We start from the raw sequence: 144,179 nt of genomic DNA on the forward strand, positions 1-144,179 counted from the left end.
TTCTTCAGAGAAGCTGTGGGCTTTGGAGAGGCAGCAGAGTACAGAAGATGAGCCAGGGTGCCTACTTGGTTAACTTACTATTACCTTTACTAGTTGTGTGATCTTGGGCAAGTCTTAAACCTTAATTTAAACCTCTCTGCTGCCACTTCCTTCCCTGAAGATGAATATACATCAGCGCCCATCTCCAGGGATTGTCAAGGGGAATGAATGATTTGATTAAGACCTGTACAACTGCTTGTCCAGTGCCTAGCCCACAGCAATCATTCAGGAAATGCCGGCTTTTGTTATTATGGGCCTGGTGCACAAACTATCCTTACCAGCTATGTAATCTTGAGCACGTTATTTTTCTTCTCAGCATCTGTTTTCTCATCTGTAAAATGGAGTGGTAATCATTTTCATGCCTTGTTGTTTTAAAAGGAGATACAACACTTTTAATAGCACCTTGCTCACTTATCTCGTGATCGATATTCTGACAGTATTATTTCTTCTGATAGATAGGAAGCTTAATAGGAAGCGAAAGACACCCTACCTCCGAGAGGAGGAAGTGCAGTGGAGTCTAATGTGGGTGAAGATTTAACGTACACTCAAGAATATCTGGAGGAACGAGGATCAGTTTCTTCATAGTTGGAAAGAAATGTGCTGGTTCATCTCTTTAAAGACTGTAAGCACATGTAAGAAAAGCTGAGATGGATTTTTGCAGACAGAGATCTGCTCACACTTTGCATCCCCTTAAAACAGTGCAAGGTGCTCTAAGCATTTAGAATCCACTTAAACCTAGGGTCTGTGATGGACATTATAATTCAAAGTACATGTATAAACACACAAATTCGTATGAATATACTTTGCATACAACAAGAGATATGAAAATTGTGCTTTATATGTGTAATATGAATTGTAATGCATTCTGCTGTCATATATAATTTTTTTAAATTAATTTAAAAAAAAAAAAAAAAACCTAGGGTCTCCCATACTGACTGTCCAGCAGAGGCCGCCCTGGGCCGTAGCTCCTGGGGCCTGAGAGCTGCGAGGGGGGAAACCAGCGGGGGGAGGCCCTGTCAACGCCTTGGGGCCCTGGTGGGAGGGGTTTGGCGGCGGAGGCGGCCCGGCCTCTGGCTGCTAGGATGGAGCAGAAGTGCGCTGGGAGCCCGAGGGCACGCAGCTGACTGAGCCGCGCAGCTTTGCTCGCCCCGCCGCCTGCCACCTCAGCTGCCCCAGCCAAACGCGCTCAGCCATCTGCACTTCCCAGCTCCTACCGCAGCCCGCTGGTCAGAAAAGGAGTCGCCCGCGCTCGGAGCGCTCGGTCGGCCCCAGCAAACTCCTCGCCGCCGGCACCAGGCTCGGCACTAAGCACCGGGATATCATGGTTTGCAAGACTCTCCTCGCTCTGTGCATCTTCACAGCAGGTACTTAGCGCGGACCTCAAGGAGGGGCCAGGCTCGGTGTGGCCCCCGCGGACATAGCTGGGGCTCCACCTGAAGCCGGGAGACTGGGAAGTAAGTCGCGGCTTGCGGGATCCTGAGTGGTGCGTACCTCCGGGGCTGCGCGCAGGTGTGTGCGCACTTAGATTTGACAGTCTTGAGCGGTGCGGAAGGAAGGGATGATGAAGCCTTCCTACTGCAGCCCGAGCCCGCACAAACTCGGCTTTGTGGAACAGGTGGCTGGCTGGCACAGCACATTTGAAACACCAAGGGCTATACTGTCTGCTCTCCTTTGCTTTCTTCGCCGTGGTCCCTGAGCGCACCCGCCAGAGTCCCGATCAGACTTCTGGTCGCCGTTCGGTCTGGGGAGGGATTCAAAAGCAGGGGAACGAGTAGGGTTCCGGGGTAGTCGCCTCTCGAAAGGTTTAGGAGGTGACTGCCTGCCCAGGTGGGACTGGTCTTCATTCCGGGTTGGCGATCTCTGGGTCTCCAAGGTCCCTTTTTAGTTATGCTTAGGGATGATATGGCTCAAGGGGTCCTAGGGACAGTGGACCTGGCTGGGGTCAAGCTCGCGAATTCACATCAGGATTTTTTTGCAGGTCTTTCTTGTGTCCGGGAGCTTTTAAAAAATGTACCTTTTGGAAGAAACTAGAATCTTGAATAAAGTTAGCATTCCCCTCGCCCCAATTCCACCCATTTCCCCATTCCCACCCCTCACACAGGCTCCGGGCCGCGTCCCCACGCGCGCGCCCCTCGGGTCTTAGGACTACCAGCAGCCACGACCTCAGGCGGGGGTTCTAGGGAGAGTGGAGCAGGCAGACAGAGTTCGTCTTGGTAGGGGCTGGAGAGAGAGCTAGACAATACTGAGTCTAGAGTTGGGTATCCAGTTTCTTCAGAAAATGCATCCTGACAAGAGTCAATTGTGGATACAGCACAGCACGGGTGCATAAAAGTAACCCGAGTGCGTGACTACGATGGTCTGTTCAGAACGATCCAAAGACACATAGTGCAAGCCCATTGGACTCAAGCTTTAGTTCGTGCTCCCCTCTGAGTTCCTTAAGGTTCCTGTAATTGTGGCCCTGAGTCATTACTGTCCCTCGAAAAGAAACTACTGGTTCCCTGGCAGCTTACAAAAGACAGGTTTAAGAAAAAGTTTCCAAAGTCGAGGTACAGTGTGGTGTATTCTCTATTTGCTGAACGTCTGTTTTGGCGTTTGCACGGTTTGGAGACTCCTCTGCAGACGTTCGAGAACACTCCGGGCTCTTTGGCTTCTGCAGCCTCAGGCTGGGATGAAAGAGTGGATCTGGAAGGTGTAATCTGTCATTGATCCGCAGCTCTTGGATGGCCTCGCATGGTGATTCCACAGTCTTCAAACCAAGAGATGTTTAGGAAATGAAATGGAATGCATCTTTACTTTTACCTTAAAATCTTTTCAGGAGGCTCAGAAAACCTTAAGCGAGCCAGTAGATGGGCTTGTTTGCTAATTTGATTTGTAGCTGCTTCTTTATTTATTTTATATTTTTTATATTTTGAACAGCCCAGACAATTGACAAAACCGGAATTAATCCTAACAAGCAGTTGATTGTAGCATTATTTTCCTAAGCTCAAGATTTTCTTTTTTAAATCCAGTCTTACAGTTTACCTTGTTATTATGAGAAAAGGAATATTGTCTTCATCCACTGCCCCCAGAGAGGGGGCTGGTGGGCCAGGGACTGGAGGAACAGCCCCATCCATGCCCCCACCTACATCTGTAGGGATCAAAGCCAATAAGATCAGGATAGTTCCTGGGCTCCTGGGAGTCAGGAAGGCACACTGCCTCTTTCCCCTATTTGGTCTCTATGGACCTATCCCAGAGAGCCATGGAATTAATGGAAGCTTTATTCTTACCTCTGAAGCTTGTGCCTCTGAAAGAATCTCTTTAGTTTCAGGTCATTGTTAAAAAGAGTTACTTGCAATATATTGTCAGGAAAATAATACAAAGATCGTTGTAAATACCTCCTGAAATTCTTTGCATTCAAAAGTAAGCTGTTTTCAGAATCTAAAATATTATTTTTCTAGGAGAAAAAAAAACAACCTGATGTGTTGCAAAGAGGCAAGGGGGAAAGGGTTCTCCAGAGTAGCAGGCCTGTTTCCACACCTATCCTAGAGCTCCCCCGGCACACTTCTATTGAGAACTTCCCCCAGGCTGTTGTTTCTTTTGTTTTCTACTTTTTTCCCTCCAGCTTTAGAGGATTGTAAAATTTTTTGTACAATCCTCAAAATGATACCTTCTTGAGCCAGGAAAAGGGTTGGGCAAGAAGAGCCTATTTTTATCCTAATAAATCCTATCAATATATACATAGCATTTCCTCCAGGATTTATAATGGACATTTGAAGATAACCTATGCATTGTCAACAATCCAGCCCAGGTAGATCTCTACATTTACCCACCTGTATTTTAAATAGTAGAAACAAAAATACCTTGGATGAACTTCAGTTCTCTCTTCAGTCGTTAGTATGGTAGGACACAAGCACTGCTGTGTTAAAAACTTTTTAAAAAAAAAAAAAAACACCTCTTATATTATGCCAGTACAAAGTACATAGGAGAACTGATTTTAAATTAAAATACAATCTGGAACCTCCAAGGTTCCGCCCCAGAACCAAGCAGGAAGGGAAGATGGCCTGTCATTGGGTAACTTTCATCTTCAGACTTTTCCTGCTCACTTGCAGGTTATCTTCCTTCATTCCCACCACCATTGCTCCCCTTTAATATTCTATGTCCCAAGTTTAAAAAAAAAAAAAAACTCCTTCACTGAGATATACTGGAACTTTCAATTATTTTTAAATACTCAAGGACAATGAAAGAGAAACACCTAATAGGTAAGAGAGGTACAAATCCTATGATCCTACTTTTTCTGCCCTCAGAGAAGTCTGGCCCTGGTCTCCCTCTGGGAAGATTACATTCCACACCATTGCCAAACACTCTAGGCATACTTATTGATCACTTGTAAAGAACAGCACAGTAGATTCCCAGTCTGCCACTCAGCAAGGGATCTTTTGTGAATTCTAAATATGTCAGATAGCTCTGCTCCAGGTAACTAATACTTAGAATGTCCATATCCTTGAAGGAACCTCTCTCCCTAAGGGTTATGGCTCTATGCATACTACCAGTCCCGATATGTACCAGTTCAGTAACCTTTTCAAAAATACATTAAACAAAAATTGCTTACACATTTAAAGGAACAGAAAGTTGCCTTTGGTTTGTTATGGGTGGTAGAAAAGAGTTGTTTTCATTCTTTTGGCCCAGTTAACCACTATTCCCCTGAAATTTGTGGTTACAGTCAAAGACAAGTCACCTCCTTCATAGGAACCCTGCTCTGAGATGGTGGAAGTTTTTCATTGTTCACATTTACAGAAGCATCAGATTCTGCAGCTAGGTTGCTTGGGTACAAAACTAAGTTTTAATACTTATTAATTGTGTAATTTAGGGCAAATATCTTAACTAATCTTCAATTTTTACATTTACAAAATTGGGGGAAATAAGACCTCATAAGATATGGAAGGTTAAATATAAGAACACACCTGCAAATAGAAAGTGCTAGGGACATAGTAATGTGCAGTTTTAGCTCTTATTGTTGCAATTCGTATTAATAAAATTTGCTATAGTCTAGGCAGGCTATCCTCTTCAAAAGCAAAGTTTATGTTTGCACTTGGACTATGTAAATGAAAGATCTCAACTAATATTTCAATGCCAGCTGTTCCAGCAAACCCAATGTCAAATTAAGAAAATATTCAGCTGAGTCTACTAAATGCCTAATTTGAAAAGGTTAATAATGTGCCAGCTCAGATTTAGCATAATAATCCAAAAAGTATGCAGTAACAAATAGAAGTAAAGTCTCACCATTTCTTCTAGAAGGACTTTTGCAAACTACTGTGTTTCAAACTCCCAAGTCAGCTAAACCTTAAAGGTCGGGCACTCAGTGCCACAAAATTCTGGGCAATGCAGATAAAACAACTTAGAAAAAGAAAGGTCATTTTTTTCTGATATTTTTCAGAATGGTTCTCTCCAGAACCCAGAATCATCAGTAATTGCCAGATCCCTAATTTAACTTCAGCATTTGGACCTGGCCTAATTGTGCTTGTGTTTTCTTAAAGAAAATATTGGTTAAATATTTAGACTGTTTGAGCATATTTTCTCAAACAATAATTTCTCCTTTGGGTCAATTGCACCCACTGGAAATGGTGGAAAGTAACATGTTTTAAATGTTTCAGAAGGGATTGGCTATCTTATCTCCTAAAAGCAATCTGTATCAAATGAAAGGAATTTTGCAATAGTAGTTACAACAGTGTGCTTCTTTTTGAAAATATCTGTCACTGAAATTTTAAAAAAATGTTAGTTAGGAATCAGATATTTGACTTGCTTATGAGATATCAAATGAAGCTGACACTTGGAAAAGTTAGTTTCATGTAGAAGTCAATGGTAGTTCTTAGAAGTGTTTAGGGAGTTAAGTGTCTACCCAACATTTGCTTTTTTCTTGGAAATGCAAAGCTAGTAGGTTAATGGGCAAGCCAGGTGACTATCAGTTAAGGCTGGTTTGTGTATGTAGTTTATAACATTTCTTTTTTTAGTTGCATCTTAAATTATTCAAGGGGCAGGAATTGCTGTCACATCAGGTTTTCTGATATGTGAACTTTTAAATGCTCATCACAGCCCTTCCTACCAGCAAGCCCATTTTCTTCACCTGCCTTACCATTGTTTAGGGATCTCTGCCATTTTATAAGTAATAAAAATCTTTAAAATAAAATGGAGAATTATGAATTCTTTTCATCTGCTTTCCATTGGTGCAGGGAGGTATAATGGCAATTAAAAATATATTATCTTAATTTTCTTTTGGATCATGTTGCTGAATTTAGCTAATAAAGATACAGGTTGCCCAGTCAAATGTGAATTTCAAATAAACTATGATTCTAAGTATGTTCTATAGAATGTTGAATTCAAATTCTAATGAGTGTCCCATATTTTGTCTGGCAACCTGAATTTGACCTTTCATCCGCAGTTCATCTATGCAATGGGTTTGATGTAAGATCAGCTTTAGTTTGAATCTTGCCTGATAGAGCTTTGGTTGACCTGTACTATTTCATTAAATATAATCTGCTTGTGGGAAACATGGAGATTTAAGAGCAGCTGTCTTGGTTAGCAACCACGTGGATTAGGATTCAGGGGAAGCTTTCATTCCAGTGAATTATTTTGATTCTGATAGCATATTTGTTAACTGAACATTGTTGTGTGTTTCTGAACAATTGGTGGAATTTCCATGGCCTCCTTGACCTACATTAATGATCCCCTCTGACCCTTCCTTTAAAAAATGTATTTCTCATAATTGCAATGATTTTGCCTAAGAACTGGAACTAGAAACCTTCTAGAATATATATGTCTGGCAACTGATTAAAAAAGAAAATTATAAAATAGCTTTGCATTTTAGTGCTCTCTTTTGTGCCAAGATCTTAAGACATCTTACAAATATTAATTATATAAGTTTTATAAGCCCTGCTGGGTAGGTTTATTGGTATCACTTAAAAGCTGCGGCTGTTCAGAGCCTGAAGCAATATTTTAGACAGAATTTTAAGGCAGATTTTTTTTTTTTAAATCTCTTAAGCAATTGAACTGTGTTGGAAATGTGTACCCTTTATACCTAAGCTGAAATCTGTGAATTGCCAACTGTTCATTGTTTAAAAACTTGCAGAAAATTACCATGTGTGATATTTAGAAAATATGTCTATTCAGTTCAAAAGGTGAGTAGAGTATATCTTTGATGATAATATCTTTCACTTACATTTCAAATTTGACACCTGATTTTCTCTTCCATGGGCAAGGAAATCTGGATACGGGAACTTTAGTCCAGGTGTTAAACATGAAAGGATTTAGATGAGAGACAGTTTAAATTTTTATTTGGCTGTGGTTGTAAACTTGGAGCTACCATGCAGACTTCCACTTAGATCACATTATATTTCTTTATATAGTGTTAATAAAATATATGTCATGTTTTACATTGTGATATTCTTACCAACTTCATGTAGTCCAGAGCATAACCTTATTAGAGATAGGTTATTGGTGCTGTTTATCTCTCCTGAAATGTTTTCAGTTTCATTGGAAAAGCTTTTTATGATCTCTTAGTCCATTGAGGCAGCTATAAAAGCCTGGTTCTATAAACTGAGTAGCTTATAAGCAGCATACATTTATGTATTATAATTCTAGAAGCTGAGAAGTTCAAGAGCAAAGTGCTGGCTGATCCTGTGTCTAGTGAGGCCTCCCTTTCTGTTTCATAGATGGTGCTTTTTCATTGTGTTGTCATGGTAGAAAAGGCAAGGCCGCTCTCTGGGGTCTCTCCTATGAAGACATTAATCCCATTCATGAGGACTCCACCCTCATGACCTAATCATCTCCTGAGGGCTCCAGCTCCTCATATCACCTTGGGGGTAGGTTTTCGACATATGAATTTTGGGGTCATAAAAGCATTTAGACCATAGCATGACCCCACAGGTAGACAAGAGACAGATACCATGAAACAAGTGTTGAATATTTATTTGATTGTTAAACACTCTATACTATATGACCCTTGTTTTGTATTGCAATTTGGATTCGTTAGGAAGAACAGTAGCAATTATTGCAAGAATAAAAGGGCATTCTTTTTATGTGTTATTTAATAGTTACAGTGCACTGTCTATATGTGTCTAGGGAAATGTTCAAGACCCCAATTGTTCTGTTGAGTTAAAATATGTTTTATTATGAGAGAATTTCAGTATATCTCAAAATTACAACATGAGAGGGAACTTTCTGCCACTTGTTTATCAGAGAACCTTAAAAAAATCTGGGGACATCTATTTCTTGGCGTGGGAAAGAGACAACTTCCTAGTGGATCCTAGTGGATCGCACACTCTGCCAATCATGGGAATTCCTGCTGTTGATGGGCTCTGCTGTGTGAGGGGCAGCACCAAAACATGTGCCATCATCACATTCAACTAAAAGGAAACCCTGGATATTTTGTATTCAAAATTAAACTGTTGCCCCTTGAGGTGGCACACGCCTATAATCCTATGTCTCAGGAGGATCAGGAGTTCAAAGTCAGCCTCACCAACAGCGAGGGGCTAAGCAACTCAAGTGAAACCCTGTCTCTAAATAAAATATAAAATAGGTCTGGAGATGTGACTCAGTGGTTGAGTGCCCCTGAGTTCAATCCCTGATTTAAAAAAAAATTAAACTGTTGATGAAGATAATGTTCAATGACATTCTCTCTCTCTCTGATCCCTGATTCTCTCTCTCTCTCTCCCTTGCTCTCTTTTTGAAAAGCTAATCAAACAAGTCAGAGCAGGAAAAAAGACTATCAATTTTGGGGGGAAAGGATCATTCATCATTCACAATGTAGGAAAATGTTGTGGGAAGGGGCTATTTCAGCATTTCTGCATAGGCTGTATAAATTGTTATCAATCTAATCCAGATTGCATGAGATTCAGAAAATATAAGAATCCTAGATAAGAGGGGGATGATAATTAAAATTATTTGGTAGTACAAAGGCCCAAACTGCCTCTTGCTGCGGCTGCTACTGCTGCTAGTGTTGGGAATGAAAAATACATCATTTCATTTTTAGGGGCGATAAGTAGTACTTCCTCAAATGTATATGAATCATATAAAGTTTATATTACTGGATCATTTTAGTTCTGTGAAAGGTTGCAAATTGAGTCAGATTAAACAACATGGCAGCCCTTGTGGCAGGTAATTATCTTCAGCATTATGAAGCAGAGTATAGAATAAGAAAATGTCTTCTACCAGCCACAGTGGAGAATGTCTATAATTCCAGCACTTTGAAGACTTGAGCCCAGGAGTTCAAGACCAGCCTGGAGAATGTGGGGAGACCTGGTCTAAATAAATCAATAAATCCTAAATGACTGATGGTGTAGCTCACTTGTAAAATGTGTGCTAAAAAAGCAAGCAAGAAATGCCCTGAGATGTCAAAATGAATTCAACTGCGTGGTTTGGGTCAATTAAGGAGGGCTGAGTGGCCTGGGTGGCTCGTTGTCAGGCATCTTTCCTAGGCTGTACTTTAAATATAGTCCTATTGTGAATATTCTCCTTTAAATGCTTACATGAAGAGAAACACAGACCTGATATTTATTAGGTAAAGATGGAATTTGTGTTATTATTATATATGAGAGGCAACATGGCATATAGAAGGGGGCTTTGGAGTGACACAGGCTAGCATGAAATGCCACCTCTAGAATCTCAGTTTTCTCCCTCATAGTATTATGATACTATGCATAGAGTGCCATGTGGATAAACATTTAACCAGTGTCTACTAAGCACCCACAACAAAGGATAGAAGATATTTTTTATTTTGCTTTCTTTCCATGGCTGCCTCCCACTACAAGATTGTAGTGTAAATGAAAACAGAAACTTTAACTGTTTGATCTGAGGCTGTATCCCCAGGAGGGTGAGACACCAAGTGGGTGCTTAATACATATTCATTTCATCCATTTTAATTGAGACTCTACTTGTGCTAAACAGTATCCAAGTATCTGTAGACACACTAACACATGAAATAGAATTTTACCCCTAGGGAATTTACATTCTTTATGGATGAGAAGTTTTAGTGTAGTCAAAAGAAAATCAACAGTTGGACATCTAATAGCCATCTCAAACCCAACATGTCACAACTGAGTTCCTAGAGACTTCTTTTCTTCACCCAGAGGCTTCACCTGAAACCTTGATCATCTCAGGGAATGGCAACTCCGACTTTCCAGATGCTCATACTGATATTCACATGTCATCTTTAGGTCCTCTTTCTCTTTCAACACCCCTCACCCAATGCTTCCAGACAATCTGTTTGCTCTACCTTTAAAATATATGCAGAGGCCCTTGCCCTTGCCCTGCTCTGAGCCACCATCGTCTTTCTCCTGGACTTACTGCAGTGCCCCACTGCAGATCTGCCAGCTCTCACCTTTTCCCTCCCAAGGTCTCTTTTCTACATAGCAACATTTGGTCCATTGGAAATAGATGGGATGTCACTATAAAAGTCAAAGTCTTTAAAGTGACCATCAAGATGTGCATGAGCTGGTGTTCCATTTGTTTTCCAACCCAGTCTTCTACTCTCTCCTTTGCTCACTGTGTAGAAACACTGGCTTCCTTATAGTATGCAGAGGCTGGTTCCTCTGTCTGGAATATACTTCCTCTAGATATCCTTGTGGCTAATTCCCTCACCTTCTTAAAAAACCTTTTCTGTTAGAGCTTGCCATTACTACAACAAGTACCTGAGATAATCCACTTAAAAAGAGGAAAGGGTTAATTTGGAGGTTTCAGTCCAAAACTGACTGGCTCCATTGCTTTAGGCCTGTGGCAGCACAGGGCATCATGTGGGAGCACATGACCTAGAAGGACTGGCTTATGACAGGGTTCAGGGGAACAAAGAGAGAAAGAGACCAGCATCCCAGAATCCCCTTCAAGGGCATGGCCCCCAGTGACATCAAACCTCCCTGTAGGCCCTACCTCTTAAAGGTTTCGACCACCTTTCATAGTGCCAAGTTGAGAGCCAAGCCTTAAACATTTGAGCCTTTGGGGGACATTCCAGATCCTAACTATAGCAACCTTGCTCAAACACCAACTTCTAAATAAGACCTACCCTGATCAACATCTTAAAATTGCAGACTGTGCCACCTGCCAACACCATGTGCCCAGTGCCCATTGTCTGACTCTTGCCTCTTCTCTATCATTAATGTCTGTCTCCCTCCACCCCTCCCCCTTAGTTCTGAATAAAACACGGCTTCAGAAGGCCTAGGCTTTCTTCTCTTTTGTTTGCTGTTGTATTCCTCAGTGCAAGAACACTGTGTAGCATACAGTGGGTGCTCAAAATCTATTTGTTGAATTGAATGATTAAAATATATTTGAGGGGTCTGGCAAAATGAAAACTTAATTCAGATTTTTCCTTAGATCACCCCAAAACAAGACACTGGCAGACTTGCTTATGTCTAGTGATTCTAAGTAGCTTTTTAAAAAGCAATGGTCAGGCCTTTAGTCTTCACTGAGGATTACAAAAACTAAAATTTAAAAATTCAGCTATATTTTTAGCTATACACATACAAAACTCTTCTTTTTAAAATGTAAGCTTTAAGCTTTTTTTTTTTTTTTTTTGCCATGGACATATTCTTCAACTCTGTGGCCAATTAAAATGTCACCTTTGAGCTCAGCTAGGGAGGGTACTGTTATCTCCACCATTTGAACATTTCCAAGAGTTTTCTGAATAACTAAAAATAGCCTGGTGATGAAAAGTGATTTGATTCTAAAGGAAGCTCAGTTGGCAATTTTCTAGTAAAGTTTGAGAAAGTTAAGTAAATTTAGCTGCTACGTGTTGAAAGTCTAAGTTAGTAACTAATAAACTCAAGAACCTAAAGGGAGTTTTCTTGGGCTTCGATATTCCACCTTCCTTTAGTGATTCTGAAATATGAATTGTGTCTCAGACTAAGCAACAGAAGTAATGCTGAAGTTCTCATTCAAATCAAACCTGTTTCCCGGGGGTGGAGGGAGGAGACAACATCTACCCTGGCGAGATGACACCTCTTGACATGGCTGTTATTAAAGTCACCCAGGTTGGCATATACCCCAGCTTCATCATGCTGTAAATGCTCCTGATACTTTTGGGCTTACTGAAAATAGGAATGATTAGTTATTTAGTAGCTGCCAAAAGGAATGTGAGCTTTAAAAACATAACAACATACTTGTCTTGATTTTATCAACTTGAGGAGCAAAGCAAAGAAGGGGAAAGATGAAACTATTAAAAAACATTGGCCTTGCTGGTTCCTTGAGGTCCATTGCCCATTCTTGAGGAGGGCAGGCTCTCCATCCTCTTGAAGCTCAGCAGACCTGGCAGTAAGCAGAGTTGTGCAAAGGAGAGGAACCCTGACCTTTTACTGGAGGCCCCAGAATCTGTGTCTGATATTGTGAGCATGGCACCGGAGTGGCCATTCCACCACCTCTCCTCCCCTGGGTGATACCATGTTCCCTAAGTGATATAAAAAGCAGGGCCTAATATTTGACTATCAGGAAAAGGAGCACACATCAACAAGAGAAAATTCATGATGCCCAAGAGCTCAAAGGCAAACGTGGTGTAGAAAGAACAAAAATAACTACCTCACTCAAAAAGCTAGTCAGATCAACCAGCATACATTTAGCATTCACACTGAGCAACAATAAGCAACTGCTTAAGTAAATGGGGTTGTTCATTGTGTACCAGCATGTAAAAAATGGTTACAATATATTAAATCAATATATAGTAACTTTATATTTCCCAATATTGAAAAATCAAGCTACAGAATAAAATGACCTTCCGATGAAACATTTAACGCACTATGCATATATGTGTGTGCCTGCAGAGAAGAGTTTGGAATGATGTAGTGGTTATCTCTGGCAAGTGAGTTTTGGGTTAGTTTTGCTTTTCCCTTTTTCAATTTCTGTTGCTGTTTCTGCTTCTCTCTCTCTCTCTCTCTCTCTCTCTCTCTCTCTCTCTCTCCCCCCCCCATGAATTTTTTAAAGAACATATTATGAATATTTTGACAACTTTTAATGTGGCCATAGTAACTACTAGGTGACTGTTTTAATCCTCAAACTCTTGACTCAAAAGGCAGTCTGACGAGCTATCAAAAATAAGGTCTTAGAGAAGCAAATAACCTCAAAGAGGTTTCAGGGCATTGCTGATGTAATGAGCAGGGAAGATTCTGGGAAGGAATTGACCTAAGGTAATATTACATTTCTTAAAACTAGAGTACTTTATAAATCATTGATTGGGATGACCGGCTTGGATAGTATTTTAAGGGGCTCTGAGCTAACTTATCAGTATTTAAGGTACATTGTTAGGTTTATATCTTTCATTTAATCTCTTCAGATTTTGTCACTTAGAGAAGCAGTTTCTGAATACATTATTCTAAGTTTCTCAAAATGAAAGTTGGCAACTTAGATATTAAATAAGAAAAATAGCACTCAGAAGAATATGTAATTTGTTTTTCTCTTGGCAACGTTAAATTTCTTATATCATCTTTTCCATAAAGTAATCAATAAAATGTGGTTTGGGCAGATGCTAGAAGATCCATTATTAATCCTCCATGGCATTATCAGAGAACACATGTAGGTGTGACCAGGGAAGACAGCTGGGCAGATAGGATGGGGGAAAAGCTTTGGCATAAGCTAGGCCAACCCTCTGTAATTGATAAAACTAGATTCATGGCTTGGGTAGGGGAGTCATGTTTTTAAGATTCTAGTCTTACTAGGTGTCACACATTATGCTACATTGGTTTCATCTGCAACCTCACCTAATCCTCCCAACAATCCTCTGGGGTAGGCAATACTGTTCCCATTTTGCAGATCAGGTCACTGCAAAATGGGAAAAGAACTGTGGAGAATACAGCTAATAGGTAGCAGAACAGAGTTTATAACCTACATCTCTCATCTTTGCCCACCTCTTCCCCATAGCCTTGAACTGCCAAATTAGTTTCTAACTCCTTTTGTGTCACCCACTCTGATTTTTTCTCCATCCCCACAGATACAGTGTTTTTTGGCGACCTTAGTATCTCTTCCTAAGTAAAGGCAGTAACTCCTAACTGGTCACCCTCTGTCTTCACATAGACCCTTACACAAATCCTTTGGATCCATTCAGTTCATGTTGAGTTGCCAGCTCCTCTCTCAAGGAGGAGATACAGACCCCAATCTGCTTAATACTCTTCTGGGTGCTCAGATTTTGGTTCCTAAATTCCGTTTCTACTAGCAGGAATGAAGGCTCCTTGGAGAAGTGACTAATTCCAGGCAGATCTCTTTTAGGAAATGTATGAGTAGAATATCTTATTAAACCAGGAACAAAGATATTTTTGAAGACTGCTAAGATCCTGTCAGAAGACCTCGGAACCAATTCCTGAGGCTCCCAGACTGAAGAGGGGAGTTGATGGAGGATAGCAATCATAGCAGCACATGAAATACATTTACTCCTAAGTTCAAAATGATGTCAGAAACAAGATAATAATGTGATGCAATCTTTATTGATCTTCATTGGTGTATGCTAATAAATCAATACATTACTTAGGAAAATGGCAGATAACTAGAAAGAATCAAGTCTTATTTATTTATCTTATTCTGCCATTATTTTGTGAAGGGTACCACTAGGTGATCAAATACTAAATGATAGGCTGATTGGACTTGTTTCTGTAAACAATCGGGAGATGTTAGATGCTTTAAAAAACTTTTTATAATGGAGAAATGTATTCATCTACAAAGCAGGAGAGAAGAGTATAATGAAAAGTATAATGAGTATAATAATACTAATTGATTGTCTTTGGCAGTATTTTAGTTTATAAGTGAAAAAAAGTGCACTAGAAACAGAGTATCACCATTATCACATAGACTAATGGGCTAGTGAATCTTGTCAATGATCATCAGTGACTGCCAACGTCATGAAGTGTGTCATAACCAGAACTATATCTCCCAATGGAAGGGTATGCCATTCCCTTTGAAACAGTTTTGTCAAATGAAAAGGAACCTACATCTGAACAAGCCTCTACATCCAACAATTACGTTTCGAGAGACACAGAGGACTGAGGAAGATGTTCAACAACACCTAGAGAATGAAATCAGAAAATCCAAGGCAATGAAAAACTTTATGGGATGAGCAAACTAGTTTGTCCAGTAAGTACACTGCAAAGGGGAAAAAAGAGATTGATAGGATGATGGGTGGAGGAGGGGAAAATTTATAAAATAAGAAGAGACTTAAGGGACATAGCAATCAATCACAGTTGTGGACCTTATTTGGACTCTCAGTCAAATCAAGACTGTAAAAATAAATGATGACATTTATGAAACAATTATGAGTCTGAACATTGACTAGATATTCTATGATTTATAGGTTTTAATATTTTAACTATGATAATGATGTGGTCCTTAGGTTTTCAACAACCTATATCTTTTATGGACACATATCATTATATTTATAGAAGAAATGCTGAAATCCTTTGAAATAATAAAGAGTGTGAAAATAGGACGGAATGTTATAGGAAAAAACAAAACTGTGGATTAGTAGTTGTTGAAATAAATTGAAGAGAATATAGGGTGTTCATTATACTCTTCTCTCCTGCTTTGAGATGAATACATTTCTCCATTATAAAAAGTTTTTTTAAAGGAGTGACAAACAGATCACCCAATTATTTACAGAAACAAGTCCAAATACTTAGTCAAATGGCTTAGTCAGAACCAAAAAAGGTAGTAGAGGTAAGCTGGCATGAGAGGCTACAGAATCAGATAGGCCAATCTTGTTTGGAAAGGTTCCCCAACCAGAGAACACCTGCTGCATACCTTTAGCAATCAATCAGGCTCTTAGGCTATTCTGGAATGCCATTCTAGAATGCCATATCTGTTCTACTTAGGTTATTTGCACATGTTGGCACTCCTAGTGTTTTCATGTTCTTATGAGAGCAGGAATCATGTCATAACTTCCTGTTCCTTCCTTCCTTGTATGAACTTATATGTGGTGGGTACTCAGAGTTTGTCAAATTGAACTAAAGAGATGAAGGATCAGAGATGTGGAGCCCAGGGTCGTGAGACAGTACCTAGAGAGTAGCTGACTTTAGACTACAAAGCTCATGAAAATCTGGGTCCCCTGACTGCAGAGACTCCAGAGTCCCTTTAACCTTGTTCTTCTCTCCTTAAGAATTAAGATTTAAGGCACTGATGGTCTCTGGGAGAAGTAATATATCAACTTAGAGTAGCTGAAAGTTATTATCTGTGCCTTGTACAGGCATGCAGAGAGCCCAGCCTCAAGGGAGCTGTCCATAGGAAAAAGTATATCTTGGTAGAGAAAGTGACCCGGGAACTGTGACACCTCACAGAGGGGCATTATGAATGCAAGGAAAACCAGAAGGCCTCAGAGGAAGCACAGAAGGGAGAAGCAAGAGGTTGTGGAGATCCAGGTCACCTGCTTCCTATGATTGCAAATCAAATGAAATTTGGAAAGGAATCACAACCACTTGCTGGACAAACTTGTTATATTTGGGCAACCACCCTCACATGCACATCCTTATAAAATAAAACTTCACTCTAAGACAAGTGAAGACAATAAAGATTATCTTTTAAAAGATCCACAGACAGAACTAGCCAGTGCTAAATCTCAGGGGAGATTTTCAGAGGAAAGAGACAGTGTGCATATGTCCTCTGAAAAATGCATCTATTTGTTGGGTTCTATACTCAGTGGGAAAAGAATATGAGTTGGGTTTCTGTATAGGAAGGTCTTTTCATTTTAACATTGCAATCCAGTTTAACCTTTGGAATGTGTTGTCAAAACAGAGCCTAGATGAGGCCTATAAACCTGAGTTCATGATGGCCAACATGTCCTATGGAAACGAAGAAGAAGTACTTGCCCGTGGCCCTTTCTCCTTTTTAACAGGATCTGCGTTTTCAACAGAAAAGGAGTGACAAAGAGGGAGTTTCATTTATTCTCTGGGTTTTTATGTCACTTCTCTTCCTTTGAACTTGGGACTCTAGAAATCCATCCTGTGTCATCAACCAAGACTAGAGGAATTTGGAATGTAAGTGGGCCCTCCTGGCAGAAGAGGATATACTTTCACTATCTTTTCAGTTACCCAGCTGCACAGGTTGCCAGAAGTAAGTGTCTTGTCCCTGAACATCACTCCCTACAAACCACTATGAGCTACTTATCCCCTTGAACTATGCCGACAGGTCATACTTGGGATTAATATAGATTATCTATTGTCTGAGTTTCCAAGAGCTGCCGTAATAAATTAGCACAGACTTTCGTGGCTTAAAACCACAGGCCTCTATTCCATCACAGTTCTAGAAGTTCAAAGTCTGAAATCAAGTCTTGGTCCAAGTCACACTCTCTCTGAAGCTTTAGGAAACGATCTCTCGATCTCTCCTTACTTCTCCAGTTCCTGATAGCTGTAGGCATTCCTGGGCACAATGATGGCAGTAAAATTTCAATCTCTGCCTGACTTCACATGGCCTTTCTCCTGTTTTTTCCTGTCTGTGCTCACATTTCCTTCTGAGAAGGACGTAAACCAGTCACACTGGATTAGGACCCACCCTAATTCACTGTGACCTTATCTTAACTTGATGACATCTGCAAAAACCATATTTCAAAACAAAGTCACTTTCACAACTATTAGGGCTTAGGGCTTCACATATCTCTGTGAGGAACACAGTTCAACCGTAACAGCTGCATTGTTGTTACAACTAACCATGTTCATGAAAGACCCTCCCCACAGATACAAAGTAGCTAATAACTTAACCAAGTGTTAATCAGTTCTATTCAAGAGAGCAGTTGCTATCCCTTGAAGTACTTTTGTTTTTTCCGTTGACTTCTTTGTTGTTCTTGATGGTAGGAGGCTGATTTAACACTATTTAAATGAGATATTTCTCAACTTGAGTTCTGCAGGCATTTGAAGGGCAATATTTCTCCAACCATCATGGATTTCTGATCATTAAATAACTGTAGCGCCCTGCAGGCACAAGTTAAAAAAAAAAAAAGCAGGGGGAAAAAAAGGAAAGAAAGAAGAAAAGGAGGGAAGAAATACTTTCAAACACTTTGAAAATATCAGACTCATTGAAAACCAATAACCTAAACTAATGAGGGGTTTAATGTCCCTCCTTAGAGCTCCAGCAGAGTGGATTATACTAAGCAATGACAGCTCGGGTTACCCTGCCAGCCTGCCAAATGTGAGAGGCCTCTAGAGGATTCAAGAACATTCTGATTTGAGCAAGGTTAGTGGCAGCCTGAATACTATTTTGGATGCATATGGCAAATTTTGAGCACCATTTCAATTCTTCTCTGCCACATTTAATACTATGTTGTTGCTTACAAAACTGCCTGGCTGGGCAAGGTGGCACATGGCTGTGATCTCAGCAGCTCCAGAGACTGAGGCAGGAGGATCACAAATTAAAAGCCAGCCTCAGCAACTTACCAAGGCCCTAAGTAACTTAATGTGACCTTGCCTCAAAATAAAAACTAAAAAGGGCCAGGAATGCGACCCAATGTTTAAGGGCCCCTGGGTTCAATCACCAGTACCGAAAAAACAAACAAACAAAAACAAAACTGTGCCTGCATTGAATTAGGAAGTGTATAGAATATGGTAAAGTTTAAAGATATAGGCAATGAAACTAGCCTTCTTCTCTGTTTTAGTTCAGGTAATAGCAATATAGAAACGGAACATTTCCTCTGTTGGTATGGGGAAGGATCCACTTTCAAAAAAGGATCTTTTTGTTACTATTGTCCTATGTAATGTATTATTAGATAAGGGAACATAATCCATAATCTTTCATTGTGACAAAATGCATATATTGTGACATTCTACAACAGTGGCTTTCTGTTTGCTGGTGTGAAGTAAGTGTGTGTGTGTGTGTGTGTGTGTGTGTGTGTGTGTGTGTGTGTTGAGTAGAATGCATTTTTTCCCACCTTACTAAAATAATTAGAAGAATTTTAAAATGGAGACATTCAAGTTTACAGTAGAATTTTTTAGGGAATATTAATATATAATGGATTCAGACATTTCTATACTATAAAAAATTTATTTTCCTCCCCCAAAACATGTGGAATATTTTATATATTTAAGAGCCATAATGATATCCATCAATTTCTTCTGATTGAATAAGTTGTTTATTAGGTGAGCATGAGCATTTTTTTGTTTTTTGTTTTTTTGTTTTTTTTGGTTCTGTAGCTATCTATTTGATGTTCTCTTAGATTTTCTTTTAAGTCAGAGTGAAAATCAGCATTTGAAACTCTTAAAAAATATAATGTCACTCATAGGAGGCTTCATTACTTAGAGAGTTTGCTTATATAGGTAAGAGAAATATTCTAAAAACAAAGTGAGAGGTCTACTGTCTAAACTTTTACTTATTTGAGTTATTCTTTAAAAGATAAAACAATTTAAAGCTCTGATACTATAAACAAAGCTCCTTGAAGAGAACTGAGTTCATGCTGAGATAAAAAGTCAGCTTCATTATATTTTAAACTCCCAGGGAGAGTCATTGTGTTGCCAAAGCAATGTGGTAAAGCAGCCTGGGACCCAAAGTTGGTGCCCAGGAGACCAGGAATAAAGAGTTTTAGAGGCTTTGAGGGTTGTTTCTTTCTTTCTTTCTTTCTTTTTTTTTTTTTTCCTCCTAAAACAATTACGATTAAAGAAGTTAATCGGGAAATCTGAGGTTATGTAAGGGGTGAGCAAGTCAACCAGCTCGTATATCTGGTTCAGGGCACATGCTTAGGATGAGCAAACATTTCCATGGAAGATTGTACTTTATGATAATTCTTCCAGAATGAAAGAAGTGGGAAGAAACATTAAAGTTTGAAAAGCGATCCCCGCTGCCACTGACATCTGAGAACCCCTTGGCCTCTCCAGAGATACCTGACTGAGGGAAGCAGAGGACCAGCTGGGCCCACCCCAAAGGCCTGGACAGGACAGGGAGGGAAGTGGGTCATGTCTGTCGGAGCAGCTGTCTCTCTTGGCAGCCCGGTTTGCTCCTGTGGCTGGCCTGGCCACCTCCTTCAGGGTGGCATGGGTTGTAGCTTGAGACTTGACATGAACGTGAATCCCAAACTGAGAGTGAATCTGAAATGTAATCCTCTGAAGCTCTAAGGCTCAGCATCATGAGAAATTCTCGAGATTGGTGGGAAAAGAACATTTCCTATTGAAGCAGGAACTTCCTAGAAGAACCAAAAGCCTTCTGAGATGGTGTGTGAAGGGTCAGGAGTTCTGGGGCAAGATTTGGTGTGTTAGGACTTGGGTGTTAGGACAGTGGGAAGGCACAGAACTCTAGAACAGAAGAGGAATGGTTGTTTGGCATGTGCCATTTGACACTTCACTTGCTAGTGAAAGTGTCATTGTTAGGAGAGCGCGCTACCACTTGAGCCACATTTATGTTCTTTCTTAAGCTGAGTCTATTCTGGTCAATCTTTTCCAGCAGTGGCAGCTTGTATTTGGAAGTGTGCCTGTTTTTCTTTGCTGAGCATTAACTACAAGGTTTTTAACAACATAAATTTGACCTGTGTTCCACTCATAATGCCAAACAAAAACATGCTGCTAGTATTTTGAAATTACACAGAGCACAATGTGTAGCTCCAACCTTGCGGTACACTCAGTGCCTCTACCTGCTCGCTTTCTTTTCACTTTGTGGTGCTGATGGTCCCTTCTAATGTCATGGTCAGAAGACAGCCACCAATGCTGCCCTGCAGGAGAGCAGTTTCCCCTAGTGGTGATGACAGAGGAAAGGTAGTAAGTCCTAAAACGCGTCTGTAATGGCAATGATGTCCCTCATCATCTAGGTTCCTAAATGTGTGATTATACAGGTATGCATTTCCTTCATTTCATTTTTATAAAAATGCATCTTTTTTCCCTTAGCATCAGACCTAAGTAACACTCAGTTTTTTTCTTGTGACAATGAATTTGTCAGAACATAGGCAATAGTGAGGAGCCATGTAACTTCAGAAGACTTGATTAACTGTTAAACAAAAAATTTATCTGAGAATTGAGACATATCTACATGGATAAATTTTCCTTAAGAGCCTTGGACAGTGTGGTTTTCAGAGGAGCACTGGATTAATTCAGTATTTTCTTGCTAAACAGCATCATTTTGAGTACAAATTCAGTTTATATTATGGAAAATGGGAATATTCTGGTACCTGAAGTATTCCAAATAACAACTTACTGTATATAATATAAGTTGCAGATTTTGAAAAATGGAAAAGAAAACCTAGTTTAAAACTATATTTTAATCATTGTGGTAAGATCACTGATAAGTTCCTTCTGTGACCTAGTAAGGAGTATCAGGAAGTCTGTGAATTTCCTGAAATTGTATCAAACATCAGGTTTATGTACTTACGTGCATTGTTTTTCCCCCTTGGGAGAAGATCCATGGATTTTCTTTAATACCTGAGTTCTGTGCTCCCAGTAGGTTAAGACCATCTAACATCCATTTGTGATTAAATTTGACTATTAAATGATTTAGGCCTTCTTTGAAAATTCATAAGCCTCCTCTGGATGTTCTGGTACTTGAATAATCTTGAATCAGTGTGGTAGCTCCCTGTACAGGTTGCTCTTACATGCATTCATCTTGCCCTCAGGTCACCTTTGAAGGCAGAGAATGACCTCTCAAGTTAAAAATGAGGAAATGGAGCACAGAAAGTCTCTGAGGTGTGTCCCTGGGCATGGCAGGCAATCAGGGTGTTTGGGCTTCTGGGTCTGGTGTGCTCTCCATTACAGTCCATTATGTAGATTATAATAAAGGCAATTTAATGCACAAAACTCAGTATTTTGGAAGCCATTTATATTAGCAGAGGTCTCTAAGGGTTAGGCCCCCTAAGAACTGATCCAAAGAAATCAGACTACTGGCAAGTTTGAATTTTAATGGAAAAATTGAAAATAATACTCAGAGAATAGAGTTCTTCAGGTTCCTGTTCTTTAGATTCTAATTACATCTTTGTTGTAGTTGTGTTCATGGAATACCTGTGGCTTCCTCAGAAGCTTTAGATGCAGCATGGCATTCAGTCCTCAAAAGCTTTTGGCAGTCAGCTAATGCTCCCATTACAGAGATGAGAAAAACTGAGACATCAAATTATGGTGACATATACACAGTCAGAGATTAAAGGGCAGAACTAGAACTCAATGATGACTCCATAACTACAAGTTTGCACTTGTTCATTGCATCTCAGCTATCTCTACAGTGTTTCTGGGACATTAGGCATAAGGGAGGGGTGCACAGGCTGGGATGTATGTTGCCTGGTGAGACCATTTTTAGGTTCAAGTATTGCAGGGGGAGCTATCTGCAAAAGAAATTCCATAGTAAGACAAACAGTGCATTCTCTAGAGTCTAAGGTGAAAACTTTTTTTTAAAGTACGGAATCTTTCTCCATATCAAGCAAACAAAAGACAATATACCTATGACCAGCAAGAAAACTACTGAGAATGAAATCTCTCCCAGCTGGAAATGCAGCCTACAACTTTTTGTAAGAACATGTATTGTGGACTTGCACTTTTCTCTTTCCAGAAGAAAATGCAGCCTGACTCAAAACAAGAGGATGGCAAAAAAGATTTAGGATGAGTAAAGCTATTGCTACTCCCTCTATCTTACTGGCTTTTTGCAAATGCCATAGAAGCTGGAGCACAGTAATTATCATCATCATCATCATCATCATCATCATCATCACCATCATCACTATTATTTTGCCAACTTCAAGCCTTTTTCCCAAATAGGTCTATGACATTGTCTGGCAAGATGTTTTTATGATCAGTCTGGCCTCGAGGTACATTAAAGTACACTGGGAAATGCATGATTTATGCATTTTGATTTTGACTTCTAAGAGATTTATATCTGGGCATAGATACATGAAATAACAGATAGTGGTTTGCCAGTATAAAGGAATCATTCAATTTCAGCCAGTATGATTGTATCACCACGGTGATGGAGGAGCAGCTTAGACAAGTCCTTATTACAAATCTGCAAAGAACTTAGGTTTGGGAGCGCATGACACTGCTTTTGAATTATAACTCTGATATGTAACAGACAGGTAAGAGGAAACCAATATTTATTAAATCTAATAAGATGCCAATCTTTACATTAGATACTTTGCAGACATTTTCATATTTGACTCTACAATAGCCCTGGAAAGTTGGTATTATTTGTTTTTATTTCTAAGTTTCAAAACAGACTTAATGAGGCTCAAAATTTGTCCAAAGCTATAACCAAACACAACAGGTCCACCCTTTGGTAAGAGTAAACCAATAAACACAACCAGAAAATAAAGAATGAAGAGAAATTTATTACTAGAAAAAGTAACAAAAGCACTCCCAAAGCAAAGTCTCCCTGAACAAAGAAACAAAGAGGGGTAACTTATACATATTCATACTAGAAAGATTCATCCTCACATGCAGATATGGACACACTCCTGAGCTTGCTCAGTTCTTCTTCATACATTGCTTGTTCAGAAATAATGGATGGGAATGGTTCCTGGGCAGGGAACTTAGCATTAAAATGAGATTATAATGAGCAAATCTTACTCTAGTTCACTTCAAAGTGTGATTTTAGCTACTTCTTTCTGGAGAGCTGTATCTGAAATTAAAAAACAAAACAAACAAATAAACAAAAAAACTGAAGGAATGTTAACAGCCATTTCAAGGAGCACCAGCCCCGTCCACCAACCACACACACAGCCCACTACAAGCAAGTACAACTGCTTGCTCCTAAGAGCTCCTGCCTAGCAGTTTACAAGTAGAGCTAGTGGCTCCCAAATCTGAACTCAGATCTCTCTTCCATGAATTCCATGCTTGTTCTGTTTTTCAGTGGTATTTTCTGGGCTTCAGTATCTCCATCTGTAAAATGAGATGATTAAGCATACCTTTTAGAATTATTGGATTACAGGAGATTAATTTACCCAGAATAATTCTGATATGCAGGGCATCTTTGATAAATGGTATTTTTCTTTCTACATTTTGTTCTGGTAATAGCTCTGATTTTGCTGTTTGATTTGTCTGCTAGGTTGATGAGAGTTTTTATTTTGTTTTAAAATTTGAGCCTACCTCAGCTTTCTCTAAAATGCAGAAGCACAAAGATAGCTCAAAATAGTAGTGCCTCCATGACTCTTGAGGACAGGGAAAGCCAGAGTAACATTTTGTTCTTTCATTATCTGTTTGGGGTGAAGAGCTGCAAAGAGCAGGGTGGAGAATAGGGTGGTGCTGTTCCCTGGGAGAATGTGTGGGACTGCCAGGTGTCTTTTAACTGTGCACCCAAGTCTCTGCAAATAGCATTTATATTAAGCAGCTGCAGTCCAGTTGCTCTAGGGAGGAGTGGAAGCAAGACAGCAGAACTGTGTATTTCCAAGTAGCCCCTGTCTTTGTAGGCAGGTAGCCCAGAGTGTTGTCAAAGCCTGGTGCATGATAGAAAATGTGGACAGAAGGTCACCAGCATTGGTAGAAGTAGGCAGCAGTAGGAGGTGATAGACTGCTTGGAGAGATGCTTAGGAAGAACTATTTCATCTGAGAAATATTTTGTTTGTTGTTGTTGTTTGTTTTACTTTGCTCTTGAAGGTACTGGAGCCCTCTGCTTGCAGGTAATGAATGGAATCTAAAGTGGGCATTCCAAGAACAATAGAAAGCATATTGATGAGCTCTAGTGGTTGCAAAGAGTGATGACTCTTCATCTTAGAAAAATATTTTTTAATTGATTTTTGTTTTTAATTACATGACAGCGGAATGCATTATAATTCTTATTACACATATTTCTTTTTGTATATAAAGTATGTTCACACCAATTCATGTCTTCATATATGTATTTTGGATAATGATGTCTATCACATTCCACCATCATTGCTAACCCCCTGCCCTTTCCCTTCCCCTCCCACCCCTCTGCCCTATCTAGAGTTCCTTTAATCCTCCCATGCTCCCACTCCAAACCCACTATGAATCAGACTCCTTATATCAGAGAAAATATTCGGCGTTTGTTTTTTTAGGATTGGATAACTTCACTTAGCATTATCTTCTCCAACTCCATCCATTTACCTGCAAATGGCATTATTTTATTCTCTTTTATTGCTGAGTAATATTTCATTGTGCTTTCATTGACTCAGAACCTTCTAAGAACTGGGGATAGATACACACACACACACACACACACACACACACACACACACACACAAATTAGGGCACTGGCTTCATCTTGAAGAAAACAGTCTGATAGAAGACTAGACCTGTAAACAGATACCATAATGCATTCTAGTGGGCTTTGTATTTGAGGTGTGAGTGGAGTGTGGTAGAAACCCCCAAACAGACTAGGTAACTATTTCGCCTGATAGAGAAGATAGTCAGTTTTTACAGGATAAATAAGAAGTTGACAAGCAAAGAAAAAGAGAACAGGGTGGGCATTCTAAAGAAAACACATATACAGGATCAGTATCCACAAGGGGTATTGTGAGGAACTTGTAAGGCATGACCATAAGACAGTGGGATCAGAGACCAAGCCGGGGGCCAGAGTAAAACGTGTGGGATCTGGATTAGGACAGTCACGTGGGCTCAATCCCTAGTTCTGCCACTTCTATGGTGTGACTCTGAACAACTCAGACACTATGAATCTTGCTTCCCTCCTTTATAAGATGGGCATAGTGCCATTCCTATCTCACAGACTGGTTGTGAGGATTAAGTCAAAATGGCCTTTAAAAAATTCTCACAGGCGATCATGCTCAATAGACATCACCTCTCAGTAGTATCCATAAGAGCAATTGTTACTTTTAGAATAAAATCAACAATATTGCATAAGAACTTAAATGATATTCACATTAGACTTCTCAAGGGTCTTTTTGAAGAAAGATCTAAACAGGGGATGGCCAATTAAACTTTCTATTATGTTGGAAGTTTTTTCTCTGTGTGTTGTCCAGCTCAGTCTGGCTACTGAGCTTTTGAAATGTGACTAGTGTACCCAAGGAACTTAAATTTTCATTTTGTTGAAGTTAAATAGCCACATGTGCTCTAATTACTACTCTATTAAGACAGTGGAGGTCTAGAGTCATGAACTCATTAAATATTTTACTTGTAAACGACATTAGAGATTGAAACAAAGCTCTCATCCTCTCCTCCTAAAACAAGTCTACAAATATGAAAATGGAGGGTCAGGGAGGGAAATTGACTTGCCCAGTTCACATAATTAGTTAACGACAGACCTAGTCCTAGACTCCAGCAGCTCTACTGGCTCTTATTATAATGAGATCTGATTAAATTGTGATTTTTCCACTTTAGAAGGTGCCTATTGCCCAAGCATAATGTCCTCTGACGTCCCTCTCAGCCACCTCTCCTTCCTCCACTGAGCACATTTCTGTTCCTTTTTTTTCTAATATAATACACAAGCTGCACCCTGTAGATATGGAATAATTCATAACTCACTGACAGATATTTAGTTCCTTGTTTTGACAAGTGCTAATAGGAACACTATGTATTGGTAGCAGCTCATTTAGTATGAAATACCCAATACTATTGTTTTCATAACTAGTTCATGTTTTTGCTACTGTTGGGCTATTATTAATTTTTATTACTGTACCTGAGTGATAAATGCATGTCAGCAAAAATATAGATCTTAAATAATTTATAAAACATGAGTACAAATTGTTCATTATTAGAAAACTGAGGTTATCAAGTCATTTAGCAAAGTCAGTGGTCAAGAAAGGATGATCAGGAGTTGGGGGGAAGATGGTGGAATAGGAAACACCAGGAATGTGTCTCCCCATCTAGAAAATAATTACACTGGAAGAATCTCTCTGACTTAACTACTTTTGAACGCTGGAATCTTCTAGAATTATTACAACTTCCAGGGAAAGGATTGAATGAAAAATTGTGATAAATTTTAATTTCAGCTCACAGCTTCTAATCTGGGTAGTAGCTACTCAGAAGTAGCTTGCAGGCAGGTCATGGGAGCTAGGATGAACAAAAAATGAATCTGTCCTCCAAAAACTTGGGGATATACCTCCTTATTACAGGTTGCTGCTTCTTGGAAGTGAGGACATATGGTGGAGGAACCATTAATGCACCTCTTCTCACTGTTTCAGGCCCCTTCCCCATTGACCAAGGTAACTTCCAGAGTAGCCAACAGGCCAGCAAAATTTTTGTCTTATTTTTTTCTGCCTCCCTCCCACTCCCATTCATCTTCTCCTTCCCCCTTATAGGAGGCAAACATCTAGAGAGTATGAGACATTTAAAAGCAATCACATAGGGTTGAGGCAACAGCTTAGCGGTAGAATGTGTGCCTCATGTGCAAAATCTTGGATTCCAAGAAAAAAAATAAAAGCTACCACATATACGCAGGTATTTTAGAAAGTCACAACACATGCTCAGGAAAAGGCACAGGCTTATAAAAGACCTGAGGAGACCCTGTGCTTGTGACCACCACCATGGATATGGTCTACAGTATCTAAAATCAAAATTAAAAATTAGTAAACCTGAAGAAGGGAAAGCTTTAATTGCCAAAGTTATTACATTCCTAGATTTGAATATTCAGTTTTCAACAACAGTAAAATAAAGGTCACAAGACATACAAAGAAACAGGAAAATATGTCATAGTCAAAGGAAAAATAAAACAACAGAAACTGTCTCTGAAAAAAGACCTGATAAAGGCTTTATTAGACAAAGATTTTAAAATGACAATCTTAGTGATGCTCAAAGAACTAAGGAAGATGTGGAGAAAGTCAAAGAAATAAAGTATGAGCAAAATGATAATAGCAATAAAGAGAAAGAAAGCCTAAAAATAAACAAAAAGTTTGGAGCTGAAAAGAAGATAACTGAAGTGAAAACTTCAGGGATTCAAAGGCAGTTTAAGGCATACTGAAGAAAGAATCAGTGACCTTGAAGGTCAAACAATAGAAATTATTCAAGCTGAGAAAGATAGAAAAATACTGAAGAAAAGTAGAGAGTATAATGGATCTGTGAGACCTCCATCTGGTAGACCAACATACATATTATGGGAGTCTCCGGAGGAGATGGGAGACAAAGATGAAAAAATATTATTCAAGAAAGTAATGGCCCCATACTACCCAAATTTGTTGAAAAATATGAACATAAACATTCAAGAACCTCACTGAACTCCAAGTAGGATGTACTCAAGAGAAGCCCACACCAAAAAAAAAAAAAAAAAAAAAAAAAAAAAGATTGTGATTAAACTGTAAGCAACAAAGATAAGAGAATCTTAAAAGCAATGAGAGAAGCATCTCATTACATGCAAGGAATGTCAAAAGATTTTCATCAGAAAATTTGGAGATCAGAAGGCAGTGGTCTGATATATACAGAGTGCTGAAAGAAAAACAAAAACAAAAGATTATATGCAGAAAAACTAAACCTCCAAAATGAAGCAGAAATTAAGACATTCCCAAATAAACGAAAATCTGAGGAAGTTCATTAAATCTACTCTGAGTACTGAGAGTTCTCTGAGCTGAAATGAAAGAATACTAGATAGTAACTTGAAACCATGTGAAGAGATAAAGATTCCAGTATAGATAAATACATGGACAATTTAAAGGTTAGTATCATATTAACTTTGGTTTTAACTTTACTTTTTGCATTCTACATTATTTAAGAGACTTAAAAATACTAATTTTTAAATATTAATATTATATGTATTAGTCAGCTTTTCATAACTATAATGAAATTCTTGAGACAATTAACTTTCAGCAAGGAAAGGTTGATTTGATCTCACAGTTCTGGAGATTTCAGTTCAAAATAAGTGCCCCTTTGCTTTGGGTCTCTGGTAAAGGCAGCACATCATGGTAGGATCATGTGCCAAAGCAAACTGCTTGCATCATAACCCAGGAAGCAGAAAGATAGGGAGGAAGAGGGGAAATTCTATAGCCCCCTTTAAGGACACACTCCTAGTAACCTAAGTATCTCGTATAAAGCCTTACCTTCTAAAATTACACAAACCTCCCAAAATCACAATCCTAGGGACCAACCCTTTAACATCTTGCACTTTGGGCAACATTTAACATCCAGAGAATAGCAGCTAATATTCTTGTAACTTTGGCTTGTAACTCCACATTTTTTCCTCTACATATTTAAGAGATTTGTGTATAAAGTTGTTAGTTTTGCTTTGGGACACTGTTGTAGTTTGGATCTGGCATATCCTGAAAGTCAATTTTGGGAAGTGATTAGATCATGAAGCCTCTGATCTCATCTGTGGATTAATCCTTTGATGGCTGAGTGGGCTACTGGGAGGTGGTACCTCCTTAGAGGAACTAAATCACTGGGGACAAAAATGAAAAATCAAATAACACAAAAGAAAACTATAATGCAGGAAATAACAGACAAAAAGCTCTAAAGCATATAGAAAAGAAAAAGCAAAATGAGGGGCTGGGATTGTGGCTCAGCCGGTAGAGCGCTCGCCTAGCACAGGGGGGACCTGTGTTCAATCCTCAGCACCACATAAAAATAAAGGCATTGTGTTGTGTCCATCTACTCCTAAAAAATAAATATTTTAAAAAAAGAAAAAGAAAAATGACAGAAGTAAAGGACCCTTTACTAGTAATTACTTTAAATGTAAATGGATTAAACTTTCCAAACAAAAGACAGAGGTTGAAAGAATGGATTTGAAAAATGATTCAACTCTATGCTAACTACAAAGACACTTACTTTAGATTTATTAAAGACACAAATAGATTGAACATGAAAGAATGGGAAAAGATATTCCAAGCAAGTGGTCCCGAGAAGACAACAGAGGTGTCTATAATTAAGTCAGCCACAAAAAGACAAATACTGAATGATTCCTCCTATAAAAGGTATCTGGGATAGTCAAATCCATAAAGGCAGAAAGTGGATTTGTTATTGCCAGGGAATGTGAGTGATTGCTTACTGGGTTCAGAATTTCTATTTGGAGAGGTGAAAAATTATGGAAATAGTGGTGATGGTTGAACAGCATTGAGAATATAAATATTATTACCAAATTTTACACTTATAAATGGCTAAATTGGCAAATCTTATAGTATGTATGTACATATACATACATACTATATGTGTGTGTATACATATATATTTAAATGTTTTTTATTTTCCCAAAGTATATTTTATATATATAGTATATCTTTCCACCAAGAATAGAGACAAAGAGGTAACCAAATACAAACATAAGTCTTTGAAGCATCCCATGTAGTTAATTATTCTTGAACTAAGAGGCAGAGGTGCTGATGGCACTATTGTTGTATCTAATCTACATAAATGTATTTGTTTCCTCCTGCAGAGAGAAATCTCAACCGTTAGTTGCAAAAGACCCTAGTTAAGAAGTGGCAGGTGGTGTCAGGGACTTTGAGTAGGTACTTCAGATTTGCTGCCTCATTCCCCTCCTTTCCTCAACAGAGGTATTGGTGTGGAAGGAGCAAGGATTGGTAGCTAGGGGAAGTAGGGACAAGTCAGTTAGCATTTTGTTCATAGTACAAACAACACTATTCTATGACATCAAGGAAGTACTTAACTTTTGCTTTCCTGAACACTTCCCACTGTGCCCTGCATGAAGGACAACATTCACCATCTTGAACTTGATCTTAACCTGGTCCTGCATAATTGCTGAGGTCACTTCAGTCTCTCCACACCAAACCTGCTGTGATCTATTGTTCCCAGAATATTCAAGGAGGCCTTGCTTTCACTTTCTTTGTTGGCTAGTTAAGCTGTTATTTATTCTTCAGGTCTCTTGCAAATATTGTTCCTTGGATAAGTATTCCCTAACCTCACTCAAGAAAATCAGTTTCCTCCTACCTCACAAAACACACACACACACACACACACACACACACACACACACACAAATATACTCACTGAATTCTTCCTTCATGTTTTCTTTATGACTTTCATCACCGTGGGTGATGGTACTTTATAATTAAGTGTTTAGTATCCATCTATCTCCTACTTAGATTACAGATTCTATGAGAGTAGAGATTGGGTCTGTTTCATTTACTACCCTATCCCTAGGGTCTTGTTCAGTCCCAGATGCTTAGTAGAAGCACTGGCACATACTGCAATCCCAGAGACTTGGAAGGCTGAGGCAGGAGGGGTGCAAGTTCAAGGCTAGCCTCGGAAATTTAGTGAGGTCCTAAGATGTTTAGCAAGACCCTATTTCAAAATTAAAAAATAATAAAGTGCTAGAGATGTAGCTCAATGGCTAAGCACTCCTGAGTTCAATTCCCAATACCAATAAAATAAAAGAAAACCTTAAAACTTAAAATAGTTTTAAATAGTCAGTGTGGCCCCTGGTTAAACTAGTAGCAGAAATAAGTAAAATAAATAATCAAAGTTTAAAAATAGCTTACTTAAAATAATTTTTAAAGGAAAAATTAAGGTCCCTACTAGTGGATAATGACATTTATTGTCACCAAAGTGCCTTGAACCTTTGCTATTGTAGCACGGTCATAATTGTTAAAGATAGAACTGTTCTGACATTTGTTAAAATGATCAGGAAGACTTTATTCAGGATTATTGCAATTGTGTCAAGGTAACCATAATAGGGAAAAGAGCAAGCTTAACTCCAGATACAGCAATAAGGAAAAGTGGGGATTTATAGTCAATATGTGTGTTGGTGGATGGAAAAATCACTGAGAGCTGACAACAAGATTAGGAGGATTCTTGCCAAATCAACTTAACAGGATTCTTCTTCAAGACAGTCCAATGACTTACACAGCAAAGGGAGCTAGGGGGTGGTGGGGAGGGGGAGGGCGGGGCTTGCTATGAGAAACTTGATCAACTGTGCAGGGTAGAGGGATTCTCACTAAACTGACTTAGGAGAATTCATGATAAGACTTGAGCCAAGCAGGACAGGGCCCCAGGCAGAGGCCTAGTTGAGAAGATGGCTGAGAGAAGCCTGACTAAATTTGGGTGGAAGAGACAGTCTATTTCATGGTCAGTCACATTAATACCCTCTGACTCCAATTTGAGTGGCGCCTGCTCTACCAGCATTTGCCTGATAGCTTGACTCCTCTCCATATGATTTAGTTGCAATCATAGTCTTGGCATGATACAGCCTGGAAGCAGATTCCACCTGTGACTTCACATCCAGAGTCTACATCTTGGCTATTGGGATTATAGGGTTGGCCAATTTCCTCCCAAAATGATTGGGTTGGGGGCCTGGAGGCAGCAAACTTTTGGGATTAGGCATATGATTTTGCAGATGACTTGGTACCTAGCATCCCCCAAGTAGTCCTCTCCTGGGGCCAAAAGCCTTGAAAGATGCTGATATTTCTAGTCCAAAGATGCTTTCTTAGATGTAAGAATTTTATATTTAGTACAAACAAATTCTTCATAAATCTGCCACTTTAGGTAAAGAAGATAAACAACAGGAGGACTTTGATTTTCTTCTATGCCAGTCTAATACATCCATTCAAATTAACATATCCAGGTGTGGAGAGCTTAAAAAAAATTGATCAATTCAGTCTCTGCTTTGCATTTCTCTTGGGGCAGAATGTCATGGGTTGTTTGTCATTTGGGTAATTCCTGGAGCAGTGCCTGCCATGCAAAGCCAAAAAGATTAAATGAGAACAGTCAGGCAATTCCAAACAGAACCAGTTTTGATTTCGCCCTGTATTCTGACCTAAAAGCATGTGCACAATAGCCCCATTTCTGAGCCTAGCTTCGGCTGTGGAGATACCCTAGGATCCTGTCTGCAAGGAGATGGATTGTATCACCAGGAGCATTAAGGCTTGTTAGGGAGGGCCAGCAGGCCAGCATAGGTTGACATTGGCTGTTGAAAAATCAAATTTGAAGGTGGTTCTCCCCCCCACACACACACACACATATCTCTCTCTCTCTCTCTCTCTCTCTCTCTCTCCCCCCCCCCTCTCTCTCTCTCGGTTTCAGTTCAAAAAAAAATTCATACTCTAACACAGTCTGACTCTTCCAACTTCATAAATATTCTGAAGGGATATGAAAGAAGGTCTTAAAATCCAACCAAATACATGTCTACCTGTGAGGTCTTCTTGTTCTACTGTTATTTAACTTGTGATTTTTTCCCTAGGGGCTACTTTAATATATGGAGAAGGAGAAGGTGAAACTGTGGCCAGAATATCGGGCAAAATGTAACCATTATTAACAAGCAACATATGGACAGATTATCAGCCAGAACCCCAGTGCTTTGGTGAATTACTTAAGAGGATAAAGCCCCAAACACAGAATTCTGTTGTCTTGGAAGAGACTGGCAAGAAAATATAGGTGTTTCATTATTTCTGAAGTGCTATAGGTTTTCTCTCCTCCTTTCATTTTTCTCCTTACAAAGCTCTTTAATTTTAACACCATCTCTTAGCCAGCTTTCAAAATAAAATTAATGTATGTCTATGACTTCATTTCACTTCAGCAGTTTATAATATTTAAGGACAAGCCAACCATAATTTATTTATAGAATTTGATCCCATTTCTATCTCTCTATTTGTCTCCTGGAAAGCAGTGGAAAAGAGATCTAAATATATCAGAGAAATTAGACATTGAACTTTGCTTTCCCCCAACCACAGCAAATAAAATTATAACATTTGTCTCAAGACAAAATTAAGAGAAAAGAACATTGTATCATTTGAAAATTAGATTACTAAAATATCAGGTCTAGATAATTGAGTTTATACAGGTCAGGAAATAAGAAAGTTGATTTATTCTGGTTTTAAGTCTTACCCTTTGTGTGGGTGATGAATTTAATAATAAGTCCTTAGCCTTTCCTGAATTCTATGCCATCTTAACTTCAAATAAAATTTGAAATGTTTATAGACCACACCCAGATTATTTGTTGATGTTCATAGAAGGTTGAAGAGGAAGAAAATATAATGCTAGCTTGTGAATTATTTGAAACAGAAATTAACTGTGAAATTAGCCATGATCCCCTGACATGATCCTATTGACTGCAGAAAAAAAGAAGTTTGGCTCAGTTGTCTATTGTGTTTTCTTTGGTCAGTAATCATCCTTTTTATTTATTCATTGGTTCATTCTAGAAGGAGGAACATTTCCTTCTTAATCATTTACTTCTGTTTCCTCATTACCCAAAAGAGAAAAAATACATGGTATAATTTCTTTGGGAAAAAAAATTAAATGAAGCTTGATTTGGCGAAGCTATCAATACAGAATTCTAAAAATACAGGCAAATCTATAAGATTTTTTATTTCTAGTCATTCTGAGAATTGTGGTATGTTCCCACACTGAAGAAATGCTTTGAAAGACAATAATAGATTATGGGCTGCTGGTTTGCCAAAGTGGTTCATGTTCAAAAATAGAAATAACCTTTCAGATAGAAAACCATTCTGGGCTGAATATAGGCAGGCAGGTAAGCATGCTTGGTGGCCAGTCACTCCTTGTGGTTGACTATGGTGAGTACAGATCATGGTGAGAATGAAGGGCTTCTCCTAATGATGAGTGAGGAAGAGCCACTAGGGTCCTCCTGCTGCTTTCTGTCCCTTTTAAAAGTTTCCCAGGAGCCAAGCTCACAGGACCCTGACAGTGGTGTTGGGGGATCTGAGAACCCCTCCTGGTTGTTGGTGTGTAAGGAGGGTTTGCAGGCACACAGAGGGAAAGAACAAACCTGAACTCCTACTTAACATGTAAGAACGGACTTAAATATCAGGCATACAGCGCCACACAGAGAATGTTGTAACCTGCAAGTTGCAGGCAAGCAAACCCCCAATGTGGGTGCAGTCACCCTCCCTCTTTCTCAATGCTAGCATGTGTGTCGTGCTACGCAGACTCACATGGTGGCCCTCTACAGCCAGAGGAAATAGAGAGGAGGCATGTCCTCATGTTTCATCATGAGGGCTAAAGTGCCATCCTGCTGCAGAAACACTCAGTGTCTCCAGAGGAATGAGGTGTTTTCTCTAGCACTGGTCTGGACACAGTTCTGAGACTGTCCTTTCTTCACCAGGAAGGCAAAGAAAAGAAAGGTCAAAACACTAAGTGGCAGCATGACTGAACCGAATCCCTCATGAAAAGGTGGATGCCTTTGTTCCTGTCCCAGCATGGGCAACGTAGCGACTCCTTCTCCTTTGGGTGCCCTTCAATAGCTTGTTATCAGCCAGCAGGCCACAATAAAGTAGCCCAGGAGCAGCAAGAGTGTTGTTTGCTTCTGTTTTTGAGATAGTAGAAATGGATGTGCAGAGCACTCTCATTTTAAGATCAGCTGAACTGCCAGGCCTCCTCACAGGGGCCCAGTGAGTCTGGGGGCCACCTTGGTTGTTGTCAAAGTCATGGGCTCATTCAGAAAATAAAGGCAATTTATAGCGGATGAGTAGCATAGCAGAGTAGACAGTGACAATGTGTCTACGCATGTAAGCTACTGCTCTGAGTTTAAGGAAGCATATTCCATATGAAGAGTTAGAGGTCATACCTCCCAAGCTAGACTTTGAAGTGATAACGTGTGAACAGGAAAGATACTTTATCTGGAATTTTCTGGGGCCTCAGCCAGATGAGACATTCCAGATCATTCTCTTCCAAGCTTAACTTGTGACTCGATGCCACCCTGGCCAGAGGAAGGACTATAGAGGGAACTGTCCTTTGTGTGGCTCTGTCCCTCTTCCCAAGTCTGAGGGGCTTCTGGGCCAACCGGGACTTGTGTCAGCCATTAAGGCACATAGTTCTGAGCATGGCAGACTTCCACCATTTCAGCAGTGGCATAGGAGTTGGGAAGAATCTTAAAGCTCCTGCTATGTTGTAGAAAGAAGGGCCAGGCTTATGGGAAAAATAAGATCATCCTCATCCATCCCACATTCCAGTAGGTCTAGAGCTAGTAAAACATTAAATCCAACCATGACAAAGCTATCCCACTGCCTGGCACGTGGATTGCCTACTTTATATGTTTTACTGAGCACATTTCCAATCTAAGGATGCTAGATGCTAGATCTCAGATTGGCAGACAGCTACCCAAGCCGCTTCCAACCTGCCTGCGTGTGTGCAGAGCAGCAATTTAATTTTTATGTTATCCTAAGCAAAACCTAATCAGGAGGCAAATGTTCCACAGACTAATTTCGTTCTGTTTTTCAAAGCCAGAGATAAATCCCTTGGAGTGAGAGGCCATATAGAGTTGTGGGAGCCAGCTCACAGAAGGCAGGGGCCTCATCCAATCCCTGGCTCTGATCCTAATTATTAGCTGTGTGAATTGGAGTAAGTCATCCAACCTCTGGACTTCAGGTTTCTCACCTGTGAAATAAAACTGCATAGTAGTGGGAGTCAAAAAGAGACCTAACAACTGAGTAATGAGCATTTGAGGGCAAGTTGCTTATGATAGTGTATAGCTCATCAATTCTAAGCCTGTTCGTTTTTTTCTTCTTTTCTTTTTTTCTTCATCATCTTCTTCTCCTTTTTTTTTTTTTTTAATCTTAGCTTTTACATCCACCACCCCTGGAACTAAGATGCAACTCACAACATCATAGATCATAGTTTATGAGAAGCCTTTTGTCTCTATTCTTAATGATACACAAAATAACAGTGTGTCTGATAATAGGCACTTTTTAGATTTGTTTTCTGAACCAGGATTGCTAAACACAAAGGAAAGCAGGTGAGCTAAGCAAGTTCTCAGGCCTCTTTTCTCTTTGATGTTCTGAATTCTGATTTGCTGAACTTACTATTCCATCACCTCCTTCTGTGGTGGGGCAAATGAAGAGCTGACATAACCTTCAAATGACCTTGCCTCTGATCCTAATCTCCCAACCTAGTCTAGACTCTTGTTTCCAGGAGATAATTCTCAAAGTTTTTGAGAAGTCTGAAGTATTGAAACACATTCTTTCTCCAGCGCCAATTTGCTGAGTGGCATCTGCCCATACCAGGGGACACAGGACATATTTTATAGCCACAAACTTAATGATTTTCTGTCACAGATACTTTTTCATTCTCATGTAGTACCTTAAGGTCACTGGTAGTGATTCTCAAGGTCACTGGCAGGATGTGACTGGGGTTGTACAAGGGTGAGCAAGAATGTAGACATGTATGCCCTGTCTCTGAGCAGAGCAGGGATGAAAACACTTAATTCCCATATTGTGCCTGGTGGGGCAATTCTGCCTGCATCACCTTCCCATGGATCAGAGAGACAGAGCAAACATGAGCTGGAGACAGTGCCATGTGGCTCTGGAATCACCTGAGTATCTGCAAGCTCTTGATTTGGGGGTCACTGCTTGTTGCCCTAAACATTGGATTTATTTAATTTTGTTTTTAACAATATTTTAAAAATGCCTGTGACATCCCTCTCCTTTCAACCATATTCTTCATTTGGCTTTGGAACCTCTCTTTGTTCCTTTCAGAACCTCCACTTACCACTGAGTTGTATATTTTTATGTTTCTTAGCAATAAGGAGACTTCATAAAGAAGCACAAGTCTCAATTAAAACCTTTCTGAAACCTTTGCCTTTTTTAACCATTCACCAATGACTTTGAATGTTCTCAAAATTCTGTCTTTTAGTGCAGTTCTTCAGTAGCATTATGCAAGCTCTGGCATTCTGCCATAAATAGCTTCTTAGAATCAAGAGTTATATTTGAGAGGCTTGTCATTTACTTTAACACTCTTGTGAAAATTCTCCTGGCAAATACACAAAATAGTACTCCACCACTTCTTAGGATCAGCAAAGACCCGAAGAACGTGGTCTAGGCACAATCTAACAGGTAACTCTAAATTCTCAAGGTTCTTTTATTTGAAGTATTAAGTCCTTGGTGGTGTCTGCCATGATGGTGCTTTCATGTACCCAGAAGTAAGGTGAGATGAAAATTTACAATTTGGGAACTAGAAGTTTGAGGACAGTGGAAGCTCATACAGTATGGTAAAAAAGGTATGGGTTTTGTTTTCAGTCAAATGACAAATCAAGTCATAAGTTTGCCCTGAAGTGCCATATGATCTCTAGTTCTTGGAACCTCTTTTTTCCTCATTTGTAAATAAGGAGACAATCATATCTTGAAGTGTTATTCTTATTCTGAAAATTATACAAAATTAATATAAAATGTACATTCTACAATCCCATCACATAATAGGTATTTAAATTTACTCCTTCCCATTTCTATACTACTTTTGGAAGCCTTAAATTCTTTCTTGGTTTGAATTTTGGTTTTAGTTTTTTGTTTTTCAACCAAAAAGGGTAAAATCTGGATGTTTTCACATATACACATTGTACAGAACACAAACCTTAAATAGAAAAATTAATGAAACCTCTCATCTAGGAAGTGCTGGAGAATATATGTGGAAGAGAGTCATATTTCTTCCCCCAAAATATGAACAGACTTTCAAAATATTCAAAAGAATAAACAATCTCAGCATATAAAGCACTTTTATATGATTTATAAAGATTTCAGCATCTTATAAACAGCCAAGGATTCTCACTGTCCCCTAGGATTAAAGCACATTCCAGGGGCAGACTGGGGCCATCTGCCTTGTGGAGGTTACTGGTGAGTCAGGTTCCTTGTCTGCATGTAGTTTCTGGAAAAGCCCAAACTGAATACAGCATTGTGTCCTGAGGATATGGATAACCTCTGATCGTCCCTAGGAACATTCTTGCACAGGCCTCAGGATGGGCATGAAGTTGAATGTACATTCTTCAGAGATAGTGACCATACTGTCCACACTATGCAGATTCCCAGCTCTGTCCTCTCTCCTGACACAAGTTCTGATGGTGTTGGCAGGGAAATCCAGGTCATCACACTCAGGTTTCAGGACACTGGGCTTCTGTATTAGGAAAACAATAGATTGTATATATATATGTGTGTGTGTGTGTGTGTGTGTGTGTGTGTGTGTGTGTGTGTGTAGAGAGGGGGGATTTGTAATGAAGAATTGGTTCATGAGATTATGGAAGCTAAGTAGTCCTACCATCTGCCATTGAGAACCAGTGGTGTAATTCAGTCCAAATCTGAAGCCTCACAATCAGGAAAGTCAATCATATAATTTAGTCTAAGGCCTGGAGAAAATGAGATGTCTCAGATTAAGCAGTGAGGCAGAAAATGAAGGGATGAATTCTAGTTTTTGTTCTCTTTGGATGTCAGTGGATTGTATGATGCCTCCCCACTTTGAGGAAGGTAATCTATTTTACTGAGTCCACTGATCCAAATACTAATTTCACCTGGAAGAACCCTTACAGACCCATCCACAAACAATGGGCGCTTGACACATAAAATTAGTCATCACAGATCACCAGCTCCCTTCTGATACAGCAAAGATACTGGGAAGGATGGGTCACTGAGAATTGTTGTCCCTGTTTGATACCTTAAATTCTTATGTATCATTTTTAGAACAAACATAGGAAACACCTGATTAGTTAGCTGAATATTGGAGTTAAAAGTTCTGATGACACACAACCAGAGAATTTAGTTAATGAGAATTTTGCATTTCCTAGTCATGCTACATTGTGACTTTTTTTTTTTTAAAACAAAACAAAAGCATGCAAAGTGAAGTTCCACCCAGAAGCAGTTTAATGGTCTCAGTTTCCTTCACTGACTTTATGAGTTTTGGAGGAGTCAAAAGATATATATAACAGTGGCTATAAACACAAGGGAAAGCATATTCCTTGCTAGGTTTTAACATTTCCCGAAACTTTACGGGAATCTAAGTTCCAGAGAAGTTTGTAAAAGACTCACAATGACTCGCCTTTAATTCCTTTAATTGTGTCAGTTAATTAGTTCCTTGTCTTGGTTAGATTAGTTAGACAAGTAAATTAGTAATTCAGCAAACTCTGTATTATCATATAATTAGTCCTCCCAATGGCTGAGTATTATTTTTTAAATAAATTTTCCATTTTTATTTTTCTTAATTAATTTTTAAAATTCTAATTTGTTATATATGACAGTAGAATGCATTACAGTTTATATTACACATACAGAACACAATTTTTCATGTCTCTGGTTGTACACAAAGTATAGTCACACCATTTCTGTCTTTAAACATGTATTTAGGGTAATTATGTCCATCTCATTCCACTGTCTTTCCTACCCCTAGGCCCCTCCCTACCCCTCCCACCCCTTGCCCTATCTTGAGTTTCATCTAATCCTCCTGTGCCCCCCCAACCCCATTATGAATCATCTTCCTTATATCAGAAAAGACATTCGCATTTGGTTTTTTGAAATTGGCTACTTCACTTAGCATTATCTTCTCCAACGCCATCCATTTACCTGCAAGTGCCACAATTTTATTCTCTATTAATTTTGAATAATAGTCCATTGTGTATATATACCACATTTTCTTTATTCATTCATCTACTGACGGGCATCTAGGTTGGTTCCACTGTTTAGCTATCGTGAATTATGCTGCTATAAACATTGAATTGGCTGTGTCCCTATAGTATGCTGTTTTTAAGTCCTTTGGGTATAGACCAAAGAGTAGGATAGCTGGATCAAATGGTGGCTCTATTTATTTGCAATATATAGGAATTGTAGAAAATTGGAAGACTCAGACAAGCACGAATCTAATGAAAACTTCCTCTTCCCACTACCCAAAGATCATCACTGTTCAACACTAATTCTTGAGTATATTTTTCAAATGAAGTCAATGACTCCTGAAATTAAGGTTTGAAGCCTGCTACCACTGGCAAATGTGAATTTGCTCTAGAGGCAACGGCCCTGCATTTACAGGATAACTTTCAGAAACAGTTCCCTCTGGGAACATTTTTAGAGAACTTCAGTCTAACTTTAAAGGAAAAAAAAAATCCAAAGCAATTTCTCCAAAGATATGCCTGAATTAAGTTGCCATTATTCTAAGACACATACAGTTTAGTTCTAATTCCCTTCATACAGAAAATCACTATCACCCCTTGAGTCAATCAGCTCACTATTCAGAGGATTCTGTTCTGACCCTATAAAGTACAGTTGTTAGTCTCATGCATTCCTTGTCTGACTTTTCCATTAACCCTGTAAGGGGTCTCTGTAAAGGTTTCCTTTCCCTGTAAAGGAAAAAATAAGCCTCAGGTCCTCAATGCCATACCTCACCACTGACACCATTTAAAAAAAAAAAAAAATCCAGGGACTAGACAATGCCATGAATCTACAATAACAACTCAGAATCTTACACTAAGTTAGAGGGGAAACCAGAGGAATCTCCTACAACCCAGGACCAGGAGAGGTGTCACCAGGTCCATCCAGAGCATTAGTCTTCTCTGCCCCCTCACACCTTTATATCCATTGTAGATCTCAGTACATGGTAGACTCTTGTGGCTTTGGTCACTGACTACAGTCTGAGAATAAGGTTTTATGGAAAACTAAAATCTTTATTCCTTTTCCTGAGGGATTTTTTTTAAATCATAGCTCAAAACTATATTTGAGGGATACCTTTGAAACATGTACTTTCCTGACTCAGAAAACAAAACAGACTACATCTTGATTTTCAGGATGACTTGAGGTCACAACCACAGAACTTCCATAATGCAATGATGTCACACTCCCCTTCCCTGACTCCCACCATTTACTTCTCTATCCCACTATTTTTCTTCTCAGGTTGGTCCTGGAGAGTTTGCTTTTCAACTCTAACCCATGCCTGGGCACTTGTGGACATTCAATTATCAGTTCCCTTTCTCCCTCACCCCTTCATCTCCCAGTAAAGCAGTACTTGGAGACCTCTTGTAGTCTTTATTTGCTATGTCATTGATGTATTTTTTTCCTTTTTTTTAACTTGTTCTTTTTAGTTATACATGACAGTAGAATGTATTGACATGTTATACAGGGAGTACAACTTCCCATTCTTCTGGTTGTACGTGATGTAGTATTATATTGGTTCTGTATTCATATATGAACATAGGAAAGTTATGTCCGATTCATTCTGTCTTTCCTATTCCCTTCCTCCTTCCTTCCCTTCATTCCCTTTTGTCCCTAATGTCTTCTTGGCTATTTTTGTTCATCTCCTCATAAATGTCTTGGACCAAAAATTATCATATTTGTGCAGTTAACCACTCAGTATGAATTATTAGTGTCTCTTGTCCTTTGAGGAAAAACCATTCTGCAGTCATCTGGGATCAGTAAAGGATCTGTGTGCCCCTCTGGCTTCCATACCAACCACAGTGAAAATGATGATGTGAAAACTGAAAACCACCTTGTATTATAGACCAAAGCTTTACTTTACTGAACAGTAGCTTAATGACCTGAAGCCAGGTTTAACAACCTTCTTCATACCTTGGCACACATAGAAAATTATCATATTTGTGCAGCACACTGGAGTAAAGAGATGAGGAAGACCAGCTACCCTGGAGGCTGGGGGTTCAATATCTACATTTACACCTGAAACCTACTCCGGGCACTGTGTTGAGAAGCCTGACATAAAAGACTGTTCTGGGGTTGAGGTTGTAGGCTCAGTGGTAGAGCGCTTGCCTAGCATATGTGAGGTACTGGGTTTAATCCTCAGCACCACATAAAAATAAATGAATAAAATAAAGGTATATACATATTTTTTTTAAAAAAAAAGACTGTCCTGTTTCCAAAGAAACAGAACTCACTTAGAGGAATAGGAAGAACACACCATTTTATGTATACCAGAAAATTCCCTTGTTATTTGAAAGCATTCCTTGGAGTTTTAGTGGAGTTTCCTTGGGCTTAGAGATTAACAAAATAAAAATTGATAATTTAAAAAATCTTTCATTAATATAGTACATACTGTTTTAAGTTCTTTACATGCATACCAGGAAAGAACCCCAGCCTCATGAGACTTAGGGTCAAATTCAGTCTAGTTGTGATCAACCCATTAGTTGAAAGTAGTTCTTACCTTTTTAAAGGTTGTTAAAGAAAAAAAATGCACAAGGAAGAATATGCAGTAGAGACCTTATGTGACCCCAAAGCTTAAGATACTTACTGTCTGGCTCTTCAAAGAAAAAGGTTGCCAACCCATGACCAGAGGATGGCAAGAGGACTACAGAAAAGATCCCAAAGACATGAGTAGGCTGGCCTGCCCAAGTCCAGACAGTGCAGAAGGAGACAGGAAGAGTCCACAGATCAGAACAAGGCAGTTCTGCACAGAAAGTGCAGGAGCATCAGATGATAGTGCTGGTTCCTCAGCCACTAATTCCCCGTGATGGGGAGGCCCAGCTGGCAGCTGTGCAAGCAGTTGTGCTTAAGAATCTAGGACCAGGGGCTCAGCACCTTTTACAGTGAGTAGGGAGCAACCCAGACTCCATCCCCTGGGGAGTTCATAGTCATACCATTGTGACCTGTGTCACCTCAACCTGCTTTGCTGACTATGTGAGTGGCTACAGAAGTGGCTTGGCATCGAGAACCACCTGGCACACTCAGCAAGGACAGGCACAGATGCCTGGGCCCCTGGCAGACTTTCCTGACCAACAAAGTTATCCCTTTCATCCACATTACAGTCCTGAGAAGGAGGTGCTACTATTACCCTATCTTGTGATTGGAAACAGATTCAGAGAAAGGAAAGTAACAGAATAGCTTGCTTAAGGTCAAAAGTAACTTGCCTAAGGTTGCAAAATCAGTTTGAGGGGAGCAGTGACTTAATCCTGATCTGTCTGCAGAGCACAAACAACATACGATTGTTTCAGTTCATTTAGCAGGAAGCCAAGAACCACAGGACTAGACTTAAAATACCTGAGAAAGCAATTCATTGTTTTGCCCTCTTTTTAATAACAATAATGCCAAGAGATGGCATTTTTTTTACAGTGCATAGGGCCTATGATGCATAATAACCCATTTTAAGATTTATGTTAGGTTTCAATGCCAGCAAAGCCTGCCAAGACTTTCCCTGATTAAAAAATGGATTTGGCTTAAGTTTTACCTTTCCCAGTTATCTTGAAAAAAGTTTCCTTTGCAGTATGAAACATGAAACACAGATTCAATTATCTTCCTCTAGCTAATGTTTGAACTGCCTAATTACACTAAAAGCATTAATTGTAGATATTATGAAAAGCAGCTCATAATAAAATATTACCTCATGATTTAACCAGGCTCATCCATGAAAGAAAGTCCCAAACATTTTCCTCCAAACCCTTTGCATTATTCTCTGTATGTTACAAAGGACTGATTTCTATGGATAGCATAGAAGCAGGTGCAAGATGTCTTGTATACAGTGTGTGTATGTGTGGAAAATGAACACAAGCAACAGAAGAGACTGCTGGAAATAGGAGTATGAGCTTGCACGCGAAACTCAACAGCAGAGGCCATTGATAGCCCTAACATGAAAGGGACAAGGCAGTTATAGGGATGTTAACGATGTAGGTAACTAAATCCCTGAAATGGTTTATGCAAATGTGGAAGAATTAAAAGCAAGAAAGTGATTTTTCTCATAATATCCAAGAACAGAGAATTCAGATAAGTCCCAGGCACAATCAGAACATCTCACTAAGGAAGCCTCGCCATCTCTCTGGAATAATGTGTTCTCTCACCCCTGGCTCAGCTGCTCCAGGGGAAGACCATGCCACGATTAATAAGCTGGGCTCTGGAGTTGGACTGCTGGATTCACATCCTTCCTGTGCCTCTTCCATTAATCTCTCTTTGCCTCAGTTTCCTTAACTACAAACACTTGAGTGATTTGAAATTTGTGAGAATTAAATGAGGTAGTACCTAACACTAAATGCTTGAAATTCTTTGGGCTTCTCTTTCATATTTGCTTCCTTTATTCCCATCTGCAAATTTGCATCCTTCATTCTCTATGCACATGGAAAGATGCCCTTACAACTTAAAGACGTCCTTTACAAATCAGTAAGAATTTTAATTCCTACTGATGCCCTAGTGTTTCAGTCCCAAATATGATTTCTTCTAAAAAGAAACCTGATTGGCCAATCTTGAGTAAGATATTCACCTCTGGTCCAATCAAGTGTTGTTGGAGGACGGGATCAGTGTCTGGGTGTGACCACAGAGACCCATTCTTTTACTAGTCTAGAGTGTGAGTTCTCAAAGATGACTTAGCACAATCATAATATTTTACTAATTATAAATAAAATAGTTGTAAATGAGAAACTGAATATTTTAACAGTCATATCTGTAAACAGTTTTATTAAGGAAGGATGAATGTAAACCAAACCCTATTTTGTTGTTAAATGGAATCATGAAGTAAAATCTCTTGTAAAGACTTCTTTTAGATTTGAAATAAAAGGTACACTAAATATTCATATTGTTTATTGAAAATTAAAGTATTTGAGGTGTTAAGACAGGGTCAATAGATGAAAGTGTGAAGTCTTATTAAAGTTTGCCACTCAGCTTAATTACGTTTCGAAGAAACCGAACTTGTTGGATTCTGTACTTTTGTCTTGATCAATAAGAAGTAGTTTTTGCTTTGAGAAGTATTAAGGTCAAATACAAAGAAGCAAGACAACACCTACTTCTGGGGATATTAAATGATCTATGCCCTCCTTTCAATTATTCAAGACATAAACAGATCATAAGTATCCTTCTGATTCTTGTTTGATTGTATTATTTCATTAAATCAGAGAAGAATTCATCTCTGCTCAATTCAGCATTTACTGTGTGTCATGTGAGATCCTGGGCTAGACTCAGGGAGTAAAGTCAGGAGGAGTGAGATGTGGTCTGTTTCCTTGAAGACCTTGTTGTTGGAGAAGGCAGTGCAGACCTGTACTGCTATGGGAGACTTACTCACTGTGACTGTGAGAGAATGGCCTTGCACCAGCTGGGTGGAATCAGTTCAGTTCAGCTCTGATATCATCTTCCTGGAAGAAGTGCCAGGTTCCACAGGCTATGAGCGAGGTCTAACAGGACTCCATTCTGCTTCAGACACCAGTTTCAAGAAGAGGGTTGTCACCTACATGTCTGACCAACTGGCTATCGGTTGGGAGTTCTCATGATTACCTCTTCAGGTTTGATTAATTTGCTAGAGTGGCTCACAGAACTCAGGGAAACACTTGAAGTCATCGGGTTATAACAAAATTTATTACAAAAGATGTAGATGGCTTAAATGATGGTGCATCCCTGTAATCCCAGCAGCTTGGGAGGCTGAGGCAGGAGGAAGGGGAGTTCAAACCAGCCTCAGCAATTTAGCAAGGCCTAAGCAATTTAGAGACACCTGTCTCAAAATAAAAAGTGAAAAGGGCTGGAGGTGTGGCCCACCAGTTATGTAGCCCTGGATTCAATCTCTTGTATTGAAGAAGAAGAAGAAGAAGGAGGAGGAGGAGGAGGAGGAGGAGGAGGAGGAGGAGGAGGAGGAGGAGGAGAGAGGAGGAGGAGGAGGAGGAGGAAGAGGAGGAGGAGGTGGAGGAGGAGGTGGAGGAGGAGGAGGAGGGCAAAATGGAAAAGATACATTGAACAAGCCAAGTGGGAAGGGGCACAGAGAGTCACCTTCAGGCCCTCTCTGGGCACACCACCCTCCAGAGACCTCCACATGTTCACTTATCTGAGAACTTACCTGTCCTTTCTGAGTTTTTATGGAGGCTTTGTTATGTAGACATGATTAATTAAATCATTGATATTGGTGATCAACTCAACCTTCAGCCCTGGAAGTTGGGGGTTGAGGGATAGAGCTGAAACTCTCAACCTTTTAATAGTACCTTTGTCTTTCTGGTGACCAGGCCCCATCAACCACCAAGCATACATTTAACATGATAAAGATATTCTTATCACTCTAGAGATTCCAAAGGCTTTAGGAACTGAATGTCAAGAAATGGAAAATCAATATTATAAGATATTATATGTCTTATAATATCACAGAAAGATTCACCTAGCAATGCTGTGTAGGATGGATTAGTGATGCTAGAAGCAGGTGCACGGGGGATAAATACTAGTAGCAAGGGAGTAATAATGGGAATGCAGAGGAAAAGACAAATATGAGAAATATCAGAATATTAAAATCTGTAACATTCTTGTGACTTAGTACATGTAAGATTGCATAAGAAGGGGAACATTTGGGACTCATAAGCACACAAGATGAAAAGAGTAAAAAATCAAGATGTCAAAGATAACTCTAGTTGGAGTTTACCTAATTAGGAGATAGAAGACATCACTAATGAAAACAGGGACCACAGAGAAGGATCAGATTGGCAGGGAAGATGAATTTTGGATACGCTCTCCTTGAAGTGAGAGCAAAGTGTGTGTGTGTGTGTGAGAGAGAGAGAGAGAGAGAGATTGATTTTTCATATGTGAAATAATTTCATTGACATCTTCATTTGTAAAACCAGTTTTTCCAGCTGGAAGGAGAAAGAGTTTTGTAGCTACAGTATAAATAGGGATTAGTGAGTTCCTCCAAAATACTGTTGGCCTCAACACAGTATCAGAAACAGCAAATATAGTTCAGGTTCTGTTTGTGATCCAAAACACAAGGACTTAGGACCATCCAGGGAAAGTCTTAGAAAGTTACAAATTGCTACTGGATCAAGAACCTAAGTGGGGTATAGAAGCCTAGGATCAGGAGGTAAGGAGTGGGTCAAAACAGCGATTGTCAACCAAGCTTAGTACTATAATTAAGATAATCAGATTAATTTTGCCAGATGGCAGAATTTTTCACCTGAGTTCACCTTTAAAATATTTGGCACATAAGTGCAGGTTTGAAGCCATCTGGTATTGCAAAGTTGCCACTCAGATTTTAACAAAGATAATAACTGAAGCCATCAGATTGGATGGCATCATGAAGGGAACCTCCTGTGTTTACAGAGTGGTCTGAGGAGTCAGATATAGAAAATATTGAGATAGGAGAAGGATCAAAAGAATATACTATTTTGCAGGCAAAGGGAAGACTTCACGTGTAACTTTTCCAAGAGATCATGTAAACAGTGATGCATATTTTTCAACATGCACATCATAGCACTGTGCAAGGTGTAAAAGAAGTCAGATAATATGAGTCTGACCTCCAAGGGCACTTTCCATTAACATAAGGGATATATGAAAAGTTATAGCAGTCAACTCTTAAATATTATTGAAGCAGGTAGAACAGATTTCCACTTCTGAACATAATGGAGTAATAACAGATTTAACTTTCCATAGTAAACAATTAGAAAAAAACAAACAAACTAACTAAATCAATCAGTAGCTTTTTGACATTGGAAAATGAGCAGTAATCTGTAGGAGAAGGGAAATAATCAAAATAAGTCTTGTACTTCTTCAGCTTGCTACCTAAACTGAGTTTACTGGAACTTAAGTACAGCCAGGCAGTATCCCTGAACTGAGAGAGCAGAATTGAGAATTTCAGAGGAAGACAAAACTTCTAGGAGTCCCCAGGCAGGGTATCAGAGCTTCATAGCAAGGGAGCTGGAGAGCCTGGAGATGATTCCCCTCAAGTCTAAGCTGAGTAGCGATGAGTGCCTGCTGTTTGCAGACTTCCTGAAGTTTGAAGAAAGAACCAAAAAAAAAAAAAAAAAAAAAGAGTTGTCCAAGCAACCCCTGACTGAAAGGAATTCACATTCCCAGCAGCCAGAGGAGAAACCCTACATACTTGGGATAGTGGGCTGAGGACATAGAGGAGCGTTGCCCAAGTAGTAGGGCCAAAGTAACCACAGCACCGCTCAAATGCAAGCTGAAAGGATCAAAATGTTTCCAAATAATTTAACTATTTCCCAGGACAAAGTTTAAAAAATAATGCAAAAATAATAATAATACCTGAATGGCGTCAATCATCACAATGTCTACCACCTAATTAAAAATTACCAGGCATGTACAGAAGCAATAAAAATTGACTCATAATGAGAAGAAAACTCAGTGGAGCCTGATCCAGAAATGATAAACATGATAGAATCAGTAGAAAAGAACATTAAAGTAATTATGATAAATATACTCCGTATGTTCAAGGAGATAAAGTAGGAACATGTTAAGTACAAGGTGTGAAAGATTTTTTTAAAGAGCCAAATCAAAGCTCTAGAGAAGAAAATTACATTGTCTAGTAAAAACGAAAAAAATGCACTGAGTGTAACTAACAGAGTGTGTGTGTATATATGTGTATATATATCATATTATATCACAAAAAATAGTGAATTTGAAGACAAAGCAATAGAAAATTTCAAAATAAAATGGGCAGGGCAAAAGAAATAAATCAATAAACTGACAGAGGAACAATGAGTTGTGGTAGAGCTAAGTACCACAAAGTAAAGGAGGAGTACAGATAAAATATTTGAAGACCTAATGTCTAAAAATTTTCCAAATGTGTGGAAAACTATAAACTTGGAAATCCAAAAAGCTCAATAAATCCAAACAAAATAACATGAAGAACATCAAAGCACATGTTAATCAAATTGTTTAACATCAATAAAAAAAATTTTTAAAAAGACTTTAAAACAGCCAGAAGGAAAAAGAAACCCAATTAGTGGCCATCAACAAAGATCAAAATAGTAACAAAATTCTCATTGGAAAAAAACGAGTGAGAAGACAATAAAATAGCATCTTTATAGCACTGAAAGAAAAGAAATGTTCAATTTAGAATTCTGTACCCAGCAAAAAAAAATTTAACTTTTAGAAAACAAAGGCACAGTAAAGACTTCTTCAGACAGAAAAATCAGAATGTTCCACCAGTAAACAAGAGATTCCTTCAGGCAGAAGAAAATGGTACCAGATAGAAATCTGAATCTGAATCTAAACAAAGGAATGAAGGGCTCTAGGAATTAGGTTTTCTTTTTAAAACAGAAATAATAACATGGTGTTATGAGCTTTGTAACAATAAGATATGGTCCCATCTTATTTGTATCTGAATAGCTGACTGATCTACCACTTCCTGGTGCAATCCCTTGGCCTTGTAAGAGGAGAGCCCCAGAGACTTGATACTAATGGATACAATACAACAAGACAGATAGGATGGCATCCAGGGATGTTTGTACACGCTGACTTCCATCTTGCTCGCTCTTTCTCCTCCCTTGCTTACTCAGAAAAAACCATCTGTCACGTCTTGTGTTGCCCTATGGGGAAGCCCCATAGGACAAAGAACTGAGAGTAGAGTAGCCAAGAGCCATAGAGAAAGAGAAGTCTCCAGTTCAAAAGCCCTCCAGGACCTGAATCCTACCAACCTCCATGTGAGTATGCTGTGAACTAGTTCCTTCCCTGGTTGAGTCTTGAGATGCCTGGCCCCCTGGCCAGCACCTTACTTGCAGCATTATGAGAGATGCGGAGAAAGGACCCAGCTAAGCTGCATCCGAACTCTTTACCCACAGAAACTGAGGAATAATGTTATTTTTAAACTGTTTGGTTTGGGGGGTTGTTATGTAGCAACGTATTATTGCTACAACAGGAAGAGGAAATGGAAGTATGTGTGGTAATAAATATAAAATACCCTTTTTCCTTATTTTTTGTGTTTCTTCAAAATATATGTAAAAAGTGTTGAAAAATAACAACAATCAATTGTGATTTTATAACAAATGAAGAAGTGAAATGTATGACAGTTTTTTATTTTTAATGACAGGAAGACCAGTGGTTGTTTGGAGACTGGGCTGGGTGTGAAGGGTGGGATTACAAAGGGGCAGAAGGAAACATCTGGGGTGAAGGGTCTGTTGGTTCTCTCAGTTGGTAATTGGTCATGGTTTCATGGGAGCACGCAAATGTCAACTTTTAGCAGTTTTGTGCACTTTGAGTACATGTTGCTTATTATGTCAATTATACTTCAAAAAGGGAAAAGTATAAAGAACAGATAGCAGAGTTTTAGAGAAGAGAAAGTTCAGAGAGGGTTGTAATTATTACAAAGACTGCACAGGGGACCTAGCAATTAGGTTAGGCTTTGATGAAATGGCAGAGAAATGTGGAGAGGTAATTAATGCAGAGGGCAGAGCATTGGAGAGCCAAGAAGCAGGAATTGTTCTGGTGTGTGGAAGGGATGAGGGAGTCAGTGCCCAACGCTGAGCAGAGAAATGTTCTTCCTCTGCCTTTCAAGGGTAATTTCTTATTGAAAACTGATGAAGCAAAATCCTATAAATCTAAAACATAATTGCTATTAGTTTCAAGAGATGTTGATGCATCCTGAGCTCTGAAATTAAGCCACTTCTACTAAAACAACACCAAATCTTCTTAAAATGGACACTATCACTTTAGTAGGTGACACTAATTGTCAGGGTTTAGCTTTCCAAGGCAGTTTCCCTACATTAATTTTTCTAAGACAAGACCAAATGTTTTAGTTCTGTTCATCGTTGGCTACTGCATATTATATACTTAAACCTTTGCTGTTCCTTTTTAGTCCACAAAAGATAAAATAAATCAATAAAAGCAATGCAAATGATGCATAAGATTTCCACTATTATAAACATGCTAACCAAAAATACTGGGAATTCTTCACCCCTCAGAAGCTGACCTCCTAGGACCTATCATTTCCTGGTGCTCAGATATTTGAGAAGTACACACAATACAGCACAATCCAAAATAGCTCTCATAAACCAATGCAGATATTACCTGAAACCTTTTTAAAATTTAAGTTCTTGGAAACTAAAAGGGAATACCTTAAGACATAGCTATGATGAGAAATAAATTTGGAGAAGAGTAAATAAGATGGAGGGAAAGAAGGGTTTTTTGAATGTTAGTTAAGAATTTTGAACTTAACGAGGAGGCTTTTAAGATCTACAAAAGTATTAACCTAGAAATCATATGCAGGGTAAAATTGGGCTGGAAAAGAGTGAGATGGGAAGGATATTTAAGTTGCCATCATGGGGTAGATTGGGTAAGATGTGATTAGATTGTGAAGAAAAGAAATGGCAGTATAATCCCAAACATATTTAATATAACATAATAACATGTGCAGAATGCTTCTCACATGGCTAGCACTGATCTGAGTGCTTACATGTAGTGACTATCTAATTGCTATATATCTATGGTGGAATGTAGACCATATTGCCCATATATTGTATCTGAGAAAACAAAGGCACAAAGAGCTTGTCCATGGTCTCAGAGCCAGTGAAGAGCAGGGTCGGGGTTCCAATGGGGCAGTCTTGCTCCAGAATTCTGCGTGACCTCTGCAGTCCCTCTAGCATTCACTGCAGATGGGCCTTATGATAAGCCACTGGGAGCGCTGTTAAAGAAACAGCCAACCCAAGAGAGATCCTGAGTGCATTACTCAGCTCCATGGCTTCTCCCCTAGTCCTAGACAGTGTCTTCCCTCTGCATGAGCTTCTAGCCACTTTCTCTGCCTCCAGCCATACCAACCTCCAGTTGGTTCTCCTCTCTCACCAGAGTGATCTTCCAAGAGCACAGAGTTGATCATACCTCCCAGCCATTCAAAATCACTGGGATAAAGTCCAAAGCTATTATATGTACCTTACAAGATCCTCTACGATCCAGTCCCTGAGGATTTCTCTAGCCTCTTCTTTCTTGCTCTTCTCATTTTACATTCTAGTTTCCAGACATAAGACTTAATCCTCTCTCAATTCTGGGGTTTGGGACACAGCCCTCTTCAAGTTGGAAATGTTGTTCTCCCTCTGTCCACACCCCACTCTTCATTCTTCATGAACTGACTTTGACCCATCTCCCACATCTAATCTGAAAGGTGACTTCTTTCAGAAAATCTTCTCTGATACCTATCCTGCACCTGCCTTAGGCCCCCTCCAATGTGCCTGGACAGTGCCATCATGAAATACACTGCATTCTATCCCTGAACTTAATAATTGGTTTGTTCCACTGAATATTAAACTCTCTGAGGGTGGTGATTTTTTAAAAAATTAATTATATAATTTTTAAACTTGTTTTAATTAGTTATACATGACAGTAGAATGCATTTATGCACTTTGGTATACATAGATGAGATGTAATTTCTCATTTTTCTGAGTGTACATGTTGCAGAGTCACATTGCTCATGCATTTACATATATACATAAAGTAATAATGTCTGTTTTGTTCTACTATCTTCCTATCCCCACATCCCTCCTCTCTCCTCCCTTCACTTCCCTCTACCTCATCTAAGATAATGCTATTCTTCTCTAGTGCCTCCCACTTTATTGTGAATTAGTATCCACTTATTAGAGAAAACATTCGGTTTTGGTTTTATGGGATTGGCTTATTTTGCTTATCATGATATTCTCCAGCTCCATCCATTTACTGGAAAATGCCATAATTTCATTCTTTAAAACTGAAGTAATATTCCATTGACTATATATACCATATTTTCTTTATTCATTAATCTATTGAAGGACATCAAGGATGGTTCCATAGTTTAACTATTGTAAATTGAGCTTCTATAAACATCATTGTGGCTGTATTACTGTAGTATGCTGATTTTGAGTCCTTTGGATATAAACCAAGGAGTGGGATAGCTGGGTCAAATGGTGGTTCTATTTCCAATTTTTCTGAAGAATATCCATACTGCTTTCCATAGTGGTTGCATGACGGTGGTGATTTTGTGATTTTTGTTCCAAACATTAGCATAGTATACAGTACTTGGTGGGCTCTAGTTAATTTTTAAATTAAAGAATAAATAAGGATTGGTTTTGATAAGTTATAGAAAACAAAAGTGAGAAAGAAATCAAACTTTCTTAGAATATTTAAATCTGACTAGTACTAGTGGCAGAATCAACCAGCACTTAGGAAACGTGCTTTGGAGGCACAAAGGTGGCAAGAAATCACTCAGTTTAGATTGACCTGTTGAATATGGTGCTAAGATGTCATCCAAAAAGAAATGCCCTGTATGCAGCTGGAGTGATAGGATCTGGGCTTATTTAGGATGAGGTTGGAGATCCAGACATGTTAATTCCTGGAGATTTTACCACTTTTCCCTTAGAGAATTCTTTTTTTCCTCCCCTTTCATTTACCTAGATTGTTACAGAGAAACAAATAAAAATTATTACCAGACATACTCCTTTCCATGTTATATGTGCAATCATAACATGGAAGGATAATTAATTTTCTCTGCATCTTTCAGAAAGTTTGCTTGTATGTCTTATAGTGTGCTATTTCTTACTTAGATAGTGAATGAAGATTGGTTTGTGATAGGAGCCAAAGCTAAAATATTCTTGATTCAATTATACAGCGAGTAGAAATGCTATTTCTTATCTTGCAAAGAATAATTTTGGCTTTTCCATACATCATTATTTGATAAGGACTTAGTAAAAGGTACATTTTCTGCATGAAGACTTGTGAATGCAATTACAGTCCCATAGCCATACCACGCTGGAGCGCTTGAGCTTCAGCCTGGAGAGACCTGACTAATAGTTATTAAGTACTTTTAGAGCAAAATGTGAATCTGTGGTGCTAAAAGCAGCTCTGAGCTAGAGCAGAGGCATGTCAATAGCATGGCTGGCAAGTATTCCTGCCAAAGGACAGGTGAGCATCTATTCTATGGCCTAAAGAATGACCCACTGCTTTATTTCTGGGTAATTATGTGAGGAATTTGTATGTCTGGCTGGGCAAAAAAAAAAAAAGTTGTGTGTATTAGGTGTTCAAGTATATAATATTTCACTCTACTACAAACAAATGATTTCCCCTTAGTAGCTTCCGTATCTATATTCCTCATTACAAAAAGACCTACAGGATTTATTATCCACAAAAGTCTGATATATCTGGGCCCAAACCCAGCTTTGCCTCTTACAAGCTATTTGACTTTGGATTAGAACTTCAGTAAGTAGGGAGGGCAATTATGTAAAGAAGGGAAGCCCAGAGGAGCTGGTTTGATGAGTAAAGATAAACCACATATTAGACCTACTGACTCAGGGTATAAAACCCAAAGGCATTTGGAGTTAGAGGACTAGAATGCAAGAGATAATACAAAGCTGGATATTTACATCTGGGGGTCACCTTTAAAAGACAGCCTTGAAGTAGAGTGGACTCTGCTTTAAATTACACTTGTGTGTTTGGGGGTGTCACTGTGTAATACAAGCCCTGCCAGAGAGAACGTAGGAATATATCAAAGAAGTGGTTTATGAGATTTTAAATGGGTAGTTATTTTTGGAATAATTTTTTCTAAGCAACAATTTACATTTTTTCTAAATAAGTCTACCAAAAGCAAAATTATTCTTTGCGCTGCGCTATCAACAGAGCCAATTTTTCTACAGTTTCCATAATTCTCCTGAGTTAGCTCACAGTGCCAGATCCTGTCCTTCCAAACTGGTATATTTAATAGTATCTGTCAGCAATGGCTGCAGAGTAGCATTTTAATGGATCCCAAAGATTTTCATCAGAATATGATGTACTCCAATCACAGTGCCAGAGACATCTCCCCAGATGGCGTTGCTGACACTCCCCTTAGCATAGGTGGCTCTGCTGCAGGCATTCAGGAGATGCTGGGGGTAGCAGCAGTTGGGAGCTGTTTAACAAATGGAGCGCTGAAGATATTTGTGTGGCTATGTGTACCCCAGTAGGGATTTAAGTTATTTTAAGCAGAGATGCAAAGTCTGGTGAGTAAGAAGAACAAGCTCCATCTTTCTGGAGTAGTGAATATGTTAGGTAGCAAAAGCACAGGTCTGGAATTTTAGGCAAATTAAAACTCTGAAAGTGTCTTCCAGGGTGACAAATTGGGAGATAATTAATCACATCAAATGAGGATTCGTCATGGAATTTCTTCACACAGCCATTTCCCCTTGCCACTTAAAGTATGTGATTAAAATTTATTACCCACAACATCTCTTGCATAAAGCATGATTCGTTGTGTTGATTTCATCTGATTTAGTTCATTTTTGTAGAGGGGGTTCTCTCCTACAAAATTAATATGTGACCTTAATACTACCTTATCTTACTCTGTTTTGTACTACTATAACTGAATACCACAGACTAGGCATTGTATGAAGAGTAGAGGTTTATTTCTGACAGTTCTGGAGGCTAGGAAGTCCACAATGAAGGGGTTGGCATCTGGCAAGGGCCTTCCTGCTATATTATCCCATGGCAGAAGGTGGTATGGCAAGATAGCGTGCCTCCATACGAGGGGGAGAAAGCACATGAGAAGGGAACCAGACTCATCCTTTCCTCAGGGCTCGCACCCCCCCAGTAACTAATTCACTCCTGAAATGACAGCATTAACAGCCCATTCATGGAGGCAGAGCCCCCATGACCTCATCAGCCTTTAATGACCCCACCTCACAACTCTTGCACTAGGGATTAGGTTACAACACATGGACTTCAAGAGCCACATTCACACCACAGCACACCTAAACTGGAAGTCACATTTGCCCTACTTTATGTCCTTGGTACTTTTGGTGTGAGCCACAAACATGTGGATGCTCCTGTAACCTCTCAATGACTGAGTTTCTGATCCCCAGCCCCTCTCTTCATTCAGGGAAAGCAGGGGTACAATATCCCTGCTTCCCTAGGATGGTCTGCCTGTCTTTAACAGCATGTCAGGACTTAGAAACATTCCATGAGGGGAAAAAAAAAACACAAAGCCTTCTTCTGAAGTCTCTGGTCATGGGCTGGGTCTACTGTATAGTGTGGTTCTCTCCATAGCATTCATCCTCCAGCCAAGTCTACTTTCCAAAATGACCCCTCACAACAGAGAAACCAAGTACAATAGTGAGGGGCCCTGATGGGAAAGAGGGTTAATAATGAGGGGAACCAGATGTCCTAGAGGAATCTACTCATCCTAGAGGTTTGTCCTTGAAACCCAAGCCCTACCAGCCCGGAACACACCAGTGAGTGACAAACCTCATTCTCATCTAAACATCTGTAAGGGACAGTAATCTCCAGGTTCCAAGAATTATATCCTGACCAGTAAGTTCTAGAACTTGCAGTTTAGGATGCAGTTTAGGAAGCAGAAAAAAAAAAAAACAACTGAAGGAGAGAAATCCTAATTTCTCTGAGTATCTTTCATGGGTGTTTTACTTAATCACTTACTAATGCCTTTTACCTGCTTGTTTATCCCTGTCCTCTCAGCATATTTGACCAAATAGATAATCTATGTAAAGAAAAGGTGGTAGAGGAGGAAGCATCGCTCTTCCAATATCAGGCCAAGTCCAGGAGATAATAAGAGAAGGAGACAGAGCTGACTTGCAGGGGTCAAAGGGCAGACTGTGAAATATGAGTAAATGCAAGCCTCTTCCGGAATGCCTTCCTCCATCCCATTCAGATGCCTAGGTGCCCTGCTCAAAGCAGGAACCTGGTACCTAGTTGTCAGATTGGACCTAAACAAAGATTGATCAGAATTTTAAAAACATAAACTGCAAAGCGATGCTTAAAATTTAGAAATGATAGTAGGATGGCATTCTGGTGAGTGTGTTCTAGCTTGTACCTCATAGAACTGATAAAGGCAGGCCAGCTTGCCTAAAAATAACAAGGCCTGGTCCCTGGTGGCTGTTGAGTGCTCTTTCTCTGCTTCTTCTATGCCTGGAGGCACTCAACATGATGCATGTCATATCAAGACTCATTTTGAAAACTGCCCCAGAAGTTTCTGAATTTTTCTTTTAATGAGGTAGAAAAATACAAATTACATTTAGCTAGTGTTTTTTGTTTTTTGCCTTTTTGGTATGTTCTGTGGTGTGTGAGGCAGCTTGGCTTTCATTGGGCAACAGCCCAGAGAGTACCTTGGGGACTGACGGGTCCAGCTGCCCATTACTTTGTTGAAGGATGTGTGAAACTACTGCATCCCTGAGGCTCACAGCTAATGCCATCAGGAGCATCCCTCCAATAATGCCTAAAAATGCCTTTTGAAAATCATTAACTAATTAAAGAGGTGAGGGCATTTGGGCTCAGGTTCCAATAGAAGTCAACATAATAGCCTAATATTTGATGAGCTCTTATTTTGTGGCAAACACTGTGATAAGATTTTTACTTTATACTGTTGATATTCCATGCAATGGGAAACCTGATCAGCAGTACCTTAATTCCCAAGTATATACTGTCTATTTAATAGGAAGTCTAGACATAGACTTTTCAGGTTAAGGGGAAAGGCTCTCTTTCTCTTTCATTTTCTTTATCCTTAGTGGATTGACTTTCATCCTTGTCTTCACAAGATGAGTGCCACTGTGCCAGACATCACATCTGCTTTAAAGACGAGCAGGACAGACAAGCATTAAAGATAAGCTCGAGAGAGTTCCCCTTCCTACATATTCCTTTTATAAGGAGACAGAATTTTTCCAGGAGTCTCTTAGCCTAATATTCTAACAATTTTATTGCATAGAACTGAAGTACATTGATACCCTTTAGCTGCAAAGGAGTGTAGGAAGGTAGCATTTAGCTTTCATATTCTCTATTTAAAGATAGCAAGAAGGGATTGGAAATGGCTGCTGGACTAGCCAAACAATAGCATTATCCTTACATGAATTATTTATTTAATCTTCACAATAACTCTTTGAATAAAGATAGTATTATTATCCCAAGTTTGTAGATGAGGAAGCAGAGTGATTAAGAAACTTATGCAAGGTCACACAGAAAATAAATGGTTTGGCTTCTAGTTTTAACCATTGCAGGTGACTGTATAGCATGGTGGTTAAGAGGGCAAGTCTAAAGATAGGCTACTGTCTAGAGTTTGAATCTAAGGTGTATTCTTTTCTAATTGTATATCCTGCAAAGCTATTTAAATCCTCCATGTCTCTGTTTGCTCACTTATGAAAATAAAATATCAATAACACTCACCCTAACTATATTGTGAAGATTAATGATTTAATACTTGCAAATTGCACAGAATATGGCACATTTAAAAAGTGTTCAGTGAGAAGCTATGAAGCGAGAAGCTTTATTTGTAATAGCCCTAATCTGAAAATAGCCCAAGTGTCCATCACTAGTGGAATGGACAAAGAAATTGTGGTATATTTGAACACATTTACAGTACAATTGAACACAGTCCTTTGGTGAAAAAAGGCTGAGCTGGAAATACACACAACACAAGTGAGTCTCAAAATGAGTGAAAGAACAGAGATATAAAGAGCCCACACTGAAAGCTTCCACTTATGTAGAGTTCAAGTGCAGGCAAAACAAAGCTGAGTGACAAGAGTCATAGAGGCACATTGTAAGAGGACACCAGGAACTTCCTGGGGTGCTGGAAGGATTCTGAGTCCCTATCTGGGTGGTGGTGACACAGGTGTGGACACATGTAAAACTTTATTGAGCTGGACACTTAAGATGTCGGCATTTTATCACATGTAAGTTCTATTTTTCATTTTAAAAATAAAGAAAGAAACCATGAAACATTCATGACCAGCCTCTTTAATAGAAAACCTTAGAAGAATTGGTTGCAGAGAGAGAAAGGGGCATACCAGTGTCACTAGCTAGTGATCTTCTTTCAGAAGGTCCCTGCTGCCCTCTCCAGGATCAGAGAAAACATCCTCAGTCATTTTCTTAGTTTTTGCCCTGAAGCCATCCCCAGTCTCTTGCCTGCCCATTGATGGCCAGTGTGGACTTTGGAGGTGAAGCCAACAGCAATACAAGGCCTGGCTGTACTTCATAGGTGTCATCCTGTGAGCAGACAGATTGCCTGCTAACTCACCAACAAAAATGTCGGAGTGCATCTGCCTGGGTGTCCCAGAGACCTGCCCCTCTAAAGGCAGATTGCCAGGGAGCTGACCACTCAGGGGGTTCCTGTTCTCTGTGGAACAAGGAGTCATGGGAGGTGTCAGCAGTTGAGCTGGAAGCCATATGGGAAAAGAAGTGGACAAGTGCCTGTGGGCCACCTCCACCATCTGGGCCATCGGAAGCCTGAAAAAGACCCTCGAAGAAAGAAACTCAGTGCAGAGTGATTGTATGGGCTTTGTTAAGTTCTGATTATTTGCAGGGTCTCAGGGATAAGAAATGACTAGATTGGGACTTGGGATTGAAAGAGGTGGTGGAACAGATTGCCACTCCTCAGCTTCGCAAGAGACCCCTGGATTTTACAAACATCCACACACAAAAGCATGTTTCTTTTTAATCCCATGAGGCATTTTAAGTTTAGGTAAGTCATTGAGCAAACAGGAAAGGGACCTGGGAGATGACTTGGGCTGACAGGGCAGAGGGCGTGGCCTGCAGCACACAGGGAGGGGAGGAAGGAGAGAATCACTCTGTGAACCAGAGCGGCTACGTCTGTTGAAAGCTGGTCACTGGTAAATCCTGAAGTGTGGCCTTCATCTGTTCCTTCCCTTCTGCATGGGAATGTCTAAAAATCCTCCTGAGAAAAGTGAGGCTCGGGGAAGGAGAAACTGCACATAAAGATGCCTAGGGCAACCTGTCCAAGTCACCTCCATCCTGGGTTTAGGTAGACTGAGGTGCAGTTTTGGCTTGCACTGCCCCAGCAGATACCTGGTCCCTTAGCTTCAGAATCCCCAGAGATCCCTTGTTAATGGTCTTCAGAGACCTGGATGGGGCACAGACCAGGCCATGGCGACAGCCACATCTTAATGTATAACAGTTGCCTATTTGATATTGTCCGTGTGGGATTCTGTGCATACTCTTTCTCTGGACCCCACAAATATTAGGGTTGAGCCTATGAAAGGGAAGAAACAGAGATCATGACATTGTCCTTCAGGAAATCCCCCAATAACTGAACATGGCTTTTCTCCCTTGCTACTACCCACTACAGGAGGCTGTACTCCCTGTCAACCATGAAATGATTTTTAAAAAGCTATTCACCCTCCTCCATTGTCATTCCTTCTCTCCATTGTACCACCTGAAAAGCTTCAATATGGTACCCTCAGAATTTTAGGAATGTGTCAGCATCCCTGCTCACACAGCCCCCCCCACCCCAGGGGCCAACCACCCAGCCTGGAGGCAGCAGCAAGTATTGGGAAGCATTTGACTGACAAAGACAGATGTTGCTCCTAAGAAAAAGAAAGAAAATGGCATATTTTTTTCCCCAGGAAGCACAAGATTCTTCACAATGTTATTTTCTCATTAGCATTCATAGCACCCACAGGGAGCCTGGTGATATCATTAGTACTGATTTAAAGGATGGAGAAATTGAGTCATATGCCAGGTCTGCAGGTTCTGATTTGGTGGCCAGAAAACAGAAGCTCTTTCCTCTTTTTGGAATGAATTATATCTGATTTTCATAAACAAAACACTCTGGAGAATACAGCTTTTCTACTTGAAACAAGTATCTTCTTAAACACAGTTGGATGACTTTGGGGCATACACATTCTGTCTAGACATATGCTTTCAGATACCATATGGTTGGACCACACTCTGATGAGTAATGCTTTTGCAGATGTTAGATGAACTTTCTAGAGTATTGGGTGTCCTCAGCAGCCCCAACCAGACAACATGGGAAACTTGTGGGGGCATGTCTCACTCAACCTTTCAGACATTAAAACCCAGCTTTGATATTGAAAAAAAAAATGTGTACACACACACAGAGTCAGTATTTCAAGAGCTGATGACTCAGGTCTATAACATGCATAAAGAAATGACTGCAGTCTCTGGAAGAAAGCAAATAAAAATAACAGCCTATTTGGAGGCCCATCCAAAATTGCATGTTAGTTGATCATTTTTATAGAACTTAAAAGCTAATCCAAGAAAGGATTTATTCCTGTGATGGTGACTCAGCATATAAGCCAAACAACATTCCTGTTTTTCAAGGGGTAGAAAATCCATGTTTTCACCCAATATGTACCGAGCACCTTCTCTATGCCAGGCACTAAGGCAAGAAAGGCAAGTCACAGTCCTTGGTATCAGGGCTCCCGACGTGATCCGAGACAAGTGCAGCAAGAGATGATGCTTCATGATACTGTGTGCCACAGTGACTCTGTATCGAGTACTGCATCCACACCAAGAAGGGCTCCATCCAGTTGTCATTGCTCAGAACTGGAATGGCAAAAGGGGCGTCAGGGAGGAACAGTCAGGGTAGGAAGAACAGCAGGTGCAAAAGCAGGGAGGCAGATGGTTCTAGAATATTTCAAGCATTCACCGTGATTCAGACTGACAAGATCTCAGGGCCCATGGGGGTGGAGTGGAGAGACCACAAAAAGTGTTGTGTTGTGCCAGAGAGCTCAGGATTTATCCCCAGGACATGTACAATCCTGTGATAGGATTAAGAGAAGGGAAGGTTCCTACAGCCAGACAATGTTCTTAAGATCACTCCAGGGGTCCTTATTATAGACTTTATTAGGGGAGACTGATGAAAATTGAGGGTTGATTGCCTTGCAAACATAGGGCCTAGACTTCAAAAACACCCTTACATTTCCCAGTTCAATACCACAGAATGATTGGCAGGCTGGGCCTGGAGCAAGACAATTTGGGGTTCAAGCTTCAGCTGTACTGCCTATTAGCCTGGTAAACTTAGGAAGTGGTTTAACATTTTTGAGCCTCTGTCTAATTACCTGTGAAACTGAGATAACAAAGGTGCCTACCTTGTAGAGGTTATGTGATGACAAAATGAGGTGACACTCGTAAAGCACTCAATAGAGCTCCTTTACTCACTGAGAGTGTGTGTGTGTGTGTGTGTGTGTGTGTGTGTGTCCCCTTGGCCTTTCCAGAAGTCCCCTGTGGTGCTGTGTGGAGTCACTGTTAGCAATCACTCAGCAAGCAGACCTCCAGCAGCCTTGGGGCCTCAGCCAGAAGGGCACAGGCAACACCTGGCTGACTTGGCAACAGCAGCGGAGGGCTTAACTGTGTTTCAGTCAAGTTTCACCAAATTGGCAAAATGCTTTGTCACATGTTTTATCAGGTACTTGACAAGCCTGGGGCAAGAAAGGAGAAGGCATAAAGGGAAAAAAGAAATAGAGTGAGAAATGTAATCAGGCAGCCTAGGACTTTGACACTGGCCCAGGTTGCTGCTCATGGAATCCAGGAAAGGTGACAGAGTTCAGGCCATTCACTGACCTGCATTCCTGATACTCAGGTGGGTCAAGAGGTGCAGAATGCAGACTCTCCTGCCTGGAGTGTCTTGTAACTCCTCCAGCACTAGGAGGATCTGCCTGCAGGTCCCAGCCCTCAGCCCCTACATCCCTATTCCTAATAAGGCCAGAAACAGGGAGGAAGCCAAAACGAAGCTCTTTCAAATAGCAGAGAGATGTAAACAATGCTATTGGTCTCCCCCATAAAAGACAATACACATAGAAACAAATAATTTTCTATCCAACTAAGAATCTGGATGCCTTTTCTTCAGAGCAACAATCTGTCAGCAGTTCCTGCAATGTGGAGGCTTGAGTCTGAGTGAACTCCAGCCAAGATCACCATTTGTAAACTCACAAGGACGAACTTCAGATTGGGTTGCACTCATGCCCTTTGACCTCACACTGGGCTAATTCTCAAAAGATATCTTTCTGGAATCATTCCATTTCATGTATGTGGGCCTGTCCATGGCCAGGCAGGGCCCACCATGTCCAGCATCGTCATTCTGTTTTTTAAACAATGCTTATTTACCTCTATATGAGAAATTAATGGGTTTGATCTCTTCATTCTATTAACTGCCATTTTTCTTAAGGAAATATTAAAACTGATTATTCCCCCCTACCCCAGCCCAAAGGAAAATGGCTTTCCTGTGGGTGGGAAGGAGTATTGGGGCACTACATTTGTTTTACCTCCTTCAGTTGCCAGTCTTCCATGGGCTCCCACTTGCTTACTCTGTAATGAAGCCTGCTGCAGTAAGATCTACCAGCCTTCTTGAGGCTGGGGCACAGTGTGTTCATGGGGGCAGAGGGTGGAAGGTCCAGTTCTGACTCTGTCTTTACACAGTTCTTTCTAGGCAGACACTGCCCGTTCACATCACTTTTCCTTTCTGCATCTGTTCCCCTATTTGCAAATAAAAGGTTAGACCCACTTATCCCTTAGGCCCTCTCCAGCCGGGAAATTGTTTTTGGAAATCCTAAGAAAACATTTATTCTTCCCTGTTAGACTTATTAAGTTTTATATCCTTCAGGAAACACAAGCTGTACATATAAGAAAGCAGAAACCATATTTCAGAATGTCTTAGGGTTTTGGAATGTTGAAGCCTTAGCCTGCGAGTGATGGCTTAGAGATGTGGCCTTTGGGAGGTAATTACATTTTGATGAGGTAATGAGAGTGGGACCCTCATGATGGGATCATTGCCCTCATAAAACACACCAGAGCATCTGTACTGTCTCTTTCTCTTCCCTTCCTCCCCCCATCCAACTTTCCCAAGGAAAGGCTATGAGAAATAGCTGGTAGGTGACCATCTTCAAGCCTGGAAGTGGACCCTTGCCCGAAACTGAATTGACTAGCACCTGAATCTTGGACTTTCAAGCTTCCAGAACTGTAAGAAATAAGTTTATTGTTAAGCACTCAATCTGTGGCACTTAGTTATAGCCGTCCAAGTGGACTGCGACAGCCAGCTTTCTCTAGGAGAGCCACGGTGTCTTAGCCTTGGCTGTCTTCATGCAGAAGGAGGACTTACCCCAGGCAGTCAGGGCAGCGTGGAAGGTCCCATCAAATATGGCAAAGCAGAGGTTTTGAGTGTCTCATTCAAGTGATAATAACCTACACTGTCACACAATTTCATGCATCATTGGTTTGTTAGGAGTAGAAACTGTCTGAACTAGATCACAAAAATACTCTAAATAATTACATAGTAGATAATCATGGGAAATGAATGACCATTTCCAGTCCTCTTTGGAAAGAAGGCAGGGTAGGAGTATGAAAGTATGTTAATAAGAATTAAACCAGAAAATGGGAGTCTGCAGCAACCAAACTCATTCTTGGAGCATGTCATCTGTAGTACTGTAAGGATTTCCATAGTGAAGATTTTAGCTCCACTGGAAATGACAGTGTAAGTGTCACCCTGAACAACATAGATCCGAAGCAGCATCATGTACATTCTTCTCCTTTCAGAACCGATTCAAATGTCACCTCTTCTAATGACTTTTTAAAATGTCATTTGAAAAGGACATTTGTATATTTTACATTCTGTATTCTCCTTATAGAATTTATTCATCTTTTCTCAGGGCTCTCATTGCAAGTCAGTTTTACTTTTATAAAGTACTTTCCACATCATACTATAGGAAGTTGAATATCCTTTCTGTCCTACTAGACGGAGAACTCTCCAATGGCAAAGCCATAGACATAGAATCTGCTCAATAAAAACTTGAATGAATGAATGAATGAATAGATGCTTCTTTAAATCTCTCTTATTTGTCTCAGACTTCCAGAGATACTTTGACTGGGATACCAGACAGAGGCTCTCTGCCTCCATCTGCCAATATATGATTCTAATGAACAGAAGTTAAACAGAGTCATCTTTTTGCCCTTAGAATCTTTAATCAGCTACAGGGACTGCCAGGAAACAGCCAGTAAGTTCCAAAGGTCACATGTGAAATTCCAATGTTTTAATAATATTTGTCCTAACTGTTGTTTTGTCCATATTTCAAGTACTTCCTGATGTGTCTTTATCCTAAAACTGTGGACTGTTCATGGCCATCAAAAGACCATTATTACAGCATGGAATACCATGTAGCCTCTTCTCCTGTTTAGTATGACTCTCTTGTAGTTCATAGTCTTGGCCAACTTATTTTTTCTTTTTCTTTTCTTTTTTTCAGTGCGGGTTATTGAACTCAGGGCCACACACATGCAATGCAAGTACTCCAATTACTCCACCACTGGGTTACACCCCAACCCCCAACAACTCCTTTTAAATAAAATCTATTATCTTGATGAAAATCCAAATGTTAAGTTGAAGATAGATTCTGTAACACAGTTTTCTATCAACTCCCAAATCTGTCACATGGGGTAGGATGATAAGTCAGCAGATTTTATGTGAATGCTTCCTCATTGGTCTTTTATCCATTCTTCATTCTGGTATCTAGCCTATGTTCTCCTCCTTCTGAGTTTTGATCTTGGTTGGCCTTTACCTGTATGCTTCAAGGAAATCTCCCAAGGGTATGTAAGGTTAAATAGTTGAAACCTAACAAGACTTCAGCAGTGGGCATATGTCATGGTGGAATAACAAAGAGTTAGACAAGAAACTTACCCTCTGATAGCACCAGATATTTCCAAAGTAGTGTCCTCAGGACTTACTACTGGATTTGATGTGGTGTGTGAGGGACAGAGAGGCATGAAGGATGGTGTCCCAGTTTTTAATGAGTAAATTTGTAAATGGGGGTCCCACCTACCAAGATGGAAATGAGTAGGGAAAAACTACTTGGGAGAGGAAAAGGAGGTGGGGAGGCAAGCAAGAGAAGTATTACCTAGAAGGTGAGATCCTAAACCTGTGTCTACCAGAATATTAACTAGCACATAGAAGCCGCTCATTAAACAATAAATGAATGGATAAAACAGATGGGTAAATGAAGAATGGAAGGGAGAGACAGAAAAGGAATTTAAAATTCTATAAAACATGAAGAACACGTGGCAAAATGATGTGATGGTGAAAAGCTCAGGCTCGGATTTCAACAAACGGGGTTCCAGGCTCAGAATATATTTCCAAACCTCAGATCATTCCTGCTAGCTTCTGTTCTGGGACCTCCCGCCTCTTTCCTCCTCTGTTGGAAAAGTGCTCACATATGTATTCATCACAGACACCAGATTCTGCTTCCCTGTGCTAAGTGCCAAGGGCCAGCAACAGCCAATCAGGGAGGTCCTCTGCTTTTGCTGCAGAGTGGGGTGGAACTGAAGTCCCTCTGCAGACACAGCTTCCTTTCCTGCCAGTCAGCACACAGGTTCGACCACACCTCTCTCCCCACTATATGCACCTCAGCATCCCTCCAGTTGTTGTGAAGCCAGTGCCTCAGCCATCCAGACAAATTCCAGCAAGTCAGCTGGCTGGGAGGGACAGTCTCACGAGAAGGGGATGAGACTAGTTCACTCCACTTACTTGAGCTGACTGACCCACTAATTGCTCTTACAGAGCCTTCAGGCTGGTTCCTACAGGAGTCACAAAGCAAGAGGAGAGCAATTAGTGGGAAGAATATTTTTTAAAAGTCACCTTCACAATCATGGAGGGCACAGTGTAAAGTGAGAAATACCTGTGACAGTACTGTAAAACAGCTGCGGGGCAAGCACCTCACTGCTATTTCACATAATATGTGTTTTTCACATATTAACTGCTTTTGTACTGGCTCTTTCACAGGATTGAGGGTACAGAGCCTGCCTACATCAACCTCCTTGCCTGTTTCTCTTCCGGCAAAAATAACCCCACCGGCCTCCACCTGGACCAGCTCTGCACAGAACCCTGTGGCCCTCACTGCGTCCCCAGCCAGTGGCGTTCACAATACCTCGGTACTCCCAGTCACAGACATAGCCCCGACATCTGCACTGCCCAAGCATGTGTCCATTGAACCCACAGAAGAGGCAATCACCAGCCCATCCTCGAGCTGGGAAGACACAAACCCAGGCCCCTCGCTTCCTGGATTCTTATCAACCAACAGTGTGGTTCACTTGACACCCACGCCCGAGGAACACAACTCCAGCAGTCCTGAAGTAAGCGTGCCAGCTGAAGGGTCGCAGTCCCCTACACCCCTCTCCCCTCAAGCTCCGGCCTCTTCACCCTCCTCTTCCTCATCCACCTTACCACCTGAGATCCTTTCTGCCTCTGTCGCCTCCAACCACAGCACCACTGTGACCAGCACCCAGACCACAGGAGCTCCAGCTACATCAGAGTCCCCACCAGAGGAGCCCAGCTCTGGTCACACACCTACTTCCCGGGCCACAATGGAGCCAGTGCCCAAGGAGAAAACACAGCAGGAAACTGAGCCCAAAACAGTGATATGCGAGTCTGAGACCACCACCACCTTCCTGATCATGCAGGAAGTAGAACACGCGTTAAGTTCAGGTGAGTCTCCATCTAGAAAGCACAAGTGTTCTTGCCCATGCTGAGACGTTAAGAACCCATTCTGTTACCCAAACATGACTCCCTTGGAGTTTTGGAGTGTGACACCTGAAGGTAATGATAACTTGCAAGAATTTCCACAAGAATGCAAACGTTAATTTTTGTCACTTGATAATTTCCGCATGACATATTATGCATTAGAGCTGGTGGTCACCTACCTGTTTTGTCTTCTTGTCTTCTTACAATGTCACAGAGATTATAAATGAGTGACGCTATAGAGTGAGAGGATTAACGACATGACCTTGGGCCAAGCTTCCTAGATTTCCATTCTGACTCTGGACCTTGAGCAAGTGACTTCATCTCTTTGTGCCTTTGTCTTTTCTCACATGTAAAATGGGCACAGAATAGATTCTACTGCATAATGTTCTTGAGGAGATAAAATGAATTTTTGACATATAAAGTGCTTAGAATAGTTCCTGGCAGGGAGTAAGTGCTCAGGAAATATCAGTTACTATTCTGCTCAGTGTTTTAAAGAAGTGTTTACCTCTTGGAAACCAGTCAAAGTAGGGTAGAGATGGAGAGAACTTGCTTATTCTTTATTGTCACTGATGTAGTTCATGGGAAAGGCAATAAATTTTACAGGGCACTGCATTTGTTTTTGTTCTCCCAGCAACACTGTAAAGTTATTATTTTTATCTTCATTTTGCAATCTTGGAAATTCTGATGAGCAATATTTAGGGTCTTTTCTGAGGCTACATGTATCTGCCACCAATGTGAAACTAAATTTTAGGGTGTGGGATGGGAAAAGTCTTTCATGGGAGCGAGGGCTTGGTCTTTAGGCTGAGATACAGTGAGGTGAGAACAGGCAGAAGGTGAAGCGGGCAATGGAGCGCAGCTTCCCCTGGGTGGGCCCGGTGACAGGCACGGCTACCCAGAATATTCTGGACAGGCGAGGGTCAAATAAAAGGCTGTCACTGAGAAGAAATCCACATCTTTTAACAAATAATAAATGAGCACTATGAGTAAAAACCAAGCTAGACAGTGTGGCATGGAGACAGAACTAAGATTAACAAAGACCTGATTCCCTCCTGGAAGAGCCCACACTGTGGTAAGGGAAAGTCCCAAAGAATTGTAAATTCGTATTTCAAAAGGCTCAGAATATCAGTGAGGGTCCCACCAAGAGAGACACTCAAACTGAGATAAAGGAACGAATTACAAAGTCTGGCAGGGGGACAGGGGACCCACGGGGGGTCTTGATCACAGGACAGACAGGCCTGAGAGGGAAGAAGGGAGTAGTGACCAGAACCCAGAAGGGGAGAGGCCTATAAAAGAGACCATCTTGATGGGAGCAGTGACTCCTGGTTGAAGGACTCTTCTGTTCCAAGGTCAACTGTCTGTGCCCTCCCTCTCCCTCTCTGATATGGATTCAGAAACCAAGAAAGCTATTGGTAGTCCCAACAGGTCAGCCTCCTAGATGACTGCTCAGAGAAGGGTGGTGGGTAGAACTGCAGAGGCCAAAGGAGGTTATCCAGTTCCCCCCTCCTTGGCACCCTATTTATACCTGCAGGCCAGCACTTACAGCACGACCATGAGTGTGCGCCTTCCGTCTCTGTCTCTATCCTACCCCCAACCCCCACCCCCCCACCCCCCTCATCATGCGAATAGCATCTGTGACATAGAGGGGTACCTGGAGCAGAGTGGGCATCTTAAAGACTATCTCTAACAAAGTGGGCATCCAAGTATGACCTTGTAGGTATGGCTCCCTCGCTTTTCTCTTTCCTGGTTCAGTCTTCTACTACCACCTGTGTGCACTACTTCCATTTTCCAACTGGTCTCTCTCGCTCCACTCTCTGTCCCCTCCAACATAGTCTAGACATGAAAGATCAATAGTCCTGAACAAAAAGTCTGAGCTTCGCATATTCAAATCCTCATATTCTGACACATCCATTCCTTTCTACAAGTACTCTGGTTTCTTGGATTTTTTTTTTTAAGAGCTCTGTTCTAATTTCATCTTGATTTTTAGGCCACATGTCTTGATATCTTCAACTCAGCTGGGTCAAGAGGCACAAACTTAGTGGCAGAATTGGGTCAGAACCTCTGTAGTTCTAGAGTACTTGCACACAGTAGGAACTCCAGAGTAAATGAATGAAGGAATGCTTGCATGGATGGGAAAGAGATTGGCATGGCAGGTGAGGGGGAGATAACTGAGCATGGACCAGTGTGCATTTCACAGCCCAGAGAAGATTTATCCCTCATGATCTAGTAAAGAAAAGAATGCTTATTGTGCTTGATGTAGAGTGTAAGTTCTGATTTTTGAGTGTTAGTTTTCCATAGTTCAAGGAGAGAAAGGACACAAGCACAAGGAACTCTTCACACCTCCTTAGTTTCTGACAATGAACTGAGAAGGGTGGAAGGATCTTTGGGACAAAGTGGTACAATCTCAAAGTTCATTTCAAAATTTCTTCAAACTCTGTCCCGGAAGTCTGAAGTGTCTTGCTCAAGGTCACACAGTTCAGTGGCAGAGATGGCCCCAGAGCCAGATCCCTAACCCACAGTCAAGTCCCTGTCACCACCCAGCATTGCTGCGCTGCTCCCCATGAGAATCTGCCTCCAGGATCTGGGCATGTTCTTGTTCGGTGAATTGTGTGCTATCACTGGTAGGGGCAGTGTAAGACCAAACTTTTGCATGATCATCTGGCTTATTCCAAGTGGGTTCACACAACATATTTCTCTTAACCAAGGACTCATCTGCTCAACAAATGCCAGAACATGGTCATCAGTGAATAATTTTGAAGCAAGGCAAATGCTTTGGATGCTAAGCCTGACTACAGGGATTGGGGAAGGCTCCCTAGTGGAGGGAGCTAGGAGCTGAGCTGCAGGAGATAAAGGGGATTAGGGCTTAAGGAGAGCAAAAGGGGATTTCAGCAAGGGTATTTCTTGTGCTTGTGTGTGAAGGTGAGGCTCAGCAGCATGACAAGTAATTCTGCACACACAGTGCTACAGAGAATCCACCACCCCCACCCCTTGCCAGTTGTGAGCTCTGAAACAGCCCTTGGTGAGGAATCAATGCCTTCCACATTTCCAGTTCTGGTGGTTAATTCTCAGGCCTGGTTTCAGCAGGCCTGCCAGCAGCCATGGACTAGGACAGTTATGGTGACTGCCCTCATCTTTAAAGCACTGACTCCACTAAAGTCCTGGACAAGTTCTGTCTTGGTCCTTCACCTATTCTGACCTCTGCCTCACTTCTCCCCCTCACCCTGCTGCACCGTCCAGGTTGAGCAGTCCAGGGCCACCACTGTCTCTTCCCTCCACGATCTCTTCATCTTAGAGTTCCCCTCCCTCTCTTCCTCTCTCCACACTCATTCTTGAGATGATTGCACCCTGGTCCATGACATTAAATGACATCTGTAGGCTGATTCCCTGAGATATGAAATTCTATCCCTGTTTTATATCATTGAAATCATATGAAATGAGTTCCTCACCTCTCAGTGTGCTCCTCCCTCTCTCTTGCCCTTTTTTCTTTCAGTTCCTTAGACCAAAACCCTGGCAGTGATCCTAGACTCCTTTCTTTCTCACATACTCCCCATCTGACCCATCAGCTCTGCACTGATCACTCCTCACCCTTCCATTATCTCTCAAATGGATTACTCTATGGTTCCTGTAACTGGTCTCACCACTCACCACATCCTTGTCAGAGAGAGCCTTTTAAAACTCACAGGACTTTAGGGTCTGTTTAATGTTTGTCCTGAATTCTGCATTGCTGTCTGATAACCAGCCTCAGCTGCCTCCTAGTCAGAGGAAGAATTCAGAATCCAAATGCTCCTCTGACCTTGACCTCTTTTTCCAAGGATGTGGCTGGTGCTCATGTCAATCTTCATATCGAAGCTCTACAAGGTCAAAAGTGAAGGGAGGGCTGCCTTGTTAGGCTGATGCCTGCATGGCCAATTCAGCAGCCAGTAGCCAGGTGTGGCTTTTGAACATATGAAATGCGTAGTCCCATTTGAGATGTTCTGTAATAGTAAAATACACACTAGATTTCCAAGACCTAGTACTAAAAGAAGAATGGAAACAATGATTTTTAGATTGGTTGCATGTTGAAATAGTAACATTGGAGTAAATAAAAACTTTTTTTACAAAAAGCTCAGAACAGATTCTGCTGCTCCTTGGCTATAACTTCTATAATTGCTTCCCCTCTGAATCAGAGTAAAGGCCAAAGTCTGTTTTGTGCCCACAATGCTCAGCATGATCTGAACCTGCATGGCCTCCTCTTCTACTCTCAAACACGCTGGCAATCTTTCTGTTTATTGAACATACAAATAATACCCCTGCCTGGGCCTTTGCACTTATTGTTGCCCCTGCCTTAAACATTATGTCTCTCCAGGCCTTTAATAGCTCTCTCCTATTCATTGTCAGGACTCTGTTTAGCAAGCCTTTATTCACTTCCTTATCTGAAATAGGAACCCCATCATTGTTGATCCCTCTGCCTCATTTTATTTATCTTTTAATTGCTTACTATTTTCTGACCTCATCTCCTTTATAAGATGAGTGCCTGTTTTCTACCACTGGACTGTCAGGTCCATGAAAGCAGTGGCCTGTTCACAAAGAGGAAGATATAACTTATATCCCCAGCTTCTAGAACAGGGCCTGACCCACGGTAGGCTTTCAATAACATTCGTTGAATCAATGAATTGAAGAATCTATCAGCTAGTATCAGGGAAGTTGTTTAATCTCTCTGAACCTGACAGAATAGGGCTAGCATCAGCATGATGGAGTTATTCTAAGGTTTGGATGAGATAATAAATTTCACTATTAAGCAGTGACTTAATCAATGACTGTGATTCATATTTGACTACTATTCACTGTTATTATTGTTGCTGCTATTTTGTTGTAGCAGTTATCATCATTATTATATTCACCATGAAGAGAAATACCCTCCATCTTTAACACTGAACTTTCACTATGAGTGAGCATCTGGCTAAGTATTAGGGGTATAGCCATGAATAATGCAGTCACTTCTCTCCTGGAGTTTGCAGTGTAGCATGTACAGGGCATAGAAAGTTTGACAGACCCAGGCTGCATGGAGGGAGACATTGCAAATGTAGTAGGGAGGAAGACCTCACAACTTGTGCTGGAGAACCATTGGGAGTATGATAAGGTAATGATGTCCATCTCATTCTACCATCTTTTTGAAAAAATAGAGAAAGAGTAGGATAAGGTAATGAGCTACACTCAGCAAGCCACTGATAGTCACCAAAGGCTTTGAATCAGGACTTGCTAAGAATTATATATCTATATATTTTTAAATTAAATCATTATAGTTATACATAATAGTTGGGTTTATTAACAGTACATACAAGGAATTTTATTTAAATCCCCACTTTTCCCACCCCTCCTGTTCTCTCCCTCTGCTCTACTGATCTTCCTTTCACTCTTTTATTTATTTAATTTTAATTGGTACTTTTTACATAGGCACAAAGTTGAAATTCCCTTTGGTATATTTATATATGCATATAACATTATTTCCTCCCCTTTACCATCCTTCCTCTCTCCCTCTCATTTTCTATCTTCTACTCCACTGATCTTCCCTATATATTTATGATCCAATCCCCCACCCCTAGCCCACTTCCTTCTTTGCCGTATTTTGCTTTAACTTCCACATATGAGATAAATTGTTCAACCCCTGATTTTCTGAGTCTGTCTTAATTGCCTTCAACTGACAGGAGAAATAGCTAGGGCAAGTTGCAGACAATTCAGGACTTAAAATACATATAGCAGTTTATACCTGGTTTCTGATTTGTCATTGTCGATGACAGGCTATGTCACTTAACTACTCTAACATTAAGGGCTCTCAGATGTAAACTGAATAAAAGAGCAATCTTTCAAGTCCTTTGGGCTTATCAAACTATGACAATTGCCTACAACATTTATCCTGTGAAGAAATGGCAGTTATATTCATAAGAGGCTTACTTGAAAATTGGGCTCATCCCTAACAGGTAGCTCTTCATCTGATCCATGGAATCATCCATTGAGGGGAACTCAGTAGAGTCTATTCTGCAGGTGATAGAATAGATCCAAAGAGATTAAATGTCTTATATTCTCCGATAAGTGACCAGGCCGGGATCCACTAATGCTAAGTCGTTTTGCCCCACTGTACCTATCTTACCTGAAACAGTAGAGATACAAAGTCAAGGAAGGACTTACAGCACCTAGCATTACTATGCAAATGAGCTTTATGGGATATTATCAGATGTCACCAGCTGGGTGTAAGGGGTAGAGCTGCTCCATGGGAGGAGAAACAGGTGGCCATAGCAGAAGAAACTGGTTTTGATTGGTTTTTATTTTTCAGCCTTTGACTTTTAAAGGAAGACAGAAAGACGTGATGAGTTAAATGTGGGTGATCTTGTGTTATTAAATGATAACTCTTCATGTGTGGAAACTATGACTCCAGTTTGCTTTTTATCCCGTGAATGAAATTGAGTGGTTCTGAGCATAGTTCAGGACTCAGTGAATGCTTGCTTGAAGGATGAGCTGATATTGCAAATCAAGTTACATTCAAAATGTCATCAGTTCTGACACATGCAAACTTTAAAATTATATTCAAGCTTCTCTCTGCGAAGTGTATGTTCTCTTTTGTTCATAAGATCCATGTGTCCACTGGTCTTATACAGCCCTGTATTTTCCATTACAAAGAGGATATGCAGTTGTGGGAATTGGTGAAATCCTTTGAACTTTGAATTGCTGGTTGAACTCCAGCATTTATTTAGTATGAACTATGCTAATAAGTAAGTACCTTAAATCAAGGTCATTGACCAGACATCAAGACACCTCTCTGTACCTGTGAAGGACATTTGTTCAACCAGACATCCATATTACTCATGACAAATATAGATTTGATAAAAGAATAAGATGATAGGAAAGAAGAAAGAATAGTTTTAAAGTATGCCTAGAAAATGTTTGGGAGTGAAAAAATTGTATTCTAATGAGTTAATGATCATCATATTTAAAAACATTAAAAAAAAGTTAAACATGGCATAAGCAATGATCTCATATAAAATATAGTTGTAAGAAGATCATGTAAAAGCCCAGAATGTATCAGAAAGCAATAATCCGAAGACTCCGGTTTACAAATACCGCATTATTGTACATGTGCAGGCCTGGGCCTCTTACAGTGAATGACACATCTTTCCAGGTCTCTCTGTTCCACTTCCTGTCTCCTCTCTATCACTAGGTCTATTGATTTTGAATTGTTAGTAGGTACCACACTCATTCACTTCTCTTTACGCTCATTCTCAAGTCAAAACTCCCATAATCCCACAGCATCAACCCCTTAACCAGCCCCTCCTCTCCTCCTCTGCACCGGTCTTCCCAATCTGACTTATTCTCCATACAGCAGCCAGAATGATGATAAAATACAACTCTGATCAGGTCATACATAACCTGCTATCACCTACATCCCAGCCCCTTGAGGGTATCCCCTGCTGTTAGGGTGAAGCCCTCAGCCTCTAGTTGGCCTCTATCTGCCAACCCTGGGTCAGCCACACTCCTGCCTCTCCCTCTCAGCACCACCCATAATGGCTGCCTCTCTGATTCACCCCTGCTGCTCTCTGACTTAGGGCCTTCACTTGTTGGGATGCTTCTGCCTGAAATCTTCTCAGGACCCAGCACTTTGCCTGGTTAATTCCGATTCATTCCTCAGATCTCAGCTCAAACGTTACTTGCTCTGGGTGTTTCTTGTGGGCCTCCCAAACTATCTCTGGCCTCTCTGTTATACACTGCCACACTTCAGTCACATCTCTTCTTCATGGTGTGTGCTTATATACCTAGCAGTGTGGCTCCTGGTTCACAGCCTTCACTTTTTTTTCAAGGATGGGCCTTTGTCTCTTTGGGCTCACAAATGTGTTCTCAGCACCCGAGAGTGTCTAGCTCAGTAGGTGTTCAATAAATGTTCAATAAATCAATCAGTCAATAAATGAGTGAATTTTGGTGATGAAATATCAAGCGTAAGGTCATAAACCCACTTATTTTCTTAGCCTTATTAATCCTGACCTTTAAATTGAGAATAAAGAAAAATTGAAGAGTCCCACTATGCACACAGACTCCTCTGACACTCATCACTGTAGAGAGTGTCAAGGGATTTCTGCAGCCACACTGGGCTTCTCCCCTCGCTCCCCATTTCCCATCACACCTTTCTGTTCCCATCATTCTGATTCCTACTTTTGGCTTTCCCACGGGCTGCCATGGTTACTGTTATAAGCCTGCAGTCACATTTTTTTTTCTTTTTTTCCCAATTCTTTAAACTCATGCTAAACCATAAAGCTAGCGATAGCAAAGCAAACTCCCATAAGGTGCTCCAACTGTCAGGTTTTATTTTAGTTAAAAATTATTCTAAATTCTTCTCTGTACTTATATTTCTCCGATGGCTTACTTTTACTACCTAAATCTTCATCTACTTTTGAAATATTTCCAGAATGCCCTTTGAAAACTATATGTCAAGGTAATAAAGTCAACTATTTACCATTTATGTTGTCATCTAGCAGCAAGACAACTCCATCATACATTTTAATTGTCCCATTGTCACCTTTTATTACATTTGGAGAGTTTCTGTTCCCCTGGAATAATTTTTCTGTTTCAAATACTTTCACCAATAATAGATGACTAAAGTGATTTTGGAAATGCTTCACTGAGAAAGAGAGGTTTAGCTTACAAGCACAGCTAATGTTGTCAATGAATCTACAGTTTATTGGCTCATTGGGAAAATTGATTGGAATGTGCTGGATTCCATATACAGAGCAAAACTTTACCATCACCTTCCAATTCAAAAAGCATGCCTTTTTTAGTTACAAGGTAACTGGTCAGAGAAGTGAGGATAGATCAACAACAAGCCCTCAACTTATCAAAAAAATGGTCTAAAAGTCCCACCCCAGAGAGTTGAGTGAAGAGTAGTATATCAGGAAATCACACACACACACAAAAAAAAAATAATAAATTGATACTGTCCTTAGCATGACTTCTTTCTCAGGAAAGAAAAATATTGGCCAATAAAAGATGGCCTTTTGTTTTGTAGTATCTTGCTTTCACGGTTAAACTCATAGCCTTCAGGGATAGACCACAGGCTCAAAAATGAAGGTGAACTTATATTAAATCATAAAATCTCAGTAAATTCATGAGCATGGGTATCAGAAATACTTTATCATATTTCCATTTAGAGAAATTGTGGAGTAATTCCAAAGGCAGGCTCTGTATCAGAGTGCCTGGCTCAAATCTCACCAGAGCCATTTGTTAGTTGGAAGGCCAAAGGGCAAGTTCATTTATCATTGGGTATCATGTTTCCTTAACCTATAAGATGAGGGTACAAGTATAATACTGTACCTGTTCTACAGGATTCTTATTAGGATTAAATTAGACAAGTATATAAAGTCCCTCTTACATAGTTAGCACTAAATAAATGTTAGCTATTGTTATTACAGTTGGGTCCTTAATCCCCAGGTGGATATTAGCAAAAGTTGTGACTCCTCTAGACTTTGATTTTCTTAACTTGAAAACTTAGAATGTTTGTAAAGCACTTTAAGACTCCCAAAAGGATACTTACTGTGCATATTAGGCAATAAAAGTCCATTTAAGTACCTGCCAACAGCACAATATAGAAAAGGATAATCCAAAAAGTGTGAAGGAGAAAAATAACTCTGTTCATGTTTGGAACAGTAACACTTTCAGAAAACTTGGGAAATTCAAAGGTAAGGGCTAGAGAGTTGGAACAATTAGAGATTTCTAGCTGGAAATAAAAACGGTCTGTGGGACCTGGGGCAAATAAAGCTGAGCAGTAGGATTGAGTCTAGGCCCCACCTGCTTCCAAGAGTCAACAATTAAGACCTATAAATTGTACTCTTCCCAAAACTTGCATTCGAATTTGGAATTTTTTTTTTCTTTCCAGGATTTTATCTCTTAAACTTTCAGGGTCAGAGTCTGGGAGAAGTTAAAACTTGGTAAATACAGTGTCCAAAAGCAGGTTCCCACATGGCCTTTGTGATTATTACATGAGGACAAGGCTAAATTTAGCTAATAGTTCCTAGGAGATCCTCAAGTCCTTGGGACTACAGTAAATACCTCAAAGTTGCTTCCAAGAAAGTGTTGGGACAGGTGACCTGAAACTGTAACTCTCTGCTCCCCACCCAAATTCCATGATAAAAATAATACATTTGTACATTATTTGGCAAACAGAGTAAATACTCTACCTCTGAGAGTTCCACCCTTCCTTCTTGCTTATGTTCTTTGAACCAAGAGAGGCAGGCAGTGTAGAAGGTCTTGCTTGGTAAGTCTACCTAGCCCCAGAGAAAATGGGCCTTCCCCTATGGACTGGATGATTCTCAAAAGTCATCCTTATTGGAAAGACAGTGTAATGAATATGACATTACTGTATTACATACATATATAAATACTCCACAATGAAGCCCACCATCATGCATGTCCACAAGAATGGTGTGTGTGGGGGGGTGCGGCTGGGGTTGTGGCTCAATGGTAGCACCCTTGCCTTGCATGCATGAGGCCCTGGGTTTGATCCTCAGCACCACATAAAAATAAATTAAAAAATGATAAAGATATTGTGTCCATCTACAACTAAAAAAAAATCTTTAAAAAAAAGAATGGGGGATTCTAATTAGAGTAAGATATATTCCATGCTTATATAATTATATCAAAATGGATTCCACTGTCGTGTATAACTAAAAAGAACCAACAAAAAATGGACAGAAAATAATGAAATAATAAATGGAGAGCAATCCAAAAAATATCATCCTTATTTTAAAAATCTGGCTTATTTCTTTCCTCAGAATTGTTTTATCTATAGTCAGATTTTGAAGTAATCATTGAGGTAATTGGATTTTCATCACTGAAGTAATAAAGAGATGGAGAAGGAGGTAACAATGACAAAAACTTCTCTCTTGGCATCCATGGAGATAAATGACAGCTCATGACAAGACAGAGGCAAACTTTCGGTAATACATTATTCTCCCCCAGGCGTCATTTACAAAAGATGATTGAGGAGTTGAGATACCTAACCTGGCCCTAACGTCCCTAATTCCCTGTAGTTTTGGTGCAGAGAGCCCTCAGGCCAACTGAGTAAGATCAATGCTCCCAGGTACCACTGAGCAGGAGCTGCTGTGGGATACCCAGCTTGTGCAACATGAAAGACAGTCACTGTGCTTTGAGAAAGGGGATGAGGAACATCTGCCATTCTTGGAAACCTCATAGAGACTGTATTACACATGTCAAAGGAGAACTGAGACTAGGTGACCTAAAGAGGTACTTAAAATCAATTCCAAGTGAGAAAAAGATCTCATTCGTGTTGGGAAACTTTAAAAACCATGGTAACTGAGATCTTTCCTGACTGTGTGTACCCTGGTCTGCATTAGTTGCAAACCTGTGCTCCACACCCTCCCCGCCAACTCCTTAAAGTACAGCTGATGTGTCCTCAAGAGAGGGATATGAAGGAAGAGGAGGTAAGCACTTGGCTTCTTGAGTGCACATCTTTCATTATCTCAACCAAGATTAATATTTCTATTCTGCATCATGAACTTTAAGTAGGCCAAGTGCTTTTTAGATAAAACTAAAGCCAGTCTCCAAACTAGGTCTTCTGGTTACATGAAATAGAACCAGATATTGATCCTGCCCCAAAGTTTGGATCCCAATTCTGCCCACTAACCAATCTTTCCCACTAACTAGCTTCTAGTGAGAGTAGAAACATGAGGCAAAAGATTCCAATTGTGATAACATTTGGCTAATTGATAAAGTTTACCTCTTACATTCTGTGTGAAGAATGACTAAATAGTTTTTAATGATTTATTTTTAGGGAAGACTTTTTTGGGGAAATACCTAACTTGAAGAGACAGGCTTAGAGGCCGGGGTTGTGGCTCAGTGGTAGAGTGCTCATCTAGCACATATGGGGTGCTGCGTTTGAGCCTCAGCTCCACATGAAGGTGAAATGAAGATATTGTATCCATCTATAACTAAAAAATAAAAAAGAGAGAAAGACAGGCTTAGGTTGTGTTAATTAAAAACACTTCTGTAGCATATTTGAATTGCAAGCTATATGCTTCAAAAGAAGCTTTTTTTCCCCTTACATCATAGCTACTAATAAAGTTCAATTTTTAAAAATAGCTGCATTTCAGAAGACATCGGTTTTTTTATGAATTACTTATTTTGAGCCTAGATAAATAAAGAAGCATAAATTGGTATTCGTAGCTTTCAGGGACTTCCAATCTGGAAAGCAGGCCAAATGTGTTCACATGAAATCATTAGTTTAACAGTGTATTTCGTACATCTTTATCTTGTATGCATGGTATGCATAACTACCAACAGCTACAGATGTCAGTATCAGTTGTATTCTAGAATTCACTAAATTGTGCCATACAGAGTAAAAGCAAACATCTAGAAAAAGAAGACTCAAAGTAGCAGCAATCATCTATCATCAGGAATGATCTCTCAGAGACGGTTGTACTATAGAAGGTTCTGCAAAAAAAAATGGTGCATCTCTCTCCCAAATCACATCCACAGATCCTGCTCCCCATACTGTCAAGACCCAAGACAATGACTGGCTCTCAGAGTTCCCTGTGACTTGGACCTGAGGACCCAACCCTTTTCATGCTCCCTATTCATTTCCTTGATACCTTCTTATGTAGACTTTGGTTCTAACTGTCATTTCTGTAAAACATGTGAACTTTGGAAAGTCACTAAGTCATTCCTTTGGTATTTCATTCTGTTAATCCATAAAGTAAAGAGGCTGAGCTATACAAAGATGTCAACAGGCCTCCACCCTACAATCAACATTTGTGCTAGTTCACAAAGCACTCCATCTCATCTGCTCCTCCCAGTATCCCTAGGAACTGGAAAGGGCAGGGCTTAGCCCATTTTTAAGATAAGGACTCCTGTCAAGGTGTTTCTGTTTCCATGCCCAGTGCTGATGCTTCAAGCCCAGAAACATCAGGTGCTTCTTCTAGCCGCTTCCCACTGGAGCCTTCGTTGCTGTCTGAACAATTCACTCCTATCTCTTCCCAAGACTGCTCCAGTTTTAATACACCCTCAGCTTTACTTCTGTTACCAATAGAAATACAGTTTGGTGCCACCCATGTCTCTACTTACCTTTCTGTCTGTCTTTCCATCCAATCCTACATTCTCCTATTTGGCTCCCAGGGTCTGATGCTTGTCACTGCATTGGGGTAGGGAAGCCTCAGAGCTGTGGCCTGTTATTCTCTGTATCCCATGCTGTCCAAGCTCAAGAGGAGCCCATGAGCTCATTCAGAATAGGATTGTGGGATTGACTGAGAATAAAGAGGAAGAGACAAATTTAGCTTCCCTTGGCTTGGAATAGAGAAGGAGGAAGAACAGAAGTGAAATTCAAGCAGAACCCAAAGCCAAAAGTCAAAGCACCTTCAATAATAGAAAAATCAGTATTTGCCTAGGTGATAGTATTTGAGAACTAAAGTTTTCTTTTTTCACCTTTTTTTTTTCTTATGACTGGGGAGAAACACACACACACACACACACACACACACACACCATCACTATCACCATCAGTTACCATATATCCTGAGTTACTTAGTCCTCTGTATTCTCTCATCTCCCATCAAAAATATTTGAACAAAATAAATTACATCTGTACCAAATATGTACAGACATTTTCCTGATATTATTTCCCAAATAAAACAGTACTACAAGAATTTGTATAGCATTTATAAGGCATTGGATATTATAAGTAATCCAAAGATGATTTAAAGCATATAAATAGTTGTATGTAAATATCATGCCATTTTTTTAATAAGGGACTTTAGCATCCTTGGGTGTGGGTCTCCACAGGGAGTTTTAGAACCAATCACTTGTAGAACCGAGGAATGACTGAACTGCACCTGGCAGCACTCTAAGCAGCTCTTTCAGGCCACAATACGTTCTAGAAACAAGTGACGTGGACCTTGTTTAGGTGGCTGTTCTGTGACTTCTGTCTGGTTCTAATTAGTCCTCTTCTCAATGAACTTCAAATGTTCAGCTCTGACCCACCTTCAGTAGTTCCTACAAGAGGACCCCAACCACCACTCAGGCCCGGACTCCTGAACATCCAACGAAAAGCAGACAGTATGACCAGAGCTGTGGTTTTATCTAAAAGTGGATCAAGCACTAAAGCCCAAAGGAGTGGGAGAGCCCAGTGGGCAGCAGCACAGACTCTAAGCTAGCACTTGCACACCTTCCCTTCTAAGTACCAGCTGTGTAGTTTGACCCTTCCCATCTCCATGCCTCAGTTTTCCCAGCTGTAAAATGGAGATAGCGGGATTCTGTAAGGAGAACACTTCAGTGCTTGGGAGATTTAAATGAGTTAGATTACGTGAAGCCCATAGAAAATCCCTGCGTAGAGTAAGCAACAAGAAAACATTAGTTGCTATTGTTATTCTTTTAATACCCTTATATTTTTCATATATATATATATATATATATATATATATATATATATATATATATTCTGATTTATTGTACATGATGGCAGAATACAATTCATTTCATATTATACATATAGAACACAATTTTTCAAGACACTGATTATGCACAGAATATTTTCACACCATTCATGTCTTATTCATGTACTTAGGGTAATGATGTCTAACTCATTCCACCATCATTCCTACCCTCTTGCTCCCTCCTTTCCCCTCCCACCCCTCTGCCCTCTCTAAAGTTCCTCCATTCCATCCATCCCCGCCCCACCACTAATCACCATTATGAGTCTGTGTCCTCATATCAAAGAAAACATTCAACTTTTGTTTTGTTGGGATTGGCTTTCTTCACTTAGCATTATATTCTCTAACTTTATCCATTTACCTGCAAATGTCATGATTTTATTTTCTTTTATGGCTGAGTAATGTTCCATTGTGTATATATACCAAAGTTTCCCTATCCATTCATCTACTGAAGGGCATCTAGGTTGGTTCCATAATTTAGCTATTGTGAATTGAGCTGCTATAAACATTGATGTGGCTATGTCCCTGTCGTACACTGTTTTTAGGTCCTTTGGGTCTAGTCCGAGAAGAGGAATAGCTCCGTCAAATGTGGTTCCATTCCCAGTTTTCCAAGGAATCTCCAAAATGCTTTCCACATTGGCTGCACCAATTTGCAGACCCACCAGCAATTTATGAGTGTACCTTATTCCCCATATCCTAGCCAACACTTATTGTTGATTGTCTTCATAATAGCTATCATTCTGACTGGAGTGAGATGAAATCTTAGAGTAGTTTTGCATTTCTCTAATTGCTAGAGATGTTGAACATTTTTTCATATGTTTGTTGATTGATTGTATAGCATCTTCTGAGAAGTGCCTGTTCAGTTCCTTGGCCCATTTAGTGACTAGGTTATTTGTTGTTTTTGTTTTTTGTTTGTTTGTTTGTTTTTAGTGTTAAGGTTTTTGAGTGCTTTATATACCCTAGAGATCAGTGCTCTATCTGATGTGCTTGTGGTAAAGATCTACTCCCGTCCTGTAGGCTCTCCATTCACCTCAAAGATTGTTTCTTTTGCTGAAAAGAAGTTCTTCAGTTTGAATCCATCCCATTTATTGAGTGTTGGTTTTAATTCTTGTGCTACAGGAGTTTTATGAAGAAAGTTGGGGCCTAAACCGACATGATGGATATTTGGTCCTACTTTTTCTTCCATTGAGGTGCAAGGTCTCTGGTTCAGTTCCTAGGTCCTTGATCCACTTTGAGTTGAGTGATGGTGAGAAATAGAGATTTCTTGTTGACTATTACTGTTATTATCATTGTCATTCTTGGAAGGAAGGACGGTATTGTGTTAAACATGGAAAAGCCTCGCATAATAAATAGAGTTTCAGGCACATGAAGTCTATCAAGCCCCTTTCCTTACTAGTCACCCACTTCCATCCTCCAGCATATTGACAGACAGACTTTGAAAGGGAAAGAATTCCTTTGAGACAAATGTTCCTTTCCTCTTGGTGACCTTGACTGAAAGAGCCTCTGCACACTCTGAAGTGGCCACCTGCTCCTCTTCTCCATTTCTTTTCCCTGAATATCTGGACCAGGAATAAGGAAGAAAAGAGCAAGGATAGTGACGAACAGTCAAGAGGTTTGTTTCAGCACTCTTCTCAAAATAGATCACAGAGGCATGCACACGCACCCACGACCTTGGTCAAGAGCTGGTGTGCATGTTCTAGGTACACAGACTGCTGAATTCACCAGAAGCATGCAGGTCAGGACTAGGAACTACGGGCAAGAGTAAGGCACACACCTTTTATTCACCCTGGAAACTCTACCAGCACCTCCTCTGCTCCCAGCTCTCACAGAAAGAGCAACAGCTTTAAAAAAAAAAAAAAAAGAGAGTCTATTATGTTCTTTCTTTCAGTGCTTTCTTTCTTTCACAGGCTCTTTAGCTTCACCCCAGAACATCCTAATATATTCATTTTGGATATTATTGCAAGCATTTCTGCCAAAGAGTTTAGATGCAATATTACTTTCATGTTTAAAGGTGAGGGCAGGGAAGAAATCCCTCAATGAGAAGAGTCCCCAGAGGAACCTGGGAATATTGCTAAGCTCCTAAAGACCAGAGAGCACATTCAGTGAGTGTGGGGGATATTGAGTGGACAGGGGCAGAGTCTCTCTGAGGGTGTGATAAAGAGAAGGCATACCTGTCTTTGGGTGAGGTGTAGACATGGGAAGAGAGGCTCCTTAAGATGATCCTGCAGCTTATCCCAGCAGTGCCTCAGTGTAGTGCTTGACCGTATCTGACTAGCAGCAAGGCCTTCTTGGAGATTGCTGGGGCTGCTTCCTAGGTGCCATCTGACTCCACTTGGATATTCCTAAATTAATACCCCTCCATTCATCCCTGGGAACTCACAGGTACAGTGTGGCGGGGAAGGGACTGGTATGGTAGAATCACAGGACTAAAGACTCAGACAAGACCTGGAACAGAGGATTCCAAAATGAACAGGTAGAGAGCCTGCTGCTTGAGAACTTTCTTAGCACAGTGACTGGGGTCAGAAAAGTTCCAATTATCACTTTTTCCCACCAATACATTCATTTGTTTAATATTAAATAAAAGACGTTATATAGACACTGTGCCTGGTGCTAACAGCATACAAAGAGATGGAAAGAGCCACAAGATAGATGAAGAAGGAAACAGGCTGGAGAACACAGCAGCTCTGTTGCTTGCCTGGGAGGGTAAGAGAACGCTTCTCAGAAGCATTTAGTTAGGTCTTGAAGTAAGAGTAAGAGCTAACAAGCTGAGGAAGGGCCAGAGGAGGGAAGTGTACTGATGTTTAAAATGCAAAAGTTGGATGCATAGTGCTATGTTCAGTTGCTAGATCAATCATTTACCAGATGGAAAACCTTAATCACATTTTAAACTCCCTGGCCCTTAACTTCCTCATCTATAAAATGGGAATAAGTCCCCTCATCTCATAAAGAATATTAAACAAGGGAAGAGCTGTAAAGCTTTTGGCACAGTGCCAGTCCAAAGTAATCACCTGTAACATGTAAGCAGCTATGGTTATTCTTGAGCCCATTTATTCTTGTTCTGAGCCATTTGGAAAGTGGCAGAAAGGCACATAGAGAGATGCCAGGCTTCCAGGAAGCACAAAATTCAAGGAGGTTTTGGTTTATGGATCTTTAACAGCTCTTCAGTGAGGCAGAACATGTTGGCACAATGGAATGTTCTAGCACAGTGTAATATTCCTGTATCTTGGCTTATAAAATAGAAAGAAAAGTATCTCCAATTCTCTGTTTCTGCTCATTCCAGAGCTGTGCACCATGAGTCATATCCAGCCTGTAACTCACAAACCCCAGTGAGGAAGAACTGAAACGCCAGCCCTGTCCCATCCTTCCACTCCCAGGACACAGCCCACCAAGGACTCAACACCTTCCTCTTGGGGCAAAGCCTCCCCTGCCTCCAGCCACACTATCTTCATTTGTCTTGTCCCTGCCACACCTTGAAAAAAGAGAGAGGAGGAAGACAAGGGGAATTCCAGATTAGTTTAAACAAAACTCAAGGGAAATGACATTTGTTTTCACAAGGAGGAAATAAAGCCTTTTCAGTTACCGTTGCTAATCTTGGCTCAGCAACCCTCTTATGCTCAAATCATGAAGCCCTCAGGTATGGAACTTCCCAGAGCTGAGGTTACCAGAAACTTCTGAGGCATCAGCTGCTGAGGAACTGGGAGCAAGTTCAGGACACAGGATCTTCTAGACTCAGGGCTGGCAAAGGTCTACTTCCAGAAGATTCTGGCTCCCATGGCTAGCACCCTCTCAGACAAGCCAGTGAATGGCAGAATACTTAATAAAGAAGTCCAAATATTTGAACTATTTTACCTCAGACCTTTTGGCTTCATATCAACTCTCAGAAGTGTCCCTTTGCCCAGCTGCCCCCAAGTGCTTATCAGGTGGGCAGTCACTTGCAATTTCCAGCTCTGTTCATACTCGATGATGTCCTCTATGGACAAGGAAGGGTAGCTTTGATGAGCCCCATTTGAAAGACAGGTTACACCCAGAGTTAGAGAGTCCCCTATCACATGAAGGAGAAGCAGGTCACTTTATCACTTGCTGTCTCAACAACAACAAAAAAAGAACAGTGCTGGAGTTAGAAACTGCCCGATTTATCTTTAGTTAGAAGTGGTATATAAATAAATCCAGTAAATCTCAAGAGTTGGAGGAGACCCAACTGCATAGAGTTAGGGAAGAAACTTTGAAAAAGGTCAACCCCAAGATTTCCTGTATGAAACTATCCCTGGGGCAAGAAAGAGAAGTCTTATAGGCAAATCAACTGTATTCCTTCTCTTCTCCCTTTTTCTAAAAGGGAGAAATTAAAAGGTCAATTTCTTTACTGCTCCTAATTGCAATGACTGTATCTTTTTCAATCTTAAAATACCCCCATTACTTTACCTTGTGGTTATAATCCTTTCACAAGCTCTTAAAAGAGCTGTTATGAGGAGGCTTCAGTGAACTTTGAATTGTTCCGATTTCAGCACAGTTTGGAGGCCAAGAAGCTAAGAGCCGCCTCACAAAGTAGGAATGGAGGTTTTATAAAAGGATCCGACCTCAGACTTTCTCTACTTGACCCCATCTGCACAGCTGAGCATTCAGTGCCATTATTTTTTCTTTACATAATAAAAAGGTAAAGAGAATTATACTGATGATATACTAATCTAACTCAAAAGGACTTCAGGAGCAAAGAAATAAATACATGAGTGTCCATAAGTGTCTTACTCATTGCAATGGTTGAATGTGGTCAGTCTCCATAGAGACATCAAGAGCTAGTCTTTGGCTTTATGTTAGCAATGATCCCTTTGGTTCTCCTTAAGAAATTATGAACCACTGAAAATATGGGTGCCTGATATAGCCTTCTTCCATCAGAAGCTTTTGGGGAGTTACTAAAGTGCTAATAAGTAGCTTTGCTTCTTAACTATGCTCTAAATCTTTTGGTGGAAGGGATAATGAAAAGAACAATAAATAAAAGCCATTCATATCAAGGGAAAAAATAAAAGGATAGATGGCAAAACAACCTAGAATGATAAATCTCTAGAAATGTGGAGTAGTGCCATCACCTTTGAGACCTACCTAATACATGAGAGTCAGGAGTTGGCCTGGGATTGTGCATTTGGATAGTTGTGACATCTCATTTAATCCCCTTAAAGCTATGTGAGGTAAGTAGAACACTCTCATTTCTCTCTTCCTGCAGGTGAGTAATGCAAAAGCAGGTAGGGTTAAGTAAACAGTTATGGTCACACAGCTAATTATGGCTGGACCACACATCAATCCACATGTCCGACTCCAAATCTCTTATGCTCCCATTCATTGGTTGAAGTAGTAAATGATTTCCTAGCAGACTGAAATAATCAGTAGGTCCCTAACACTAGCTTTAATGCCAAACTGTTACTTGAAGTATTAGGGACAAGAGCCTGATTCTTGGCATTTCTAAGGTGGAATAAAACTGCAGTTTATACATTAGGCCAAGGCTCACACAAAAGGGGTATTGTGCTCTGGAGTAGCATTCAGAGGCAGTATGGTTATTCTTACAAGGCAATGTGCTCAAAGGATTTTTTTTTAACTGCCCATTAATAGTTGATTTTGGAACCAGATTTCAAACTACAGAATAAAGCATTCATGTTACTTTATAATTATATCTGATTATTTAAACAAACAACAAAAAAAAATTGTGTTACTTACTAGGCTTAACCTTATTTTGTCCACCAAACTGGACTTTATTCAAATTTACTGTTTAAGGCTGAAAGCTGAACACCCTTCCCAAAAGGAAGTTTTACAAAACATTTTGATATGCTGGCATCATTCAAATGGGTGCATCTCATATCAAAGTGGACACTAAAAATATAACTTCATGGTTTTGGTTTATTTAAAGAAACAACCAGATTACTTGTAGTGACCCGAAGAAAACATCCTATCTTCCAATATCTCAAAAATAATGGAAGATGAGCCACAGCGTATAAAAGAAGACATCAAGAGATTTAAAATCCACTGTCCCTGTGAACAACAACAGCAGTAGCTGACCACTGTCATTCTTAAAAAAATAATCAAATATAGCTGTATACTGTTCTCTGAATTCCAAATTAACCAGAAGTTCTTAATGTATACCAAAATAATATAGACCATTTAGCAAACTTCAGTTGGCATAAAAAAAATATTCTAGTAACAGAATTAAGATCTTGAGTTTTGGGGACTGGGGCTGTAGCTCAGTGGTAGAGCACTTGCCTAGCATGTGTGAGGAACTGGGTCCAATCCTCAGCACCACATAAAAATAAATAAACAGAAATAAAGGTGTTTTGTCCATCTACAACTGAAAAAAATAAATAAATATCCTGGGTTTTGTCCTAGTTCTGACTTCCTTCAGAATGATCCAAAGTAAATAACTCTTTTCTCTTCTAGAGGAAAAATGGAGTCAGGTAAGGGGGGGTATTACAGAGGAAAAATGGGATCAGCTGAAAGTGGGTATTAGCCACTGTGGTCATCATGTTCTCCCCTTTATTTTCTGTTCTCTGCCTTTCCTCCTTTGTAGGTAGCATTGCTGCCATTACAGTGACCGTCATTGCCGTGGTGTTGTTGGTGTTTGGGGTCGCAGCGTATCTGAAGATCAGGTGAGATACACCTCAATCCTCTTTAAAAAGAAGATGATTCCATTTGTGGGGCTCCAGGCCAAGAACTGTTTCATTGAGGTCTTTTTTCTTAATTGATGTCATAGTGCTCAGAAACATGGGCAGAGAGATAAATGCGATGGTGTATACCACACTAGTCAAGAGCAGTCAGTCCAGTGTCTGAAACTTGGCAAAGCAAAGCTAATAAACTGAAATATGCAGCCTGATAATGTCATGGGATGAGATGAACCTGCAGTCTCGGCCTTTCAACCTTGTCACCACCCTAGGGGAGCCACATGCTCGGGGAGTAGGATCAGGTTCCTAAATATGATGCTCTGCACACTCATCTGTGGATTTGTACCTGATCTGTTAATGAGGTATTCACTGGTTTTAGAGCAAAATGTGGAAAATGAAAGTGTAGAATTTTCCATCGCACACTGGTAATCCCAGCAGCTCGGGAGGCTGAGGCAGAAGGATCATGAGTTCAAAGCCAGCTTTAGCAAAAGTAAGGTACTAAGTAACTCAGTGAGACCTTGTCTCTAAATAAAATATAAAATAGGGCTGGGGATGTGGCTCAGCGGTCAAGTGCCCTTGAGTTCAATCCCTGGTACACACCCCCAAAACTGGGCTTTTTTGTTTCTCTAAGATTATGTCCTTACATTTTTAGTTCTAAAAAGTATTTTCTTCCACAAAATGAAGATGATCCTCAATGACAGCTGAGATTTTACTTTCCATCTCTAACTGAAAGCTGCTGTACTGTGAATCCACCATTTTTTCTATTGCTCTGTGAAATCCAAAAGTCTCAAACCCACATTATTCACACTCTCTGAGTGTCCTTCCAGCTGTAAAACACCAGATGGCAAGTGGCAGTCTTATTTGCCAGTCTGTTCAGTGCCTGTAACAAGGGACAGAAGGACATGTTTTGCCATGGTGAACACAGCCACTTAGTGACCTCCAACACATTCCCCTCCCAGCCGCAGGTACCATCTTTATGGAAGCTGCTGTAACCCATCACTCCTTCCCTTAAAATCCCCCAGCGGCTGGCTCCCTTCTGCATTCAGAATTGAATTTCAACTCTCACAGTAGCCCTAGAGGTTATTCACAGACCTTCCCCTGCCTACCTGTTCTGGCTCAGCACACCTTCCAGACCACTGAGCTCTGCAGACTGGCTCCCTTCCAATTCTTAGGACTCACCGAGTTCTTGCCTTCCCAGGCCCTTAGCTTTCCCTAGCCCCCACCCTGAACTGCTTTGCTTCTAGCTCTTTCTCACATGGCAAATGTCGACTTGAATCGCTGACAGACTTCTTTCCAGTTTGATGCCTGTGTTATTTATTCTTTTTTTTGTCGGGGGGGGGGGGGGCGGACAATGATACCAGGGATTGAACTCAGGGGCATTCAACCACTGAGCCACATCCCCAGCCCTATTTTGTGTTTTATGTAGAGACAGGGTCTCACTGAGTTGCTTAGTGCCTTGACATTGCTGAGGCTGGCTTTGAACTTGTGGTTCTCCTGTCTCAGCCTCTTGAGCCACTGGGATTACAGGCAAGCACCACCACACCTGGCTGCTATTTATTCTCATGATATCTTTATTACTTTCATTCTGGCTGTTATCAATGTCCACTATTATGTTTTCTTTTTCATTTATTTGTTGGCTGGTTTATAGTTTCTTTTCCCCTACAAAAATGTGTTCTCTTGACTTGAGGCAAGAATTCAAATTTTCCATAGCAATCCAACACTGGCTATAGGCAGGCAGTCTGGAACAGTGATAAAGATTCAGACTCCAGAAGCAGGGAGATTTTAGTTTGAATCCCAGCTCTACCACTTTCTAGCAGTGTGACCTGACCATGTTACAGTAGTCACTAATCCTGATTTCTCTCTCCTGTGAAATAAGGTTACTACCTGGTAGCATTATTGAGAGAATAATGGATATTGTTTCCCAAGTACATAGCACTGCCACCAACATCATCATCACCATCAATATCATAACCGTAAACTGGGAGGAACCATAAGCATAGATAGATAGATAGACAGACAGACAGACACATACACACACGCGCGCGCGCGTGGATGTTGAGCATCAGTCATGGGCTGGGCATTTCTTTAAACACTGACCACTTGACTGATGAGACACAGTCCTGCCATCATAAAACTTACTGCACTTAGGAAATGTTATTAGCAGGCCATTACAAACCTATTCTAATGATGGCTGATTAAAATTACATAAAATGTTATTTTAAACTATCTTTCCCCAAGGCTCTAACACCAGATAAATTCAATGAAAAAAAAATATATATGTGTGTGTACATATGTGTGAATATATATATTCAGTTGTAGATGGACACATTCCTTTTTATTTATTTATTTTTATGTGGTGCTGAGAATTGAACCCAGTGCCTCACACATGCTAGCCACAACCCCAGCCCCTCAATGAATTATTAAATTGAATTAATCATTGTTTCTTTCCCCCATGTAGGTTCTCTCTCCTAAAAATAGAAAGGTCCACATGGTTTAAATATAAGGTTGCTGTTTATCTATTGTGCTACTTTTAAGTGTGTCACTATAAACTTAAGGATGGATAATCACACCCCTGGTTTGGAAACCCCCTAAGGAAACCCCTTTTCTGTGCCTCTGTTAATTAATTTGGCAAAATGATAGCATGGGGAGATTAATAGTTCTCATGAATCTTAAGGCTATGCTAAACCCCTTTCAAGTGTTATTTGGTCAGATTCTTGGAAAACCCCACTAAGCATTCATCAAAAATATAGTTGGCTTCATTGATGCATATGTGCTGTATGTGGTGTGTGTGTGTGTGTGTGTGTGTGTGTGTGTGTGTGTGTGTGTGTGTGTTTGTGTGGGCACAAGGTTAGGCTTTACCTTGGCTGAAAGTCTATTCTTTTTCTATCCTCCCAGAATTCTGAGGAAAATAACATGACAAGGCTTCTATTATCTATGGTCTTTTAGCTCAGTTGGCCGGAGCAACCAGTGACTGAGATCACAGCTCATAAGGGAACACATTAGCTTCTGGCTACAACCATGGGCTATGGCCCTGACCCAGCCAATGTCACTGAAAATGCAAGGGGAGAGGCCACTGGAAAAGGTGGCCTCACCACCAGAACACCATGCTCCTTGCACGGCCTGCCAACCGTGGCTCAGTCCGTTTACCTTTCTCCCCATCTCATTTCTTTCAAAGGCTTTGGTAGACTCATTAACCATGGTTTTCACACTCCTGTTCTCCAGGGACCTTTGACCTCTAGTTTTGTTCCAGTGTCCCCTGCCAGGAGAACTGTCTCTTTTTTTAGCCTGAGCCACTTTAGGATATGGTTTATAAAATTGAACTGCCCTAAACCTACCAGAGCCCTCCTGTGCCAGTGATCCCTCTTTTAGCCAATAGCAGTATGGTGTAGACGAAGGAAAGTGAGCTTTGAAGTCAAGTTCAGTGCTGCACTGACCTTCCTACTGATTCCTTAGGTAGCCTGGGGCAAATTATCATCCCCCCCATCCTCGATTTTTACGAAGTTCAAAAATAGAGCTAATAGTACATGTCTTTCAAAGTTGTTTCGAGGTGAAAGGAAGAAATGGATGTAGAGAACATGGAAAGACCATAGCATGAACCCTGGGGTCTTAATCACTCTGTGCCCAGTTTCTTCGTCTGTAAAAATGGCACTAGCACAATGACAATATATAACTCAGAATTGTTTAGTGCCTGGTGTGATGTGAGTGGCGGAAAGGCTGTCTGACGTTTTAGCATAGCAACTGCTGTCAGAACCGCTTGGCACACAGGTGCTCTATGAGACAGAGGCTGCTAGTTGTGGCCCATGGGTTTCGAAGAACAACCCCATCCTTGTCATTTGCATTCAGTAGGTATCAGGGATTCAAATAGGAGGAGGAGGAAGATGGCACAGCAGCCCGGTTTTTGTGGCGGGCTTCCATGTTCCACTTTGGCAGTGGGGAGGTTCTGAAATGCCTGCGCAGTTGCATTCATGTTATATGTTCACAAATAGAAACGTTCTCTGGGAAGTGTTTATTCTAGGGCTTGTTTGCAACTTTAAAAGAAAGCAAAGTTCCTGCCTATGTGTTCCAGAAGGGTGTCTTTAATTAGCCATGATTAAAGAATGAGGTAAGTCCATTTTGTTGAAGTTGGTTCAAAAGTGTTTGTCCACGAGATAATCTCCCTGTGCAACAGATTGAGTCTGCCGTGGCCAGAGAAGTGGACCCTGCTATAATTAGGTATGCCGGTAACCCAGACAGACAGCACAGCTGTTCCCTTCACAAAAATAAATGTGATCTTGATTTATAGACACAACAGGGCCTGGCCTTTAAGGCGTTTTTGTGAAAAGTCACCTGTTTTGCTTTATGCCTTATAGTGATTACATTTCATACAACTGATTCCTTCTGATTGTTGCTGTGTTTAGAAAGTAGGCCCAGCCAGCCACAAAAACTAAGATCTTCTAGAACGTGTTATTCACAGGCTTTTCTCAGGTCAGCTTTTGGAGTTCTGTAGATGTAGTTTAATTTTCAAATTCAACAGCTCTCAAGGTTTTTTGTACCTGAGAATTGGGGGGAGACCTTATGAGACAACACAATTTCCTGGGTCTTCTCTCCCTAGACTCCAATTTAGTAGATTCAGGCAAGGCCCATGCATCTGCATGTCTAACCAGCACACAGGGGGTGGCGATGCTGCACGCTCTGGATTCCCCTGCTTCATCCTCATCTCCTAACACTCTTAACGGCCACTCTACTATTGAGTTTCCCAGAAAACTGCCCTGTTGTTTCATGCCTCTGTAACTACAGACATGCTGTCCCATCTGTCAGAGGTATTTGATTCACCCCTTTTGATCTGCCTGATTCCAAGTTGTCTGGAAACCTCTTCTGGGAGCCTCCTCACACCTCTCCACAAGGAGCTCCTTGCTGCACAGGCCTCCTTGGTTCCACCTACTTCCCTGTTCCTGAACCCATGCATTCTCTGCCAGTGCCCTCCACTAGATCAGTACAAATCCCTAGAACTACCTGACATTTCATAGTTCCTTTAAACACTTATTGGGTGAGAGAATGATTCTGGGTAGGGAAGTATGGGGGTGAATATTTATTTCAAATCATGAAGAAACAGGTTTGGGGAAGGGGAAACCATGGGCATCTATTAAACCACACACTTTCAGGGGTCACCACGTGACTCTGGAGTTGTTTACAGATAGGTAGATGGGCCAGTGTGCAGACCCCTCTGTGATAACTGTCTGCCCATAGTATGGAATCTGGCTGATAATTTTTTTTTTAAGTAAACAATTTTACTCTTCAGAGTAAATTTGATTATTTAAACATCAGTGTAAATGTAATAGCTTAAAAAAAAACCCCATACTATGGCAAGAGGATTTTAAAAATAATGTTTGGATATGTGTCTATCATTGTGATTTTGGAAATGAAATCAATAGGATCCTGAGTTGTGACACAGATGTGTTGTCTGCCCCAGGCACAGGCCTTTGCTCCTGCTGCTCCCTCTGTCTATAGGATGTATCTCAGATATCCATGTGGCTCATCCCTCCATCTCCTCTATGTCCACTCAAATAACATCTTCGTGACACCTTCCCTGGTCACCATATTCAAAATTACAATCCCTCCCTCCCATTTGGAATATCTCAGCCCTCTTCCTTGCTTTAATTCTTTTCCACAACCTTTATTACCACCCACCATATTATTCATATTGGTCACTTATATTTTGTGTCTCCCCCCAGCTGGGATCTAAGCTTCCTGAGGATGGGGATTTGGGTCTCTTTAGTTGACTCAGGCATCTTCAAAGTCTCAGAATAGAGCTTCCTTCTTAGATGGTAAGTTTTCAGTGAACAGTTACATGAAAGGAGCCAGGCAGGGAAATGACAATCAGGAAGAGAGAGCCACCAATGAAAACAAAGAGGAGACAGGGACAGCTGCACCAAACAGCTTTGCTAATGGATGATAAGAGTCTAAGGCTAATTACTAATGGCTAATGAGTTGCAAGTTCAGCTGTGTTTTCCCAGCACTAAGCCATGTCTTAATCATCTTTGCATCCCTCCTTCTTAGGCCATGACAAGCACTCATGACTGAAAGGCAAGACTTGCTTGATGAAAAAGGAGAGGACTTCCAAGGTGGGGTGGGGGGAGTGGGGGTAGCCATCTGAGGTAGAGACTCAGAGAACTGAGGTTAACCCTAGGAAAGGAGATGTTTTCTAAACTACATTGTTTCAACACAGGTGAAACATCTCTCTCATTTTTAAGGACAACTAAGTATTAATGTTATCATTATCTTAACATAGGAGGCCTCAAACAGATGTTACCACATTTACCAGTTGTCACCAGCAAAGTGTCACCAATTAGGGCTAGGAGTGGGAGTGTTGCTGTTCATTAGACAAAAGCTAATAGAGAAGGGGAGAACAGAGGGAAGGGTGGAAAAGGAACCATTCTTATTTTGCCCTCTCAGGTTCTGCTTTTAGCTAATAGAGTAGAATCACAAACTGAGAAGTGCAGTGCCATTGATGGGGACCGTGGACACTGTGCTGAGTGCTTTAAAATAACACCATCACATGGGAATTTAACCCTAATTCTTTTTCCCCTTTCTAACCTTAAAGTCATAATGGTGGCTTTGACCTTTGCCATTCTTTAATGGATTTTTTTCACTCCACTCTAGTTATATTGTACAAGGAGTTGCTACAGACATATAAATTGCCACTGATACTGACAAAGCCAATTCCAAATACATTATTTGTATTTTATAATTTTGTTATCATAAAAATTTACATAACATAAAAATTATAAAATAGCCATTGCACCAAGAGCAAAATATTAGGTGTTCAGATAAAAGAAAAGCAATACATACTCTCCCCCCAAGACTTTTCCATCCAAGAAGAGCAAGACACAGTGTCAGAAAACCTAGCTGTGTTGGAGGGGGTGCCAGTCACTATTAAGAAAACAAGTAGACAAGATTGCCCTGACCTGACAATGACATCATTTCTACAGCTTGTTGTTCAGATTAAAATTGGATGAAGTAATGCTGCCTTATAGAGTCAGGAAACCTTGGTTTCAGTAGCAGTTATACCATTAAATAACACCGACAAAATCTAAATTTCTTGTGTTCCACTTTCTTAAAATTGGGAGTGGGAGGGGTTTTAGTTTGTTTGTTGTGTTGTTCTAACTTCTTAGACTCTCCAAATGCCAATCTGAAAACCTTCTCATTTTCATCCAAAATGTGCCATGTTTTAAGAAGTTCTGACCTAGAGAGAGAAGTTCACTTTCTATTTATTTTCCCCTCATCACATATGCATAAAAGTCTTCCTGTTTCTACAGTAGTATTGGATTTATCCAAACCTGGCTTGATTCCCAACACACCCAATTCTTCTTGATTAAGCTCCTGAATGTATTAAAACAAGCCCTACAATCTCAGCAACTCCCTATTTTGGTTTATCTATATCTCTTGCAAATTTTTCCTCGTTTGTCAGCATTTTCTCAGCTCACTTTTCATTCAAGTGGGAAGGAAAAGAAAAATAAAAGCAAAGATCAGTCTTTTTATTTTACTAGTGTTTGCATAGTAGATTACTATTATGACAATACAACAGACTCAGGTACAGTATTGACCAAATAATCTTGCCTAAAATAACCATAGAAAACAAAACCTGATAGCCAGAAGGTATTTAATCCTCTGATCTCACTTTGGTATAATAATAATTTGTAAAATTCAAATAACAATAATATAAGAAGCTGATTTTATAACAATGCCTGGGGTATAGTTTTAGGCATTCCTGGTGGGAAGGAGAGTCACTTTTCATTCAGAGTTCTCGTCTTACTGTTTTCAGATTTAACATGTACTTGTACAAGTTTCCTTATAATAAAAATTAAGAAGCAGTATTGGCCAGTACTTTCTGTGTATTTACTGTGTGCCAATCCTTTTAATATGCATTACCTCATTTAATTCTCCCAATAACCCTAATGCGATTTTTTAAATTCTCCATTTTATAGATGAAGGAAAAGGGATTTAAAAACACATTCAAGACATATATCTATGACTGAACTGATATTTTATGGGAGTAAATTGATGTGATAGAAATAAAAATTCTGTGATAAATTAAGTTCCCTTATAAAGGTGAAGCTGTAGTGCCTCATCAATAAAAGAGCATTTTATCAGATAAATGTTTGCCAGGTTTGTCATGCAGAAAATTTGGGCTGGGCTCCAATGTTATAATGCTACAGCTTCCATTTCTCAACTATCCTGTTAAAGGACTGTTTGGAGCTGGAGGTTTCAATCTGGGGGAGTGCCAGCCATAGATAATCCACTGACCTTCATTTATCAAAACTACTTCTCCTATTCCTATAGATCAAGTGTCTGGGTTGCTGTTTGTGGTGCCTCTGCCTTCCCACATCCAAAGAATTTGAGTGTAGGTCCTTAAGTCCTTTTCTTGTATCTAAACACTTATTATTTTGCTCTTGATGCAAAGGCTATTTTATAATTTTATGATATTTAACTGTTTATATCTAGCAGCATATGAATAGTGTACTTGGAGTTGGCTTGGTCAGTATCAGCAACTCAGTTGTGCTGGGCAGAGTCTATTGTGGAACGTCTCCAGGTTTCCAGATATATAGATTGAGCATAAATCAGAATTTTGAAGGCAAAGAGTTTGAAATGAGCACAACAAGGGCCTGATCCTTTGCAGAAAGTCATCTCTGCAAATCCCTGGCCAATGAAAATGAACCTCAGAAAAGCAAAAGCAATTATTTTAGCAATAGATATAAGTAGAGCAAATATTTTTGTGTGTCTCAGATTGTATTTTAATATTTTTATTTGTTTTAATTAGTTTTACATGACAGTAGAATGCATTTATGCACTTTTATATATCATACATAGATGGGATGTAATTTCTCATTTTTCTGAGTGTACATGTTGCAGAATCATATTGGTCATGCAGTCACATATATACATACAGTATATTTCATTCTGCTGTCTTTCCTATCCCCACATCCCTCTTTCCCATCACTTCCCTCTATCTAGTCTAAAATAATGCTATTCTTCTCTAGTGCCCCTCGCCTTATTGTGAATTAGCATCTGCATATTAGAGAAAACATTCAGCCCTTGGTTTTGTGGGATTGGCTTATTTTGCTTAGCATAATATTCTCCAACTCCAACCATTTATTGGCAAATGTTAGTTGTTTAATTTTCATATCTAACTAAGAGAAAGATTAGGAGGAGTTAGCATGCTTTTCTGCACACTAGGATATGTGGTTTCCAGTGACAAGATACAATAATTCACCTGCTAGCATGAACCTCTGAGGCACCAGATGCTCATTTTGTGGTGTGCTTCCAATCCTATTATTAATTTTAGTCTTAAAATGACCATATCCCTCATCATCAGGAAGCTCCCATCTTTGGACAAATTAGCTTTTTGGGGAACTGAGGATGTATTTTTTCCAAACACTGCTTCTTCTACCAGTATTTACTGATGATTTACTATATGCCAGGTATTCTTTGTGGTGCTTGAGACAGAGCAAAGAATAAACAGAACTCTGTGGAGCTCATAGTCTAGTGAGAAAAAAAGGGGCAACGGCAAACCAAATAATTAGTATGTTAGAGAACAAGCTAGGGAACCGTACATGATGCCCTGACACAAGGCTCTCCTGGGCATGGGAATGAAGAGGAGGCCATTGTGGTTGGAGCTGAACTAGTATTGAAGACCTCTTTTTGTATGTGGGGGGGGGGGTGCTGTTTGCTGGGGATAAAACCCAGGGCACTCCACCACTGATTCGCCCCCCAGCCCTATTTTGTATTTTATTTAGAGACAGGATCTCACTGAGTTAGTTGCTTAATGCTTCACTTTTGCTGAGGCTGGCTTTGAACTTTCGATCCTCCTGCCTCAGCCTCCCAAGGTGCTGGGATTACAGTTGTGCACCATAGTGTCTGGCTAAAGATCCCATCAAGGGTCAGATCCTTTAGGGCTTTTCAAACCATTGTAATAACTCTGGCCTTTATTCTGTGTGAAATGAGGAGCCATTCAAAGGCTTTTGTATAGAAGAGTGATGGCATATGACTTGGTTTCTTATAGAAATAATAATTGTGTGATGGCTTTCCAGAATGACCCATCAAAGCCTGTTTAACCCTCATTGCCATAGAACTCAAGTGCTCATCATACCCTGGGGACCTGAGCTCTGAGCACTGGACTTAGATCCAGGAGGCAGGAGTTTGACTCACAGCTCAGTCAAATGATTATGAGCACATCATTTAACATCACTGAACCCCATACGCCTCATCAGAGGAATAAGGATAAACTGTTCCTTTCCCTTTGGCTTTATTTTGAAGATCAAGTAAAACCTGAACATGGAAGCACTTTGTGATGACACAATAGAGATGTCAGGAGGGGTGATGACAACAATGGGAGTCAATATTATTTCAGGGAAAATTAACTGCAAGGACTAAATCAGAAGGCCGGATGCAAGCTTCCCTCTCCCATCGCTTCATATGAAATAGCTATGGAAATGGCGTTTCCTCCTCCTCCTCCTGTATTGGAGGTAGAGGAGAAAGACAAGGACCCAGTTGATCTCAATAGAAAGTGCTAATTAGGCTCCCAGGTGAACCGGTCGTAACTCACAGGGTGTTGATAAATGGGGGCCTTCCCAGTCTTAGGTAGTGGATTGGTTCATTGCCAAGGTGCTGTCTTAGTGGGAACATCATGTCTCTACCTGTAGCTGGCCTATAGGCCTCCCAGGTTCAGGTGGCACGATATTAGGCTGTCCTTAGGTGGGTGACTTCTCCAAGTGACCATAACCCTTGTCTTCTTTCTCACCAGGCATTCCTCCTATGGAAGGCTTTTGGATGACCATGACTACGGGTCCTGGGGAAACTACAACAACCCTCTCTACGACGACTCCTAACAAAGGACTGTGGCCTGGGCTGAGGACTAACTGTTCTTTATTTATAAGTGCTTATCCAGTAGAATTCATAACAAGTACCTGATGCACACTGAACGACAATCTTAAGCCCTGTTTTGTTGGTATGGTTGTTTTGTTTTTATCCCTCTCCTCTGGCTGCTACAACTTCCCCTTTTTTTTTTTTGGTACAAAAGAACCATGATTTAAAGGTGAGTGGAGGCCAGTTTGCCACCAAAACGGGCCAGACTTGCACTGGCCAGGGTAGACCACCATGGGGGAGGCTTCAACACCACTGAGGACCTACTTCAAGAAGGATGAAGGAAGAGGGAGTGAGCTGTTTTGTTGGGGTTATGTTTGGGGGAACTTTTTGTTTGGGTTATTTCTTTACTTTCTCTACATTATGTATCAATGTGGAAAAAAGAAAGAAGTCCTAGGAGGATTTCACCCTAATGTGAGGAAGCAGGGGTTTCTCAGATTCCTTTTTCATCTCTCTTTTTTCTGGTTGTTTCTACAAGCTGGCTAGCTGATTCTTAGCTGCCTAATTAATGAACAATGAAAATGGGAAGTTCCCCAGAGGAGGTCGGAGGGTCTAGAGGCAAAGTAGCAGGCTGCTGTTGGATGTCAGCATGCCCTCTACTTGTTCTCTTCCAGGTGGCTCAAATGCACCTGGGATCCCAGCTCACAAGCTCTCAGACAAGATGTCTTCCAAAAGAGAAGGCTATGAGATGAGCCTAGTTAAAGAAGAGAAAGGAGAGGCATGTGCAGGTGCGGGGAGCCAGCATCATTGAGGACTTCCCTGGAACAAGTGGGAATCAAGTCTGCATAATTGTCAGAAATATCCACTAAGGCTTGGAGGAACCCATATGGTCCTTGCCTCGTGCCCATACAGCAACTGGTTCACTGCCTTACTGTCTTTTGCATAATGACTGCAAACTTTAAAAAAAAAAAAAAATTTAAAAAGAGGCACTGTTCTCTCCACAGTTGCATTATGAAGCATTACCATAGGAAACAGGCACCGCAAATTCATTTATTGTCCCATTTACTTACCTTAGTTCTTCTTCTCTTTAATATGAACACCCACCTATTGGTTATCTAGTCTTAAAATCCTGCTCAACAAATTTTGGGAAACCATTGTTCATCTTTGAAGGTACCCATTTATTTCAGTCATTCTTAACCAGCAGGTGACTTTGCCTCCCCACCCTAGGGACATTTGAAAATGTCTGGTGACATTTTTTATTGCCATGATTTCGGAGTACCACCAGTGGGTAGAAGCCAGAGACAACCCTTTACAACAAAGAATGATCTGACCCAAAACATCAGTAGTGTTGTGATTGGAAAGCCCTGATGTATTAAAATCACCCCTGTGGCAGAAGGAGACACTCACAGATTAGTAATACTCTTTTATTTTCAACAAAATGAAGCAATGTATCATTTTTATCCTCAAAGTATTGTGTCTGTTGGCTGATAATTTCTTAGCATGATGGTTACCTTTTTATTTGTGTGTGTGTGTGTGTGTGTGTGTGTTTCTGGAGAGTATTATTTCAGGGCTCTGCCTATGCCCTCCTCTAACATCTGATATTAGCAATTGGAATCTTCTGTCCTAATTTCATGTAGCAGAAAACATACATTTCAAAATGTGTCATCCCATAACATCATAGAAAACTCAAACCAGCATTGATTTAGATTTCTCAATATGGACCTTGACACCATGGCTCTTTTTAGGAAAACCACTATTGCTGTGCTTTTCTGACCCCCTCAGGTGTCAGAGACCAAGAGCAGTGCCACTTCCCATAACCTACTCTCTGAAAAAAAAAAAAAATCTGTTCCTGAACTCTTTAGGTGCCAAAGGGGCAACCCTAGAGGTCTTCTATGACCAGAGTCAGCAATGAGTATTAAGCTTCCAGGAATTAAAGTTCTCTGAACATTAAACATAAAAAAACAAAAAGACATGGACCTTCTCAGAAAAATGGCAAAGAATGACCAAGAGCAATAGCCTCCCCTCTGACTGTATTCAGCTTGAATAATTGTCCCTCTTCCCACTTCCAATCCCATGACAGGGCTTTCAGTTTGGCAAAGAACAAGCCCATAAAAACCAGATATTCCATATTATTTTTCCCCCATCAACCAAAAACATTTTGACACAATGTCCATGAAACACCTTTGGAGAAGTACACTTCTGGACCTTGTTTTTATCATACGCACTGGGTCAGAGGCACCAGCCTCTTCCCTGGTACCCTGGCCTATTATAAGTCACTGAAGCAACAAGCATTTTTCCACACTGAAAGCTGCTGTCATGCAAGAAGAGCACCTGCACAATTAACTGATTACTTCCAAATGCTTCTAGCAAAGACAGGGCCTAAAGCAGATGAATTCAGCAAGGTGACAACTTCCCTTTTAATCCAGAACACTCAGTGTGAAATGCCTAAGGGTAGAAACTTATTTTGCCAAATGTATATCTTTCTGCTTTTGAATTGGCCAAAATATTTTAGCAAGTTTATTCTAAAAATGTTGTTGAAAACACACACATAACATATCTGAAATATATGCCAATAACTAATGTCCTTCACCTCAGGGAGAGTCTGTTCAGGTCCACTCAAAGGAAATGGCCCCAGTAGATCTTATACAACCACATCCCATCTGTAGGTAGGACTGGTCCTAATGCTTTAAAGAGAATGTCAGAGCAGGAGGGAGACAAGCAGCCTCTCTTTGATGGATTGCAAATGATCAAAGAGTGTGATTCAACTTGGTCTTTTTTTCCTGTAGCCCTGATGAAGTCTCCTGCCCTCCCTGCACGTCTGCGTCTTCGTTTCTGAAATGGGGTTGATGCTTTCATATTGACCTCACCCCATGCTACCTCACAGATGTGTTGTGAGGATCAATGAAATCATGTCTACAGTGTTTTCAGTTTCTGGAGAAAAAATATTTATAGACATTTTAAGTATTACATAGATATATAAGTGATCTCAGTTTCCTGTTTGCTGTTACACTGATGTGTTGTTTTACTTAATCTGTAAAACTGCAATTATGTCATAGCCACATCAGACAGTGATTATAGCTCTGCTGCCCCAGTGCAGCTGAACGACAGCAGGGTTAACTGTGCCTGGGATCAAAAATGATGGTTTCCATCTCTAAAAGAAGGCACAACCCAGGACATAGGTCTCACAGATTCTTGAGTCAAAATCCATGAGGTTGGGGTAACACAGAATGTATACCTGAGCTCTAGCAGCAGTAGACCTCTGTCCTTCACTATCCCAAGGTCTTCTGGATTCTTTGTGGGGGTCAATTGTGGTTTGATGTAATCTGTTTGCTCTTCATCTTGCTTGCAAAGGTGCATGGTTCAATCCCTCGCATCTGGGAAATGAATTTTGCAACTGGGCCAGATGCTAATTTGCACGTTGATTCACCTTCTTTGCCTTTGCCCTTTTATTTTTTCCCTTGGAGGGGAGGGCAAATGAATGTACCATTTCAACTTTGATCTTGAAAGTGCTAGTTGGTATGGGTATTAGTGCTAACCAAGAGTACATTGCCAGATTTCTTTCTTGGGGTAAGTTAACCCACATAATTGAAAGATGGAAAGATGTGCAACTTCTTTGATATTTGATGTCATTGTATCTACATTTGTTGTAAGACATATTGCATACCAATTATATCAATTAAAGTTGTTAAAAGCTTGTGACTGGTTGGAGTGATTGACATTTTGATAGATTTTGTTATTTGAGCTATTCAGTTGACAGGCTTAATGCTGCTCATATTAAGAAGCTCTAACTTGTTCTTAAAGAAAATTTATCCATCATCAATAAATTATATTTTCTGCAGGGCAGGAAGTTCTCTCTGATCTTAAAACAGAATTGAAGCATGTCAGCATTGAAGAAACTTTCCAAGCAGTGATTTCATGCTCAAATATTCTGCATGCCTTATAAAAAAGATGTAAAAATAAGTGCTTTGATTCACTGAGTTGAATGGCAATACATAATCAAGTCATATTAAGGAATATTGGCATTAGCAATACATGTGATACTTCCTTCATTCCCCTTTAAAAAATTAAATTCAGAATACTCATTCTCACCTGACATGTAAGTATTGAGCAGTCTCAGCCATCCAAAATAAAATTGTAACTCCAAGAAGCTAACCAAATATTATTCTGATTTTGAAGAAAACAGCAACAGCAAATCCATCATTTTGCTGTATGGTAATGGACCACCTGCAAACTAGAAATTGTTGATTAAATGATGGATGTAAAGTTAAAGCCAGGTTTAGTAAGTTTAATTACCTGGCTTCCAGTGACATCGCATGGAGGACTGACTGGGAAAAGTGAAGATAAAGAATGAGGACAAATCAGAGCACGGGTGGCCCACACTTGTAATCCCAGCATCTTGGGAGGCTGAGGCAGGAGGATCCCAAGTTCAAGGCCAGATTTGATGATTGAGTGAGACCTTGTCTCAAAATAAAAACTAAAATTGGAGTAAGGACATAGTTCAGTGGTAAAGTGCCCCTGGGTTCAGTCCCCAGTACCAAAAATAGAAGAAGAAGGAAAAAAAAAGGAGGACCTAGCATGAAACAAGAACTTTCAATTGATTACCCAGTTACCCAGTGCTATAGTTTGGATAAGGATCCACCACTGGCTCATGTGTTAAAATTTGGTCACCAATTTACTGTCTTGCTACTGGGAGATGGTGGAATCTTTAGGAGATGGGGCATGATGAAAAGAAGTTAAGTTTTGGGGGGGCATACCCTTAAAGGAGATATTAGGACTCTGGCCCCTCCTCTTTCATCTTATTATTTCCTAGCTTCTGTGAGGTGAGCAACTTCCTCTGCTACTTGCTTCTTCCAATGTATGTTGCCTCACCTACAGGCTCAAGAGCAAAAGGCAAACCGACCATGGATTGAAACTTCTGAAACTTGTAGTCAAAATAAATCTTGTCTCCTTATAAGTTTATTATCTCAAGTACTTTGTCACAGTAACAGAAAGTTGACTGATACATTCAGTTATTTCTTGAGGACCAGCTATGGACACAAAAACAACTAAAATAGAGTGCAGTGATCTAGATCCAAGTTAGTGATTTTCTTGTGGTTGTGGTGCACCTGCAAATGCTGGGAACTTCCTATGCAAAAAGTACAGGTCAAGATTGCCCAGTTGATGTGGTGACACCCTGCCCATGAAGGCTCTGTGTAAAGCACAGAAGCTGTATCAGTTTGGGCCTTGATCTCAGACACCAGCTCCCAGGGACAGAGGATTCTGAGCACAGCCAGATAACCACAATGTTTTACCAGTGCTATGACCTCCAAGCCTGCCTGCTTAATAGAAACTTTGGACATTTGGCTTCCTGGGTGCCACAGGAAGCTCCTAGCATTGCAATGGTGGAATAGCTACAAAAATGTTTCTCATCCTATAACTTTCTAGTGCACAAAGAACGATCCTTCTATAGTCTTTAACTTCCTGGTTGTGAGACCATATATAACAAACATGTGGAACCAGCTCTGGGTCACTGTTTTTCTATCAGAGATCAGTGTCCCACCTGATCCCACTTTTCTATGTGTGTGTGTGTGTGTGTGTGTGTGTCTTTCTTAATCACCCATGACCCCTCACTGGTTTATAGGGTTCAGCCATGCAGGACATAACACAAAGACCACATTATTTCAACTTTGCCTGAACGGAATTGGTCAGAAAGCACTTTAAATGTGCATATAAACAAAAGACTTAATAGGAATGTGTGGTGTTAACACGTTATAAATTCTTAGGTTCGATTCAACATTTTTCCTATAGTATAGCTTTTCTGTGTCAGATGATTATCTGTTTCAATTATTTAGTGACCTATCTGTGATCTCTAACTCTCCTAAAGTTCAATACCACTCACCAATACCTAGCTAATATTTTGTTCTTTGACAAAAAGCAGTGAATCAAAAATAACTCTTGAAATTGAAGTATATTTGTTAAGAGACAGGATCTCTTCCTTAAAGGATGTAGTCTAAGAAATGTAGAATGGACTCTGTTGACTTCACTAAAGCACCATTCATCAAGTGGAGTCAACAAATGTACTGAGTTTCTATCTTAAACAAGAAATTAAATATTTTAATTAAATTTGCTATAAAAATAAATGAGCCAAATATTCATTAGGAAACTTAAGTGCCTTTCATCTTACAGTTGTGGAAGCTGAGGTTCTAGGATATTAAATTCATTCATCCACATGCTGAACCTATGTATCCAAAAATGAATAAGATGAATAAGATCTCCAAGTATTTTCAGTAAGTGGCAAGGGTGGGACTCTATCTGTCATGAGAGCCCTTAGTCTTTTTCCACCCAAGGGACTGAGATCTGATGAAAATATGTCCTGGATCGTAAGACCCTCCCACCTCCTGCTAATCTGGGACTTTCCACCCCTTGCAAAGGCCCCTTCAGCTATTTCAGGCAGTCTCAAGGGTGTCTGGCATGTAACTGAGCAAGCCCAGTCAGCTCCCAAACACATGTTCCTTGCTAGGCACTGTTACCTTTCTGCTGACTCCTGCTGCTGCTGGGTGGTGTACACTACCAAGAGGGAGACTGCCCATCCTCCCGTCCTGTTAGGACATCAGCACAGGGCCCCATGGTCTCATGGAATTTCAGTGAAAACCACTCTCAGTTTCTGCTTGTGATCTCCTTGCTCTTCACAGGAATCAAATGACCACAGCAGCCTAGAGATGCTGCCCTGGGAATCATTCCTTGCTATTCCACTGAGGCTCCATCATTGGGCCAACTTGACTTTCCTTGGAGTAGTAATGATCATAGCCGCCTCTCACATAGCACCTACTATGAGCCAGATACTGTTCCAAGTACCTTACATGAGTTACATATTATTGATATTTCTATAGCACAGATGAGGAATTAAGGGCCAAAAGTGGGAAGAGATTTTCCCAAGGTTACCAACTGGGTCAAGGGTAGAATTCAAATGCCAACACTTGGTCTCCAGGGTCCATGCTTTGGAGAATCCTTACTCCATGCTAGAAACCCCTACCACAAATACTCTACAGCCATCAGACAGGACCAGCCATATGGGACAATCTGAGACACCCAATGCAGAGATGGGGTCTTCTGTTATGGCTTAGATATTAGATGTCCCACCAAAGCTCTTGTGTAAGAAAATGCAAGAAACTTTAGAGATGAAATGATCGTGTTATGAGAGTCTTAACCTAATCAGCGGATTAATCCTCTAATAGTGATTAACTGTGTGGTAAGTATAGACAGGTAGGATGTGGCTGGGGAAAGGTGGGTAGCTGGAGGTGTGTCCTTGGAGTTTATAATGTGTCCATGATGAGCTAGAGCGTGTCCCTCCCTCTCCCTCTCCTTCCTGGTGCCACATCCCCAGCTGCTTTATTCTGCCACACACGTCTGCCATGATGTCCTGCCTCACCTCAGGCTCCAAAGAATGAATCAGCCATCTATAGACTTAGATCTCTGAAACTGTGAGCCCCAAAATAAAAATTTTTCTCCTCTAATACTTCTTGTTGGGTCTTTCGGTTGCAGCAATGAGAAAACTGATTAAAACATTTTTGCTAAAGGGAGGTCCTAGAGTGACCCACTCCTAATGATGTCCATAACTGGGTAGATCTGAGGACAAATACTTGTGTAGTAAGGCTTGTCACCGCAATAGTTTGGGATGTTTTGGAAATAGCAGGGGCCCAGAACTGGCAAGCTGTGAGCAGCTTCTATCTAAATCCTGGTACTTACAAATCACTGTATTAGTCCATTTTCTGTTGCCAATAATACAATACCCTCAACTGGGTAAGTTATAAATAAAGGAAGTTTATTTTTGCTTATAGTTCTGGAGATACAAGGTCAGGGGCCTGTATCTGGTGATGAACTTCTTGCTGGCAGAATTCCAAGGTGACACGGGGCAACACATGGCTGGTGACATAGGGTATCACATGGCCAGAGACAGGGAGTGAGTGAGTGAGTGTGTGTGTGTGTGTGTGTGTGTGTGTGTGTGTGTTCTGTTTTCTTCTTAAAAAACCACCAGTCTTCAATCATTGGGGCTTTACCCTAATAAAATTAACTATTCCCAATCACTTCCCAAAAGTCCCACCTCTAAACACTGTAAGATTGAGTGTTTTTATCCTCTTTACACTTCACAGTGAGCACTCAATTTTAGCATGAGTTTGGGGTACAAATCATATTAGATATTGAATGTCAGAAGCCTACATGTTAAAGGCTTATTCACCAGAGTGGCACAACTGGAAGATGGTAGATCCTTTAAGAGATAAAGCCTAGTGAGAGAGATCACTGGGGGCATGTTTTTGAGCAGAATCATGGAACTCTGGCCTCCTCCTTCTCCTCTTTGCTCCTATGAGGTGAATGGTTTTGCTCTGCTATGTATTCACACTGTGATGTGCTGCCTTGCCATAGGCCCAAGCAATGGGGCCAACCAGTCACACAGTCAGGTACCTCCAGACTGTGAGCCAAAACAAACCTTTCTCTTGTAAGTTGATTATCTCAGGTATTTCATTACAGTGCTAGAAATCTGACTAACACAGGAGAATGACCATAGTCAAACTATAGCAGTCACCCACTCAATCCCTGCCAACTCAACATCAAGGGTTTCCTCCAGGCTGACTTTTCCCTTGTTTCCAGATCCACACAGTAGCTGTCATGAAACAGTCTAGAGCACTATCTTGTTCTCCTACTAATCATAGGCATTTGGATAGAATTCACTGCAACAATGCTGAGCAGAGAATTTAAAAGTTCAAGTCAGTTGTAAGTGAGCTGCTGTAAGGAAGTGTGAGAGACAAGCCTTCCCATCCCACTTACTCCTTGAATGTGTGTTAAACTTTTTTTTTTTTTTTTTTTTGGTACTAGGGATTGAACTCAGGGGCACTTGACCATTGAGCCTCATCCCCAGCCCTATTTTGTATTTTATTTAGAGACAGGGTCTCACTGAGTTGTTTAGCACCTCACTTTTGCTTATCCTCCTACCTCAGCCTCCCGAGCTTCTGGGATTACAGGTGTGCACCATCATGCCCAGCATGTGTTCAACATTTAACAAAGGATTTCATGTAGACCTTAGAGTCTTACACAGACTTTAAAAGAATAAGAGAGAAATGGTTAGAAAAGCCACCAGCTGGTAAGTGCTCAAATCCTAGGGTTTCTGGGGATTTGCTACCATCTCAGGCTGCAACAGGAAAGCAACTGGTTCTCAAGAAACCACAAAGTAGCCTCTGCTGCCCACACATATAACACAACCCTTTCTAAAGAGGAATGTCTTTGCCTTTTTTTCATTTCCATGTTTTGTCTCAGAACCTCTTATAGACAAACTCCAGCCAGAACCACACAGGAAAGGGGATTCCAAGAAATGTTGTTTATAGTTTCTCTTTTGTATTGCAAGGGAGATCTTAGAAAATAGTGGTAACAATGCTGAGCTCAAAGCAATCACAATCCCATCCCTCTTATCCCAGATTAGAACTTCCCAAGAAAGTTACTAACAGCAATATGTTAGCCCTACCATGACACAATTGTCCCTTACATGACTAAGTATGCAACAAAGACTTCATTGCTCCATGTGTCTCTGTATCTCTGGGAATATACGATGCTTTCCTAGTTTACTGTTCCTTTGATTTCAAATGATAGGGTTAACTACTGTAACACACCTTTATATCAAATAGAGGGGAATGAGAAAAGACAGACCATATATACATATATAGGTATATGTACAAACATATGTATATCAAATCATGGAAGAGAACATACACAGTTACTGAAATTTTCCTTTTTGTCTCAGTCATATGACTATATTGCTAATTATACCTTTTCTCTTCCAGTAACCACTGCAGGACCCTCTTGACCTAGGTCAAGGTCATGGCTGTTTCCTTGGTAGAGTGACTCAAACAGCTAAAGGAAAACCTGGGGACAGGAAAAGAGAGAGGGAGCTGCTGAGCTGGATAAGGTTCCAATTATTGAAGTTTTTTTTAAAAAAATGATCAAAACAAAAAGAAATTTGAAAAGGGACCAGCTCACGTTGTGCATAATGTGCCAAATACTCTCTCCTCCCCGTTTTCCTTGTTCGTCCCTCTCTCCTCCCCGCAGGCTTCCAGCCCATCTCACTCTCCCCCCCAAAATATGTGAGGAGTGAAAATAAAGAATAGGTTCAGAACCATTCTCAGCACTTAGCGTGCTACGTGCAGAGCTGTGGTTCATTCCACACACTCCTGCTCCCACAAAACCCTCTCAGTTCCCCCATCTCCGCTCTTGAGCCTCTGGGGAGAAATATGCATTCTTCAAAAAGCTAGAACTGGACTTTGATTTGACTTTACTTGGAGAGGGAGAAGAAAGAGGAGAAAGTGAAAAGAAGGAGAAGAGTTTCTAGGGAGAGTGGGGGCAGAACAAGAGCAGGGTTTCCTTTAATTTATTCACTTTCAACTTAGAAGTGCCATGAACCATTCCACACACCCCCACCACATCCCACAAATCCCCCGTCGTTTCTTCTTGTGAGGAAATTCTGGGCTGCAGATGGTTTTGCTGAGCTGCTGTTAACCTGCTCTGGAGCTGATGTGTGGTTGAATCAAATACGTTTAACTGTGATAGGATGAGTAATCCCCAGTGGCAATTAATCTCAGGTCCTGAGGCTTAGGGACTATTGGAGGGATTGTCCCGTTTCCCCCTGAAAATCCATTCCTGGAAAGCAGCCAAACTCATTAAGCACCCCACTCAAAGGGTTACAGACGTAGGTCTTGCGTGTCCCTTTTAAGGGTTCCCAGCATAACTTGGATGTTAGCCTTTTCTCTTCCAGTGTGCACAGGCTGGATTTTGTGTCTATCTCCCATAGGTAAGATTTAATGCTTCATCCACCAGAAATCAGGTAAATCCTTGCGCCTAGAGTCTTGGACACTGACCTTCTCATACATTCCAAGAAGCTAGCAGGTGGCTCTTTGGATTAAAAAAAAATTCTGGGGGGAGTGCATAGTCATTCTTTCCTAACCCTCCTGATCTCTTAGAGAAGGAGTCAGCTGGTTCCTTGGAAAGTAACAAGCTGTCAATCTAACTATAGTCAAACCATGAGCAAAGCAGAACTAGTAGGCTGGAAATTCTGACAGCTTTATATCCCTTCCCCCTTAGTTCCTTCTCTATAGTAGAGAGACTAGAGGAAAGATGAGAAGAGGAATAGGAAATCCAAAATTCTACCTGATTAGAGGCATATGGGAATTGAAATCCACAGAGGTCATTTGCTCACAGAGAACCTCAAAGTCAACCGGAAATTATAGCATTGGAAGCAAAACATTTATTCATTTGTTTATCTATCCATCTATCCATCCACTTAACAAACAGCATTCATTTATACATTCTAGAAACAGTGAAATGAGATATAACCCCTCAGAGAGTCTCCATCCTCAAAAATGTTTTCAGTCTAAAAACAAAGCAGCCTAATCTATGAGTCTGTAGAGGGATAGGCACCCAGGTGAAGCAATGTGCAGGACACTCGCAGAGCACAGGATGTGGACAGAGTGCCAGGCAGTGACAAGTTTCTGTCCCTCTTCCATACTCCCAGACCCCTTTGATTCTCCTACCATCACTTTCTGTTTAATCATCCTGCTGGGCCTGAACTTGCTTGCTGGGCTGTCCCAATATACATCCATTCTTTGTTATCAGTCGCAGATTTCATCTTGGAAATTTGATTTATTCCTCCTAACTGCCCTGTTTGAATTTGTCATGCCCCAGCAATGCCCTGAATGGAACTTGATATGCATTATACCTCTAAATGTGGAGGAAGAGGGGCATCATTTCTCTTTTTCTTGCCATACTCTCCTATGGTTATAATTCCCTAATGATATCCAAAGAGCTAAACCGATTTTTCTGACTATGTTGAAGAGGAGAAGGGAAATGGCATTTGTCAAATGCCTACTCCATGAGGATGGTACAAAGATCTTTTTAGAGAGCAAGAAACTGAGGCTCAGAAAGATTAAATGACTTTCCTGTGGTCACACAGCTAGTAGGAAGCAGTCGGGATCTGAACCCTGGACCTTTGTACTCCAAACCCCATTTTCTCTCCCGTGGAAATACTTCTCAAGCTTCAGTACACATTCAAATCACTTAGGATCTTACTAAATCACAAATTCTAATTCATAGATCTCAGTGGGGACTGAGATTCTGCATTTGTAATATGCTTCCAGATGTTGCTGATGCTGAGTTCCACTCTCTATCTCAGATTTTGAGTAGTAAGCCTAAGGAAACCTCAAAGGTCCCCCAAGGACCCAGTACTCAACAGGTGATATCACTACCTTTTCCTCAAGGGCAGCAAAATGTGGCAACATATTTTGATTTTCTTTTTTTACTTGTTGCTGTGATAGTAGAGTCACTGGCCTTCAATATCTAAGAATCGAGAATGCTGCAAATTTTACAGTGTATGAAATAGTCCAGGTTGAGTTACTCAGGACAGCCTTGCACAGCAAGAACTGTGCCACCTAAAATCCTTCAGCAACCTGTCAAGGAACTCAGCACAGTAGCTCGGGGAGGTGCACATGGCTGCCAGTTGTCATCCTCTTGGTTGCCTTTCTTCTGTTACTTGTTCTCAATCATTAGAAACATCAGCTCTGCCCTCCAGCTGTTCTGCTCCCAACTGTCATCGCTGACAGCTGCTTCATAGGATATCACTGTGCTCACATGAGTGCATGTTGATGTCTTGCTCCGTGAACTGCAAGGTGTCAACAGAAAAGATGATCCAAGACAGGCCTAATCACTAGAAAGGTGTGTTCACCGATTTCTTGGTGCTATCCGAGAGACAAGGGATGTTTGCTATCACACAAACTTGGGTTATTTAGGAATGCCTGCAGGCCAGCTGATAAATTTCCATCATTTTTCATTCCATGAGAACATCAAAAGGATTTTATTGGGAAGATGGAAGAAGAGCTGACATCTTCGAAGCTTCAGTTATGTGTCAGGGACTCGACAAATTCTTCACAAATATTATTTTATTGGATCTGTTGCAGGGAGTAGTTATCATACACGTAGTCTCTGGAGTTGGTCTATTTGTGTCTGGATTTGAATATGAGCTTAACTCATCACTAGTTGTGTGACCCTGAAAAATTTAATTAACTTCTCAGTTTCTCAGTTTTTATCATTTATCAAATGGAATCAGAATGTACCCCCATTATGAGGGTACTACAAAGGTTTAAAAAATTAATAACTGCAGAATGCTTAGAAACAGTAGCTGTCACAGAATAAAGACTATAAAAGTATGTTATTGCTAAGTAAAATAGACATGTAAGATAAATTATTTCACCATTTTAGAGAGAAAACTGAGGCTTACTCAAGTAGGATATTGCTATATATGGTGAAATCTGTTTGATCAATCATAATAGAAACTAATATTCACTCAGCACTTATCATGTGTTAGATGCTGTTCTAATTGTTTTATTAGCATCAACCTGACTCTCACAATTACCCTAAAAGATACATATTATCATTGCAACTTTACTATATGTGGAAATTGAGAAATAATGAGAAAGTAACAGAGACTAACCTGAGGTCATGTATTTAGTTAGTAGTGAATCCAGGATTTGAGTCAGAAGGTTTGGCATGGATCCAGTGTGCTACCATTGCAAAGTTCATGCTTTGCCTATCCATTTCCTTACTTGTTGGATCCCCAACTATGTGCCTAGCACTGAGAAAGGCAGACTTTAGAATTAAAAAAAAAAGAATCACATTGTTTATTTTCAAATTTCTAATTTCCTGCCATGTCTTGTTTTCTTGTTGGATAGATTATTGGCAAAGTAGCATGTGAAAGTAAACCTGTAGTTAAGTCTCAGTTCTGCCAATCACTAGTACTGATGACCTTGGGTATATTATAGAAGCTCCCTCAGTCTCAGATTTCTCACTTAAAAAAAAAAAAAAAGTAGATGGCAACACACACTCAGCAACATTGTTTATAAAGACTAAATAAGATCTTTTTTGCACAGTGCTCAGTAAGCATTAACCTTGGCTCCTCTTTTCCTTTCACTGGGCTTAGAAGAATGAGAAAATGGTACTAGAAATGCAGATAATGTTGACATGTGATTTACAATAATGTTTCTGCATGTCAGCTAGAAGACTTGATATTTTACAAATTGGAGTTTGATTTCTTCACACAATTAAGATGCCAAATGATCATGAAAAGAAAACCCCCACATTTCAATACATACTTTGACAGATTCATATTTATAATATGTAAAAGCAGACATGTAATATAAAAATCTACATCTAAAAATATTTGGAATGGGGGTTGTGGGTCTTGGCTAATTGTTTGGTTCCTGAAAATGTGAGTCCAGTGGATTAAAGATGCTTTTGTTTCCTGGTATGTTCAGAGGAGTCAGCCGTTTTCATTGCTCAAGGAATCTGGACATGTTCAATATTTGGAGCACCTGGAATTTTCCACTGATGAGCCAGTGAGCAAGCAAATTGATTAACTTCACAGGAAGAGTTTCAAAGGTGGCTTCTCATAGAAGGATCTGCTCCCTTTTCAAAAACATTAAGGAACCATCTTGAACACAACAGTAGCCTTCACCTTTCAGCTTCCCCCTGGAATCTGACAATCTGCTTACCAATTCTCTGTCTGAAGGACTGAAGATTGAACCATCCTTTACTTCTCTTATGATCTTTTCTTGATAGTTTCCCAAGCTCTATTTTGTAAGAGGCAATTAACATCTTTGCCAAAATGTATACCTTAGTTTGATATAAATATTTTTTTCACCTCTCAAATCAGTACATCATATTATCTTATCACTAATTTACATTGACTTCATTCTAAGAGCACATTTGTCTAAGCAGGGAGGTAACAATAAATACAAAGTTTATTCATTTTAAGATTAAAGTCCTACTGATGACAAACTTTCTTCTCAACTTAAACATCAAGTCAGGTGGGGCCTAATTCCAAATATATCATAAATCATGTATCATGTCTTTGCTTAAGATAGGAATTCTGGCTTGTTAACTAATTAGACTCACATCAAATCTCTCAGAGTTAGAAAAAGATTCCAAGTCTCAGGTGAGTTATTTTTGGCAGTAGGTAATTCCATGTCCCAGAGATGAAGTTCTTTGCATAATCAAGTTTTAAAATGTCAGTAGTAGTTTGGAGTGATATTAAAGTTTCTAGATTTTGAAAGGCTTCCAAATACATTTAAGTCTGTTTAATCTTTTCTAAGAAGTCAAATAAAAGCTGGAGCTTTTTGTCAGTTTTCATCACTTGAAGAGGATCCCAAAGCAGGGCCGTGGAAGCTGAAGTTATGTCTGCACATTTAGTCCTGATTCAGGCAGCTCTGTGCCCAGGGAAAATAGACCAGCCTTGGAAAAGCTGAAGTCACACGCTTGAAAAGCTTAAACAAACAAAGAGGAGTCATGAAGTATGTTTATAGGCCCTAATAAAAACCAATTCATACTGAGAATATTTCCAACCAAATATCCTGCCCCATTTCATTAATTGGTCCTTCTAAGAATTTGGGAGATTGGAGGACAGAATAACGTCTTAAACTCTGACAGTAAACTAGACCAGCCTACTTCAAAATTTTCTGCTGTTATTCATGTGAAAGAAGTAGAAGGGTGGAAAAGAAATAGGTATTAGTCTAGATGAAAAAAAGTAGTCATTGGTCTGGAAGAAAAAAAAGTAGCTAGGTCCAAAAATGTCACCAGACATTTTTTAAAAGAAAAAGTACAACAAATAAATAGACATGTAAAACTATTTTCAACCCTGCTAGTAATTTTTAAAAGTTTAAATATAACTGATGTACCATTTTGCATAATAAGTTTAGACAACCAAAAATAAATACCCAATTTTAGAAACTAAGATATCCAATGCCAAAGAAACTTCATATATTTCTAGTGGGATATAAACTGGCACAAATCTGCTATAGGTAAGAAACCTGAGAATTATACTCCAAAATAAGAGATTTGTGTGCAAGAGGCTTATCCAGGAGGGATTTGGGAATTAACACCTGAGAGGGAGGGAAGGAAATAGTATTGCAATACAGTTGCAGCAAAAGCCTCAGCCAAGCTTGCAAGGAGCTCTGGGGCTGTGGCCCTTCTTCATTGCTCAAATTGGTGAGTATTGCAGGTGCCCCTGCCTCCTCACCCTGCAGGGCCATAACTTTGGGCAAGGCAGCACTGTACAGCCCCTGGCAACTCTAGAAAGAGGATTCGACTGGGAGTTTTCTGTCACCAACACTCCCACCAGCTGGGGGGATGAATGTACAGACCTGAGGGGCATCCAGGTGGTGCACCGTAACTGCTTGCACCGTTTAGATCTACTTGCTTCATATTACTAACATTCTGGGAGAAGCTCCTCTAGAATTCTGGGGGAATCTTCTGAGAGGAAGGTTAATAAGAACTACAGTCCCAGCCATTGTAGCTAATCTTGAGGCAATAACAGACACTTATCTTGCCTGTCTTCTATCACCAATGCTGGAGTCCCTTTGCCCTCAACTAGTGTCTCTGCTGTCCAGGTGGCTAAGATGGCACACTCCTTCAGGGTCAGTCCTCAGGTCACGGTAGCTATACCTATGCATTTGCTGTCAAAATTGGGTGAATAGTTACCAAGAACAACCCGAAAGATTACCTGGTTAGAACAAATGATTTCTACCAGCATGGTAATTACCGTCTTCGCCTCCTGGAGCCTTTGGTTAAGACCTTTGATGTGACTGAGCAGCAACATTGCATTAATAGAATCATGAAGTGCTCCTTGGAGGAACTATTCTTCCTCTACGAACCAAGATGTCAGAACTCTGAGTTTCAGAAAAGAGAACCATAAGTTCCCTATAAAGGCCCCTGGCAGGGCTGGGGCTGGGGCTGGGGCTGTAGTTCAGTGGCAGAGCGCTTGCCTAGCATGCGTGAGACCCTGGGTTTGATCTTCAGCATCACATAAAAGTAAACAAATAAAATAAAGACACACTGCTCATCTACAACTACAATTTTTTTTTAAATCCCCTGGGCTGATAGGTTATTGATTTGGGGTATTACATCCCTGAGGTAGTGTCCCATCTACGCAGAGTATCCTCTTCAAGACAGCACCTCAGCTGGACCTTCCACAGACTGTTCCAATATCTATTGGTCCAGTAGCCTCAGGTTTTGGGGGCATAAGATAGGATCAGTGGATGTCATGGTCATGTGCTTACCACTGCACCTCCTTTGCCATATAATGAGACTTTTGATTCCTCTCATTTTTATGTGGGGACCCCGTACTAAGGAAGAAACTCTCTGTAAGCTTTGGTTAATTTGTTCACTGAAGATCAACATACCAAAAAAAAAAAAAAAGGCAACTGCATATTTGGGATAGATGTCATATCCAGGATGGAAAGGGTCCCCTAGCCTCAATATCCTGCAGATAGTTTCTGTCCTGGACTCCACAGAATAAGTAGTTTTATGTATTACCCAGTATAGGGGTTGAAGGAATATTCCCAATTGTTATGGTTTGGATATGAGCTGTCCCCCCAAATTAATGAAAGAATGTTTGGAGGTGAAATGATTGGATTGTGAGGACTATAACTTAATCAGTCCATCCAAGGTTGAATGGACTGACTTGGTGTTAATGATGGGCAGGTGGAATGTGGCTGGAAGAGGTGGCTCACTAGGAGTGTGTCCTAGAACATGCTTCTTCCCTGCTAGCCTTTTTCACACCCCTCCCCCTCCCTTTCTCCCTCTCCCTCCCACCCCCTCAGCTTTCCAATTACTGGTTTCCCCCTAATATGCCCTTCTGCCATGATATTCTACCTTATTTGGGACCCAGAGCAATGGACTCAGCCAACCACAGTCTGAACCTCTGAAACTATGAGCAAAAATAAACTTTTCCTTCTCCAGGTTGTTCTTGTAAGATATTTTCAACACAAGGACTCATAACTAACATAGCAATATACTGCCTTCATAAATCAAAGACACAAGTATAGTACTCCCTCCTGGTGATAGGAAGTGCAAGATGCAATAATCTTCTCCTAACTTTGGAGAGAATATTCCAGACTAAAAATTGTGTTGAAATGTGGGCTCCTGAATCTTCTTAGGCTTTATTTCCAACCCCCTGCAACACAATGTGTTAAATACATGTTGATACATGAAACATTACCACAAACTTAGATAAAGCCACACCCATTTATTACCTCGCAGTCCTAGAGGTCAGAAGTTTAGATGGGCTCAACTGGATTCTCTGTTTAAGATCTCACAAGGCTAAAGTTAAGGTGTGGGCTGTAAATCATGCAGTTCACCGCTGTAAAAAGTTTAATAACTATACCACTACCACATGCCACAAACTACCTGTTATACTCAGCATCAGTACTTGCTTACCTAGCACCTTCTCTTGTTGTCCACTTTTTAAAATAATACATGGAACATAATCCACTAAGTAGCCACTATTTGTGTTTACAATCTCCATTATTCCCTCCCAAATTAAAACCTGAGCCCTACTTGCCCACCAACTTTTTGTATAAATAAAACAGCTAGTGATTTTTGCATTTCAATGGAATCTCTTTTACTTTCAATAAACACTTGCCTTTAGTACTAATTTCCAATGTGCTTCCTATCTACATCATGACTTACAAAGTTATTTGCTAAATGAAGAAATCCTGTATCATGGGTTTTTAGGAATAAATTTATAAACATTTTTGAAGCAATTTTCCTTTATAGAGAACTTGACAAATGTCAGGAACTAATTTAAAACTCTGAATCCCAGTGAATTTTTTAGAACCGCAAAGCACAATATTTATTACTTTTATGTACTTGCAATAGTAATTGATCCTTCACATTATATTTTGCTGATATTAGGCAATGCACAACAGAGCCTTTTCATAAGGGAACTTTTCCAGTAACCTTCAAAAGTGATATTTATTATTAACTTAGTGACTAATTTTTCAAGATCTTTATGATTTGTGTGATAAATACTCATTTTTTATTATAGGTAACACCACTTTAAGTGATTCTTCTTCTACTATGGACCCTTCCTTACCTTTAGCAAAAGAATTTGTTGCTATTCTACTAGAAGGTATCATTTTGTCTGACTACTACAAAACTGATTAGTTTTCTATGGAGATCATTTGTGGAACAAATTGCTAATAGTGTAAAAAAAAAATTTATTTTCCCCCTTTCTCTTTAATACCAGAACCTCAAAATTTAGATGGACACTATGTTGCTCAAATAGAAGACTACTGGTTCACTTTCTTCACAGAGTCATCAAAAGTTATGGTCAGTGATACATTCATAGGTATTTGTGTGGGACGTCTGAGAAGTCTCCTTGAGAGAATGAGTATGTCCACCCTTACTTCGCCCTGATGACTAGAGAAGGATTGTGATGTCTGGAACCCCAGCAGTTACCTTTGGCCAGGAAGTAACCAGAAGAACAGATGCTACACACTAAGATGGTGGAATAAAGTGAAATAACCTCGGCTCTAAAGACACCATGGAGTTACATTCCAGCCCAGGATCCCCTTTCTCCACGACTTCTATAAGAAAAAGAAGTTAGTCTCCCTCTTATTTTAGTCACTGTTATTTGGGGTTTAATTCTTTTAAGCAGCTGAAATTATTCCTTGTGAGTATGTTATTGTATTTTGCAAAAGCTATCACAGCTTCATGCCTCTATTTCACAACATTTTACAATAGACAATACACTATTAGGAAAAATTAAGATGTCAGTCAATAGCACTCAAATTTTAGGTATTTATTGTTATCCTTTCTTATATTATTTTTTCTTATACACTCTCATGATACAGTGGATTTATTTGTCCCAATTCATGGAAATTCAGTATTTAGTCATATTCACGGTCTATACTGCGGAAGTTTGTGAATCAAGTTAAAATACTTATGTCACTATTGTTATAATTATATTTATAATTCAGTAAATACATTTAAGGTTTTAAATCATTCTGATGAAATCAGGGTATCCTGCAATGAACAAAATAAAAAATAACAAGCATAAACTATAACATCAAATAAAATACAATGATAGAGAAGAGTTGGAGAAAAATACCCAATTGCCAGATTTTCTATGCACAATATCCTATAATGGCCTCACCTCCAGTTCAGGTGTAAAGGGGATAGAGTATTAGTTCCTATCATCACTTGATGACTTACATTTTATATCCATAAAATAGTTATTGGGAATTCAAAGGTATGCATGTGTATACGGTATAAGGTTGTCTTTGTAAAGTACCTAAAATGATGACAAAGAATGATATCAGGATGTTGAGCATAAATTGAAGGCTAAAATAAACTCATCTATGTTTGGTACTGGGGATTGAACCCAATGTCACTTAGCCACTGAGTCATATCCATATATATATATATATATATATATATATATATATATATATATAGAGAGAGAGAGAGAGAGAGAGAGAGAGAGAGAGAGAGAAAAGACAGACAGTGTCTTACTAAGGTGTTCAGGGCCTTGCCAAGTTGCTGAGGCTGGCTTTGAACTTGTGATTCTCCTGCCTCTGCCTCCTGAGCCACTGGTATTATAGGCATGCACCACCACACCCAGCAATACCCATCTATTTTAAAAATCTATAATATTGAGCAAAGCCTATTTGTTAAATTTTGGCAGGAATTGAATGTGGAGATACAGTTCAAAGAAAACAGCTGTGGACTAATAGAAGGGGGATAAAATGGCCATCGGGCCAAGGAAGTGGCATCTGGGACTGGAGGGTACACCTCCTATGGCCCACAGATTCTACTCCCTTTAGATTCTCAAAACCACCTTAAAATAAAGTGGCATGGAGAGCTTCCACTTAAGAATTTTTGAGGAGCTTCTGCTCCTTGTGTATTCATTCGTCACAAGCCCCTCATGGCTGCTCAGATGTGTTGGTTACTACTGTGGGTCTCCATACTTCCAGCAAAACTCTGAAGAAAGTCACAAGTTTTGCATTCCTTATCCAGGCAGAGAGTGGCCTGGGAGTACAGAATATCTACAGGTTTGAAGGAATCTTGTTTCTGCCATCTATTCTTTTCCATGGATAGTTGGGGACATGGATAGTTGGATAGTTGGGGATCTTGTCTGTATCTACAAGATCCACCATGAACTTTTTGAAATTCCAACCCAATTTGAATACAGTAATGAAGATAAACCAAACAATTGACCCTCGTGATCCTTTGATACAAAGGACACTTAATGAAACATTTGGATTTGTTAGAAATACAGCAGAATTCCTCTGAAGTCTGTAGTGAACCTTACATTGCAAACATGTGAAACAGATATGAACAAACTGGTCATTGCTTTTTGCTGTAAAATTGCCACACTTTTCAAGGACTTCTTCACAAACCAGTGGGACAACCAGAGGTCTTGGGAGCCCGTTCAGCTCTCCTGGGCCTTGGAAGTAGAACCATCACTATGAGAGACTGAGTTTATAAGCAGAAGAACCACAGTGCCCACAAAGTACCATCTTGGTGGCAGAGACTGATAAGAACAGCACACATACAAACTGTGCCCAAACCCAGAGCATCTTCAGAGTTCATTTGAACAACTGAAGTTTGCAGCAGTCCTCGGCAGCATGAGCAGAGTAACTGAGCTGTGATGACAGTTGCCTGGAGAGGGGATTGTGTATTAACCACAACCACAAAACAGTCTACTATGCTTTAGATGATTCTACATCTCACATCCACTCTAATCCTAACTCCAGGGACTTTTATCCTGCGTATTCAGAGAAGACTTTCCCCATTGAGCATAGCATTATGACTACCCCTAGGCTGGGAGAAAGGGTGTGTTGTTGGTCCTTTAGTTATTCCTTCCTAGGAAGTATTAGGATCAACACTGTGTCTGTCCAGCCTCCTCCTAGTTATCACTGGGTAGAAGAGTTAAGCCCTCTTCCTAGCCCTGGGCAGAAGAATAAGGGGAATGAATTGATGGCCACAAACAGAGTTGCTATGTCTGGCTGCTCACAGATGGTGTAAGATGCATAGCTGCCAGGTCCATTCTAGTGTCCATAGTTTCACTGGACTCCCTGGAACTGCACAGTATGTTGACCCTGGCCCAAACGGCCTATCTCCCTTAAGACATCATCCCCTCCGTTCTACCCCAGTACACAATTCCCATTACTCTAGAGCCCCTGCAATAAAAGATATGAAAACACTTTGAAAAATATAAAGAACTGTGAAAACCTCAGGTATTTTGAGGAATATGGTACTATTTCCAGGAGTTAACATATCAGTGTGTTACCCAAAGGGACCAACTTATTAACATATTAACTCATTCTAATAAGTTGATTAATTGACATGATATACTTAAAAGCACTTAGCAAACTTGAAAGAATTCTAGGAATGTTAGTCATTCAAATGATGATAGCATGCATGTATCCAATATACAACAGAGCCCCAATAGAATAAGATGAAGACATATGCAGTGATCAGAATATTTAAACTCCTACCAAAATTCATGTCTCAGAATCTCCACCCAGAAATGATGGTATTAGGAGGTGGGGCTTTGGGGACGTGATTAGGTCATGGGAGCAGGAACTTCAGGAATTGGATTAATGCCCTTATAGAAGAGGTCCCAGAGACATCCTGGCTCTTTCTACCATGTAAGTAGACTACCATCTTAGAGGAAAGTGGGCCAGAAACCCAATTTGCCAATGCCTAGAAATTTTGGGTTTCCCAGCTCCCAGAAAAGAGAGAAATAAATCTTCTGTTAATAAGCCATTTAGTTTACAGTGCTTTGATAAACAGATTAAGAAATGAAGTAAGCTTCAACAGGGGAAATTGTCTGCCAAGCCAGATACAACCTTGAAGTAGGGAGTTACTCTGACTAGCATAAGGTCACTGAGATCCTGAGTGCAAAGGGTCCCCAGGAGATAGAGATGCTAAAAATACCCTTTGTCCCGTTAACCGTTTACCTGTTTGTAATCACAAACTCATTCTATTTTGCTTGCTCTCTATCTTCTCCAATATCTATTCTTGTCAGATTTGAGCTTGTTAAAATAAAAACTAAGCTTCTCATCTCATTCAACCGCTAACAGATTGATCAGATGTTCAGATCCCACTGAATGTCCTCTGTGGGAAAACATCCTGCCCCCTTTCTTTGCTTAATGAAATCTTAGCAGGCTGACAATTGAAGACATCCCCATGAGTTTGATTCCCCAGATTTCTCCCTGCTTCTCCCCAAGAATTTACCATGGTTTTCTGCCTAGTGTGAAGTTATAATTATTGTCTCCCTTCCCCACAGAGACACTAAACTTTAAATTCCTTGAGAACAGTGCCAACATCTTATTCATCTTTCCTCCCCTACTGTTTAACAAGCAGGTTCATAATGCTCTCAAACCACCCTGAAATTCTGAAATAAGCAGTGCCACCTTGTCCTAAAAGCTTCAAGGAAAGGGAATCAAACTTTATTAAAATTGAGAAAATTTTAAGGACTTTGTCTCGAGAGCCCAATTACCTTAACACTAAATTTCTCCTCAACACATTGGAGACATTACTTATTATCTCAGTCTTCAGCCATGGGCACTCTGGGCCCACTGACAAGAAGCACAGGCTTGGACAGGCCTAGACTTGAAAGGACTCTCACATACCACAGTCCCAAGGGGCTCAGAGATGGCAAGAGAAACAATGTTTCTAGAGGAGACAACCAACCAATAAATGAATATCTGAATATGGTAAGGGATGGTGTATATTGTAATTCTTTTTTTTTTTTTTTTTGTACTGGAGATTGAACCCAGGGCCACTTAACCACTGAACCACATCCCCAGCCATTTTTATTTTTTCTTATTTTGAGACATGGTCTTACTAAGTTGTTGTAGGACCTAATTATCTGAGGCTGGCTTTGAACTTGCAATTAACCCTTCTGACTCAGCTGCTGGGATTACAGGTGTGCCCCCGTTTAAATATTTAAAATTTAAACATCTATTATCATCAATAAAATCTCCCTTTTCCATTTGTAAGGAAATCAATGTATGATTACATGCATTTCAAGTGTGAGTAAGGGACCTGACCCTTTTGAAATATTATTTTATATAACTCCATAAATTTAAGATCATAGTTAAAAGTCTTTGGGAAACTTCAGGGGGGTGGATAATAGATTAAATCAAAGTCAAAATTAGTCAACTCTAAAATGGAAAATATTGGCATGTGGTTGTCTTGTCCACTTGGTAAAGTTTAAAATTTTCCCAGAAACCTTATGCCTCATGTAGACTTAGAGTTAGGTAAAAGTAGAATTTGCATGGCTCTGGAAGATCAAAATGAAATAGCAACCATTCTCTGAAGGTCATGTCTAGCTAGGGTGACAGCTACAGGGGCCAGATGGGTCCACGTTATTGTCATTCTCTGCTCAAAGTCAGGCTCTTCTTTCTGACTGCTCACCTGTGTTAGTCAGCTTTTCTGTTGCTACAACCACAAGATCTGACAAGAACAATTTTAGAAGAGAAAATATTTATCTGGGGATCTCACAGTTTCAGAGGTCTCAATCCGTCACAGCCAACTCCATTACTCTATGCCTGAGAAGAGGCAGACCATCATGGTGGAAGTTTGTGGCCATTGAAAGCCTTTCAGGACATGGTATCAGGAAGCAGAGAGACCACTCTCCTCAACAAGAACAAATATAAACCCCACAGTGACTCACCTTCTCCAGCCACACTCTACCTGCCTATGGTTAGTCACTATGTGCAAATTAATGCACTGATCACATTAAGGCTTTCAAAACCCAATCATTTCATTTCTAAACCCTCTTGAATTGTCTTACACATGAGCTTTTGGGGGATACCTCACATCTAAACCCTGACATCACCCTATTGCTTAACAGAGATTCCAAGATTCATTAATAAGTGGTTCCCCATAGACTTCTACTAACAGCTCTCCCTTTGGTCTCATGTTGGAGAGTGAATGTGCCTGACTTTCAGATTCATAGGCTGGTGTTACCCCTGATCTTCCAACTAACTCACCCTTCAGACCTGCATTTTCCCAGCCTCTTGCAACTGTATAGTATAATTCCTATAATAAACCCACTTCCACAGCTCACAGAGGTCAGTTCCTAGTCGAACTCTGATGTTACAATTAGTTAGAAAGGATCATTCAGCTCCAGTACCTGGGTCAAGTGTCTTCCACATATAAAAATTCATGTTATCTTATGATGTCAATGTGAGATTAACATCATAACCCCTACTAGTAGATAGGAAAACAAAAACTGAAGGAGGTGAGCTGGCTTCTTTAAAAGAACCAGGTAGAAAAGAAAGATGAATGAAGCAAAGCATTCCCTTGGCCTGCCACCTGCTACCCACTCACCTGCCCCCCACACGTATATACACACCCAACAAGGAAGATGCTCCGTTGGCACAATTTCAAGACAGTAAGAGAAAGAAATGGGTGGTATCATGGCCCAGAAAATGAATCAAATACTAGTGAAATGGGTCTAGGGCTAAATTAAAGAGGAAGGGAGCTGAAGAATTAAGCAAACTGGGTATACTCTCCAGATTCTCACCACCATCTGAGGTTGGCATTACTGCTCTCCCTCTTTTATAGATGAGGAAAAGAAAGTATAAAGCCTCCAAGTGACTAAATCAGGATAAAGCCGGTCTTCAGCATTCCTAGTTCTTTAACAGCAGAGTATGGAACCAGAATTCTAAAAAGCCACATAACTTTCCCACATGCATTAGTCAGTTTTCTGTCACTAAAATGAAACACCTGAGATATCAACTTGCATAAATAAAAGTTTTATTTGAACTCACAGTTTTGGAGGTTTGAGTCCATGATCAATCAACTCATTGCTCTGGGGTCTGTGATGAGGCATCACATTATGGCAGGAGCACATGGCAGAACAAAAACACCATGGCCAGAAAGCAAAAGAGAAAGAGGGGGGCACAATCCCCCTTGAGGGCATGCTTCAGTTGCCTAAGGACCTTCCACAAGGCCACATCTTCCAGAGCTTCCACCACTACCCAACAGCACCACCCTGGGGCCCAAGATTTCAACTCATGAGCTTGTACACTCAACACCCAAACTGTAAAATATTAATAAGAAGAGAAAGGGAGAAGAAAAAAATGACAGAATGACAGAAAGAAGAAGGAAGAATGATAGAAGAAAAAGAAAGGCAAAATTAGGAAGGAAGGGGGAAAGCCAGCAAATGACTCCATTTATCTAAAAACATCCTTGAGTCACACGCTCCAGGTCTGGAAATGTGCAGTCTCTGGGTATGTGATATAGATATGTCTCCACCCTCTCTATGTGGCTTACATCTCAGTATGTACACCAGACTTTAATGTGCATTATTAACAATTGTTATAGTGTCTGCAAACTATAGACTGTGTGATATATAGGTGGGCATTTTAATTTATATCCTAGAGGTAGTTGTTTAACATCTGAGCTACCCAAATCAGAAATACACATTCCATGGCAGTAGTCAGCATTTAAGACAATAAAATCCATAAGCCAGGGGTAGCTACCATAAGTTCATGGGTACCTTAATATCTAATCAATAGTAAGTTTGTTACTTTACAATGGATGATTTTTCTTTATTCGGATCTTAGAGCTATATAGACTGACTGAAAATATTGTATAGGCATACCCATCCTTTCATAAAAGAATATAGAATCTAGAAAACCTACGGAGTCAGAATGCATGTTTTAACTAGATCCCAAGCATTATATCTTTTGAAATGAAGCACTAAGCCTTGGTACTTCTTTCAGACTTATATCATGCTACTTAGGCAATGTTTGAGCCTGATTAGAAATTTCGCTGAAGCCTGCTGCTAGAATATTTTTGCATCTGCCTCAAATGCCTTAATGGCCTTTCTGGGTGAAAATAAAGACAAAGCTAGGACTTCAATGAGCTAACCGAGTAGGCTATGTGACAGTTTTCCTGCTTGCTTGTTGATATCTTTTATGCAGATCTGTTTTGAAACTTGCCTTCAGTGTAAATATCCCAGCTGATGGCAATTTCTGGAGAAGATGTAATAACTGTAAATGACCAAGCTGGCTTAGGTCATCTTAGAACAGCAACTAATTACAAGTATAAATGCCCTCCGGTAGCTGTACAGGTTAACATGTACAGCTATTCCTCATCTATTCTAATACAGCATAATAGGGGATTACGTGGGGTGGTGGGGTCCATAGTAGACAAAAGACCAAAGCAATTTGTAATATTTAAAGCTAAAAGAAGGCTACCTGTGATGAAGGAACTGTGTCAGACAAGGCAACATTTGTTAAGGTAAGAGAGAGCCAACTCACACAGTGCCTCGCAGGTGAAGATTTTTTACTAGACAGAACTAAAACAGGCAAAATAAATGAATGAATGATACATTCCAAAAGAGAGACCAGAGAAAAGAATATGAGGCTCAAACACACAGATCTTTTCCATTTGGCAACAGCCAGAAGCCATCCTTTTTAAAAAGGAGATACTGCTTGGAGAAAGTTGGCCTTGGTCAATTGAAATAAGCCTTCAACCTTAGCAAGAAACAATGCTGGCCTCAGCTTAGTTCTGACATTTTATCTTTGTTCTTATGCCTTAAATCCACTCCCCCTCCACTCCACGCACATGCATGCCCACACACACACACACACTTTCTTCTTCTTTTTCTTTTTTGAGACATGATCTTGCTAAATTGCCTTGTCTGGCCTTGAACTTGTGATCCTGCTGCCTCAGTCTCCTGAATAGCTGAGATTACAGGCATGTGCCACAGCACCTGGCTTTAAATTTGTCTAGTAGGTACTGATGATGTGCTTAATCTGAAATAGGAGTTGGTGGGATTCTTTTCTCGGCAGCATTGCTTGCCCAGGGCTTTACTTGTGCCAGTGCCAGATTAGCCTGACTCCTCAATGAAAAACAAATCTCTTACATTTGCATAATTGTTTCCTTTGCTGCTTCCTTTATAAAAAATAATGAGTCATTATGCACATAATTAAAGCAAGCTTAACAAATGAGGGCCAGGCTGACAAGAATCACATGAGAAGGTCAAGAGAAATTAGCATGAAGGCCTGGCTGCTAGGCATAAAACCAATCTAATAAACCCTGGCTCCTAGGAGCCCAGGGGCTGCTTCAGGGCTTCTACCTTTGGATTTTCTCTGAGTCCAGGCTTCCTGGAGGAAACAAGATTTGATTTCATGCAACCCCTCACCTTCTGCTCCTCTCCTCTTCCTCCCATTCTTCTCAATGAGAACTATCTAGCTTGCTTGTTTTAGAGCTTTTGCAACAAATCCTCTCTTTTCCCTTACCCTGAATCATTTTTCCCATGAGCCTTCCTAAAAACCAAGTAGAAATAAGCAAAATTCTTCAATCCTAAGAAGTCCCATGATGAGCTTTATGGAGACTCCTTTCTCTCTAAGATAGTAATATTCTTTGGTCACAGAGCAGCTAGAACAGGGTGTAGATTAAATGTTTCTCCTCCGGCTAATGTGACCTCAAAGCATTTTCTTTCTTCTAGTACCAGCAGATTTTTCTGAGCATTTTACACATCCTGGTGGGTTTCTTCTCCCTCAGAATGAATGTCCCAGTTCCTGGGGAGTGCCATTAGTCACTCCATGAGATGCCAGAGCCTTGGGTTCCTGGAAGGTCACTAATTCCAGTCCTCCCCAGCTTGGACTCTGTCCCGTGGGGTCTTGTTATTCTGTATGTAGTCTGAGCAGTGGCTGCCTCACCCACGAGCTTGTTGGAAACTCAGCATCTTAGGCCCCACCCTGCACCCTAAGGAGTCAGAATGCATGTTTTAACTAGATACCAAGTAACTGCCTTCTACATTAAATTTGAGAAATAATGATCTAGGGAATCCAGAGGAGGCTTATTCAGTTCAGGTTCTTCTCATATTTTACTTTGGTGTTTAAAGGAGGTTCCCACCCAAGAATTACAGGAATGGCAAACACACAGTGTCTAACACTGGACCCTGAGATTGCAACAGCCTCTTAGCCAGTTCTCTTACAGTGGGGGAGAAGGGCATCCCATGACCCTCAGATCCACCCATTGAGGCCTGAACAGAGGGGACAACCAAGAACTGTGTCAGGCAGGCTTTATGGTATCAAGAGGTAAACTGCCCTCTGACTCCTGCAGGAGAATATAATTGATTCCCTTGGATAAATCTGCAGGCTGTCAGGGACCAAAACCTCCTCCTCAGGGAAAAGTAGGAACTTCCCCTGGACTGTTTGATCAGGAGAAGTGTTTGGTTTGTGGACCTTGTCCACAAGAGCAGAGTGGGGAGGAGAATGTGTAGTTAATGAGAGCCCCCTGACTTCACCAGATGTCAAGGCGGCAAATAATATTGAAACTTAATTTTAGGCCTTACACCACACACAGCAATGACATCTTATAATAGTACTTATTAATTCCACAGCATATAATTATGAACATGTCACCACTAAGTATTGTATGCAGACAATGGAAAATGCTCAGTGAGTATCTCAGTTCCCACCTCCCCTCTACCTTGGTGGTAGCCAAACAATAACCACAACCTACAATGACCAGATTCGGCCAACATCACTTAAGTGCCTCACACATGCCAGACAATGCAAATTGCTCTCACAGCGATGATCTTCTCTAACTTACTATTCACCTCAACCCTATGTAGCAGTTTTCTCATCCCCATTTTATAGGTCAGGAAATTAAAGAGGTCAAAATGGACCCGGTATTTCATGCCTTATCATGTCCATCTGCAATAATACAGTGATAATCTACCAACACTGTAGAACCTTCACAGAAATGCAGATGCCAGTCATAATTTGTGAGAAACTCCCAGTGGAAAAAGAATTGAATTTATTTGGCTAGCTCAATAATATGAATAGTCGAGAAGATGGGCAGGTATAAAATGTTTTGGACTCAGTTTGCTAGGCTGATGCAGATAAAATCTGACAGTAACTAGAAGGTCACTTGAGAAACTGATAATTGAAAGAGACAGTCCAGGGGGGTATAGTAACTATCAATTTTTCTAGGATATCTAAGTTCTATCTGATTCATTTAGACCATCAGGAGCTATGTACCAGGATGATTATGTTTTCGGTCTTCAGAAGGAATAACCCCATTGTCTCATGTTAGAAGACGGCAAAGACTCTGGACCCAGACTTTCTAAGTTCAAGTCTCAGCTCTTCAGCTTTCTAGCCATGGTATCTGGGGCCAGTCATTTTATTTCTCTCTGACTCATTTCCCATCTGCAAAATATAGATAGTAAGAGTTTCTATTCATAGGATTGTGAGGATGAAATGAGTTAATATATATATATGAATCACTTAGAACAGTGCCTGGTACAGAGAAACTCCATGTAAGTAGAGGCTATTATTATTATGAGTCATTGTTGTCTCTGACTTACACAAAAGGTCAATAAAATAATCATGTGAGACTAATCCAAATAAATAGGACAAAAATAACTTAGAAATGGTCTTCACTCTATAAAAGAATTTAGTTTTGACAAAGGAACTGTTTTGTTTAGTAAAGAATAAAATGTTATTTTGCAAAAAATAAATTATTATTGGGTTATTCAACAGACAGTGGTAAAAGATTGGATAACTTTCCATCTACTTGTATTCTATCTGATGCTACTGTGTATTGCAATTTGTATAATCACAATGTCATTGCATACCATGAATTACCAGTATCCTTTTTCCCCCAGCAAAAAAAAAAAAAAAAGATTACTCATGTGTTTATTGTGATTCATTTATTATGATTCAATGCCACAATTCCAATTTTAAAAGCCATTTCTGAGATTACTCCTGGTACAAATTAGGCAACCTATTAGAGCTGTAAGTATATAGATGGACCATTCAAATAGGGAAATGGGCAAAAGTTGAGATTACTGACAAATATGTGGTAGAAACCAATAGGAATGGTGAAGAACTCCAAAGCTAGAAATAAGGGGTCTGATACCCATGTTTCTGTAACTACAAGACCAAAAACACTCCACCACAAGACTTCTAGAGCTGATAAATAACTTCAGCAAAGTAGCAGGATACGAGATCAACATTTATAAATCAGTAGCTTATTTATAAATCAGTAGCTTTCCTATTCTATAATAGTGATTCTGCTGAGAAAGAAATCAGGAAAACCATCTCATTCACAATAAAAAATAAGATACTGAGAGATTAATCTAACTAAGGAGGTGAAAGACCTCTAAAATGAAAGCTATAGAACACTGAAGAAAGGTATCAAAGAACTTAGAAGATGGAAAGACCTCCTATGTTCTTGTATAGGCAGAATTAATATTATCAAAATGGCCATACTACGAAGTGTTTTACAGATTTAATGCAATCCCCATCAAGATACCAATAACATTCTTCATATAACTAGAAAAAACCGAATGCATATGGAAGAATGAAAGGCCCAGAATAGCCAAAGCAATCCTGAGCAAGAAGAGTGATGCAAGAGGCATGGCAATATTGAACCTCAAGGGACACCACAGAACTATCATAACAAAAGCATCATGCTTTGGGCACCAAAACAGATACGAAGACCAATGGTATAGAAAACACAGAGACAAATACACATAGGTACAATCATCTGATACTTGATAAAAATGTCAAAAACATACACTGGAGAAAAGACAGTCTTTTAAATAAATGGTGCTGGGAAAACTGGAGGCCCATATGGAGAAGAATGAAATTTGATCTCTTTCTCATCCTGCACAAAAGAAGTCAAATCAAAGTGAATCAAAGTCTTAGGAATTAGACAGGAAACCTTGCAACTGCTAAGAAAACATATGGCCAACACTTCATCATATTGATGCTGACACTGCCTTTCTTAACAAAACCTTCAAAGTGCAAGAAATAAAACTTAGATCAATAAGTGGGATGCCATCAAATTAAAAAGCTTCTTCACGGCAAAGGAAACAATTACGAGCATGGAGACAGAGCCTACAGAATGGGAAAAGGTCTTCGCCACCTGCTCTTCAGACAGGGGTTTAATATCCAGAAGATGTAAAAAACTAAAAAAATAAATAACTCAATTAATACATGGGCAAAAGAACTAAAAGAAGAAATACAAATAGCCAACAAATATATGAAAAAGTACTCAACATCTCTAGAAATCAAGGAAATACAAATCAAAACTCTTTTAAGATTTTACCTAACTTAGGACGGTGATTATCAAGAATGCAAATAAATAAATGCTGGTGAGGATGCAGAGAAAAAGGGTACACTCATACATTGTTAGTGGGACTAAAAATTAGAACAACCACTCTGAAAACAGTGTGGAGATTCCTTAAAAAACTAGAAACAGAATCATCATATGACCCAGCTATCCCACTTACTGGTATATATCCAAAAGATCTAAAATCATCATCCTATTGATATACAAGAACATAAAATGTTTACAGCAGCACAATTCACAATAGTCAAATTATGGACTAGGTTCCCATCAACAGAGGAATAGATGAAGAAAATGTGAGATAGATAGATAGATAGATAGATATATTAATATTACTCTGCCATAAAGAAAAATGAAATTACAGCATTTGTTGGCAAATGGATGGAACTGGGAAATAACATGCCAAGTGAAATAAGCCAAACTCAGAAAATGAAGTTTGAATGTTTTCTCTCATATATAGAAGCTAGAGCAAAATAAGGGGAGAAAATATAGGAGAGAATCCCATGAAAATATAAGAGAGATCAGTGGAGTACAGGAAGCTGATTGAGGAGGAAGGAAGGAAGGATGGACAGGGAAAGGGAGGGAGGATAGGAGGAAACTGACTCTCCTATGTACATATGTGAATATATCATGGTGAATTTCACATTTATTTTTATCTATAATGAACTAATTTTTTTAAAAATTAGAAATAAAAAAAATGTGACATACATACACACACACACACACACACACACACACACACTAGAATATTACTCAGCAATAAAAGATAATAAAATCACGGCATATAAATGGATGGAGTTGGAGAAGATAATGCTAAGTGAAGTTAGCCAATCCCAAAAAAACAAATGCCAAATATTTTCTCTGATATAAGGAGGCTAATTCATAGTGGGGTAGGGAGGGGGAGCATGGGAGGAACAGACAAACTCTAGATAGGGCAGAGGTGTGGGAGGGGAGGGGAGGGGGCAGGGGGTTAGAAATGATGCTGGAATGTGATGATCATTATTGTCCAAAGTACACGTATGAAAATACGAATTGGTGTGAATATGCTTTGTATACAACCAGAGATATGAAAAGTTGTGCTCTATATGTGTAATAAGAATTATAATGCATTCTGTTGTCATATATAAATTTAAAAATTAATTTAAAAAATTAGAAATAGAAGAACAACTGGTAGAATAGAGGAAAAGAAACAGGGAGGAGTGAGGGAAAGGGAAAGTAAAGCAAATTCTATTTCATGCTTGTATAATTATGTCAAAATGTAGCCTAATGTCATATACAACTAAAAGGCACGAATATATTTTTTAACAGTAGGTAAGGTGCCCTACATAGGTCTGCAGGGGTGGAGCAAATATCAGAATGCAGCAAGACCCACAGCTATCAGATTGTCACCCAACAGGAACTGTGGCCTTAGGTAGTAGGTACAGCCTTTGCCAACGTGAAGCCTGTGGGTGGGGGAGATAAATAGCTCACCTCTGTCTACTCTCTTACCCTTTGAATTTCTAGAAGCCAGGAAGAAAAGAGCCTGGAGGGTGGAGAGGGGAGTAGAGTGAGTCTTAAGAAGTAAACAGAGAAAAAGAAAATACCACCACATCCAGTAAGAAAGTAAATATGTCATCTCAAATAATTAGGGACAGGGAGGGCATTTTCTTCTTAGTTTGCTGAAGTTTCTTTACCAGAGGACATCTATCTCTAATAAGACCAGATTCTTGTCTGTTAGGAGATGGGAAGGGTTCTTTTTATAGTCACTATATTGATAGTTTCTTAATTTAAAGCAGAAGCCCACATAAGCTACATCCCCTGGATTTGCTTTTGTTATTATTAATATTGATGTTACCTTAGAATGCATTCCCCTCAAGCAGTAGGCTTCAATCTATGTCTGGATTTTGAAACATGCAAATGTGTTCCCATATATTGTAAAAGACTTTAAGCTTGATAAATTCCTTATTTTTTATTTCTACTTTAATAGGACCAAACAACTCTCACACTTATTAAAGTGATATCTGATTGAATTCTTGCTGTCTGTTGTGGCTTTGGATTTGCAACCTAAGGTCATTCTGTATCTAAGTTTATTCTACTGTCAACACTCCACAGCAAATGACCTTGCACCATTCCCATCTGGTTTTTGCTCCTGATGGTATCAACCAACTAGCAACTTTATGGTTCCTAGGCTGTGGTTTGGAAATTTAGGTGTTGCTAATCTGATAACATTAAGAGGTAGGAATTTTAAGAAGTGCTTAAGTACTGAAGGCTCCTCATCCATTAGTGGGATTAAGGTCCTCTTGAAGAGGCTTTGTGCAGCATTCAGTTAGCTTGCCCTTCCACCTTCTGCAAGAAGGTCCTCACCAGACCAAATGCTAGCAACTTGATCTTGGGCTTCCCAACCTCCGGAACTGTGGGAGAAAAATGTCTATTCTTTATAAATTACTCAGTCTTGGGTATTTTACTATAGAATGACAAGGTAAGTTAAACACTACAACTTCTGTTTATTCATGTCTTCTGCTTTCTCATGGCTTTCTCTGTCTCCTGGGAATGTTATATACATTTTCTCAAATGTTTATCATTTGGCTTCTTTTACTGCTAACCAATCATATTTTTATTTATAATCCCAAGACTAATTATTAAAAAGTATTTCTTTGACCCATCCTCCCAATTAGGAGAAAGCTGTAATGGAAAGCCACCTCATAGCACATCAGCTGATAGTCTAGAGTTTGGGTTTCATGCAGATTGGGACAGATGGATGCCTACCTCTGACTCATTTAGCAGCGGCCACATTGGAAAAGTGGACCATATGATAGAACATATGGCAATCTGTGCACAAGAAGCTAAATAGGGTTGATCGCTAAGGATGTAGCAATGATAATGGCAGATATCTGGATTGTTCTGTCCATATAAGAGTTCAATTTAAAAAAAGACAACATTTTTAAAAATTTAAAAGCTGACTTCCTGCCTTGAGAAAACTACAAAATAGTGGAACAGCAACATTTTGAGTCAAGTTTAGACTTTAGATTATTGCTTGTGACTCACTATCTTAATTTCTGAACCAAAACTTAAGTTATAACTACTAATGTGAAGTAAACAGGGACAGGGAAATACCTTTTCTACTGAGTGTATTTTAAACAAATAGTGGAAGATTAAAAAAATCAATACGAATATATTCCAAGAACTGTACTTGTTCAAGGTGCCAGTTATATATACGTTAACTATATATTTATAATTTTAAGCCAATATTAAATTTTAATATCAATATTTCATATCTGTAATACTACCTAATGATGTCTTTTATGCAAGGATTTATGTGATCAATTCTTTAATAAAATTAGCAGCCCTAAAATTTCAATTTTCTAGAAAAAAAGTACATTTTAAATTTTACATTAAAAATTATGTTACTTTGGGGGCTGGAGTTGTAGCTCAGAGGTAGAGCACTTGCCTAGCATGTGTGAGGCATTGGGTTCGATCCTCAGCACCACATAAAAATAAAGTTGCATTGTGTCCATATACAACTTAAAAAATTTCTTTAAAAAAATTATATTACTTTTATTCCAAAACAAATTTATTGTTAACTAACTGTATACAAAACGTGGGCTAATAATAACAAAGTGGATCCTGCTCCTGCCCTGTAATGTTCATTGACTGATAGAGGAAACAGCTATTAGGGAAATGAATATAAAGTTACAGATCTTAATAAGCAATTAATAAGAGGACAACAATTTAGATCAATAAATTTGGAAACCTTTCCTCTGAGAAAGTGACATTGAAGCCTTCACCTAGAGAATTAGTGGGAATTAATTAGCTAGAAAGAATCAGAGCATAGGAGGCAGCTTTGGGCAGAAAGAACAGAAAGCCCCAGGGCCATGAAGTTGAAAGCTCTCTGCGATTTCAAGAAACAAGCCTGCAAGGATGGTAGAATGTGATGGTCATCATTATACAAAGTACAGGTATGAAGACTTGAATTGGGTGTCAACACACCTTATATACAGAGATATGAAAAATTGTGGTATATACGTGTATTAAGAATTGTAATGAAAAAAAAGTACATGTATAATGGCATAAATTGATGTGAACATACTTTATATACAGAGATACGAAAAATTGTGCTCTATATGTGTAATAAGAATTGTAATGCATTCCACTGTGGTGTATTTAAAAAAATAATAAAATCAATTAAAAAAATTAATATAATTTGCTTTGCATACAGGAAAGTGAAGCATGGGTATTGCATAGAACTGAATTAGTGCTGCTAAACAAATTTGAGTCTCTTTGTTTGTTTGTGTTTGCTACCATGAGAATAAAATCGCCATAATAGGTACTTAAAAAAAAAAAAAGAAAAGAAAAGAAAAACATGCCTGAGGGATAAAGAGCAAAAGGGACAGTGATGGCTGAGGAGGCTGGAGAAGTGGTGGGCCCAAGCCTGCCTGGCAAGACACCTGAAGAATGTTGGATTTCAGTCCAAGGGGAAGCCATCAAAAGGCTCTAAGAAAGGAAAACACAAGTTGCTTCCTGCTCACCTAGGCTGCTCTGTAAAGCATGGGTTCAAGGTGGGAAAGAATGAAAGTGGGAAGGTGCTCTAGAAAGCCGTTACAGTGGTCCAGGAAGAGAAAATGGTGGCTGGTGGAATGGAGATGACTAGAGATTTGAGTTTTCTTTTGCTAGACTGAGTTATGGGTGGGATGTGTAGGGTAAGATTAAGGAAACCACTTCTAAAATACAAAGGTTTTTCTTCCCCTTTTCAGTCCTCAGCTCTAACCCACCTCTTACCCATCCTCCCCTGCAATCTGCCATCCATTTAGCACGTTCAACAAAGATGGAGTGAGGCACAAGGACACTCTTTGCCAGTCCTGGAGTCTGGCCAGATATCTGTATTGGGAGAGTGAAAAGTCAAGGGAAAAAAGCACTAACAATGGTATTAAAACCACTAATGAGGAACTTAACCATTAGGCCTGTAACAGATTGGCAGATCACAATTACAGGCCCTAATGATAGCTCTTATCAAGGCAGTATATTCTTTTTGACATCATAATGCATTTACTGCACCAATTCATCATCCCAATATTAGCATAATATTAAATTTTAAATAATATTGAGATGATTCTAATGATTCTAATTTATCACCTAAATATTAAATAATAATGGGAGCATTTTTCTTAGAATCACAGTGTTCTCTTGTTCTATTTCTAAACTTATTCTACTCATTTTATCACTGCTATATGGCCCAAACTCAGATCATGTCCTAGTGCCAGGAATTGCACAGAACCATAAATCAGACAGACAACTACAACAGAGTGTCTTGGCTATGGGCTCTGGAGCATGCCAGGGAAACCTGCATTATAGCTGAAATAAACTTTAAATTATTGCTTTAAAAGAGGAAATAAAGAAAAAGAATGACACTGAGGTTCTGACAGGAGCAGCCAGGTGGATGGAGTTAGCATTTATTAAGATAGTGCAGTCTGAAAGGAGCCGTTGAAAGGGCAAAAGCAAGTCCATGCCAGAGAGCTATCAAGGTGGGCTGTCAAGGCAGCAGTTGTATATACAGATCTAAAACTTAAAAGAGACACCCAAGCTAGAAATAGGGGGGGAAAAAAAGCTTACATCGTTGGAATATAAATGATATGCAAAGCCTTGTTAGAGTATAACATAGGCTAACAAAATCAGGGTGAACTAAAAAGAAAAAGCCCACAAAAGAGTCCCAAAATCTTCATTTAGATGGCAGAGTCAAGGAGGTGTATGCAAAATCGAGGGGCAGTGGTCTCGGATAGATGAAAACCAGACGGTCATATCCCAAGATTACAGAAGAACATCAGTTGCTCTCCCATTTGATTAGAGGAAACTTAGGTACTAAATTGTGGCAGTTAACTCTCCCCACATTTGGCTTATTTTGGATATTAATATTACTCTGAACTCTGCAGTCCTATAAATCTTCATGTTTCCCTAATTTTACCTGCTTATTTCTAGGTTGTATTGCAAGCAACATGAGTCGTGTTGGGGAATTGTTCAGGAAAGCAAAGGGAGATAAGACTCAAGGGACTTCCAGTAGGACTAAGAGAAAGCCCATATCCATGAAATCTGCCTTCATATAACTTCACACCTAGACCCTTAAATTTATTTATTTTTTTACTTCATTGAATGGGGAGTCACAAAGAATGAAAGATTTAAAGAATGAATAAGTTTGGCTGGGCGTAATGGTGCACACGTGTAATTCCAGAGACTTGGGAAGCTGAGGCAGGCAGAAAGATGGCAAGGTTGAGGCCAGCCTCAGCAACTTAGTGAGGCCCAAATCAATTTTGTGAAACCTGGTCTCAAAATCAAAAAAAAAAAAATAAAAAAATAAAAAATAAAGGACTGAAGATGTAGCTCACCCAGTGGTATCCCAGGTTCAATCCCCAGTAATAATAATTTTTTAAAAAGTGAATAAGTTTGGAGGGATGCCTCTTCTACTAGATTCTCATCATTAAAATCTTTAAGCAGACCTCAAGTCTTAAAATGCTCAAAGACAATCTTGGAAAAGAATAATCTCAATTGGGAGCACAATCTCAGATAAAGCAAATAATGTAGAGGGCCTCCACTTTCTATAGGAAGCAAAAAGGGAAATGTTAATTCAGAATCTTCCAACTTGCTTTAGAAAAAAAAGAAGCTAGACCACTCAAGTCATTTACAAAAGGAGCTTAAATATTTTTAAAAAGTAACAAAAATTATTGTGAATCTAATGTTTAAGTGACATTTCATTATAACTAGTGGGTTGGCAACAAGTCAAATATACTGTAGATCTGAATTACTATTTGAAATATGTATCTTTAATATGTAGGAGAATTCTGTGTAGAATATATACATACATTTCATAAAACTCAAAATATTTTTGATTATTTTAGATATCTTTCTTGTACTTCTATTTTTAGATAGCCAAGATTAAGTCCATTATTTTAAGATCTGATTCTAAATCTTAAATTAGAAATACAACTCCCAATTATGGCACTCTTGCTCTTGAAAAAAAAAAGGATTAATAATATAAAGTTTAGAATTAGATCTTTATTTGAGACCAGGTTCTACAACTTATTATTTACATGACCTTGAGAAAGATATCCAACTGTTTAAAGCCTTAAAGTAGGTGTCTGTACTATGGGGTAAATATTAGTGCACACCTCACAGAGCTATTGTGAGGATTAAAGGGGTGAGAGACATGACTCACTTAGCTTCCTAACTCATGTTATTGCCTTTCTAGGATACCCTCATAAAACAGTCCCCATGAAGAAGTTGTAGATGCCCTCCCTAATGAACAAAACAAAGATGTCACTGTCAACATCAGATGATGAGTGTGTGCCCTTGGGATTTACATTTTGTCCAGAAGGTGAATTAACACACTCTCTCTCTGTGTCTCTCTGTCTCTCTGTCTGTCTGTCTGTCTGTCTCTCTCTCTCTGTCCCCCCCCCCCTTCTTGGTGGCCATGTCCTGACCTGCTTTCCTCTCCCACACTCTTGTGCCATGATGTTCTGCCTCACCTTGGGCCCAGAGTAATGGAGCTGGCCACTTCTGGACTGAGACCTCTGAAATTATGAGCACCAAAATAAGCTTTTCCTTCTTAAAAAAGAAAAAAAAAAGATTAGTCTGATGTTAAAATTGAGTGGTACATTAGGAAAGTCCTCATTATTCACAGAAAATCCTTAATAACTTTAAATAAAAGCATGAGCCAGAAAAAAAATATGTTAATATGGTAGTAATCATGAGTCCCAAGGCCAAGAGAAAAATGTTCCCACCTATCTACGTTTGCATTGTTGGGCTTCACATATAACTTGGGAGAAATTCCACATCAGTGTGTGTGTGTGTAAAATGTGTCTCTGAAAAGCCATAGAAGCAATCCTGAGCAAGATATATATATATGTAGTATATGGGCATAACCACAAGATGTTGATGATTGCAGACATATGGCTGTATACACATAAAGAAAAGAACAAACATAGCTAGGTTAGTTTGAATTCCATAAGTTTTACAAACAAAATCTGAATATTATTCTGGTTTCAGAGATGAGTAAATAAAGATTGAAAAACACTAAGTAACCTCTCTCTAAGACATTTAATTATTATAAAATTGAGCTAAAATTTATACCCAAATCTGTATTAACTCAGCACAATGAATTTTTTAGTCAGCTTAACTCAGCACAATGAATTTTTTAGTCGGCTTTTTCACTGCTGTAATCAAATTGAAAAGAACAAGTAGAGGAGAAAATATTTATTTAGGGGCTCACAGTTTCAGAGGTCTCAATTCATAGATGACCAACTCCATTCTTTGCCTGGGATGAGGCAGAACATCATGGCAGAAGAGTGTGGCAGAGGAAAGCAATTGGGAATATGGCACCAGGAAGCAGAGAGAGAGCTCTACTCACAAGGCAACAGAATACAGACCCTAAAGGCGTGGCCCAATGACCCATCTCCTCTAACCACACCCCACCTGCCTATAGTCACCACTCAGTGACCCCCTATCAGTAGAGTAATACACCAATTAGGTTAAGACCCTCATAACTCAATCATTTCACTTATGAACTTTCTTATATTGTCTTACACATGAGCTTTTGGGGGACACATCCTACCCAAACTATACAATGAAATTACATTAAAATTCCCCAGTTTGGAGTTCCTTGCATCCATATCCCCTGCATATAACTACAGTTCTTCCCACTATGTATGTAGTCACATCTTCTCATCCCTTCTGCTGTAGTTTGGATCTTGAATGTTCCCCCAAAGGCCCATGTGTTGAGGGGTTGGTCCCCAGCTTGTGGTTCTGTTGAGAGGTGGTAAAACCTTCAAGAGGTGAGGCCTAGTGGAAGGAAGTTAGGTCACTGGGGGTTTTACCTTGAAAGAGATATGGAGATTTCAGCTCCTTCCTCTCTTTTGCTTCCTGGCTACCATGAAGTGAGTGGCTTTCTTCACCAGGTGCTCCTGCCTTAATGTAGTTCCTCACTACAGGTCCAAAGGTAATGGAACCAACTAACCATGGTCAAAAAATCAATTGGGGAAAAAAAACAACAAAAAAAAAAAACAAAACACTTTTCTCCTTTAAAATTGATTTTCTTAGGTATTTTATCACAGTGACAGAAAGCTGACCTGCACACTTTTACTTTGGATTCAGCCACATGACATGGCCAGTAGAATAAGAGGGAAGTAATGATGTGTTTTCACTTGTCTTACTGGACTTCTGCCATCATCACGAGAAGGATATGTCAAGGCTAGTCCACAGGATGAGACACATGTGAAGCAGAACCTCCCATCCAAGGCTCACTTAGACCACTCAATTTGAACTTTATCTGTAGCCATAGAATGATAATATCAAATAACTAATGCTGTTAGCTGCTGAGTTTTGGGTGGTTTTTGTTTGTTTTGTTGTTGCTTTTTGTTTTTGCAGAAGTAGCTAAACAAATGTGCATGCTATCAACAGATTGAACTTGATGTTATTTATGTAACTCTCATTAAAGTCTTGTTTCCGCAGTAATGAGAACAGTAACCCAGAAGATTAGCTGCAAATGCCATCTTTGAGAGAGTTATTAAAACTACTACTGAGCAGTTAAAAAGACTCATTGGGGTATTCATGCTTATATCTGAGAAGGAGCGGCACCATTTAATCTACTTATTTAATTTCTTTTCTACTGCCATGGGTACAACTAAGCAATACAGGAAGAGATGTTAAGTTCAAAACAATGATTTTTTTTTCTATGTCAAATCAATAGCATCTAAGGGAGTAAATTCCACTCTGATTTTTTAAATTCCTGCCTTAATTGCATGCAAATACATTATCAGTTTTAATAAATTAGAGGACGATTTTGTTTCAGTTTTCAGAAAGCAGCTCTCATGTTTTAAGTATGAAGTCAAAAGACACAAGGTTCTCATCTCTTCCTGGTTTTCTAAGCCTGAGCTTTTGCCTTAGTTTACCCAAACATAATCTTGGCTTTCTGTTTAGTCTGCTATCTGCTGTCACGTGGCTCTCACCTCCAGCCAGCCCACTCACACTGGCTTTCCTGAATCTTTCTCCTTTTATTTTTCCTTTATTCTTATCTACTTATAGTCAAATTGCAATTTCCTAAGGTAGACCAGTCTTCATTATTTAAAGGACTTGTTATTTATGAAGCATATTCTTGAATATAAGTGTCACCTTCAAAATATTAAATAATAATTGTGATGGCTTTCCATCAATAGCAATCTGAGCTAGATGCAAAGTGATTCATTCAAACTGAAGCCTACATCAGTCAATATGTCCTCAAATGGATAATTCTATGTTCACTCTTCTATATCATCCCTTGAGTAGTACATTTTTCAAGTATTCAATAAAATTGTGATAAAAAATTAGGATAATGATTTCAGGGGCAGGGAAAGCACTGGATCTTCTTTATAAAAGCCATCATATGATATATAATTAATCAACATGTAGGATTATTTTATTACTTAATTGAACAGCTTTGCACATGTGTATGTAAATACTTCATGTATTTGTTTTACTACTCTTAACTGATTATAACCTTCTTAAGGATAAGGACTTCTCTGTGGTTTTAGTGCCCACCAGCCATGATCACAATAAATGCTCAATAAACATTTGATAAATAAATTAATAAATCCTTATTCTGCATTGCTCACTATTCAGGAGGAGCAATTTTCTGGGTTGATGTCTGTCATTTTATTCTTTTCAGTTATAATTAGCATGGAAAATAACCTCCAAAAGCACCCAGCACAGTTCCTGATTCATAGGGCCTGCTTTGTTTGTTAAATATATTTCTCACTCTTGGGGCGCTGAAGCACTCCTACAGGGGTAATTGCCAAGAGTTTCTTTAAAAGTATTAATCCTCAAGGAAAAGAAATTTAGAAAACAGCCCTTTCCACGTATTCTAATAATTACAAAATCAACAGCACCCCAATGGTGCAGAAGCCCCTCCTTTTACTATCTTTTCCTCTTTCTTCTTTGTCCACCCCCCCCCCACAACCCTGTCTCCAAACACACAACTACACACAAAAGTCTGGAGTCATTTTGATAATATTTGCATTATATACTCTCACTCAACATGACTGATCCTCCGGAAAAAAAAAAAGTGAAAATGAATATCAGTTTCTCCGGTTTATTGTTACCTAAGTCCTTCTCATCCTAAGTCCTTCTTCTTAAGTCTACTCTGAAAGAATGACTCTCTAAAATCCCATTGTTGGGACTACTTCAGTCACCTTCTGGTCTCTCCCTCTATATGCTTTCCTCATCCCATTCCACTTTTCATATTGCACAAAAGTGATCTTTATAAAATGGTGTAGTTCTCCTATTTGAGAAACAAAATAGTTCCTGATACAAACAACATTGTTAACATTTTATGGAGGACTCTCCCTACCCCTCACTCCAAATATCCACACATTTCCACATACATTACCTACACTTCCAGATGTTCCTTGGATTCTCAGGTTGACCTTGTAGTTCAGGGAAAAGTTTTTACTCCTATACCTAACATCCACAGACTTCCACAATCTTCCCAAATGTATTTCCAAACTATCTCATCTCCCTGAAATTCTCCAAACTAAATTCCAAATAAATGTAATCACCCAAAATGCTTTTCTCATCTGTGTTTCCATGCCTTAGAGAACTGCACTGGAAGTCAGAAGCTCTGGATTCCAATATCTAAGAGACTTTATAAAGTCATTTATACTTTACAAAGTTCAGTTTCCACATGCACAAATTGATGGAGCTGGTTTAGATCATTGTTCCCAGAATTATTAAGTGTGAATCATTGAATTTAGGTAGCACACAGTCTATTTCATTATTTTGTGGATTGTATGTTTTTTAATGATATTTAGGGGGAATAGATACTTATAAATTTCATATTTTAAAACTTAAATATAAAATTAAACATTTGTGGCATATCTAAACTGTACTTTGCAGAAATTTTTATGTAGAACAAAGATAAGTATTAAAAGTGGATTCACCTGCCAGGCATGGTGGAACACACCTATATTCCCAGTGGCTCAGGAAACTAAGGCATGAGGATAGCAAGTTCAAAGACAGCCTCAGCAAAAGTGAAGCACTAAGCAACTCAGTGAGACCCTGTCTCTAAATAAAGTACAAAATAGAGTTGCGGATGTGACTTAGTGGGCGAGTGCTCCTGAGTTCAATCCTTGGTACCCGCCCCCCAACAAAAGTTAATTAATCTAAAAATCTACTTCAGTATACATTAAGTAAGTAACAGATGATATAAAAACACAGCAAAGTTAGCAAATCTGAAGTCTAAGGAACACAAGACCAACTGATCTTCAAAGCTTGTCCCAACCCTGACCCCATAAGTCCTTAACTTAGCCACTCGCTTCAAAAGCTTTGATATCAGAGTTGAAAACAACCTTCTATCCCAGAGACAATAAGCAAGGAGACCAAAGAGCTGCTTCTTCATTCTCAACAAGGATAAAAAGGTGAGTTTTTTAAAAGCATTTAGCATTTTTAGATGGAGATGAAGAGAAGAAATTTTATATGAAATGCTCAAGATCCAGCAGGAAAGTATTGCTGAAAACAGAACCCAGACTTGCTCCCGTGGGATTGGCATTGACAGTTTTGTTGGGACCAACTGATGGCATAGTTATGACTCAAAACATAAAGGAGCACAAATTTTTTTCTTAATGACTAACACATACACATTCAGCTTCAGATAGAAACTGCAGCTGCTCCCTCCAACTACTCCAAGTTTGATGAACAGATGGCAGGCTTCCTCTGGGAATGGAAAGATTTAGGGCTGCCTCACAGATAGAAAGTGCATAAAGTTAGAATACCAAGAGTAGTGGGTGTTGTAACTATAATTTTATTTAAAGTTGCTATAAAAAAAATCTGGTTGCCGTATGCTTCACATCACTCATGGCCATCATGGTTTTGAATTTAAAATATTAAAGATTCAGAGCCTAAGCATCATTCAACCAGTAGGTAGGTAGGTAGATAGGTAGGTAGGTAGG

The 144,179-nt window shown here is 39.9% G+C and overlaps 1 protein-coding gene across 1 annotated transcript; it reads left to right on the forward strand.

Annotated features, from left to right (window-relative positions):
* Positions 1-1,107: 1,107 nt before the first annotated feature.
* Parm1 (prostate androgen-regulated mucin-like protein 1) lies at positions 1,108-102,967 on the forward strand. The gene is made up of 4 exons (XM_076864469.2): positions 1,108-1,403; positions 66,603-67,304; positions 88,344-88,422; positions 99,215-102,967. The coding sequence occupies exons 1-4, from the start codon at positions 1,361-1,363 to the stop codon at positions 99,297-99,299; spliced, it is 909 nt and encodes a 302-aa protein (XP_076720584.2). The 5' UTR covers positions 1,108-1,360; the 3' UTR covers positions 99,300-102,967.
* Positions 102,968-144,179: the final 41,212 nt, after the last annotated feature.

Source organism: Callospermophilus lateralis, chromosome 8, assembly GCF_048772815.1.
Source record: "Callospermophilus lateralis isolate mCalLat2 chromosome 8, mCalLat2.hap1, whole genome shotgun sequence".
In the NCBI taxonomy this organism is placed as follows: Eukaryota; Metazoa; Chordata; class Mammalia; order Rodentia; family Sciuridae; genus Callospermophilus; species Callospermophilus lateralis.

What these genes read in the sequence shown, in the direction of transcription:
- Parm1 (XM_076864469.2), top strand. Translation starts at nt 1,361, where the DNA reads ATGGTTTGCAAGACTCTCCTCGCTCTGTGCATCTTCACAGCAG. An exon ending in AGAACACGCGTTAAGTTCAG is followed by an intron (nt 67,305 to 88,343) that starts GTGAGTCTCCAT and finishes CCTCCTTTGTAG; the next exon opens with GTAGCATTGCTGCCATTACA. An exon ending in GCAGCGTATCTGAAGATCAG is followed by an intron (nt 88,423 to 99,214) that starts GTGAGATACACC and finishes CTTTCTCACCAG; the next exon opens with GCATTCCTCCTATGGAAGGC.